The sequence below is a fragment of the Sparus aurata genome, chromosome 8 (genome assembly GCF_900880675.1).
Source record: "Sparus aurata chromosome 8, fSpaAur1.1, whole genome shotgun sequence".
NCBI lineage: Eukaryota > Metazoa > Chordata > Actinopteri > Spariformes > Sparidae > Sparus > Sparus aurata.
The window spans coordinates 26573590-26717768 of NC_044194.1; the positions used below are offsets into that span (position 1 = coordinate 26573590).

The window sequence follows — 144179 nt, forward strand, 5'->3', positions numbered from 1 at the left end:
ATAAAGCATTTCAGACTAGAAATAAAAAAAACACAATACTGGATAGACACTGTACATTATTCTGTTGTGACTTGACGTTTTTAAATCGTCCAATGCCTAATTCATGGTAATCAGACACCAGTGCTCCACCAGGATGAAATACATATATTGGTTACCTGGGGACCCAGAGTGTCAGCCTGAGGGAAGTGATGAATAAGCATTTCAGGAGTGCCAGACACCACTGGACAGCTGGCCTTTGAGCCACATCACCAATATCACAGATATTGCTGCAGGTCAGCGGTGTGAAACCGCGTCAACACATTTACGAGTATTTAAGGATGAGCTGAAAGCGAATCAGACATGAGTGGGGAGATGGATTCAGAATAAGTTACAGTGGTGCCGAACTGACCTCCTGCCGTATGCGTTGTACAACATGACAGCATCGAAACGGGGCTGTTTCAAAATGCAGGCTGAAGTTGTGCAATTTAAGCAACAGCAACTGCAATGCATTATTTCTCTGTCGCCACTTCCCTGACAGAAGCAGCTTACAAATATGTGAAATATGACTGCTTTATCTTCTTCTTCTTATTATTATTATAAGAATCTTATTTCTGGCAAAGGCCCTTGAAAAATTCTCATTCACAGCCCCTCGGCCTTCAGTGTGGGAACAGAGAAAGGCCCCGCATGTAATGTGAGACTAATGTCAGCTAAGGCCTGCAGTAAAGAGACATTCTGTATTTGTGTCAACAATCCATTAGTTGCTATACTCCCGTGATGCATTAGCATTTGTAACATTAACTGATTCTGCATAGTGCCGCTGCTGAGTTCACAACGGTGTTACAACCGCACCGAGGTTGTGTTAAATCAAAAACGAACACCCTGAATAGCTTGCTTCTTGACGGATAGTTGAACAAAAGACAGGGCAACACAAGCGTACTGAGTCATTGCGTGTGAAGGTGTCACAGGATTTACATTGCTCACCAAACTTCGGTTGGCCCTTGTCTCACCATGAGCAATGGAAAGGCAGAGCTGGACACAATAACAAATCCAAGTGAAACCACAGAGTGCTCTGCTGTCAGCCACTAAGCATTTCTACCAGAGCTGAATCACTGCTGTTGGCAGAGGTGTGAGCATTTCTAAGGTTTAACTAACATTTTATTTTTGTTATGCTATGTTTTTTTTTTCTTTTTAAAGGCATTGTGCAGCGCAAACATACCTGTCTACCATAAAAAATGTAAAAAGTCCATAATAAAATGTGTGCTGGCCACTGCAAGGGTTTTTGTGTGTTGAGCTGATCTCTGGAATAATCTGATGCACGTCTGTCCTCACTTGACCCGATGTTGATGTCTTGATCGGTACAGAGCTCCTGATAACAGCTTCTGTCAGAGGATGTTAATATGAACAAGGCTCGCTGTCATCCTCGGGGCTTCAGCTCAGTGTATTATGCAGTACTGAGTTGATACCAAGTAACATTTCAGGCAACCTGGCCTTGGGGCTGTGGATAATGCACCACTGAGAGGCGCTTTTCTGGGGATTTTGGGGTTTCTTTCTGGGGATTTTGGGGTTTCTTTCTGGGGATTTTGGGAGGGTTTTAGCTGAGTGAAAAACTTACCCTCTGTGGATGGATTCCAGTTTACTGAAACTCAACACACCTGACTGCAGAGATGTTTCCCACCACATTTGTATATGTTTGAATTATGGTAAGTGTTTTGACCTTATAGGAGCATTATGTGAGAATTTTAGTTAAAAAAAAAAAAAAAGGCTAAATTGAACAACAGAATGTGAAGAAATAGCAGTTTTGACCTTACAAAGCGGTGAAAAAGCTCCCCCTGGTCCTCGAGCATCCAGTCCGGACTGCTGTCCGAACAGCGAGCTGAGCGAACCGGCTAATGATTGCTACAGGAAGCGGTTGCTCTGGTTATATGCTGTTTTCAACGTTTTGCACCTGTAAGATTATAATTCTAGCTTAAACTATAAGTATTAATGTGGCGTAAATAAAAAATACCATGCAGACGACTGTTAGCCTCTCGCCCAGGCAGATGACCTCACGGTCGGAACAATAACACAGTGAAGAGTAGGTCTGTTAACACACGTGTTGATCCAAGACAAGAATTGATTGTTTCTGTAAAGCATGAGTAAAATCTGGGCACGTTCAGTGACTGAACTGTAAAATGTACAGGAACCACAGACTTTCTGGTCGAACACGTATTCACCACGAGAAGCGACAAGGACAACAACACATAAGCTAAACTATAGCGACAAGACATTACACAAACACAAAGAGGTTTGGGGGTTGGACCACGTGTAAATGGAGCTGTGTTCAGCAACACAATAGGACGTGAATGGGGGAACCTTAAAACGACTGTGCTTGCATCAATTGGAGTGCTGAAATTAACCCAAAATGATCTAAACTTGGGCTCCATCAATCGTATCCTAGCCTACACTTGTTTAACCTGTCCACCATCAACCATATCATTCAACCCTTGGGAAGTTTGTATTCCCCTGGTGAGGCTGCAGTTGGAGGAGGATGAAGAGGGAGGAGGCGTTGCGGTGATCCTCCAGTAGCATGTAGATTGCATCTACACAGGCAACGACACCCTGGGGTCCGAGGTCCTGAGAGGGCAGCTCACACGTCTTTGTGAACTCTGGGGCAGGTCCCAAGAGGTGGCACAGTTGACAGTTTATGAGATAGGTCGGCACCATTCCACAGTAAATAGCCACCCCATTTGGAGTTGAGATCCTTTTTATGTCCTGGAGCTGGTGTCCTGGTGTGTTGAGAAGACGACTCATGACACTCAGGAAGCTGCGCTGAAGGGCTTGTGTCACATGGAAACTACAGCAGTATTGATAATTCTACACGCCTTTAAACCCATACAGAGATTAAATTCAACAGAATACTGAAAAAATGTAAATAAAAAATGTTCAGTGTAGACTTTGTGTTAAATCAAAGTCATATATTTATTATTTTTTAATATTTTTTTTATTCAAATTGTTATTTTATTCTAATGTCTCTCTGTTATTGTCTCTATTTTGGGAGAGTAACTCTTGTGCTGCTACTCATTCCCTCTGTGCTGCTGTGTAAACTGCAAATTTCTCCCAAGGTGGATCAATAAAGGAGCATCTTAATCTTAATCTCATATGCTCATTTACTCGCTGTAATCAGTGGGACAGCATTCCTTCTGAGATCATTCTGGCTCTGCCTGCTGGATGCAGACAATCATTTGTTTGAGGGTTGAAATGTTGATATTTGTCTACACTTTTAGCTAGAAGTGCCCTTGATTGTTTTCTACCTCGCAGCTGACTTGAAACCTAGAGTGTTATTCTTCATTTTAAAATCGTAGTCCTGTGAGTAATCCCTGAATATAGTTACCTTTTTTTGCTCCTGATAATGTAATCCCATTCCATGTACGTGTCACTTCCCGAGCCTGGAAAAACCTGCTGGTCAGACAGTTCATCTGGAGAGCGACACAGCTAAACAGCATGGCAACTCAAAGATTTATCTTATTTGTCGATATAACTCATCTGTAAAGCATCAGTAAACATGTCTATGAACCAGTAGTTAAGATAACCCCTTTAAAAAGCACGGCTTTTGAGTCTTTGGAGCAAAACAATCAGTGATTCTGATGACAAATGACAACTTTTTATCTGCACGCTCCCAGGGTCCGGCTTTTCTTTGACCAGCTCCTTTCTTTAAATGACATTACAAATACCTAAAAACAATATCAAAGAGACCTCATATGACTAAATGGAAATATTCATAAAAGAATGACAAAAAAACCCGCCTGGCTGCGTTCATGCCGCTGCTCTCCTGTGGGCTTTTCCCGTCTGAGCTCAGCAGCCAGTCTGGACCGACACATGCGGTTGTGGTCTGCTGTGAAGTGGCCCTGGTGTATAATAATGCAATAATATACCATATAACATGCACACCAGATGATGGATGAAGGTGAGTGTCCCAGGTGCAAAGTAACAGAAGGCACTTTTCTTCTCTTTTCATGTCTGACAGCTGCAGTAATGCTTTAACAACTCAAGTTGAATTATGATTTGATTTGAAAAGCGGACTATTAGATTCAAAGATTGAATCTGAGCATGAATGAGGGTCTGATGACACCATCTGGGACAGAATCTCTGGGAACACTGTCCAAAAGCTGTGGAAGGCGTTTGAGGTCAAATAAGGGAGGATCTTCACAAAGTGTTGACCGTGGACCTAAACTTGAGGAATTTATGGAGAAGCTCGTCTTCTTGACCCCGCGACCCCCTTTTATTACTTCAGCTGAAGGGGCACTTTGTAGTTTTAGAGAAGAAACTCAAATTCAGAACTGTAATATCTACAATATTAATGGGGTACTGGCTCAAACACAGGCATATTATTTTTTTTCCATAACTGAATAGGAGGGGGGAAATAAGGTCCCCAGAACTCTGTTTGAAGCTAAAAAGGTGGCAGGGTCCGCCACATATGAACAAAGTAAAACAGGATGAAATTGTGTCGTCCTTTAAGGGCAGTTTGCTTATTTCATCATAAATAAAAAAGTGAAGGTTTTTCCACTTCTGATTAAAATGTCTCCCCCTAAAACCACACACGAGGTGAAGGAGTCTTGTTCTTCTTCACTCTGACCAGATGCTTCCTCGCTGACCAGGATAATATCTATGGTCTCTTGCGCCCCAGCCGTCATCTGTACCATCTCCTGCCCCGAGGCGAGCCGTTCTTGCCTTTCCCAGCGGAGGTCGGATCATAAACGTGAATAACGATGAGTCCTGCCAATCAGCAGGAGACCGTCCAGGAAAGGTATCACTGTCATCTGTTACCTGTTAGAGGAGGAGAGTGCTTAACTCTTCCGTCAAGCCAGATGGGACACCGTAGCCTCCTGACGCTTGTGGTTAGACACAGCTTTCAAAATAAAATCGTCACCGGCGGACACCTCTGTGACGCGCAAAGAAATGAACGCGCAGATGTGTGAAGGGGGGACTTTTTTTTTGATCGGCTTGCGTAAATCAAACGGCTGATGAGCTAAAAAGAGGAGAGGTGTGTGTGAAAGAGAGAGAGAAGAAGGAGGGAGAGAGAGAGGGGAGGGGAGGGAGAACTGCAAGGCGTGCAAAAAGGCTCACTTATTTTGAAAGCAGGCTGTATTTGTGTGCGTGTCTGCGTCTGGGGGGTGACTGACTGGTAGGAGCTGCAGGCCAGCCTGTTGCGCACTTGGCGGCACACGCAGACACGGCGCACCACATCCGCGTGGATGGATGGACGGCGCGAGTAATGGACTTCCCTTGGTGACTTTTTCCTATTTCATGATTGGATTCTCATCGGGTTGGCTTTCCCTCCGATATAATAAGGACTGATTACAGCGTGTCACCTCTGAGCGGGCACAGCCTTTACGCATCCCGGGAGCACGGACTAGAGGGAATCTCGAGGTGCGTGTCTACCGATATAATGTATATATATATGTGTGTGTGTGTGTGTGTGTGTGTGTGTGTGTGTGTCTGGCTTGTCAAACGTTGCTCTTGGACATACACATGCGTGCCCGTGCGCGCAGCTTGTCGCACTTTAGCAACACGACCAGCAATACTTTCACTTTCGTCAGGTGCGTCAGTTATTTATTGCCCAAGCGGCCCTTTGCCTCTAGCAGAGGAAAGTGGCAACATGTGGCCACTCACAAGGTTTTTTGTTGTTTTTTACAAGGCAGAACATACTGTGTGCTTCTTCAGATCATTAATCTGAAGTGCTGCAGCTGTCAGGGACCGTGCGCTACCGAGACGAGACGAGATGAGACCTGGACCCAGAGGGGACGGCAGCAGTTCAGCCACACTGTGTAAACATCCGCGTCGGACAGCTTCAGCATTAAAGAGCAAAGTGAGAGAAAGAGAGTGAGAGAGAGTTCAGGACACACAGCTGAGGAGAGGGCAGGGTAATAGACAGCAGTTCCTCAGACAGGACTGACAAGTGAAACGCTCCGTCAGGGATCACACATCTACTGGAGAGTGTCCAAGATGAGTCCTGGCAGACCTGGTGAGAGAGGGTCCGGCGACAGCACGCATGCTTTTCACACATGCTCATTTCATAGAAAAAAAAGGGGGGGCGGGGGGGTTAATCAATTAATCAATTTATGAAAGGAGCAAGAAGACAATTTAATCAAAGGAGGAAACTGTATTGAGGACTAAACAAACTAAATAAACTGAATCTCTTCTTTTTCTTGACTGAACAAACATGTGCAGGAGCCTTCTAAGTAGCTACCACGTTCACTGCTTCTCCTCTGAGGATGACTTATTAAGAAAAAATACAAAACAACAACCCTATTAACCTACTGACCTTAACCGTATAAATAGGCTATTGTAAATAGGAACTTTTTTGAGTTTGTTTTTTTCCCCTTGCCAAAACTGCACAGTGCACCTTTGAACAAACGCTGCGCGTATTTCTGCTTTATTCGATCATGGCACAGTGTTCAGCAGCCTGTCTGTGAACACTGCTCAGTCGGGCCTGCGTGGCCTCTGCTGCAGGGTCTGCAGGGCAACGCGCACTGCTACTGCAACATTAGACGTCCCGCCTGAGCTAACATTTCACCAGCTTTTCAGACCACCCGCAGCCGGTGAAGTCGTTGAGATAATCACAAAAAATAGATCTAAAAAAGATAAATAAAGTATGTCCTCATCTTCTCCTTCTTCTTCTTATTCTATACGAGTGTGCTTTCTTTGATTGCTGAGCCAGAGGCTGGAATTATAGGGACAGTGCAGGGTCACTGAATCCAAAGATAGCACAGAGAGACAACAGAGCAGGGTCAGGAGAAACAAGAGAAAGCTGTGGTGACTCAGCCCCGAGCAATGTGAGCGTATGTGAGTGTGTGTGTGTGCTTCTACCCTCTCAAGGACCAGTGGTGATGAAGCTCTCTCAGTGTGCGGACACTTTGTCATCAGGGGGTTAAGGGTTAGGATTGATTAGTTTAAGAGGTTTAGAGTTAGAATCAGCATCACAGACACGCGGCGGCGATTGATCAAGGTTAGAGTGGAAGGATATTGTGGATGTAGACGGCTGGGGGCTCTTAACAGCACAGGAATAGTAAATAAATAGGAAAAACTTGCCTAAATGGGAGAGCATTCAACTTATGTGTATATCCTGTAGGCCAAAGGTCGTACGCTATATCCTTGGAATGAGTACCTAAATGGGAGACCCTGTCATTTTCTGAGCGCACTCCGAGGGCAGCTCAGAGATGTGGCTTTCATGCATGGGTGCCCGCGTCGTGTCACCATGAGTGCTGACATGTTGGGTTTCGTGCCTCTGTTTTCCCGCGTGGTCTACTATTCTCTCACTGAATTCTTGTTGTCTGTTACATGTTTGAACCTGAGATTAGCAGCTCGTCATTTTCCAGTCTCGAAGGCACTGCTGCCGCCGAGAGAATGCAAATACAGGCTGCAGAGGTGCGCCATCACTGTATAGAGCAGCACATGCTCTGCTGAGTTGGGGACATTGCAACTGAAGGGGATGATATACCGTATGTTGCTTGTGTCTGCAACATTATATCTAAGAAATGTGACGCTCAGACTTGAACAAATCCGATAAAATCTCATTTTGAGCTAATCTTCGAGGCGTCGTTACGGAGCGTGGCGAAGTTGAGATCGTTTCATGCCTACGGTTCTTGTTAAAGGAGAACTTCGGTTGATTTAAACATGCAGCTTCATTGCTCAAGCTACTCTTGATTTGCCAGTACCGAAGACGCGAACAAATTTGGTCCAGCCATTACAGAGCTCCGTGAACGGAGACTTAGCATTGAACACTAACAGCATGGGGTCAGAACTTTACACTGTGTTTTAAGCGTCTTAACATGCTCCACATCTCACACCAAAAGTTATGCAACATCAGCAGACACCTTACAACACAGCACTGTAGCGTGTATGACTCAAAATGAATAAAAAAGTAGTTAAAACAGTGTGTTTGTGCAAGCAGCTACATTACCTGTGTGTTGACATCCGTGTGTTCCGGTAGCTAGACCAAACTAGCATATCCATCGAGAGTGCACTTAACAGGCTTAACAGGCTATTGTAAGGCTCATGGCTCATGACAGGCTGTAACATGGACATGTACATTATGAACATAAACACGAAAATGCTGGATTACGTTTCCGTCTCCGCCAGTGAGGGAGTAAGTGCACACTCGACGGATTGACTAGTTTGGTCTAGCCACCGGAAGACGCGGATGTCAACAAACAGGTAAGTAGCTGCTTGCACAAACACACTGTTTTAACTACTTTTTTATTCAGTTTGAGTCATACACGCTACAGTGCTGCGTGCTAAGGTGTCTGCTGATGTTGCATAACTTCTGGTGTGAGATGTGGAGCATGTTAAGACGCTTAAAACACAGTGTAAAGTTCTGACCCCATGCTGTTAGCGTTCAATGCCAAGTCTCCGTTCACGGAGCTCTGTAATGGTTGGACCAAATTTGTTCGCGTCTTCGGTACTGGCAAGTCAAGGGTAGCTTGAGCAATGAAGCTGCATGTTTAAATCGACCGAAGTTCTCCTTTAACTTGTCAAATTCAGTCTCCAAGGAAATGAAACAGCAAGACTGGCTTTTCTCATCCTTTAAAGGAGACCGAATATGCTTTTTTTCCCATATATGTGCATGTTAAAGGAGCTGCGCTGGAATGGAATGAAACTTTCTAAACATTCCCTCTGCTGTGTCATGAAGCGATCGCACTGATGAGCCTCGTTACTCTGTATTTTCATCTTTAGTGTCGGTCTAATTGAAGCCTGCGCACTGTTCCCATTCCGTCCATTTTTTTGCAGGCCGCGAAATGAACAGCTGGGTTCACTCATCTGTTGGTCGCCGCAGCCGCAAAGTCCTCACCACCGGTGGCACTCTGAGCCATCCAGGAATCCACGGAGTTAGTCAGCTGGCCGCTCGCTGAGCTGTGACGTGCAGCTGTGGAGAAAGTCGGAAGAAGCTGAATGGCGAGGGTGTGAAAGAGGGAGCCATGAGCAAGGGGGAAGTCGGGAAGCAGAGGGAAGGAAGGGATGACTCGCGAGTTAGATTCTGAATATTAAGACGTGTGCAAACGCCTGTTCAGTTAAATATGAAGGACGTGAGGGACTCATCATCAGTTCATTGTGTTTGAGTGACACTGACACACCGGCAATATTCGGCTTCATTCCTGTTTGTTTTCCAACTAAAACTTCAGAAGCATTCCTGGGTTTCGCTCGAGTTTACTTGAGACTGGAGAGATTTTATTGACTGGTTAGAAAAAGCAGGCGGTGATGCTCCGAAAGACTCCGAATCAAATGGGAAATGCCCCCCCGCTTCTCCCCGAGATGGTTCTAATACTCTGCACAATGGGGTTACACAAATATTAGAAACCTTAAAATGTAATGCGCTGCAGTAGGGCAGCGGCACAGAGCGTGTCCCGCGGGAGGATCACAGGGTTGCTTTGACACCTCTCTGACAGAGCAGTGTTTTTCATCTCACCTTTCATCTCGATCGCCTTGCTCGTCTTCTTTCTGCTGCTTGCTGTGACGTTTCACCGAGTGCTGCATCTAAAATTACCTCCAGCTTCATCAGACGGTGTGAGGTTCTCTATGTGCCGAGGGCGGGCAGACAAAAATATTGCCTCGGACACATCTGCTGCCAAGATGGTTGAAGGCCCGACCTGTCTTTGTCGGGGCCCATTGTCTGAGGTGTGTGAATGGTTACGGGAATTTCATATATCGTTTGTAGCGTGTTTCATGATGACACTGATAAAGGACAAAACAGTTAGTAAATGTATTGTACTAAAATACTACTATTACGTAAGGCTATGGGCCCTGACATTAGCCAATGGTTATCACTGCTGTCGGTAAGTGTGGCCCCAGTTGTTTCAGTGTACGCTGCATTGTTTGCACAACTCGGTCCTTGTTGGCAGCTTTTCGGCCATGTTGAATCAGTGGAGGAGCCAATCAGTGAGAGAAATTACTCTCATCAACTCTTGAGAGTCACAAAGCAAAAGCCCCTCTAGCCTGTGCCGAGAAAAAAGGCTGCAAATACAGGCTACAACTACCTGGTGGGATGAATAATTAGTGGCTGCCCCCGACCAAGGATTTTCTTGGTCGACCAGTGGTCGTCATTTAGAGCGATTAGTCGACTAATCGACGCATATATATATATATATTTTTATTCCCCCCCCCCCCCAAGTATACTAGCCTCAGCGACTGAATGACATAAAATTATGAGCCTTAAAACCATTAATTTTAGTTAAATTGCTTTCAAGCGTTCGGGCCGCCATGGGCAGGTAGCTAGGCTACTTACATGTTTAAGGTGTTAATCATGTTCGTCGTGGAGGAGTGATAGGCGAAGTTTTTCTTGCAAAGTTTGCATGTCACCTTCTTGGGGTCATCCTTCTTCTTTTCCAAATGATCCCATATTTTAGACGTCTTTCCCGACATGGTTGGCTATTAATTGTTAACTGTCTAACCGCGATGTCAAAGGGACCTTCCGTGTTAAAAGAAAACACTGACAGTGAGTGAGTGTCACGACTTCCTGTATCTGGCCCTTCAAATTAAAAGCCCTCCAGCCTTTTATACACAGGCCAGCCGCCAGTCACATAGATTTTGACTTAATTTTGACAAGACCAAATGTTTTTGTTTTTTTTTCCTGCGACCAATCGACCAATGAAATTTTGGTCGCCTAATGAGTTTTTGGTCGACCAGTGCTTGGTTGACTATTTGGGGGCAGCCCTACACAGAACACACAAGCTAATTGGCCACCAGCTCAAGTCTTTGCAGTGGGTTCAAGTGCAGGCGACGCAAGGAGGGGACAAAACAGTCGGCCGTCATCACTTGTTGACATCGGTCTGGTGTGTCTGGGCCGTCAGAAGTCCACTTTATGGCTCGACAGTGACAGAAATGGGGGAAGGACTCCAGATCAGGGGTTTTGATGGTTCAGGATATGATTCTGAAAAGACATATGGGCATTGGGAGCAAGGGTCTGACGACGCGTGTAAGGCATGGTCAGCATCATAAATCCTAGAAAGCCTACCCTCGATTAAATGGGGGATATAGAGGATTTTACACTGTGTTAGACTAAAGTGAAGATTAATTGCAACTGTATCCCATGTGTCCTCTGGGAATTCCTCAACTGAATCTCCCACTGAGTTTTGATACTAGATGTGTGTTCCCTGGGTTTCTGTAGTAGATGAAGCTGGTGTGAGCTTTCCACGCCATCCAGTATGGTTATTCCTGTGCAAGCATGAAGTAAATGTAGGTGCATTTTATGCTAATGCCAAAGATGTGGGAAAGGGAACATACAATTTTCACCATAAATGTGTATCTAAATTTGCTATTTTCTAAATTCAGCTTTTGTATATAGGGAGTGACTCACTGATGAAAGTATGTTTCATATAATGCAGTGTTTGGTCTGAAAAACCAAAGCCTGACCTGTGATTTTGTGGTGCACTAGCGCTCCTTCAGAGTTGCCCGAGTGTGCTGTGAAAAAGACTGTCGAACAATTTCTCTTTACATGATGGAGCAGTTTATGTCAACAAGTCAGTTTCACGTCTTCTAATTGAAATGAAGCGATCTAAATCCAGCCTGTGTCTGGTTGAGTGTTTGGGAAAGAACATCCAGCAGTGAAGAAAGCATAGTCCCAATTCCAACAACCGTTCAATATGAACGTATGTCGGACTGACATAACCCAGCGGACAGTGTTTGTTTGGGGGCGTTAGCTGAAGGCTATAGGAAATGTTCCCAGGACAGTTTTCTCAACGGTTCCACTGTAGGTGTTCGTTTCCAGCTGAAAAGATAATACGGTTCACTGAACGCAGCCTTGATAAAAAAGGATGATTAAACTGTATTTGACTAAGCCGTTATCAGTGTTTCACACATCTGGTGACCACCAACAGGTTTTATTTTTTTTATCTACTTCAGGGCTACTAAGGAATTTCAAACTCAAGGCTGTCATGCCGCAGTGCTGAAGGATCTCCAGAAAAGCTGGTGGTGTGCTTTGAAGATTTAAAGTCGATATCAGTGCCAGTTGGACCAAAGATGGCCCTCTCATCCAAATAGTGACGACACGGTTACCTACAAACACCGAGCAACAGCAGATCTTATCAACACAGTTACAGTACGTGAAAAATCTGCACCGTCTGTAACAGAAGGCAGAAAAGGAGACAATAGGCTGAGTGTTGGGTGTCTGTTCATCACACGCAGCACAAACTTTTCATCAGACAGCTGTTCGGCTTTTGCTCTCGCCTCTCGTTAAAGCCGCAGTCAGTGGCTGGATGCAACACAAAAAGACAACCTCTCTGCGTTTACACATAAACCCGTAAGCTCCACTGAATACGTCGGCTTATGATATTTGTCTGATAGAGATCAGTATCGGGAAGGCTGCTTTTAAGGCATAGCATTGTAAGCTGCCAATTATTTCTAGCTGAACAACAGTAAAGCTGCCCGAGGGATAAAATGTAAGTTTGGTGACCTTGAGCTACTCAGAAAAGGAAAATTCAGAAAATGATTTGCCTTAAAAGGTGACTTTAAAGAAGCAATTTGTAAGATATTGCCAGAATCTTCCTGCGCTCCTCCCCAGTCTGATTCCACCCACAGACCAGACTTACATCAGCCTCGTTAGCGCCACCCTGTTCCCAGTGTCTCTCCACCTGCACCTCATCCACTCGTTAGCTTAGTCTCTATTCAAGCCTGTGTTGTCCTCTCGCTCATTGATCGTTTGTCTGTTCTCGTCAGTCCTTGTGTGTTCCCCGTGTTCCTGATTTTTTCCTCATGGTCTGTCCTTAGTTTTTGGATTGACTTTGTCTTTTCCTTTGCCTGCCTTATGGTTGCCACTTCCTTTCGGCTGTCATTTTACTGTTTGCACTTTCGCATTTTGGACCTCAGCTGATTACAGCTCGTTTTTTTTTGTTTTATGACCCGCCTTGCCTGTGTGACTTGTGTTTGTGTCCTCTCTGTGTACCTCTCGTAGGTTTTAGTGTCATAAATAAGCAAAATAAACTCACATACTGTCAAGACAGGAAATAGTCTTACATCTACTTTACCAATGGAAAAATGTATTGTATGTATTGTAATGTATGTCTCTTCAATCAAGTTTCTCTCAGTGGGTGAACAAGGGTAAACTTAATTGCTTTGTTAACTTGTCGTAAAAAACACACTTTGTTCAAACTTGACAGAAACAAAATAAAGTTGATGGAAAAACAGTCCGTGTTTGACTTTCCACTGTCACCCCTGGTTTGGTCGAAATAAATCCTCATTTCACCGAGTAGGATGTGAAAATAAATCCAGCTCTACGTGCTCTTTTCACTCGCTGCTGATGTCCAACTCGCTGTCGCTTCTCTCCCACCGCAAGCCCCTGTCCCCACCTGCTATGCCTTGTCATCCCAAAAGATAACGCCTGTCATCGAACTGGCATCCAGCGGTCTTACAGGCTGTTTTTCCGTCCCAGTTTGGTGTCCAGCTGTGTTCACTGTCTAAACCTGGGTGAGCTGTGCAATGTTGCCCCTGGTGACCCTCTCCCCATTGATCTGAGTTGCAAGCTGTGGAGTGACTGGCTCTCTGCACCAAGTCTATTTTTCTACAGAATGTGTTTGAAACTAACAGACAATCGCAATGAGGTACGCACCACAGGACCCATCAGCCTGTACGTCATACCCAATTTGGACTTGACAGCAAAAACTGTCAAGAGCAAAAAAAAACCAAGCTTCAATACAACTGTAGAGACACCACTGGATTAGCCAACCCATTGTGATATGTAGCCCCCCACAGTTCCAGTGATAAATTAAGAGATTCAGGGGATGTTCATGCATCCTTCCAGCTAAAGAAAGCCAAAAAAAAGGATTTTGTAAGCAAAACAATTAGTCACAATGACACAATATAAACATGTCATTTATGACAAACATGTATGATGACAATGGTGGTAAAACATGTAAATTACAAGTTAAATGCGGTGGTCTGTCTTTTATTATCAGATTGATTTATTGTAACAATGTAATTCCAAAACAATACAATTAAAATTCACACAGGAAATCAGTGCGCGCTTGTGTGTGTGATGTGCAAACTCTGCATTAAATACATTCATTTTAATTAATAATTAATTCCAACAGTGTTTACTCAAGGTAACTGCGCATTTCATTTGGTTGTCGGTCGCTTCTTCGGTGACGGGGGAGTCAGCGAATGAGACTGAGCTTCACATGAATAGAACTTTAAAACCTTACTTCGTCTCTTAACATTTGCGCCAGATTTATGTATTTGGGATGGTCCGCCACAATATCAACACTGGCCACCACATATTGATGTTCTATTTTTGTAATTGTGCGTCCTGTTCTCTCTCTCTCAAGAAGCGCACCCATCAGTGAATAGCATGATGCCATATACTCCGATACAGCTGATGGCGGTGTGGTTTTACGTCTGCCTGTAAAACCAACGAAGAAGAGGAGGAGATCTATTTAATGCAGTTGGCTTGAAAGTAACTTCCTCTGCGAAGAAGAGGGCTGGCCTCATCATTGAGACCAACCAAGCCCCCACAAATAGTGCCAGGCCTTGAAGCCAGGAGGGGTTATCAATGAACCTAGTCTAAGAGCTGCCCGGTTTCATTTTATCCCCATCTAAACTGGAGGTTAGCCGGCTCGGCCGGTGGAATGCTCGAGTGCGCATGCTCTATGGCACCCCAGCCTGACAGTCACTCAGTGTGTTTACATGACACTCAAGAAAACCGAATTACTGTGTTAGTCTGACTATGATCGGATCTTTAAGATGCATGTATACACCTTAGTATACACCTTAGCTTTAATAATAGTTGAATTAAAGCACCCAGATAATTCGATTGATAGTCGCATTGCTCCTGCATGTATACGTTCCATGAGATCAGATCGGATTTTGCGTTCTGCGCAGCTGCAAGATTTTTTCCCTGGGGCTGTGAGCCGGAAGTAGGCAGAGGGCGGCGGCGGCGTCTTTCCGCTGAAATCATCGCAAGAAAGAGCGCCATTGTGCCCCTAGTTTGTGTAATTATCATGTACACCATATACGAAGTGTACAAAGATGTAGCTTCGTCTCGCTTTTCGTACGCCATCTTTCTTGAATGCTGAGGCAGCTGGTGACGTAAAGAGGTCAGCCGGAGGTGGCTCTGTTACCACTAGTTGAAATGGGTACAGCGCCACCTAGCATACCGGGATATGACATGCTCCGGCCCAATAATCCAATTTTCTCACCGGCATGTATACTCGGATAATTGCAGTTGTCTGGTTGAGTAGCATAGTCGAACTATGGCTGTAATCCAACTAAGCTGTGCATATAAACGCATTGAGTGTCACAATTACTGATTCTGGGTGTTTTATTGTGTGTTTTTCACTGCCAGTGAAGGGAGGTTGACTGCAGGATAGTTTGTTTGTGTGTTTGACCTCGCTTTCAAACAGCCATTTTACTTTACTGTGCTTGCACTAGCAAGCGGCGGCGCACACTGAAGGTGTGTGTGTCTCTGTGTTTGAGTCAGGTCAACCTCTCAATCAAGTCAGCACTCACCAGAGACTTCGGTTCTGTCTCTCCTTTTCCCCCTCACCTCACTTTAACGTTATGTTCATGACATAAAGTACATTTCCCTAACAGCTGCAGCTGGCAGTCAACAGTAAAGTGCATAAACACCTGGCAACCTGTGGTCACCTCCACAGTTTGCTTCTGTTGTCAGGTTCAGGATGTAGCTCCCCCTGGTCACATTCCACAATAAGGTCATTTTGGGTACACTCAATGATCTGATTACTCCCCAATTAACCACCACAAAAACAATGACATAATGCTGCCCAGACAGGGAGGTTGTCCGCTACCAAGGAGAGACTAGCTTTTATAACCTTTGTCCGATTTACAATAGAGGCCTGTTGAGTTTATCAGGTCCAAAAGGACAAGAAACACTCCGACAGGACGGGGATGTGGTCATCTCTACAGTTTTGATAATCAGTCTCCATCTTTGATCGGGATTGATTTTTTTGCTTAAATGGCAAAAAAAAAAAAAAAAAAAAACCCAGAGGACTCTAAAATAACACTGCAGTAACAGAGTCCCCTCTCCTACAGCGGACCAAACACAAAGACAGACACACAAAGGGGATTCTGAAACGGCCTCTTCCCCAAGCCTGGCAGATAACAGCAGGGGTCGCAAATCTGCCTGCATACCAGGTACCACGCACACTTTAAGATAATTATAAAGCAACTGTTTAATTCATTTGCCATTTGCCTAACACTTTCCAAGCCTGAGTAATTAATTTAATCTTTGTATTGCATGTGATAATACTGACATCTACTGATCATGTATAGTTCATTGTTCTATATAAGTACATATTTAGACTAAGTGACGAGGCCATATCTTATTACAATTAATTAAAAAAGGTTGTAGAATCATTTATTTAGTCATAGAGTTTTATTCCAATGGCCTTTGCAGCTCAAAGTTGGCATGAAACCATCTTGTGTGACCGCTCATGACTTGGTTGATGTCGATGCGATGATAATAACAATAATAACAACTGGTAGTAATCCCACCTCGAAATTTCCCATCCTCAGTCGATATTAGTTATTAGAGTCGGTATTGAAGAGGTGATTTTTTCCGCCAGTTCATTTCATCATTCCAAATCATTATCATCATGTTGATTTTTTGTGTATGTCACTTCATTTCAGTCATTAAACCCAGTCGCTGCTCTGTGTGTTCCTTTGGATTGGAGAGTGGAGATCATTTCACAAGTCCCCGCTTTGGATATTTGACTGATGAGTTCATAAACTATTATTTGGATTCAATTTCCTCTTCGGAGGTGTTGCCCCCATCCAAGTGCAGATGTATTTATTCAACTACAGTGAAAAGGAGCGAAGGTGAATGGACACTTCCGAAGGTTAAAACGTAATCTCTGCCCTCTCCCCATCAGAAAAGCGATCCAGATTAGAGCTAAATTGGATGTGACTCTGGGTGTTTATTCCTCCAGGAGGTCTGGAGGTCATACTGTGTGACTTAAAAAATACGGACATAGCAGGCTGTGGTGACTGAATGAATGTGGCTGACAGACTTGAATGTCACTGATACTGTACATGTATGTTACAGTGTATGTGATTGCGACCTCCAGGAGGTGTGCTTGCCCTTCACAGGTGATATTTTCCAGATGTTGTGAGGTCGGACAATATATAGACCTACATCTTTGCTCTCATGCGGCTCCGTGAGATTTACTGAAAACAGTGATGCAACTCCTTTTCAATGTTCCTCTAATCTGTTCTTAACTTTAATATCCTATACATTGTGACAGCATGAGAGTCCAACATCTGGACCACATATGCAAGCAATGGTGCCAAATAGCAGATATATACGGTGCAGGGTGATTTATATGAGAACAGAATGTATGTAAGCATTCCCATCCATCACAATAAGATAAACCTCCTCTGGACAAGAAAGGGACATTTTTCACACTCCTCAAGTCATCGACTTCGTGTCGACTCTTAGAAATCTTCTATCCAAATCCAAACATAATCTTAGATGGCTCCAGCTCTTTTAAAAAAGTCTTTTGAAATAGTGTTTTATCACATATATAGGAAAACCAGTATGTGATAAACGTCGGGGTTTCATTTTGTCCAGACTGGAGCAAAGTGTGCAGTGGACAAGCCATGCTCGTAAGCAAATCTGACAGTACCATTACACATATGCAGTCCATCCAGTTCATCGTCATGGGACCATGAATGTCTATTCCAAATTTTGTGATAATTCATAACACCCATTTTTTAGTCAAGGCCCAAATACTCACTTTCAGTTGTCTGTTTGATAGTTAACATGCAAGTAAACAGCTTGTTGAAAGCAGGACCATGAGAATTGATTAACTGACAGGAAAAGTCATTGGCTGAACTGAAGCAGTAAGTGTGGGTGCTGCAGGCTGCAGGTTGTTTTTTCATAAAAAAAATGTGATACTTGATTCCAAGTATGTTCATTGCTCATTGTTGTATTGGTATTTACTGCTATCTGATATCAATGACTATCATATATCATATCATATGATGATTGATATCATATCAATGATAGCCATGACTGCTTGGAAATGCTTTCACCTATTGGGTCAGTGTGTGTGTGTGTGTGTGTGTGTGTCTCAAAATGTGTTCCTGGAGACACTTATTGTATGGCGAACCATCATAGAAGCAGTTCTGAGAATTTGGCCATGTGTGTATATGTCTGTCCATCTATCTGCATGATAGTGTTACAACTATGCAAGATGCAGTCAGAGAATACACAGATGTGTAGTTGAAGATTGGTCAGAACCAACGTGGGTCAGAAGGTGGACACGTTGGTAATTTGTCTACTGATAGATTGAATTTGAGTTGTAGCCACGCTGGCAGCATGGCTCTACAGACGGCACTGTTGATTGAATGGTTGGTCCGCAACTTCGGTTAAACTGAAACACCTAATAGTTGTCAAGACAAACACACAATACCTTTTACTTACCTCTTGACTTTTGATCCTCCATCAGATTTAACTGTACTTTAAAGCTATTTAGCACATTTAAGACTGATAACTGAACACTGAACTACAATGGTAATCACGGTTTTACCTGCCAGACATCGGCATTTTAGCCTTGGTGTCATAAGAATGTTGACACGCTGATGTTAAAATTAAGCTCAGAGCGCCTCTAATTGGCAATTTTTTGTGATTTGCCCCCCACAGCTTCTGAGTGCAAATCCACACATCCGTTCCGTAATGTAGTTGCTAACTATGAAAAAAAAACTCTTTACATGACTGAAGTTAAATGGTGCAGAACGAGTGAAAGAGGGGCGGAGAGGCTGAGACAGAGACATTCACCATTCACCCCTTTTACGAGACACGTGTTTCTTGACACCATCAAAATGATTTTGAAGCTGTTATTTTAAGGTGAAAAAGTTGCTGATTGCTTTAAGTGTAGCCTCAAAGAGCAACTTTCATGGATGCAGAATCTCCATGCACACTAAACAACTATTAGGAAAATCAAGTATCCATATAGGTCTAAGTCATAATCTCAGGAGAGAATTCAAATAACTGCAGTCATTTTTTCGCCCTGTGGTGCTTTATGGTGGTTTCATTTTCAGTGTTGACATGGCTTCTGCTCAGACCATCATTTTCTGGTATTGAGAAGTAAAATACTATCCATAAGTGTGAATGCAACAAAACACAAGGAAACATTGTTTTAGGCTTTTCAGTCTTGAACACGTCTGGTCTGTGTCCGTCCATTCATCAGCAGGGTTAACCGTCAAATTTGTTCCATCTGTTTGAATGTTGCTTATTTTCCTCTCCAGCCCCATGACTGTTTTTTTTTTTTTTGGTCTCATTTCAGATTATCATCAACTGTGACCAACAGAGACACCACAGCCAGAATAACAAGGATCTTTTACTGGTAGCATGTTTTTAGGTATGCTGGACACTGCAATGAAGACCTGAAGCCCGGCGACCCATGTGTGTCCTGCTGAAAACACACCCCGAAGAGTTGCAGACACCAGTGTTGCAGGAGCGTGTGTGTGTTTACACCCTGTGCTGAGTTTAAAGCACTGTGGAGTCGAGGACCGTAGACGTCAGCCCAAGAGTATGGTCCAGCTGTCCGTCTCTGTCTGCCTGCTGGTAGGCCTTTTGGGTAAGAGACATCATTTACATGTGTGTGTTTGCATGTGTGTGCAGTGGCCATTGGTGCTGTGGCTGTTGCTGAGATGTTTTTTTTGTTTTGTGTCCCTTTTTATTTTAATATGTGACAGTTGATGATGTTTTTCATTAGGATTAGGAACCCACATTTTGGTGGCTAATCGAGGGCCAGTGTTAAAAAATAGCCCAGAAGAAGAAGAAGAAGGGTCCTAGCTAATCCATGGCAAATTGAAGTTATGGTCTCCAGTATGTCAGTATAATGTTCAAATAGCAGAACAACCATATACTGTATAACATTCAATGCAGAGGAAGAAAAAAAGTTCCGAAGGATAAGTTTACATTTTTTAAATTAAAGCGACCACCAGTATCAAAACATACTGGAGTATATCAGTGTCACACCCAACACCAGTGAGGTGTGAGGCCTTTTCATTCAACTGACTGAATCCCAGCAGGAATGATGTGCGTGTGCTCCGTTCCCAGCACCCTGCTCAAATGTGCCTCTGCTCAGCTGTGACTGTGCCTGGAGCGTTGAGCTGGACGTGTTAGGCTCAGCACAAAGAGGTTTAACAGGGCAGGGGGGAAACTTCTCACCATTTTCCTTCTAGAGGGCATCACAACACCTCTAAAGCTGATACTTTCTGTATTTTATATGACTCATTATTCCACATGCAGTGGGTTTTCATGAGTGGACGAGCTGTTGTTTTCCTACCTTGTCTTGGTGTCATTTGGAAATGCGATGTTTGCACACTTTCCACATGTGACAGGATTGGTCTGACTGTTCTGTTGCAGTCTGGCCAGTGGCTGAGACGGACCAAGGCTTTAATCTCTTTCGGCTGCTTTTACTATCATTGTTGCATGCAAAAACAGTCGGTTAGTTGGAACAGCACAGCTCACTGCATAGCGCATTTACGCTACCGTACAGTCGTCCTTTTGCACGTTGTAACTCTGCAGCCATGGCGAGAGTAGAAGGTCCCGTTTAAGAGAGTCTGCTCGGGTTTGCAGCCAGTAAATATTGTGAATGAAACTCCCAAGCAATGGTAGTTTTTATATTTTTCTAATTTAATCGACTAACCCACAAGTGTGAAAAACGTGTTCATCACTTGTTTCTGCACGATGTAACTTCAGTGAGAGGGGAGGACCACAGCGTTGCATACATGTTCACTTCAACATACAAGTTTTCAACACATCTCATTGTTATGACGTTATGAGTTTTGTTTGTAGTCAGCGCCCACATTGCGTCTGACAAACTGTAACAGACCTGGGATTTGTATTTACCACGGTGGTGTTGCACTCAGTAACTGTTGGGGGCGCTGTGCTTTAACTCTTTACTTTGGCCCTTGAAAAGTGGGTTGTAATCTTTGTGGGAGGAAAAGAGGTTTGAGGAGTTAACATGAACGTGACTGTGCTCCATGCTCTGAAAAATGAGTCAGGGCCTCCCTTCTAGATTCACTTTGACATGTGGATGTTGGCGCACAAACACTGTTTATACATGAGCTGTTCTTCGGGTGTGGATCTGTGTACGGTACAACATTGCCGGAGATTCTCAGTGATTCCAGTGTTGGCTCGGGATGTAAGTGTGATCTGTGTGTCTGTTTGTGCCTGGAAGCCTTCTTTGTGGAAAGAGAAGCCACACAGATGCAGTGTTTTCCCTTTAGTCTCTGTAGCAACATGAAGAAGCCCAAAGCCGTCGCCCTCGTCTTACAGTGAGCAGTGTAACGTTCAGTTTGTAAACCTTGGGTGAAGAAAACCAGTACTCTGGGAACAGAATACCAGTTTCCTAAACATATCTATAACAATGATAATCAAAATGGCATGCAGCTACTTAGTACTGTCACCAGCATTTACAAGAAAAAGGCACTGATGAGCCAAACACAGATTAGCTTTTCAGGAACATTCCTCGCTGTTTGTCATGGTCATTTCAGTTTCAGTGTCTTGTGCCTTTTTTTTCAGTGTTTTCCCTCCTGGTTTCTTGTGCTCCTCACCGGTCTGTCCTTCCCTTCTCCTAGTGTTTTTTAATTCATTATCCTCCCATGGGCTTCTCCACCTCTCTCCACCTGCACCTCATCCCCTCGTCAGTTTAGTATGTAAACGTCCAGTTGTTATGGTCTGTTCCATTGTATATTGCACCATGCGTCCATGTTTTTCTGAGCAAATGCACTGGAACGCTCTTAGATTGGAAGTCGCGAGTACGGACTCGGAAATTCCGACGTGCACTGGAACGCACCATTTGTCCACTCTTGGTTGAGTCATCTGTTGAGTGTCTGCGATCCGTCTGTTGTTGTTTTCCTGAGCCTGTCTTTGTCTTTCCCTGATGTTTCTTGGTATTCACCCGTTCTTTGCGTTGCCATGATCAAGATTGATCAAGATGATCAAGATCCATTTCACTCCCATCCTGTCATCTCATGCATTTGGGTCCACCTTCTCTGCTTGAAAATTGACCCTTTTGGTCATTTTACTCCCCACTCTGAAACCTTTGGTTTTATACTCCAATAAACCATGTGTTTATAGCTACAGTAATGTAGTTTTTACCGCTGTAGTTGAAACCACGACTGTATAAAACAGAGTTTTCAGAACGCAGTGTATACTGTAAACCATGATGAATTATTGTAGAAATTGTTAAAATGAACTATCATGGTTCAAGGTTACCATTATTGTCCCAACGGGGTTAATTAGCTGTGCAGCAAGGTTTCACTAAAAGACAGAATACAAGAGGACAACATCAGCACAGCAACACTGTTATTTAGGGCTATAGCCAATCACAGCTGACACAGGGCAGCGGTGGGGTACACCCTGGATAAGTGGCCAGTTCATCACAGGGCTGACATGTAGAGAACAAAAACGCGTACATTCACACCTATGGACAAATCCGCGACACTGATTAACCTACTGAGGTGCAGGTGGAGAAACATGTGGGAGGGCAATGATTTAAACCACTTGAAGCAGGGAAGGGGCTGACAAGCTGACAAAATACTGGGAAGACCGAATGACTAATGAGGGAGGCGCAATGCAGCTGTGGAGGAAGGAAAGACTGGTGAGGAGCACAAGAAGAAACATACCGTATGAATAAACAAGCGAGCAAATAAGCCAGGAAAAATGCACAGAACGCAGTCAGAGGGCTCACTTGGAATGAAAGATTCGCCTTTGTCCTACAGTCCTGTTCACTGAACATTAAAACTGTAACTATTGTATATAAAACAATTAGTAAAAGATCATTTAAATACAGGTCATTTTCAAGTGAAGATTATGTAATGTATTTCTTGTCATTCACTGACACTTTTTTATAGTCCAACTGAACTGAACTGTACTGATTTACCTGTAACATATATTTCCAAATGCCCCAGCATCTTAGGATCAAGGCATTACAACATGTGGAAAAATGTAGAGAGAGTGTAATTCAATCGCTTCATGGATGATTGATTGCAAATTTTGAGACAGCAGTCACTCCACTACAAATGAAGCCGGACATCTGGTTTGTATTTGCTTCAGATGTCCCTCTGGTAATATTTGAAAATATGTACTATTCAAAGAGAATATTAACAGATTTTCTCATCACAATAAAATACCCTTAGTACTTTGTAAAAACTTTGTAAAAACGTACATAAATCATTAAAATACCGACAAATGTGACAGATTTTTGAATCAGAAAGGTTAATCCTTGCAAATAGATTTTATACCTTATCAGCATGAAAGGGAGCCAGTGCCTGCCTGGATAATCTGATAACTCTCTAAACATACACAAATATGCGTCTTCAGCCACACATAAAACTTGTGTATAAAATTGTAAACAATACCAGTTTTTGCTGGGATTTTAGGAGTTGGGTAAAGCTTGGTCTATCCCCAGAGCAATAAAGACAGATGGGTTAGAAAAGAGAGAAACAGAAAATTGACACAACACAGGCACAAATGTCTTTCAGTGTGTGAAGTTTCAGGGTTAGTGGGGCCTGGCAGTTCATCTTTTTACACAGGAATGCTTTGTGGTGGTTGTAAACATACACAGTCATGGATACAATTTGTTTTTCATCTTCTTTGTGACCCATCTGCATTTAATGCACAGAATGGAAAATTAGCAACTATCACATTGAATATATAATACAAACTTTTTTAGGTGCAATCTATAAAATTTTACATCCAACATGTGTGAAGAATTACCAGTTTTCATGTTTTGACATTCGCGTACTACTGCAACGGTATATACTGATGTTAGCATGCTAAACAGCTAGCCCCAACCGGTCACAGTTCAAATTCATACTCAAAACAAGTAGGGGGCAGCATATCACCAAACTAACCACTACCTGTTGCTAACTGTAGGCTAGTTAGCTGTGCAGCTAGTGGTCTGGAGTGCGAGCTCTCAGCACTGATGAAGAGTTGGTGTTGCTGCTAGCGCAGGAGCTTTGGACAGAGACAGCCCTTGGTTAGCTGGTTAGCATGCTAACTTCAGTTGATATCTCTGCAACACAATACATAGACATCACACTTGCAAAACTGAAATTTCTTCACTCTCTATTGATAATTTTAGTTTAAAATGTATTTACTTAACTTACATGTTGCCCCTTTGATGTCGATATTGAGAGCTTTAAAAAAAGATTTAGTTGTGCTATAATCATATTATCAGCATGAAATGCATTTTTTTGTCACGATTTTGCTCTTTTCCTTATTATACTAACTTAAAATTGCCTGACAGCCGGAGCATCCTGGTTTCAAATCAGACCAGATGTGACTGGGGTCTTGTGGGTCTGCATGTTATCCTTGTGTGTTTCCAAACATTCCTCCCACAGTCTAAAGACATGCAGGTTAGGTCTGTCATAGTGTTTTTACCCTTTGATAATCCACAGACTTCTGAACAAGATAAATGGTGGCAGGAAACGAATGGACTCGTAAATATTATGGTTGTCAGAATATGTTAACAAAAGAGTCGATTAGGTTGTTTGGGAATACATGACCCATAGATTTGGACTGGTGCTGACCAGCACATCAGGAGCAGTTAGGGGTTCAGTATCTTGCCCAAGGACACTTCGACATGCAGACCAGGGGAATCAAACCATCAACCTTCAGATAACAAGACGCTGGCTCTACCCCTGACCCACAGCATACAAGTGTCTGAAAGCATCTGATCGTTACTGTTGTCAAAAGTAATGTCCTGGTATTAAATGTAGTAAAGTATTAAAAGTTAATGCATATTTGAATTCATGTACACCACCTTACAAATGGAGCTGACATAACACTTGAAGGAAATCAAGATCAAGGTGAAAGTGAAAAATATACTGTTTATCTTCAAAAACAACCGTTTTTCTTAAATTGTGATAACTCGGTGTCACTCTTCTTGGGCTCAAGCGGAGTCAGGCAGTGCTTAACAGCCTTTAACAGGGTGCTGAGGCAGGCCGACGCATGTTCAGCTGCACACAGCTGGAAAGGATTTCAGCAAGTCCATTTTATATGCTAAACAGGCCAAGTATCTGTCCAGTTGTTTTGAGCTGTCATGCGCGTGCAGTGCAGAGAAGAAGTCATCTTCATCCGGTGAACTGGGCATGGTGGCATCATCCATCATCATCATCATCATCATCCAATCCTGAGACATTCTGAGAATGAAAAAAGTAAATCATAGGATTAATACAACTTAATTTGAAGTTTATTGATTTAGTTTCATGCACTCTTTATCAGTACATACATAACTGATTTGTGAATATTATGTGTCAAACTGTACAAATTTTACTGATTTTCCTTCTGGTTGCTGTGTCATCCTTTGCCCAAGTTGCTCTGTATTTTGAAAGAAGAATCGCAGCTGTGATCAGTTGACGGCTTCCTGACATGCGGCCAAAACGATTCTCCATTCCCAACTGCGGATCATCCACGTGAGGCTAGCAGTACTTCAGTGGAAACTTGACGCGGTCAAGTTTGAAGCTGGTTCTTGGAAGCTGCCACGCCATCAGGGGATTTGCTTCTGCTCGCAAGATGTTGATTTCCTGGGCAATGGGCTCATGGAAGCAGTGTGCTGCGAGGAATGCGAGTTCAACTGAATTGAACGTGTGATGAAAGTGGAAACAACAGAACTTTGATTGACACCATATAAGCATTTCATCAGATTCACCAAAAAGCTGCTTGTTGAATAATGAACTAAAATGGACCAATGATACGTGTAAGTTATTGCAGAGGACTCTGACAGCCGCCGCTCATTTGTCTTTGACTATCCTCAGCAGTCTGTGTGGACCTTCCAATGTTCCAGTTGTTCCAATGGGCATTACACTTGACAAAATGTGAATGGTATGCTTTCTTGTATGCCTCATTCAGGGCATCAACCGCTACTAGGTTGAGCAAGGCTGGTTGGAAGGCTTTCACGAAGTTGGAGCCGTTGCCTGTTGTTCTCAGAATCTTCCCGGTAATGTCAAACTAGGAATGGACATCATTCAAGATGCTGGCCAACACATCAAATGAGTGCAAATCTCTCAATTATTCACAGACTAGGGTTGTTGAGCATCTCTTGAGACTTTCAGGGTCAGTAAAGGGCAATAACGGGTTTCAATATGGTTCCCGCATGGCCTGAGTCACATGCTGCTTCATTCCCTTGGAGGCGTCATCAGTCATCGACATTGTTTTTGCATTAGGCAGCACGCCCCTCAAAAAAGGATAAGAAAACCATCTAGACACAGTCACTGTGTTCACTATGAAGATTTACACCCTGGATAAGTCTCCCACAACTACCACTTTTATTTGTGGTACAAATGTAATCAGCTGCGATAGCATCACGGTAGCCAGATATCTGAAGAGCATTAATGCTAATTAGGGTGATTCAATAAGGTTGACCTTGCGCCTTCATGCAAATGGAGTGTTATTTGTTAGTAGCAGGTCCCATTGCTGTTCTGCCACCATCATCGAAATCAGTGTAATCAATTCTTCTCATGTAGTCCCTAGCATGTGTACACCGGGAAGACTGGTTAACACCACCTCGAAGCTTAAGGGGGTCCTCTTAAAGAATGAAGAATCTGACATACCTGGGTACCTTGAATGGAAAATAAAACTTAACTGCAGCTTTGAGTGATTAATGTGATTAACCAGTGATTTATATTGCAAGCAAGGACCACTGATTTGCTAAACCTTCCCTACTTGCTGGCAGTCTGTGTTCATGAAGTGCTGCAGGGATGTTGTAACTGGGTAGTTAGCATTGCCATGGTTCCCTTGACAAAAAGCCTACGGGATTCAATCGGATTTTAGATTATTGCAGAAATAAGATCTTTGGTAATCACAAGTTTATGGGCCTCTATGGGCGCGTTTGGTTCAGCAAGGCAAGCCTTCGCAGATGAACACCACTTGAACGATGTTTGATGTATAAATGAAACTGCCCCAGCTAAAGGCTATAAACAAACTACACTGAGGTGTACATGACGTCAAAGTCAGCAACACTAAGCATCTTACCACGGTAGTATACACACTTGTATCAACAGTTAAGTCCAACGTGAGGATGTTTAGTGTCCCCAACAACTTCTGTAATCTCAATTGGCCACATGTTAGCATCCCTCGTTTTTCACACACAAAAACTTTCATACGAATACGGGCCGTTTACTGACATGTTTTATGTTGTAGAAAAACGTGAAAGTCTCTTAAGCGTGTGTAAACCACTGCTCATATTTCAGACTTTTAACCAAAAAACCCATTAAAAACTGACTCAAAATGAGGGATTATATCTGGATTTTAAGGACTTCCTTTACAGTAATGGCAACTGAGACTATTTTTCCCACAATATTCTCCGGACAAGCAGCCTCTGTGCTCACTCAGCAGCCTCATTAGTGTTAACATACTGCAGAGGTTCCGAAGAGGTCGTCACTCCGTATATGTCAGTATACTTTCACTGCAGCTGGGCCCATTGAAGATACGGGTGTGATGGAGTGCTAGAAAAACAAACGACCTCAACAGTTTGGCATAGTTTGTGTGTTTTTCATCATGTGTACCATGTTTGCACTGCAGAACCATATGGGATAGATTGCAGTTTGGTTGTGATAACCCTTATATTTGAACCCCGATATGACTGGTCTCTGTGGTGGTTTTCCTGCATTTGAATATTAAGGAGCAGTCACTCTGCCTTTAGCCTCTCCATCACTCTCCTCTGCAAATATAGGCAAATGTAGCTTGGTATACATTACATATGCTCACTGTCTATCACATAGAGTCTGTGTATGTATTGTGGTGTTAAAATGGAGATTTGTTTAGTTTAAGGGTCAAGGTGATTTATTGTTTATTATACATCACACGGTTGCGTAACAGAATGAAAGTTTGTAGTTCCTTCATGTAACACATACGTAAAACAACAAGATCACGATCGGTTAATTTGGAAGTGGATGAACATAGCAATCCTAATTCCGATGTTGACAAAATGGGTTGCCGAGAACGCCAAGCAAAAAAACAACCGCTTCAATCAGCCAGGTGTGAATCCACCCTCAACGCTAATTGTAGGGAAAGCTGGAACCAGAAAGAATCACAAATACAAAAGTATTTTGTAAAATTGTAAAAAATATTGCCGTGGATTGAGGAGCCAACTCTGTTCAAGGGGAAGGTCTTCTCTGTGAAAATCAGAGGAACTTATTTTCAACAAGCTTAAATTCAAGCTGCTATCGTGATGATTATAAACCGAAGAACACTGAAACCACTTGATTTCTCTACCTAAGATACCTGTACACACAGTACAATGAGCTTTCGAGGACATTAACAGTTTCAATTTGTATCGTGTCAGTCGCCAGGGATGTAGGTAAGCTCCTACTGGTGGGCTTGCTGAGCTATTCTGGAAGAAACCTTACAAGTCTAAGCAGATGTTGAGGCTATGCTTGGCCTTGGTGTGTTTGCCCCAGAATGCACAGTTGATTTCTGTTGTCAGTGACGTCTGTCGTCCATTAATTAAACTTGGCCAGAGGTGAGTCCCACTGTGTGTTTAGACGAAGGCACCCAAAACATTGTTCCCCCATGAGTACTTAACATCCATAGAGGGTTAAACAAACTATTTACTATAGGGAGCGCACTTTGCTTAATGAATGACTCCGGTTTCAGGCATTTGCAGGTTTTGGTGTCACTCCCCGCCGCAGGATGGATCACTCGACAACAGCTGTGGACCAGTTTACTCAAGAAAGACTGATGAGGCCATTGAGATGAGAAGAATATCAGGGGGACAGACCTGTCGCAGCAAAGATACCACTGCTATTTGTCCTTCTCCACATGAGTGTTTGGGCAGGTTTTGAAACCTGGTTTTCTGTAGAGCTCACATTAGATGTTTAAACAAACAGAGGTTCAACACTTTGTTGTCGAGGGGTCATTGTCACTTTGGATGATATACTATTTACACGTATTTTGAAGTAGTGTAAATAGGTACTGCAGGCGCTGTTGCTCATCATTTAGAATCATTGTGGATATTTTGCGGTAGCTTTCAATCAGCTGGATTATACAGAATGTGTATCAGTGGTCCACATTATCATAACCATGATAATGGATTCTACTCACTTTGGTGTGCTCCTGAAATTTGTGACATTCTCTTAGGTTTCATCAGTGCTAATTAACAAACGTTTAGCTCAAATGGCCAGTCTGCTTAGGAGCTGCCTCTCAGAGCTGTTGACTTTAACCCCAACTTTGAAGCATTGACCCGTTGCTCCCAAATGCGTTGCATTTTCCTGTTCTGTGACAGCTGACAGTGCTCCCCATCTGTAGTAGCTCAATCGGTAGAGACTTGGCTTGGGGACCGGAGGGTGGCCGGTTCAAGTCCAGCTACGGACCACAATATGGAAGTGGACTGGTAGCTGAAGAGGTGCCAGTTCACTTCCTTGACTACTGCCGAGGTGCCCTTGAGCAAGGCACCAACCCCCCATATGCTCCCCGGGCGCTTTCACAGCAGCCCACTGCTCCTAGCTTGCAGTGTTAATATATATGCAGCTAGTGATGGGTAAAATGCAGAGAATAATTTCCCCTCGGGGATTAATAAAGTATGGAAAAAAAGAAAAGTTAATTGAGGTATCCAGACAGCACTGCAAAAGGAACATTTGTTTTGATCACAGAATATTGTAATGGTTACTTAATGCAAGGCATTCTCTGTGGGCTACCACTCACTGGTTACATAATTTTGTATGTTCAGTGTTGGGTTTCAATCTATTACACCAAGAATAAGCTGTTTGGCCAGTGAAGCTCCCCTGGATGTGTGTTTATGGTGACATCAGTAAAATGAAAATAATCTCTGGTAGTAATGAATCCATTCAGTCTCTCACACACAGTTTTCTGGCACTTGCATGTGTACAAACAAGTGCTGACATGCAGGTTCAGATACAGACACACTATGAAGCAGTCGCTGCATTCACTGTATGTGGATCATAATATTCCACTTCTACACAATCTACTTCTGCATGAGGGCATTGCTTCAAGAAGTGATGAAACTTTGAGGCCCAGGGCCACTGATCTGGCTACTGTATTTGGCACATGAGTGAGAGAGAACGGGCTGCTGTGTTCCTCTTCAGGCATAACTGTATCTGTTTTACAAGATGAAACGTACTCCCACAGCACTAAGTGAACCTTTATTTCAGGGCGTGATCATATTTCTCCCTGTCATGGGGAGTATTTCAGTGCTTTGTTGGCAAATGTCCCACCTCACACTAAGAACTCCTCTCTGTGTGCATTACATGTGTACAGAGAGGGAAATGAGCTACGTAGAGAGTATTCATTCGAACTGTTCTTACTGCTAAAGATGTAAACTATTGCTTTGTATTGGCCTTTTTAGAGAAGCGATAATTATTATAGAAATTCCCAGGCATATGTTGTTATTGTCCATACGGTAAAGATTTTTATTCTACTCTGTATATAGCTGCAAGAGTTTCTTGCATTCATGATTTTTCAATGATGGCTCGGGCATTTGGTGGGAGCTCGTGGTAGACATGCTGCTCCCTCACGTAGAAAGGAGCCAGCTGAATTGGATCGGTTTGAGCACCCACACTTTTCCAAACATGACCCCACAGCAGACCCATGACTTGCTGGAGGGATAACATATCTAATGTGGCCTGGGAACACCTCGGAATCCCCCAGGAGGATATGGGAAAAAAACGCATTGCTGAGGAGAGGGATGTCTGGAAAACCCTGCTTCCACTATGACCTGACCCAGATAAGCTGAGGAAAATGGATGAGAGGATATCACAGATGTGTTTATATAGCTGATATTGGTCAGTGTTTGGTTCTGATTTTTGATGGTCATTTGATCATCAAAGTAGTTCCCTACCCTTTACTTTATGTCCAAACCTCTGCAAAACGAATAAAACCCCCATCAGCCTCAGCTTAACTTTGTGTTTGATGGTGATTTCAGCATACAAACATGCTAAACAGAGAATGTGATCAAGATAAAACATGCCGTGTAAAGAGACCGCAGTATCACCGTGAAAATGTTGACACCGCCGACTAATTAGAAATTAGCTCAAGGCACCAGTATGGGGAGTTAAACATGCATGGAAATCTTGTTACACCTAATGGAATGCTTTTTTCTTTGGCCTGAAACCTTTTAAAGTTGACGGAGAGATGTCACGTATTCTACCGTGAAATATCTGCCCTGACAACTTCTTCATCTGGTTGACCTCTGTCAGGTGAAACTATATCTATCGACCTCAATCCAAAGTGATCACACACCAAACGGGCTAACAGCTAGCACCTATATGTATAGCTCTGGGACCCCGACCCTGCGCATTTAATCTCACGCTGTGCTGCTTCTCTTCCCGCAGGCCTGTTTCTGCTCGCGCCTGTTCAGATGGCCCAGACACCAGCCAGCATGTGCACACCCTTGAAGACGCTCAACGACAGCCTCAGCCACAGGCGACGGTACATGGTGAGAGAATGATGGCAGGTTTGCAAGCATGTCTCAGTGAATGTGTGAGCATGTGTGCATTTGCCTTGTGGGTGGAGGGTTAGTGGCTCTAAGTACTGGACCAGCTGGAGGGACCAGAGCGAAATAAGTAAATGTGTCAGTGCGATCTGACCCTCAAACATGGATGCAGTGAACTAGGGGAGCTGAGGGAGCTTCAGTCGCTTATTGAACAATACTGCACACAGAGCCTCTGTTAACAGTGATAAACAGGCAGGTCCATGATATATACACTTGTGTATTCTTACTGCGCTGCATTATTATAAACCATGAGGCTGCTTATCCCTGACATTAAGATGAGTGTTTGGCCAGCCGATCACAAAGGGACAGCACGTCAGCATCAGTCATCTGGAGTGACCACGCGTAATCGGATCTCACCCCCGCTCTCTATAAAAACACGACTGGGTCAGACAGACCCTTTTTTACACATTTCTTTAACTTAATGTTTCACATATGGCGACTTTACGAGAATGCCTGAACAATTTAGAACCCATCATAGACAGCGCTTCACAAAGTTTATGAAGTATCTCCAACTGTAAAGCAGTTGTACATTGCGCAGTCCAAGGAATTTCCGTCCCTCTTCATCTCCTTGCTGTTGTTGGCTGTGGTTTGGTGTCTGCTGTAGTGCGAAACGTTCTCAAATTGTTTTTATGATTTGTTATATAGAAGTTATCCTGGCCATTTGAAATTGGAACAAAAAACACAAATGTCGCACACCATTTACAATGACATTATCATTATTACCCATCAGCACCCCTACCTGTGACTGACTCCCCACGACCCTGCCCTCAAAGACAAACTTCAGGGTCCTGTTAAAGACACATTTTCACCCTAAAATATGCATTGTAAATGTCATCATCTGGGTATTATGTTTGGTGTATCTAAACATTTTTTGAAGCTGTCTCCACATACTGTATAAGCATTTTCTACAAGTCCAGTAATTGGACCCAAATGTGTCCTTCATTGAACTCTGCCTTGTAAACCTCCCACGTCTTCGAAACTTTACACCCTCACAGTCCTGTGAAGAATTTGTAGTCACCCCAGGTTGAGATGACCTTGATGACATCACAGATATATCGCTGGGGTTATTTTCGCAAATGTTGCTAAGCTTAACCAGAGCTACGAGAAGACACGACAGAGCTGTTTAACAGTTGGAATAGTGCTCCTCTCGAAAAATGAACTAACCATGATGCATGAATTCAGTGGAGTTGCACTTTAAACTGTTCAAAGTTGATAATTGTCCTAAACAGTTACATAAGAAACATGTGTTATTAATGATCAGCCCAGATGGGGACAGCTGTAAGCGTTCTGGTTTTCTGGTTTATGAAATGCACAAGCTAATTGTTTTTCTTTCTCTCTTCATTTGCCTTACAGAGGCACAACTTCCCCATCAAGTACACCATCAGGGTTCATCACAACGAAGTCTTTAAACTGTCAAACATCAGCAGATTGGTAAAAATCCCGACTCTGTCTCTTGAATTATTGACTAGTTTTCCTTTTCTGCCACAGCACGCTGTGGAGGAGATTCTTTCAGAGGATGTTTGCTTTGTACCTAACAAGGACAGTCTGTGACCTTATGCAGCCAGTCAAAGGTCTCGCTGCAGAGGCTAATATAACTCTAACAACACCTCAACCGGCTTAATCATAATTTACCTTCTCCTCCTTGTTCCTTCCCTGACTTCCACTGTTTGGTGCTACATGGTAATTATGCTGTATTGTACTTGCTGATAAAATCTAAAATTAAGTTTGTTAGACTTTATGATCCTTCTTCTTGTCGCACATTATCTGATAAATCCATCAACTACATTCCTCTTCTCTCATCACTCCATCAGAGGTTACAGGTGGAGGGGTTGGATGAGCTGGTTCTTCAGAGGTTGTGGTTCCAGGTCAACCAAGGCGTGTTAAAAAAGGTAGGAATTTTTGATTTTATCTTTCTTATGTAAACATATGTGGGATATTTCCCTCTTTTCCAACTGCCTGATCAGATCTGAACCATGGAAATGATGTGACCACCATCTATTATAGAAGACCAGTATTTACTCTTGTACAGATTGTGCATTATATATATTAATGCTAATTTGTTATTGCAAATAGATATTAAGAATACACTTAGAGTTGACATGAGAACAAACTTTGAAAGAAAGCGTGGCTTGACTGAAACCTTATCAGCGTCTTTTTGTGTGGTGGTTGGCCCTGTGTTGACCTCAGGACTAACTTGAACCCCTCATGACATTTGCGCTGATTTTTAAAACATCATAGTTTTCTGGTTGACTATTTTCTGCCATCGAGGGAAAAGTGTTTGGATGCCATTGTAGGCATACAGAGCCAGGAGCTACACTTCAGAGTCAGTGTAATCTGTGATTATTGTTACTTGCAATGCTGTGAAACTGGAGATGTATACAGTTCAGGGACTGAGGGGCCATCTACATGGAAACGCTTTTGTGTGTAAACCCACATGTTTTGCATCGTTTTGGCCGAATGCCAAATGGATTCTGTAAACGCACTTTTTTGAAACCTGGTCTCAGGCTGGAAAAATTCTAAAACACCGCCTTTGCGTTCTCATTTGGACAGCGAATCTGCATACTTTGCGTATCGATGACGCCATGGCGCCACCGCTTGACCTCTAGCCTTCAACCTCTTAATCCGTGATGTGTCATAACAACAACAACAACAATGGCGGACTACGTGCTTGTGTTGGTGCTGCAGAAGATATTGAGCCTTACTCTCCTTGTAGTCGAGTGTGAGTCGCAGCAGCAGTTCGACCTCATCATCGGTCCACACAAATGATTCTGGTTTCCTTGCACTAGCCCTCTTCATCTTATTCTTGTTGTGTTCGGTTTCTCCGTCTACTGTCTGTTTGTACAGAGTGTGCAAGCTTTATGCGCATGCTTTGTCTCTTCTTCTCCGTTTTTGGTGAATTTAGGCCTGGATTATGAACTAAAGTGTGCTGAGTCATTTACAATGGATCCATTTGGACGCAAATATTCTTGAAACGATGCCAAGGAAGACAGGGGGGGGGGATCGTTTTGGTAAGGTGTTGTGACTCCACAGGGGCTCTGATGCCCGTGATAAAGCAAGGTTCAGTTGTAAGAAGAGCTGACTTGAAACAGCAGGGGGCCTTGGGCTTCAGTGTAAGTTGAGCCCCCACCCCCAACCCTCATATCTAGAATACCTTATCTAGATGTAGATTAAAAAAACCCACCAATCTCAGACATCCCACTGTCAGTATGTTAAAGCTAAGTCTCAACAAATAATCCTGGTCTCTCTGACAAAAGGGCTATTTCTGACTCATCCACTGTACTTTTCAGTATATTGAAGACCAGAGAGCTGATGGTGGATTTAGTGGATCACTGAAAGCGTTCTTAATATAGCTTTATAATAGCCCCGTGTTGCACAATTGCTGCTCATGCATTATATGTGGAAAGGGCGTAACATTCATTTTGGATAGCACTTTCTAAACAATAACAATGGCAATCATTTACTCTCTCTGTTATATGGCAGTTGATCTCGTCCTCTGCACAGTGGGTCAGGAGCTGCTGGACCTCATTGTCTTCCATTTGTGCACATTTCTTCTCAGCTGTTAACTGCTGCTAGCAATAATGCCCCATTTACAAGGATTAGTAAATAAGGTCTTGTTGTTGTTTCCATTTCACCTTTTGGTAAGATTCATCTTTGTGCAATCCTCATCCTATGTTGAGGTTTGAGTTGTTTGAGCAACAAAAAATGCAGCCCACTCATTTATATTCACTTATATTTACAAGAGGAAGAGCTTGGAAGGAGGTTATGTAACATGAGAAGCTCAGGTCCTGGGCCTTGAGTCCATAATCCTTTAGAATTAAGTTGTCACTAATTGCAAATAACCGGCAATTGAGTCAAGTCAAACTCTGTTTGGTGTTGGTCTCTCTCACACTCACACTGGCATTCTTGAACGCCACAGTATGCGTGTGTTGACTTGTAAACAAGTTTGTACCACTTGGCGACACCGTTGAGCAACAGTTGATGAACACTTAATCCAATACACAAATGTATTCAGAGCTGAGTGATTTACTCAACTCATCAAAAAGTCTACCGCGTCACATCAGTGTAGCTGTTGCCAACCACCGATTATCAACTAAAACGTTGATTTCATTGGACTCATCACATGTTTGATTCCATTTTAATGCCACAAAGTGCAGTAATTTGGGTTATGTTAAGTTCTGTCCAGTCATTTCTATCCACATATTTGCATGCTCAACAAGATCTCAGTTACCCTACTATGTGGGAGATTTTAACACTGTGCTTCTGCCTACTGGGGCTGCTACCTGAGAGCGTATTCCTCTCATTCCTTGGGAACTCCTGCTGTGGAAAACCAACAGTGCTGGTGAGGTTCTCCAGCTGGACTGCTTCTACTGGCATTGGCCAGCGATTCAGATTTTATTTTATAGGTAAAATGTGGCTGGCACATGCTCCACTTGTACAGTCCAAAACAAGAGATCAAATAGCCTCTGCTCTCAGGTGTGTTGACCCCCCTTCACCCCCCCTCCGTGTCAGGTTAGGTAACAGATTTCAACCCATGCATACCCTGATCTACCAAAATAAAAGACTGATAATCCTTCAGATGCTTACAGTCCTAACAGGCACATGGACATTTTTTACAGTTACAGTTTTGACTGTTCACAAACACTTGTGTGTGTGGATATTCAGAAAAGCACTTTGATTGTAATTAATTCTCTTTGTACAAGGTGTCAAATGTATTAATGGGGAAGGTAGCTAAGTTTGCCATTCATTGACTTCAAAGCAACATGAAGTAGAAATTGTTATTTTGTGTGATATGACCCCCTTGCTATCAGTGCTAACTGGTAGCCAGGGCATGCAGCAGTTGAAGGTTGCTTTCAGGAAACTCCGTAAATCACAGAGAGTTGAGGCAGAGCAGCTGCAGGACTTCAGCCGTTAAACCAGAAAACATTTTCTCCATAAATTATGATCCAGTTTGACCAGACTCTCTGATAGTTGGTGCTGTAGGTAGGTGGTGTACTGCTGTAAAGGGTTATTGCTGTGATGTTACACGCTCACACAGCACAGAAACAAGTGATAGGACAGACATGATCCACTCTATTGTAAACCACTGCACCATCAACATGATTTTGAGGCTACATAATGTTGATTTAAGGTTTTTAACCAAAGAGAATTTTACATTTCAGATCATTCGGGTTATGTCTGAGAGACATCCTTCACGTACGTACACGGCTGAGTTGGAGAGACGCTTCAAGGATGCAGAGGGAGTCTTCGTACAGTCTCATCCCGCTGAGGTAAGCTGGAGGTCACATCCTGTATCTGCACCACAGCTCTTTTAATTCCCTCTTTATATAAAGGAATTTGGCATGTTCCTCACTGTGATAGGATCAGAGAACATCTCAGGAGATGGCTGTCACACTGATCCTGTTAATCAATATTAGGATTGAATACCTTTATCATAGGAAAATTAAATATTGCTTCTGTTTTTGATCAAACAGTTCAGTTTGTGTGAATTTAGTAAACTCATTGATCATTCCGTGATGATGCGTTTAAGGGATATTTTGCAGGGAAATCCGTTCTTGCGTGAATAAAGTATTTAACTCCGGGCTATTCAGTTTAAATTTTAAATGCATGCTCTATTTGTTGGACCATTTTGACCCAGCGGTTGCAGCGATTCAAAAGAATCCACTTCCTTAGCACAGTTTCTAAATGTAAACATCCAGTAGTGGATGTCTATCAGTCATTAATGCCCTGTGGTCTGTTTAAGCAGACAGTGAATCTAACGTCAGCAGACAGTAAGTCTGGACTGATCACATCAAGATGCCTGAATTATGATCCATATCTGGTGTGATCTTTGATCCTTGAGATTCACAGTTTAAAGGGGCACTATGTAGCTTCGGAGAGGAAATTCAAAATCAAATAAAAAAAAAAAATTATATTTACACTATTATTGAGGAAATACAACACAAATTCAGAAATATTTTATATATATTTTGTTGTTAGGTTGTTATGTTCTTAGATGAAATAAGGTCCCCAGAACACTGTATAACAAGAAAGCACTATGTTGTTCTTTGAGGTCAGTGCGTTTATTTAGTTTATTCAGTCATGAAAATGAAGAGAGTTTGTTTAGGCATAACAAACAGTAAATGAAGAATAACATTTATTCACTAAACCTATGCAGTGCACCTTTAAATTAGAATCCTCTCTCATAATTTAAATGTAACAGCCGGACACGCATAGAGCACATTGTAACAAAAAAAAACGTATTCATCTCTTTGTGACCTCGCGTATCGTTAAATTGAGGTCCTGTGTGTGTGTGTGTGTGTGTGTGTGTGTGTGTTGTCCAAATTCAACGTTGACACTGAAATAACAGAGATTAAAAGCATCTGTTTGCTTTCTCCAAATGTTTGAAAGATGAAGGAAAAACTGACTGGTGGGTGAATAATCTGCTTTTTGTTCAGCTGCAAAGACATTTTTTTTTGCTTTTCCTTCCATCAGGACAAAATCTTGTCCATATTGACCTTAGATAACCACCATTAATATCCCATTTTTGAAATTCCCACATTTTGGATGCTGCATCACATTATTGATGATTCACATCACGCAAAGGCACCTCAAGGATCCATGTATATTCAAACACTCCCTTTTTGCCTACCTGGCTAAAACTCGCTTGTGTGTGTGTGTGTGTCCAGGTGTTCCAGCAGGAGCTCCCAGACATGATCCAGGACACTTGGGATAATTTAACAGAAGAAGCTGACAGAGTGTCAGAGTCCAGATGGCGATATGTTTCCCCAAAGTCTCTCCTGGACAACTTCTGCCACACCATGCACTGCCTCTTCAGCGAGTGCTTTGTCAGCATAGAAGCACAGCAGGACTGTGAGTATCACAAAGGGTACGGAAATGAGAAAACCTCCAGTGACACTGCAGACTGTAACTACTAACTTCAAATACAAAACTTTATACGGTCTAATGTGTGTATGTGTATGAACAGCACATGCAGTTTAAAAGTTTAGCAAAGCAAATGCATTTTTTATTTATATTGACAAACTGTATGTGTGAATATGTGCGACGTGTGTTTTGTTCTATTCTGACCCACTGTTTTGGAATATGAGTAGAGGATCTTAGAGAGCCTATGAAATGGCTAATAGAATACTGGTTGCATCAGCATAGTTAGGTGATTCCTGTAAAGAAGGCAGCAGCCAATAGTGTGGAATGCAGTTGCCCGTTGCTGACTCTCCATGGACCGGCAGCTCCCAATTAGTACGGTCAGACTAGGACGGAAAGGCACCTCAGAGAAGACAGAGGCAGGTTGAGCAAAGGAAATACATACCAAGCCGGTTTCCTTGCCATGTTTGCAACCTTACTGAGCAGCTACCTACATTTAGCAGCAGTTAGCGCTTACAGCAAAGCTATGGGTATCTGTCAACCAGGAATTTCCAAAAGCCACCACGGTACTGTAACGGGCCTCTAATGCCTGTGCAGACACACATCACTGTCCTTCTCAGCTGTGCTTGTAGAGGTGGCCCTATGCTTACTGTAACACACACCATAGGCAAACCTGTTGCTGTTCCAGTATTAACCCAGTTTAAAATATGTGATCTGTGCTGCTTAGCTTAGCATAAAAGTGAAAACAGGGGATCTGCCTGAATGTAAAAAAAGAAAAGAAATCCAAATATTGCTGTTTTTTTTGTTTTTTTTTACACGTTTTTGTACGGATTAAACAAAATAGATATAACATTTTAGAAAGTGAGGTTTGACTTTGTTTCTCAAAAACACTCCTATTCACTTTCTTGCAGAGAGATAGATGAGTGGATTGACATAACTTACATATTTATCCGTAGATCAAAAATACTTAGTTTAGAGTAAAAACTTAAAGCAGGGGAAAATACCTAGCTAAGCTAGTTTTTTTTTTTTACCACTAGACTAAGTAGATATAAGATGTTAATAAGTGTGCATTAGAGGTGATGGTAGGTGAACTCGTACATTACCAGGTTAGTAAACTAAGCTAGTTGGCTGCTGGCAGTAGCTTCATATGTAGCGTATGGACATTGATGTAAAAAAATGTATGTGAACTTTTCACCGTTGAACTATTCCTCTGAGCACCTTGTTATATCATGCACAGAAATATGTATACCACAGAGCATCTTACAATGTAACCTTTATGCTATATTTCACCTAGTTCAAAATTGACTTTGCTTGCAAGGGTTGCAAAAGATGTTGGTGTGATCAAACCGATGCCTCTCTGTTTGAAGATGTCTGTGTGTGGTTTGGACATTGGCCAGACTTTGTTAGTTTAACATAGGCCGAGAGTGGGTCAAGTCTCTGCGGGTTAGTCACAGTCTGAAACATATAACCAGTATCGTGCAGTTCAACACGTACATGTACGTACGTGTGACAACCTCAAAAAGGTGAAAACTAGAGTTCACATCACTGAACTTTAAATTCCTTCTTGTCTAGAGCACTGTCAAACACACACACACACACATATTTTTGTTGCATAAATGTCTAATCATGTTTCTCTTCTCTTCTGTCTTTCAGACTGTAGAGTTTCCTATTGGAGGAAAGGCAGGAAGAAAGACTTACAGCCCGAAAGCTGAGAAGAGGAAAGTGGAGCGATGTCAACCCAGTTGATACTGAGAGGGGATCAGTATCATGACAGGGCAACAGGACAGTTTGTAGGTACATAAACAGTATTCATGGCGATTTTCAGCGCATATGGACTTTTCTGCTAAGATGAAATAAAGCAAATTTGGAGTAATAGCTCCAACTCCTCAGAATTTCAAATCCTCTGTCAGTCAGGATGCCAGAATATTTGTCTCTTGATGGCATGACAGATCGTTGCTTTAATACTTTTGGAAAAGATCAGTATATTAGATAAATCTTTTCTAACTCGGATTCTAAGACAGGCTGTTTGGTGCAAGCTGCTTATTCCTCATCAGCGAAGAATAAACGTAAGCTGGAGTGGAACATCACTGTGGCTTTGCCAAGCCTGCGATGTGCTCCAGTGGACCTGCAGAAACCAACAAGTTGCAGTCAGAGAGACTATTCATTGGATTGTTATTATATTGGGAACTTCAGCTGACTTTGTACCATAGCCAGACCTCTCATCTGTAAGTGCTTCTTTCAAACATCAACCAGCGAGAGCGAGAACAATGTACAAAAACTGAACTTCAACCTAACGGCGAACTGATAACTACTGTTTTCTCTTCCCACTTCTGTTGTTGTATGCATCTCTTACCCATAGCCTACATTTACAGTGTTATTTTAAGAGCTGTACAGACCCACATTGCTTATTCAAAGGCTGCCAAAACAAGTTTGTTCATTTTTGCCACTCCATGTATTTCTTTCTGTGTTAATCAAACGCAAAGAGTGAGATTTGAATTTACATACCACCATGTCCCTCTGTCCAAGCTGTGCATTATAATACTTGTATAAAACTTTTTTGACTGAACTTTCATCAGGCAACTATTCAGTATTTTGATGACTCAATTACCCATGCAGAGCTTTAAGAGTGACCATAAGAATTTTACATTTGAAGTAACATTACAGATAGGATTAGTTAATTCTTTATAACCACACACACCAAATCTCTTAAAATAATTACATGGGAAAAAAAATTCCAGGGGCCTCTCTTCAGTATTGATGTATTTAGAAGAAGCGCACTGGTGCCCCACTGCAGACAGCAGGTGCCCTCTTTATTTTCTTCACGCCGCTCCTCAAACATCCTAAGTCCACCACTGGGGTGATGGTAATTGTTAGTAATAACAAACAAAATTGGCATCCCAGGCTGGTTTTGGGGTATTTTCAGTCCCTCCTATAAGAATTTCAGACAAGAAAATGTAAAAATCCCAGCAAAGACGGCTAAACAAAACTATGTGGTAGTTATTTTCTGTTTAGTTTTACTTTGACAACAAATTCTGACCAAGATTTTACTTCAGAGCAAATCAGTACATCATGTTTTTCTGTCTGAGATTGCCCCTCAGTGTCTGTCTGTTTTACTGCTTGATTGAATGTGATTGAAACATAATTTAATAGGCACCATGGTTGTGAGGCTCAATGTATATACACATATGCACAAATCATATGCAGTGAATTAATCAGGTTCAAATCAGGTTCTAGTTCTCAATATATTGACACAAACCCAACCCAAACCCAAATTCTGTGTGTATAAGGGAGACCTTATCAGAAAAGAAAATATTGGATCATAGTTGAGTGATGGCATTCTTGTGTGAGCTATGATGTTTTGCTACAACAGCAGTCAAATCTGCTTGGAGCCATAATTATCTTCAGGGTCAACTGAAGATTAACCCTATCCACAAACATGGCCATCATATCTCTACAGGAGTGTAAGAAATGAGACAGAAGTCTCTTAACTCGTTGGCTTCAGATGTGTTTTTGCACATGTTTTTACAAAATGTTGATGTTGAGGCTTTAAGCCTTCTCCGGGGTGCTGTGATATTTAACCCTAGTGGTCTCTTTTCAAATGTTTGACCTCACCCACAGTAAGAAGGCTTTAACTGAGAATCTTCAGTTACTAACTGGCTTATCGTCTTAAACATGCAGCAAGTAAGAATTGGCCACCTTGAATTCATACTCCACTCAAATAGGGACAGCGTATCACCAGAGTAACTGCTAACTGCTGCAAACTGTTTTCTTTTTGTGCATCCACGACTGTAGCTCGTTAGCTCAGTTAGCCATGTAGCTAGCTGGACAACCAGGGAGTGCTGTTTTTTACACATCTTGCACATGAGCTTTGGACCGGTGGGAGAAAGAGGTTTTCAGGCCCATGGCTAGCTGGTTAGCATGCTACCTCTCTTCTTCACAATGTGTAGATGTTCTTCACATAATGTCATAACTGTTATTTCTTCACATTCTCTTGATTACGTAAAATTCTTACATATTGTACCTTTAAAACCATAATTTAAACGCATTACCCACAGCTGCCAGTTGATACCAGCTGCTAGCCACTATACAAAAACACTCCCTTCCAAATAAATTATAATGACGAAAGACATTTAAAATGCTTTGGACATACAGAGGCCTATATGTACTATAGGCCTTCTAAAAATCTTTTAAATGACTGACTTGAGTGACAATTAGCTTATTTAGCAATTTAACATGGGTATGGCCTAATAATAAAATATGCCCTCCCTTATAACAGGCTTGTTCCATCAGATTCACTGTCTTAGTGGATGGAGTGTCCATTTTCACAGAGAAAGGCCTCAACTGACAGGATGTAAAGACTGTCTTTAAGGTTGGATAAGACTTAAGGTTAGGTAAATTGGATTGATAAAGGGGAATTATAATGTATTTTGTGTAATTATTCCTTCATTCTTTCATTTTGGCCATTATTAGTTAAAGTGTATTGTAAATAGTTTTGACGGATACATTTTCTATTTAATATTTACCGATGTTGGTTTTTTATTTTCTTTTACTGGAAAAATCAAATTCATACTCAATAGGAAATGAACCCAAGTGAAGTAGCCATTTATTTCTTCTTTAGAATATTTTCAGGTATACATAGGAAATTATAATTGCTATAATGAGTTAATTATAAATGTTGAATATGCATACTTACTGGTGTCCTGTGGAATGTCTGTGGTTTGTTGGAAGCCGGTTGTTAGTTTATGTCAGAGGACCCCATTTCTAAACTAACTTTAGCTACTGTTGCTTTCTGTTAGCAATGAGGAGAGAGGCACTTAGACGAAGCACCAAGTGCGTACATAAAGTCTCGACCTTTGGACTTTGATGGAAAATCTGACCCAAGTCTGAGTAACAAATAAATCCATTCCCGTAGCATTAAACAACTTCAACAAATCGTCCACAGGCTTGTGTAGGCAACCGAGAGTGAGGGGAAGATCCCATTTTATCACGTCAGTAAAATCTGCTCACATATGATCAATATAAAAAAAAAGGGATTGATGTGTGTAAATTCCATAAATTGTGTCCTTTTAAGATAAACCCAACAGGTAGCTCCAAATGTTTTGGGTTGGCATAGAAATGTACCATCTCTAATATTTTTTACTTAATTTTCCAAATGTCCCAGAAGAATGAAGGTGGTTGTTGTTATGCATACATGATGCAAACAAGCCAAATCTCTGAGGATTAAATCACGACTAACAGAGCTTGCTAAAGTAAAGTGAAATGTATTGACCCTAAGGTTTCTGTTAACTGCAGCTAATCATTCATATAGTGACACGAGTGGGGTAATTTACCCTGCCCATGGTCAGGTGCTCAACAAAATTTTCTCAGTACTTCATGCATTAAATGTTTTTCTTAGAGCCATGTTTTTAAATTTGAGTTGTAGCGGTGGCAACTTTATGCACCTGGTTCACTGCCTGCAAATCCTGACTTGCTGTTTTAGTCAGTTTCTGGTGTAACATTGCCTTATCTTTCATTACTTTTTGGCTAACTCTGTTTATTCTGAACCCATATCTCAGCTACCAATTCCACTGGAGTTAGAAAACCATGCTTAACCCTGTGGCCGTAGAAGAAAGGCTTGTCTTTCGTCTTATCTTGCGGTTCAGCCGAAAATGCTTGGAGTGTAAGAAATGGGCCACACTGACATATTGATCATTTTAGTTAATTTTTGAATGTTTTGAACTCAAAATCTTACATATTGCACCTTTACATTTTAAACACATTACATTAAGAAAAGTTAGTTTTAGTTCATGTATTCACTCCTAACTTCTCCTAACTTCCCACATGTTGTATGTTGAAGCCTCACGAGCCTGTGTCACTCCTCAGGAGGTAGAATGATGATGTTCAATGATTATGTTATATACACAGCTATGGGTTGAGCCTAAGTCTAAAAGGAGCCCATTGACAGCTTTTTTTGTTTATAATGGACTACCCTTGGTTCTCAGATGCAAGTTTATGATGATGTAACAGATGAATGATAATTATTGGTGTATTGTTATGAATGCAGTAAATGTATTTGTATTATACTTTATCAATCATATGTAACTGTATGGTTGGCCATGTGTAACCATAAGAGCATTTAAAAGTATATTCCAAGATCCCTCATTGTGAATACAAAGTGATATTTCCCACAGCTGACTGGCAACAACAGAGATGATAACTGCAAATACATGAACGGTTGCTGTCTGTGGTCTTTAGAAGCAGCATTTCTTTTTGTACACAAGATATTGAATTTATTTATTTTTGGAAATGTATAATGCTACGTGACAATACTTTTATTAAAGAAATAAAAAACAAATTGCTATTTTTATCAACTAAGCCTGTGTCCAGAGTCCAGTCATTATTCAAATGTCTTATGCTGCCAGTGCTGTCTTGCATAATAAAATCTGGGTCTTGTCAGTCTTGTGTTGATGATATTATTTCTCCATAAACATATCTATCTTTGTTAACTTCAAATATTAGAGACATGAAAACACCTGTAAAATGTAGTTCCCCCCGTGCACACCACTGCTTGTACTGTTACTTATTACCCCCTGTACTGCTGTGTTACCTGCGAATTTCTCCCAAGGTGGATCAATAAAGGAACATTTTAATCTTAAACTTGAACTTATTTATTGTTTAACTTGAAACATCTGGTTGGCCAAATAAAACCTAATTAACCTAAATGTGGGCCGACTTTGGACCGTCGGCCCCGATTTGGGCATCCCTAACCTATTTTAAAATACAAGTTAAAGACTATTAGCAAATTCTCTCTGTTTTGATATTATGCAATAACATCTAGCTTGTCCCTCTGTGCTTACCGTAGTCGGACCACAGAATACAGGAAGTCGTATCAAGAAGGGGACGGGGCAAAAAAATGAATGTCCATTGTATTGCATAAAATGTCGTAAAAGTCACCGTGAAAACTAAACCAATAATATTTTAATTTCATACACATTATTTTTGAAGCAGGAGATGCTTTCATTTTTACACTATTAGCTAATTATGTAGTCGGGTCGTCAATTGTTTTTTTTTATTTCGAAAGTCCTCACCGGAAGGCTCATGTTTACACTTGGCTTACCCGTTTGACAGCGGGTAAAGTGCGTATTTGTTTGCCAGTGTTGTGTTACAAAGAGTGCCCTGGCTTTTAAAACACCGGACAATGACCTCCGACGGTGGAATCAAGATACCGAGCCGTCTGCCGCTGCTGCTGTCACATGAGGGGGTGCTCCTGCCGGGCTCCACCGTCAGGTTCAGCGTGGACTCTCCGCGGAACATGCAGCTGGTGAGCCAGCGGCTGCTGAGGGGGACTTCGCTGAAAAGCACCATCATAGGAGTGATTCCCAACACCAGAGACCCAGAGCACGACACCGACGACCTGCCCACCTTGCATAAGTAATACCATTTTGTCATAAAGCTCTGTACTGTAGCGGCTGCTGAGTAAAACAGTTGAGTAATTTCCTGATGTTGTTTTGGAGGAGAGACATTAGGACATGCTGTACAGGACCTCCAGCCTGGGGCTCGGGGTCCCTCAAGCGAGTCACCAAACAAACCCAAGGGGTCACAAGATGATAACAGGATAAGGAAGAAGTTAGAACGACACAAAAGTATTTTAATTTATCAGAATGTTCTCGAATGTGTGCCATTGTCTTGTGAAGACAGAATACTTTGACCCCAAGTCCAGATACATAAAGTTAAAACCCCTCATAAGGCTAAAAGCAAGCATTTGACAACTATTATCTAGGTTGTTGATATAGGATAAATAGAAGGATGGCCATTTGATAGGAATAGCTGTAACTGTATCTTGTAAGAGACATGAGAGACATAATGCACAGACCAACACTGATTTCAAATAGCATTCGATTTTAACAGGTTAGGTTTTGTTCACAAGTTTCATTGGCATGGATAGGACATGTTGCAAATCAAATGATTTTGTATCTTTTTTATGCCTCTAAAAGGATTGCCAGCTACCCAAATCATGTCGTATTTGGTGAAGTTTTTATGCACCGATCGTAATTTTGGACAAAACTTGCAGTGTGTGATTTGCTCTAGAAAAGTCTACAGCAGTCAAATTCAATCAGCCAAAGCACAGAGAGGTGGACTTTAACCTTTCACCAGCTTTCAACCGCTTGTCTGGTTGTTATGTAGCTTATGATTGTGTCTCTAGAGGCAAACGTCGCTGGAAAAAACTGAATATTACTCAGTGACAAAGGTGGTTGATGATGTTGCGTTATTCACATTAAACAGGGCACTGCATGTTAATGCAGTGCCGCTCTTAAGTACCCGGCACAAATGCAACAAAAGGATCCTTGATGTGGAGGAGAATTTGTAAATGACAAGAAAGAAAGAAGGTATTTGAATGTCCCTTGTGTTCTTGTGGTAAGCCACAGTAACAGGGCATGGCTGTAAAGGGGAAAGGGGGCGTCAAGTCCTGGTTATCCACTCTGCTTTTTCCGTTGATACAGTACATGTGTCTTGACTTAGAGCCACAGCACCTTCAGAAGGCATCTCAAATCAACCACGATCCACGTGCACGCACGCTCGCTCACACGCGAGTATGTATGTATGCTCTCTCTCTCACACACACACACACACACACACACACACAAACACAACACACTGTAGTCATCTCCTCTGTGGTGGCTGGTACTTAGCTTCACTAAAAATCCAGGAATTCATGTCTACACCAATGCAAGCACATAATCAGAAGCATATTTTATGTTTGTGTGTGCGTGTGTGTGTGTGTGTGTGTGTGTGTGTGTGTGTGTGTGTGTGTGTGTTGGAGAGGGGTTGTGTTTTAGGCAGTATTTCCAGAAGTTGCAGATTGGAGTGTTTTGAGCGGGTAGGAAATGATTGGCGCTGTCGCGCTAAAATACCTCACACCTATCCTGTCCTGTACAGGTCATATTTAAACATTTAGGCCCCCACTTTGCATGTTTTCACAAAGTGTGGGCACCACCATACAACATTATAATCAGCCCACGGGATCAGTCAGGGAGGGCAGATTGTTGTTCAGTGTAAAATTGTGTTGCTATGAAGCGCCGGACTCCTCCACCTTCTTGTCTGTGCTCACCCACCTTCTCTGGCTCACTCTCACCTTTTTTCCATCTGTGTGTCTGTAGAATTGGTACAGCGGGGATAGCGGTGCAGGTGGTGGGCAGCAACTGGCCAAAGCCTCACTACAGCCTCCTCATCACCGGATTGTGCCGCTTTCGTGTCTCAAGTCTGCTGAAGGAGCGCCCCTTTGTCCTGGCAGAGGTAAAACTTATTCAATATCAAATGAATAAATATCAAAAGATTCTCTGCACTCAAAGTTAACGTGGCCTGTTCTCGCCTGAGTCCCACCTAAGTTTAGCAGTAGACAGGCTACTTTCGTGGCAGTCCCCAAAGAGCTGATTAAGTTAACCTTCTGCTAAATGTTGTCAGGTGCTGTTTGATAAAAGTCGCACATTCTTGTTGTCTGAAGTTATCAAAAGAACCCAACACGATATGGGGCCATAAGGGGAGCTAGCAAACCTCCATGTGAATTGAATGGGAGATGAGCACGATAAGCACTTGCACCTAGACTGTCTACCTTATCCATTTGTCATCTATGTCTGTATATTATTTTTTCCACTGAAAATCATCTGTAGATATCAAAAGTACTCAAGCCTAAAACCTGACAAACATAAAAGAAATCCCTTATTTGTTTAATGGACTATGTCTCCTAGCATTTGAAGCTGTACAGACATATAACATTATTGATATTATCTTATTGATATATGATAACATCAAACTGACTTTTAACACCGCAATTTGTCAAAAATTACAAACTGTATTGGCAACCTACTCAATTTCCTATGTACCCAGTCAAATGATAGTCAGTGTGTTACTCGCCAAAACGCACTGAGCTTACCATTGACCCCTAACACATGTGCTGAATGCATTTTCCGCTTCATTATAGCAGGTATAAAATGTGCATTTTTTGCATGCGTCCCCTTGCCTTAGTGTGCACAAGTGCGTCATCGTGTGAGTGCTCGATACAAACAAAATCATTCATAAAAACATTGCTGCATTGCGCTACCTATGGTCAGAAACTCCATGGGGTATTTTAATCTCCTGATATTGTTAAATCTTGTCAAACATTGTCTAAGTAGGGTCGCTATTTTCTAATAGATCCTTTTTATAGCCAATAAAGGACCTAAAACACCCGTACATCAGTATTTTAAGAAGTACAAACTAGGGCTGTCAAAGTTAACTTAATAACGCGTTAATAACACAACATCCTCTTAACTCCGTTAATTTTTTTAATGCGCGATTAACACTCAGTATTAAAAAAAAAAAGAAACGCGCATTGTTTAATTTACGTTCGTCGGTGGCACCTGTAGTCTTGAGTACAAACGCTTAAATGAGTGCGACTGCAGCATGTGTCTGTCTAATTGCAAAACAATTGTCAGGTGGAGCAGCTGGATAAACTGGATCAGTACACCACTCCAGCAACTGAAGGTGCTGCAGCAGAAGACGAAGAGCTGGGGGAGCTGTCCAAGAAGTTTTACCAGGCTGCTGTACAGGTGTGTGTCTGTGTTTGTGTGTGTGACTGAGAAAAAAGAGGTAGTCTACATTTACACTTAGGGCATTTGTCTAGCGTCTTGCAGTAATTCATACATACATTCATACACTGATGGTGGTTGCTATTATGCAAGGTTCCGACCAGCGCATCAGGAACAGTTTTGGGTTCAGTATCTCGCTCAAGGACACTTTGGCATGCAGACCAGGGGAATCCCACCGAAGACCTTCAGATAACAAGATGCTGGCTCTACCCCTGAGCCACAGAGCCCGTTTCTAGTTGAAAATAAACTAGAAAAAATATCCGCTTGATTATGTTAAAGGAATAGGCTTAATCAAGCGGAACAGGAAAATTTGATCCTTTTTCACTCATACATGGAATTCAGTTCAAAGGTCTTACAAATTTCCCATTAAAATAAACCAGTTGCAGTGGTCCCTACAGGTCTGAGAGCCTTTTCCAGACTAGTTCTTTCAACCCATAATTTAGTCTTTAGACCTTTAGTTCCCTAGAGTTCATGTAATGGTCTCAGAGTTAAATGAAAACAGACAGGTTTTAGTCCACAGAGAACTTACAGCAATATGTCATTGATTAGAGAAATATGATAGGTTTCATGATTAGCTCTTGATGTTCAGTTTATTTTCCCATTGCCTTTAAGTTTTTCCCATTTCTTCAACCTTGACATCATAGAACACATGACAAATATCAATTGATGATATCAAAAGGAGCATTAACCTTTATGGGTATGTCCTGCTTGTGAAAATGTGTCAGTCTGTAACCAGAAGTTTTGTTTTCACCCTGCTGTGTGGGAAGTCTTCACTGCAAAATGAAAAATCTAGAAAGGATCATCTGATCAGTACCTGAGGTGTTGACATGCTCCTTTGAATAATGAGCACGTAGAGGCAGAGGTCAGTCGGTCCCTGTTGTGGGCTGAGCTGAGTCTGAAGGCATCTCATCTTCAAGCATCACCTTCCTCCAACATGTGTATACAAAAAATGAGGATGTCAGGCACACAGATTACCCTCAGGATGAATATGTTCTTTCTTATCTTATCTTGGCAGTAAGAACACCTGCAGGTTGCAGTTGTTCACACTTATGGGACTTGGTAAACCTATAACTCAAAGTATGTGCAATTAATCAAAAGGCATCGGAAGGCATCTGTCTAATGCATTCCCAATTTAAGACGAAGTGATTTCACTTTCCTGGAAATCTGTGAGTGAACTGAGAATTTCTCAAAAATACAAGAAGCAGGCACGATTTGTTATCTGTGATCGATTACACAATTGTACCACTTAATCTTATTGTCACTGTGTATGTTTGTATGTGTGTGTGTGTAGTTGTTAGGCATGTTGGACATGTCTGTTCCCGTGGTGGCTAAGTTCAGGCGTCTGTTGGACAGTCTGCCCAGGGAAACTCTACCTGATGTGGTGGCCTCCATGATCCGCACCTCAAACAAGGAGAAACTGCAGGTGAAGTGACTGTTTTTGTTGTTTTTTTAGTTGTTTAATGTGATTACAGCATCTTACAAATGAATAATACAGTATTTATCAGTCCTGGTGAAAAGAGTCAAAATGAATGTTTTTCCTAATCAAGTGTCTGCATGTCCTTGTGTGCTCTGAAGGTCCTGGATGCGGTGAGCTTGGAGGAACGCTTTAAGAAGGCTTTGCCCATGTTGACCAAACAGATAGAGGGGCTGAAACTGCTGCAGAAAACCAGGAAAATGAATCCTGACAATGAGAAGAGGGTAACAAACAAAAGTTAATGTGCTTAATGGTGGAAGCAAACACCTTGTCAAATAAGTACTGATGCAGCAAACTTTTAACTCACATAGCTGATGAGCTTTGTCCACTGTCGGCATGTTGCCAGATATTCTAATAAGATTCCTATTCCCAGATTAATACCCACATTACCTTGTAGAACGCCAAGGCGACTGGTTCTGTTTCTTTTTCTTCTTTGTGGGTTTTTGGCAGTTGGCAGCCATTTTTTTTTTCCAGTTTGTAACCTCTTCTTCTTCTACTGTTTTTACCACAGCAATGCGTAACATTGCCTGTACAGCCAACTTCTGGGTGAAACCACCCCTTGCCTAGTTTTACAGCTAGCATCTCAAATGTTTGCTTCAGATTCTCCTGACAGTAACCTGGAAACACATTTAATGTCTACATTTGCCTGTTTACCTCCCCACGTCTCATCTATTTAGGTGTTATCGGTGCGTAAAGGTGGAGTGTTCCCGGGCCGGCAGTTCAATCTGGATGGGGAAGATGAAGAAGAAGATGGCGATGACGCTGTAGCCTTGGAGAAGAAGGTCCATGGGGCCAACATGCCTGACGCTGCACTCAGAGTTTGCCTCAAAGAGCTCAAAAGGTGAATTTTCTCCCTGATTAAACTTTCAGCTCCTCTTTAAGATAATGTCGTATAAACCTTAATAAGTCATTTGTGTTCACTCTCTAACAGTTGTTTTTTGGACAAATTTTACTTTTGACTGCACATTCTTTAAAAGTTAATATTTTTGATTAACAATGACACATAAGATCACAGCAATTTAATGAAAAACCAAAAGTCTTTTAGCAAGACAATAATCTAACATTTTAAAGCTAATTGGACCCTTTGATCCTTTTGAGGGTGCACTATGTAAGAATTGGCCACCTGTCAAATCCATACTCAAAACACATGGGGGCCAGCATATCACTGGAGTGGCTGCTAACTGCTGCTTTACTATAGCTAGTTAGCTCAGTTAGCTGTGCAACGAGTGGTCTGGATTTTGAGCTTGGATCATGGGAGAAATACAGGAGCTTGGGACCGCTTGGCTAACTAGTTAGCATGCTAGATTTCGTCAGCATAATACATAGTAATGTCACCATTGTTATTTCCTATCTCGTATTTAGCTGGATATCATACCTTTAAATCATTACTCAGAATTGTTTTTTTGCTTGAGGATATTGCCCTCCGTTTGTTGGCATTTCTTTTATTTCATCTGTTTTTAGATTGAAGAAGATGCCTCAGTCTATGCCTGAGTACGCCCTGACAAGAAACTACCTGGACCTGATGGTAGAATTACCATGGAGCAAAAGCACCAAAGGTAAATGAGGAGTCAAGGTCCACACACACACATATGTCAGATGCCTCAGATACAGCACAAGATATGTCTTTCCACCAAAATTGGCAGTCTACACGGGTTTGTTGTTTATAGTCCGAAAGTTAGCCAGCTATTAGTGATTCAGGTATTTTCACAGCTGGGACGTCAAGCCTTTTTGGCTTGGAAATATATGGGCACCACCTCCAACACTGTGTCCTGTGATAAACGGTCCTTAATAGACTGCATCCCAAATTCCTTCCTTATTAACACGCCACCACCAGATGTTTATAATGCTTCATCACTCTGCACAGCACAATTTAGTGTGTTCACCTGGGTCTTATGTTTAGATCAAAGCTGAGTCGAGCTGAAAAACCTGTGTCTACTAAAGTCAAGTGTTTGGGCGTAAATGCAGAGTTTACACATTCCCGTTGCACACAAAAGCCCGATCTTGGGGGATTTAAGTAGGATTTTTGGCCAGTGGAAAAGGGGTACAATACTCATGCACGTTGGCTAAGCAGTTACATCTGTCACTAACTCTCATTAATGAAAAAAGCAGCACAATAGCTTTGGCATCATTTAAAGCCATATTTTAGAGCTAAGCTGAAGGAGTCTCCCTGCCCAGTGTTTAAGCAATGCTTAACATGTGTTGAGTGTAAGATTGTGGTGATAACTGTGTTCAGTATTTGAGCGTAACCAATTTCATATTTATTTGCTTTGTAGAGCTCTGCTGGAGTTGAAGTAAACAATTTATATTGGAACAAGGTTTTCACATACAAGAAATTTTCACCAGTCTTCCGATGCTGATGGGTAAATATACTGCGGGGGGTAAATAAGATAAATAGCAAGCACCTCAAGTCAGTCAAAAAATAAATAATAGAAAAGTCTGGGGGGTAAGAGTTCGGGTCCAAGCTGAAGGAGCATGGAAAGCACATGGTGAACGCAAACACAACTCGGAGTGAAGCTAATGTTGCTGACACCTCTGGGTGACTATAGAGGAAGTTGTAGTCATAACAACACTAATGATAAAAATTATAATATTAACAGTCTTTTCAGCTGCTTTGTTTTGCTCTGTCTCTGCTGCTGACCCCCGGATTGTGATGAAAACGAATAAGATTCAAGATTCAGAGTGTTTATTGTCATATGCACAGTAAAGAAACATGTTTCTCTGTACAATGAAATTCTTCCTTTGCTGTTCACAGAATACCAACAATGTAATAAAGAAATATATACAACCGAAATATAAAATATACAAAGTAAAGCACTTTTAAAGCACTTTCACACGGCACATGTGACACATAACAAAAAGCAGCAACAACAACAATAATAACAAAACAGTGCAAATCTGAAATCTTTGCAATTATGCATGTGCAAAAATGTAAACAGTCAGGACAGTTGTGACGCAGAACACAGGATTGTAAACTCCTATCTGCTGTTTAGGAGTCTGATGGCAGTAAGCTCAGATCATTGGAGACTTCAGAACATGAGGACAGCATTGATTCAGTTGCATGGTCCTTGATAGATCTGGATTTGCCAAAACCACCCAAGGACACTAGTGCTCTGCTGTCCCCTCTTCCTCCTCTCTTTCTCACCTTACAGCAGTCATTCTGTCTCTGTAGCTTTCATCGCTGTCTTAGCCTTTTCTAACTTTTATGTTTTCTCTTTGTTTTTTGGAATCCATCCACCTCATCCACGATCCCCTCCACGCACACTCTTCAGACTGCCTGGACATCCGAGCTGCTCGGACTCTATTGGACAACGATCACTATGCCATGGACAAGCTAAAGAGACGCGTGCTGGAGTACCTGGCTGTAAGACAGCTTAAGACTTCACTGAAGGTACTTTTTTATGGATACTTCAGTCCATTAAAGGAAAGTTGACCCCAAAACGAAAACTCAGTCGTTAGCAACTCACTTCTGTTGATGTTGAGACGGGTTACATTATGTAGTCCACATAACATTTCTGGAGCTTAGATGCAAAACAGCGTTTCTCAGGATTCTTTTTTTTAGATTACAGTCAATAAAAAACTGAAATGAACTAAACATAACACATACAGCTCGTCTCCAGCAGCACAGAGATCTCAAATTGACACCCACCTTACACTTTTAGCTCAGCAGCTACAGTTAAGACTTCAGCTCTGAAATGGGGTGCACTGGTAAATAGCATTCCATGTTTTTTATGCTTGCGCACTGGCAATTTCCAGGGCTGGAGGCATTATGTTTTTGGGTTATCTGGTTTTCCTCAAACCTTTTCACAGTTTTCCACTGACTCAAGGATGAAATAATTAAGACGTTGCAGGTCAGAAGTCAGAGGTCACAGCAACTTCCTGCCTCATAAATTGATATCTTAAGAAGGCCTGAAGGGATTTTCATTAAATTTGGCACAAACCAACTCTTGGACTCGAGGATTAACCAATACGATTTAAGAGGCAAAAGGTCAAAGCTCTCAGCAGCCTCATGTTTTGTGAACACAACATTTCAAGAATGCCTTATCTTTATTTATGAGGTGATGCAACACATGACAAGGGAGAGACATGACAGGAAAGACGCAATTCTGTCATAAAAAAGTGTAACAGTGGAGACAGAAAGACAAAACTGGACCATTAAACGAACGAGCAAAAACAAATGAGTACATTACAAAGTATGTTGAGGGTTTGTGTGCATGTGGGTGGGGGTGGGCAGTCAATGTATTTATCCAAATGTTTTTTTTATTAATTCTAATTTGTTTTTGGTTTGTTTGTTTCCCTTTTTCGTTTCCTTTTGGGGTTTTTTTCTTGCCTTCCGGGAAGAGAGAAAAGGAGGCAGGGAAGAACGGGGCAAGATCTATAAACGGAGGAAAGGGGATTTAGATAAAAAACAAACATAATGATGATAATAATAATAATAATAGTAATAATCATAAAGGGGGACAATAAAGAAAAAAATAGTAAGTAAATAGATAAACAACAAAGGTTCTGTGTTCTGTGCTCTGACAGTGTGTTCTGTGTATTGTTTTAACAAAAACAGCAAACTACTTTTGTATTAAGAAAAGTACTATTTTACCATTAACTGCATTATTATTATTATTATTATTATTATTAGTAGTAGTAGTAGTAGTAGTATTAGTTAGTTAGTTCGGGCTATGAGGAGCACTTCACTGTATGATTTATTCAGGTTGGTTGTTGGCGTGTCATCTAATAAACAGAGTGGGGGGATGAGGGGATATGGCAGCCCAGGCAGGCAGAAAGTGACTTTGTGATTTCATGAAACGAAACTTCTTCAAATTTTGTACAGAGCTCAGCTTTGACTCAAGGATGAACTGATTACTTGTTGGAGGTCAGGAACAACTAAAGAATGGGAAAGTTGTGGAATGTTACAAAATCATCTGGAACATTTCACAGGGTAATGGTTAGCAGGTGATTGTATCTCAATTGGGTAAGGAAAGGGCGTCCTCAGAAGGCGATGGTTCTCAACTTTGGGAAACACGGGATTTTAAGGAAAAAGGATATTACTACATGGCCTCAGGAACGCTTCATACAACCTTTGTCTATGAACACATTTCTTTTTAAATTATTAGTCATTTTTAAATCAGGGTTGAATAAAACAAGAGTCAGTTGTGAAAAATGAACAGGGATTTCTCTAAACGTGTCATGTATTTGTCTGTTAATTTCATGGTGGTGCTGTGTCTATAGGGCCCCATCCTCTGCTTTGTGGGGCCTCCAGGAGTCGGCAAGACTAGCGTGGGTCGCTCCATAGCCAGGACTCTGGGCAGAGAGTTTCACCGCATTGCTTTGGGAGGCGTCTGTGACCAGTCTGACATCCGAGGACACAGGTATGCTAATAACATAACAACTCAACTGGAGGTCTCTTGAGGGCAGATGTTTTACCACCATAGTGTAGATGAGTCCTCTAGGGCAGAGGACATAGTTCCCTTCCATGCTACTGGACCACACGGGGAGAGGCCAGGTGCGTGCAATGATGCTGGAGACGTGTCAAAGATATGAGAAGAATATAAGGTGATTCATCTCAAGCAGCTAGTTATCTTGTGGTCCTGTTTCAGGACACGGATGATTGAAACATTGACTAAAACAATGTGACATGACCTTTAAATATTTTAATGGCGGAGCTTAGCATGGCTCTGTGGGCGCTCTCTGCTGCTGAGTGGAGCAATGAGCCCTGGTGAGTGAAGTATCTGGATTTCATTTCAAACATAACTATTTTTGATAAGGTCCAACAGTTTAACACAATGGAAAAACTGGTCGATATATTCCAGCTGCATGTCATTTAAAAGACTGATGATTAAAGTAAAGATTTGCATGTTATGGTCCTGATGAAAGCAGCAGAGCTTCTACACTCAGGGGAAGACATTTATACAATCTGACATCACATCAGACGTGGCACTTCCTCTGACAAGTAAACCAGACTGTGATATCACAAACATGACAGGTAAATAGGTCAGGGAACTTTACGTCAATTTTACAATCAATCAATCAATCAACCAGTCAGTCACCTATTACTTAACCTAGATATTAGCTTTTTCTCTCATCAAGCAAAGTTTACTGCTGCAAAAACAGAAGTTGATAATGAACTGCAGTGTATTGATTGACTCAGACTGTAAAATAGTCTCATCTGTCTGTTAACAGCCCCCATCGGGAGTCTCATCCGCATCGAGACGCACAAACGCAGACACTCCATTGTGTGTGTGCCCTCTCTGAGGGTCTGTGAGAGGGGGGGACGGGGCAGCAGAGTTCATCTCAGGTCGCAGGTTTTAATCCGGGTATTTTAAAGGCAGATGAAGCAGAGTTGAGACTGCTTCCATCAGCCAGATGAGAAACATGTGTCTGGCATACCAACAGCAGGAGAGCGAGAGATAAAGATGAGAGTTCTTTGACGGTTGATTATACAGTTTGCTCAGTTTCAAAGAAGAATTGTCTGAGAAATAGACCCCTCCAGTGGTTTCTTATTAAGATTTGTGTGGTTTGTCTGGCCCATTAGCTCAGTTGGTGGAGCCCCCATGTACAGAGGCTCTGTCCTCGCTGCAGAGGCCCCCGGTTCCAGTCCTGGCCTGGGGCCCTTTGCTGCGTTTCACCCCACTCTCTCTCTCATCCTGTTTCCTGTCATGTCTGAAGCTGTCCTATCAATGAAGCCATACAAAGTCCCCCCCAAAAATGGATTTGTGTGGTTTGTGTTTACTCTTTTTATTCTTTTGTTTAAAGCTCGACAACTTGACACTGAAACTTGCTTTCATTAGGTAATGTGTAGCAGAGAACACTGCAGGGCTCTTAATATTTCCAAGATGTATTTTTGTCGTGTGGTAATGCAATGCATACTTTTACAAAAAGTAGATGACATATTGTTTATATATGTATGTTTCTTCACTTTGCTGCTGTCATCAGTAGTATTAAGTTCTGTTTCAGTTTCACATCGATACAAGAGGTTCTCTGCCCATTTCTCCAGGCGCACATATGTAGGCAGCATGCCTGGCCGCATCATCAACGGTTTGAAGACAGTAGGTGTCAATAATCCAGTCTTCCTCCTGGATGAGGTGGACAAACTTGGGAAGAGCCTGCAAGGAGACCCTGCAGCTGCACTGCTAGAGGTCAGGGCTCTTATTCAGATAAGTTAGTAGAAGTGTCAGATGTCATCATTCAGCATAACCTTTACATGTTCAAACCACCACTAATTTTTTTCTCTCAACACAACTTCTGTCTCTAAATGCCACCGTAGGTCCTGGACCCAGAGCAAAACCACAGCTTCACAGATCATTACCTCAACGTGGCCTTCGACCTCTCTCAAGTGCTCTTTATCGCCACTGCAAACACCACAGCGACCATTCCCCCGGCCCTGCTGGACAGGATGGAGGTGCTGCAGGTACCAGGTGGGTGAGAGTCGCTCTCAGGGAACCATCTGCACAGTTGTGTTCGATCATAAAACAAACTCTTGCTCAGGTGATGTCACTGAATCTGTATGACCGTATTCAGGGAAGAGATGAAACAACAACTCCATGCTTTATCTGTAGCCATGAATTAGTTTCCATGAACCAGACAACACCTGTGCCATCACCTCAATCTGTTATATTCTAAGCCGCTGTTGTCATTAACATACATTACCTGAAGTATATCCAGATAAAACTGCATTAAAGCTGTTTAATAATGTTGCAGAGACAGAGACAAATGAACTGTAGATGATAACCTGTGTTATTACTAACAACCAAGGAGGGATAATTCAAAAGGATCAAAGACACATTTCTACACAAGTGCTGGATTGTTTTTATTAAGCTGTTTTAAACTCTGAAACACACAGGGCTGCATTTGTGCTGGATGCTGCAGGGACAGCATTCGGGACCTCCCACGTGGAGACTGGCATCCATGTGATTGGATGCAGCACTTCTTTTTTAGCTATCAAAGTCTGGAAATACATTTTGTTTAATATAGTCTGTCAGACTTTTATTTCCCGTTGAAATCAGTCGTAACTCGCCTTTTTGGCAATTTAATGCCAAATAAATCTAATCTACAAAAGGGACAGAGAGCAGTAAGGTCATGCGGTGCCTGTGCTGTCATGTGGTTGAATGCTTTTTGGTGGTTAAAAGTTTTTTTTATTTAATTACTGTAAGCCCCACAAGCAAGTGGGTGTTTTTGCTCTGAACTGGTGAAATGAGTACAGTTAATTCAAGGTGTGTGTGTGGAGGCGCTGCACTGTCCTCAGTACTGACACAGAGGATTGGAGATTGATTGATGATTGACTGATTGACAAAAACCATGAGTTTGGTTTCATAGCCTGCAGCTTTTCGTGTTTATAAATAGAACCTTCGGCCTTGATTTATTTATTATATATTGTTATTATTATTATTATTATTTATTTATTTTATTTTTTTGTGGGTAATGGAGGCACCAGGTGTTGGCAATAAATAAAAAAAGATGAGTGTTGGCTGTACTTGGAGAGGACAGTCCTCCTAAAGGACTCCTTTCAGCTCTGGAGAGGTAGATTAATTTTATTCAATTTGAAACAGACAAAACCTCTCTGCTAAAATAACTAGGTTAAATTAGATGTCAGTTATTACCACATGAATCAGCCCTGTACCTCAATTAACATCTATACTGTATATCACCCCTGTTTCTATGTTGTTTGCATTGTTGTTTTGTATCTGTGCACTTAAACTCTAAACTATTTTATATAATATATATCCGGTCTGTATTTTTTGACAACTTAAATACCAATAAATGGACATAAAACAAAGAAATACAAAAGATGTTTTCTCTGTTTCTTTTCCATCAGTTTTAATTCTTTTTTTAAACTGTCAGCAGTGAGTCTGAACAATTTGCTATAGGTGTGCAATGATTAATCTGTGTGTGTTTCAGGTTACACGCAAGAGGAGCGGGTGGAGATAGCTCACCGTCACCTGATCCCAAACCAGCTTGAGCAACATGGATTAACACCTCAGCAGCTACATATACCACAGGAGACAACGCAGGATATAATCAGCAGGTCCACACAGGCCCATGCATAACAAACATAATGGAAAGACTAAACTATCTTGACATGGCCGCAACTTAATTATAGAGTGGCACAACCACATTTTTTTATGCAGCACTTATCTTAACTAATTTCATTTTCTGGATGAATAAATGAAACATGGATTTCATTGGCAAGGCGGCCAACTAGTGTTCAGGAAGATGAATAAAAACATGCACCTCGGGCGCCGTTTAGCTCAGTTGGTAGAGCGCGCGTCCCATGTGCCGAGGCTCTGCAGCGGACCCGGGTTCGACTCCCGGCCTGGGTCCCCCTGCTGCGTGTCACTCCCCCTCTCTCTCTCCCTGTTTCCTGTCATATCTTCAGCTGTACTATCAATAAAGCCATAAAAAGGCCAAAAAAAATATTTAAAAAAAAAACATGCACCTCAAGTGTTCTTCATCGGGTAAAGGTGAGGGTGAAAAAAACACCACCATATTAATAGATGAACAGTGATGACATCATCTGAGTTTTAGCTGATTAACAATATACATGTAAGAACAATTCTCCCAATAATGTAGTCAGTGGGAGTGATCACACTAACACCATGCATGTTCTGATACAACTACAGCAGGAGGTCTTTCATTATATTCAGCTAACTTCCCCAGATTGATTTGGACATTGTTGGATGTTCACAGAAAAGCTTTCCCGTGTAGTCCTGTGAAGAAAAAATTCAGTGCGTGATACGAGGAGCGGAGCGCTCAGCCACCTGACCGCTCACGTCTGAGGCTAACGTGGGATTTCACTTCTGGTTGTCAAAGTGTATCATTAAGTTGTCGGGTGGTTTAGTGGCTATTTGTCCTGAAAATCGACCAGTACTCCTCTGGCAGGGTAATTGCAGAGTACGTCCTTCATCCAGATGAATGAGGGCAGCCCCCTGAGCCCCGGTGTGAATGGGGGAATGCAGATTCTCAGCGTTTTCTCCTCTGGCAGGCCAAACCAAGATGGCGTTTGTTGAAACAAAAGCTGCATTGCCAGTGAAACCTCATCTCCAACTAATTGTATTAATCTGTTTTGTGTTTGCTGTTTTAGGTACACCCGAGAAGCAGGTGTGCGCTCCCTAGAGAGAAAGATTGGGGCGATCTGCCGAGCCGTGGCTGTGAAGGTTGCTGAAGGTCACAGAGTCACTAAAACAGAAGATTTGATCCCTGAGAGCCCAACACAGCAGGGAGGTAAGACCCTAAGCTCTCTGTCTCTGTGTGTTGATTGAAATGACGGGAGTGCGAGGGCATACAATCCTTGCCTGCACTGCAGTAACACAAAAATGCCTCTACTTACATGTGTACAAACTGATGTCAATTAAAGCTAATGGAAATGATTGTAACAGCAATTAAATCATGCTCTTATTGTGCCACCATCAGTGGATAATTGCTGTAAACAGTAAATACTGCCTCTGCTAACTGGAACATACCTTCAGCTCAGGTTACCAGAGAGCGAGCTAACCCGATACAAAACTTCCACGTTAATATAGGATGGAATAAAATAGTTTCACCCTGTCTCTTCCTCAACTTGACTCAAACTAGGTTGAATCGAAATGTAGTGCATATTTTACCTGAATTTTGAGAAAATCTGCAAAAGGAAATGCAAAGTATGCTTGCATCCATGCTATGCTTTTATGTGATTATTTTGAGTTGGTTCAAGATGAACAACTGGCAGTGCAAGTATCAACTTCCAACTTGCAATGGATTGCAGCATCAGTGCACCCATTGATGCACACCTGTTTCACCATCACTAATTAAGCAGATCGTCTGCCCTAACACTACAAAACACACAATCCCACATTTGTGTAACCCCACTGATAAATGAATAGATTAACTGATCAGCAGACATAAATAAAGACGGCCTTTTCACAATAAGTCAGAACACCCACATTAATGCTATTGTTTTCCCTGTCTTAGTAGACAGACGGACAGACAGCTAGCTAGCTTTATTAATCCCCGAAGGGAAATTAGGTTATCATAAGAGCAGGTACATTCAAGCACAAATACAATCAAAATACAATGGCAAATATAGAAACAATAAAGTACTGTATACAATATATAGTCAAAATTGTCGACCAGGTCACTGTACTTATCCTCCCTCCTGCCATCTACACATCTACCTACAATGGACGTGTCATCAGAGAATTTCTGCAGATGACCCGACTCATTGCTGTGCTTAAAGTCTGCAGTGTAGCTGGTGAAAAGGAAGGGAGACAGGGCAGTTCCCAGGGGAGTGCTGATTCTGCCTATCAGACAGTCAGACACAGTTCTGTAATCTCACAAACCTCATAAACTCTGCCTGTCAGATAGTTATTGACCCATGTGACGGTGGGGGAAGCCACCCTCATGTTCTCCAGTTTGTCCTTCAGTTGTCCCTTGTGCCAGAACTAGCCTCTCCATGACCTTCATGATGTAAGAGGTCAGTGCAGTCGGCCTGTAGTCATCCAATGCCACAGGATGTCCTTTTTTGAGCACTGGAACAAGATTTTTTCCAAAGCACTGGCACTCTCTGACGGTGGATGCTCAGGTTCAACAGGTGTTACCCTCAGCTGCTCCTCCACCTTTCCTCTGGAAGCCGGTTATCTCTCTCATCCGATTCTCATTGAGTAGGGCCTTAAAGTCGCTGGTATCCCAGAGTTTCTTGTTGGGGTAGCAGCGAACCCCATTATAGCGCGGATGGAGTTGTCCATGCAGAACCCAATGTATTCTGAGATGCAGTTAGCAAGGCCATCAATGTCCGTGGAGGTCACTGGGATATTTGAATAGAACAGAGCCATTGTCAGTGTTTCCAAAATATATTGATTGGGTTTCCAAATAGATAAAAGTAGTATAACAAGTTTCAAATTAAGGCTTAAGTCATTACAATTCAGAAGATCAGAAAAGGAAAAGAACACCTGTGTGATAAAGTAGTCAAAACAAGACAAAATTTGTCACCATCCATTTCAGTAAATGAGGTAGGGATATTGAAAACGGTCTGTCGGTCTGGGATGTTAGCAAACATTAGGTTATCAGCATATGCCAAAAAAAAAAACAGCTTACTGTCTTCTCAATGTGCATCTATTTTTTTTTCCATTATGAAGAATTTCCGTTGGGTTTAGTAAAGTTCCGTCTTATCTGATCATACGAACAACGTAACTATATAATGTAACATAACTCTAACCTAAGAGTCAAGGGTAGGTGGAGTGGAAGATTTCCACTTGACAAGAATAAGGCGGGCAGGCCAAGAGAGTCACAGAAGCCATAAACTTCCTCATATGATCTGATATTGCAGGTGTGAGAGACTCTGAATAAGGCAGTGATTTCAGGAGGGTTGACAGGGATAATTTGCAAGATTGAATTGGATATTTCCACCTGTTTTGCAGAGCGGGGCATGTCCTAAACATATGGATATAGGTAGAGACTGTTGCTGATAACGTCGACATCCTTGTACATTCCCGATGGTTTAACGTGAGTTATGTGACAGTGGTGTTGAACGTCACAGTGTAGACATCTGTGCCTAGCAGGAGTGGAAGAGGAGTAAAAACCCGTTGCAAGCACCCATCCCATACATCATCCTCAGTTTCAAAATGTATATCATCCTCTTACAGTGTTCTGATGGCATGCAGCGAGATAGTATTTCACGATGTGGATTAGAATATAAAACACAGATTACGCCGTTCCTAGTGGGTAGTGAGGTCATGGAGGGGTTGACTCTAGCAGCTGCTAACACTGCCATGAACCTGCATATACCTGAAACCTTTTATTGTGCTGAGCATGGATGTGATCCATCCACATTTGATTGGGGTTAGGTTGGTTAGCATCTAATGGTGGCGGGCGATTCTGGCTGAGTGGAGGGCTTTGGTGCGGCCTCCTCACAATGGATCGGCCTTCAGTTGAGCAGAAGACACAGCTCGCTCAAAAGTGCAACGAGTGGGCTGAACTTGTGATCTGGAATATTAACAGGGTAAAACAAAGAATTTTTGTCAATCATAACCTCACAGAGCCAGGAGGAAACACATATTACATGGTGATGAGCAGACCAGCAGCCACTAAAAACAGCCTGTGCTTCTCCTGCTATGATAAGTGAAGTGTTAGAGACGTTTATACAGTCGAGACAAAGTTGGGAATAATTGTTATTTGCCGCGTTTGATTGATAGTGCCATCGTTAATGTCACTGGTCACATCTGTGCTTTTACTTGTTTTGACAAAGTCAAAGGTCAGGAAAAAGACTTGTGCACACTGTCCACTTCACTTTGCAATTAAGTTCTACAACAAGGTTTCGGTGCTTAGACATTCATCAGGTTATCTTACAAGACACGGGAGGAGGCTGTCTCTTGTTGATTCTCGTAGACCAGTCAGGCCACAACGCAGACAGACATCCCTCAAAATCCCATTTTTAACACACCTGGACCAACAAATCTACGCCATGGAATGGAATACTTTTTTTTTTTTTTAACATCATAACAGGAAAAGTTCACATGTCAATCAATGTGTGAATGTTCACGATAGAAACAGTATACCAGTATAAAAGTAATACAAAAGTAGGTTCGATCTAGGCTATGAAGAAGCTGATTATGGCAAACTATAACTTGAGGAGACCATATGATGAAGTTGAGTTCACGTCAGTTTTTTAGACTGAAGAGGGTCTGTAATACAACAGAGGATTTCAAGGAAAAAGCTGAAGACATGAAAGCCAGATTTGTCCAGCGTGGGTATCCTGTTGACTGGATTGAAGGGGCTTAAGAGATCGCACAAAAAAAAGAAAAAAACCCATTGTGATTTGTTGGAGAAAAAAGAAAAACATTCCACTAGGAAGTTGAAGCAACACATAAGTGAAGATAAAAGCACCATATGTAGAAATGACTGCAATTATCCCGTTGCTGTCCAACTTAATGATGAAAAACTTGACATTGTCTCATTACTGTTTTGTGGCATTGAAGGGTTAGTCTGCCACCTAGAGGGGGGGATCTTGTTTTTAACTAAACGTGAGGCTTAAACAGACTTTGTTTCCCAGGGGTGTAGGCACCGATCTACTGCTGAATGTGATGTTATGAGTTTGGCTCTTCTGTTCTCAGTGAATAGTTATTACAGTCATATACATTGTTTTTATTGTATTTTTTTTTTCTCACATATATTCCTTCACTATATGGTTGTTTCATGTTAGAGTCCGTCTTAAACTATTTATTTGAATCCTAAATGTATATATAGTTTGCTTAATGTTCTTTTCAATTGTCTAGGGACAGGCTCTAGAAGATTTATTAACTTCTGTAAACTCTGTACAAGGAATTTCCTGTTGTTTTGTGAATTTTATTATGATGGTGTACCCTTTTAAATATAAGACCAATAATAATAATAATGATAATAATAATAATAATTTAATTCAGTGGCGTAGATTTGTTGGTCCACTTCTTACCAGGAAAGGTTCATTGGAACGCCACTCAAAATGGAAAATCCTACATCCCTCAGCCCCCATGAATCGATAGTTTACCGACATTGCACAACAATGGCAGCGCACATGGGAAGTGGGTAGAGTGTATTTTCAGTCTTCAGGAGTTAGGCTCTAGCAGATAGAATATTTCGATACATTAACAAGTATAAAAGTACTGTAGAATCAATTAAGAAAATATATATAGTGGCGTCTTTTTAGCTTTTAGTGTTGATTTTCCTTCCTAGAATGCCAAAAGCCAAAGACACATCATTTTATGACGGTCTGTCAAGTTTATTTTGATGTCTTTGCACCAACTTTCAACCAGAACATCTTGACCTCGACGCTGTAACACGGCATCGGACTCAACCCTGGCTTCTGATTGGTTGAAAGATATAACATGCTGTCTTGTTCTTGTTAAATTAGTTAATTGCAGCTATGAAGGCTCAAGATCACACTGGTCTTTGACTGGCTTTATATGCACAGCATGCCGCTCCTCCCGTGCTTATCATACTTGTGGAGTGTGGGTTTTAAGGATTGTCAGTAAAAGTTTGAAAAGTGATGCTTAGGTAGGCCTTTTTAGGAACAAGACGGAGCCGTACTAACAACATATACTTCCCCTCCATGATAAAAGTCTAGATAGGTTGTCTGTACAAACCACAAAAAATCTCTAATGAATGTATTCATCATCCTGATTATTCCTGAGTGAATCATCTGTCCAACAGACACGTGCATCCCAACTGTGACATAAAATCTCTGTTTAATATGAAGTGATAAACAGTGATGTTAGTTTAAACACAATGTTTCAAGTCAAGTTGCTGGATGTCTGAAGTATCCTTCCAACTCCAACATGATGTCTTCCAGTAGCTGTGTAATCAGCTGGATAATGCGCAGCAGCTGCTCTTTATTACAAAATAAACCCTGTCAAGTCCTGCGTCAGCTAGTTTGGTGGAGCTGAGCCCGCTCTACATTACTCATTTGGTAATGACATTAGGAAGTCACACTCGCAGTATTAATTTGCCTGCAGGATTCCCAGTGGATTAAAAATGAGTCCCTTCTGGCTAGACTTCAAATTCCCACCAGACTCGCTTGAAATGATCTGACATGAAATCAAGAAGAATTTAGTTGTTTAGTAGTTCAGGAAAGGAGAGAGTAGTGACGTGGACACGAGAGACAGGCCTTGTTTTGTGATGCTTTGTAGAAAGCTCTCTGTGTTGCCCGGTAACTGATGTCACCGCACACAGCTCAAACACTGGTGTGTGTGTGTGTGTGTGTGTGTGTGTGTGTGTGTGTGTGTGCATGCGCTTGCAAATGAAGTGTGTTCTTGTGCATCTATTTTATTTTGAATTTTTCCAAAGGGATGGTGTTTGTTTGATGACTGTCCACTATTTGTAGTTTAACTGTTTGATGTGTGTGTGTGTGTGTGTGTGTGTAGGGGGGGGGGTGTTACATCTATGCATAATGTCGAGTGTGTGTGCACATGTGTGAATTTCCAGTCCTACTTGTTGTCACCTTGTCTTCTTTCTGCCTCTCTGAAGCCTTTCTTCCATAGTTTTGTCTCTGTAAACAGTGTGCGACGTGCTGCTGCTCCCCGCAGTGTGCTTTCATGCGCTTTAAAAAACTTTCAAACACTGAGGTACAAGAGAAATGTGTTTCCTTTTAATGTGGTTTGTATTGTCTGGACCCCTTACCTTCAATGTGAAAGAAACACGTATTGAGCTGATGTCATGTTTTTATGTATGACTGGCATCCAGCAGTCCTTTTCAGTATGATTCAATTTGTTTCATGTGTGCTCAGAGAAGGCGGCGCCTCCGGAGATGCCAATAGTGATTGACCACATCGCCCTGAAAGACATCCTGGGACCGCCGCTGTTTGAAATGGAGGTAAGCGGAAGCATCTGCGGAGGATCAGCAGTGATCATAATCCACACTTCCACACTCTCCAAGCGCCGTTTTTATTTTTATTTTTTTCGTGGGTGCCTGAACTTTGCAGTCCGCTCCCACAGTTCATGAATACCAAGGCGTCCTGTGGAGATGTCTCACAGCTCCACCTCAGCTGCCGCTCAAGGAGTCAGAATCATTGAAAACATAATGCGCCATCAACTCGGGTGTCATCACGCAATATAATGTGAAACACAATACAGTTAGTCTACCCCCAGGTGTTTTCTCTTTGGGTTTCTTCATCTTTCTTCTTTGTTCCCCCGCCCCCTACACTTTTTATCCCTCTCCCTCCATCCTTCACTCAGAGATCACATCGACCTTGTGTTTCACATTCATCCCTGCATTTTTGCAAACTGCCCTTGAAGTTCTGATGATGATTCCATTAAATGCAGCTTCACAGATGTGTGTGTGTATTGTGTGTGTCGGAAGGTGTCAGAGCGCCTCACCCTGCCCGGCGTGGCTCTGGGCCTGGCCTGGACTCCTCTCGGTGGCGAGATCATGTTTGTGGAGGCGAGTCGAATGGAGGGAGACGGTCAGCTCACTCTGACCGGTCAGCTGGGAGACGTTATGAAAGAGTCGGCACATCTGGCCATCAGCTGGCTCAGGACGAACGCTAAAACCTACCAGCTCACCAACAGTGAGTTCTCATGGATCTAATGCCTTTACAGTATGAAGCACATTACTGTGGAACAGGCTTGTAAACCTGCATTTACACTCTCCGTTTGCATGTGTTTGAACAGTGGTGGGGAGTCCGGATCCACTAGAAGGGACAGACATCCACCTCCACTTCCCTGCCGGAGCTGTCACCAAGGATGGCCCCTCTGCAGGTGTTACCATAGTTACCTGCCTAGCCTCGCTGTTTAGCGGCCAATTGGTCAGATCAGACGTTGCCATGACAGGAGAGATCACACTAAGGGGGCTGGTGCTGCCGGTGAGTTTTCATCACGTCAGTCTCAAAATAAGGTGTTAAATCCGTCCACAGTTTTAACAGAACGAGTTGGTCTGTCCTTCCCAGGTGGGCGGGATCAAGGACAAGGTCCTCGCGGCTCACAGGGCCGGAGTGAAGCGCGTCATCCTCCCCAAGCGCAACGAGAAGGACCTCGAGGAGCTTCCAGCCAACGTCCACGTCGACCTCGACTTTGTGCTCGCCGGAAATCTGGATGAGGTGCTGAACGCCGCCTTCGATGGAGGGTTTCCGGGGACAGCCAGCACACTCACACACCCACAGCTGACCAGCAAACTGTAACACGCTGATGAGAACACACACACACACACACACACACACACACACACACACACACGTGCACCCACACACTGTCAATGACAAATGAAGAAAGCGATCAAAGGGGAGAGGGTCAGCTCGGACATGGCTGGTGGAGTTTTCCCTGATATTCCAGGAAATACCAACCAGTGTGCTCAGCTCTAAAAAGTCATTGAATTGATCTTTGAACCATGTTTGTAGCTTTGCTGTTCAGAATGTCATTTTCAAAGCATTGTTTTCCTGTTGAAGAGATTGTTTGAAGTAAATGAAGCTATAATTCAGAGTTAGGCCCTGTGTGAGAATTCAGTTTTCATGGACAGTGCACAACAATTCCATTATGTGAAGTCATTCTGGTATGGCTCCACATACTGGTTCAGCACAGTCATCATTGATTTTTCATTCATGTGTTTTTTTTTTTAGGTTCAGCTTCAGTTTTCCCAGACTGGCTGGTAATTAACAAATTGGTGAGCACTTATTGATTGATGCTGAGGTGGTTTGTGTATGTGATGACGGGAGTGGATGAGATGTGTCCATATGGTCCGGGTACCTGCAGCCTGTTGAATGGTTGTGTTTAATCACACATGGTAACCCAGTGTAGTCTGTCTTCATGTGTTTTACTTGTAAAGGCAGATGTGAGCTGTGCACATTTTAAACCGCTAACAAAGAGGACTACAGTTAATTTGATGACACAGTATGTATCAGATACCATACTGAGCACCTGACTGCATGAGGTGTGGTAATAGAATATCTGCAGATATCATTATGACCGAATTTTGATCCAATATGTGTTTTTTCTGGCAGAATGATTTCATGTGCTTCTGGCTAACCCTAAACCCAAAACATAAATAAATGACAATTCTGTTAAAGTAAGTTTTAAATTAATTCTCCAACTCTTTAATTCTCCCTTTCTTTGATCTTTTATTCACTCCCTAGTTTAGCAGAGCAGCATTTTCCCCAGAGTCCTTTCCAAGAGACGAGCACTTTAAATGTTATGAAAGTAGAAGCACAGTGTCTGTGATCTTCTGTGTAGCATTAGAAAGCTAACTTAGCTTGCCGGCTGAAATGCCTAAATGATGAATTCACCCAAAAATTAAATTTGATTGATTTGAACAGTTTTAGCTACACTAGATGGAGGTAAAGGAAAAATGACATTGTTTGGGGGTTAAAGGTGCAATATGTAAGAATTGGCCACCTGTCAAATTCTTACTCGAATCTCTGGTGATATGCTGTCCCCTTTTTGAAACAGCGACTGCTGCTAGCTCTGGCTGTTGTTACCTAGTTAACTCAGTTAGCCGTGCGGTTAGCGGTTTGGACTGGGAGCTCAGGGACCAGGGGATTGTTGTGAGTGTTCTAACCCACCAGTAGGATTTTTGTTTTTTTTGGTCAGGTACGGGCAGGGGCTAGTTGGTTAGCATGCTAACTTTGGTAGATTCTCTGAAACATTATACATAGACATGTTTATTTCAGAAATACCACTAAAATTCTTACACATTGTACCTTTTTAAAGCTCGAAAAGTAAAGCTTTATATTTTCTTTTGACTGTCCATTTCGATTATTGGACTAACCGTATAATTGATCTATGCATGAAGTCATAGTTTGGACTCAACACCAGGTTTAGGAAGGATGAAAGATAGATGTGTAGATATCCATAGTGCTACTGACTTTTCAATACATCTGTAATTGCATACTGAAACCAAGATGCACTTATGTCCGACGAAATAACTGTGAGAAATGTTTGAATTAAAGATGTCTAAAGAAATGTTTGGGAATGTGCTTTTTATTCCTCCAGATGTTTTTGTCCTGCGGTGAGTGACCATCAGCACACAGAGGTGAAAATTGACTCAGTGTGCTTGTTTGTGTACATGTATCTTGACAGAATTCACCCTGAAGTACAAAAAAAAAACCCAAAGGATTTTGAATTCTGTGCCACAGATGTGATTTTTACGCTCTCCCCTGTAGCAACGTAATGTGAAACACCAGCGTGCAGTGAGTGTTTTAGACAATCGGACAGCCATGAAATAGTGAATGGACCGAAGCAGAAAATGTTGTACAGATAGATCCATAAAAGGCAAACACATCAAAAGTGTCGCTTGAGTAAGAACATGAGGCGGTCGAGCCTTTTGATATTTTGTTGCAAACATCAGCAGCAATAAGACCGTGAACGTGAATGTCTAACAGAAGTCAAATGATGAAAGAAATGTAAAACAGTGCTCCTCACACTTTCCTTACTGAAAACGACATCGATAAGTAGCAAAAAACCCCCATTAAACCTGCAGTAAGAAGCCGTGACCGTACATCTGGTTCGTGTTTCTGACCGCGTGACTCCTGCTAAAAACAGCCTCAGTGTCGTACTGTATAGTAACAACGTGGCCAAACCGAAAGCCATTGATGATGAGATTGACTCTCGTGGCAGAGCACTGGAACAAAGTTTACCCTATTTTAACATCGTCATATTACTGTTATTACGCTTACGTTGCCACAGCTGTGTTTATAAGGAAAAATAGTGGCGAAAATATGACAGTTTCTTTTACTCGCCTTAAAAACCGATGCAGATGCCAGCCAGATAAAGAAACTCACAACCGGAGATGGTGCTGCTGCTCACACCGCCAGAATCAACAGGAGATTCAAGTCGGCGTGGTGACGGATCGTATAGACCTAATATATTCAGCTTACTGTTTTAGCATCGTAGCATTAGCAGGTGATGTGGACGCTACAGCGGCGCTGCCTAAATGTCTATTGTGTAGGATATTGGGGGACTTACTGTCAAATATTTGGAATATATTGTATAATCTCCTGAAACTAAGAATCATTGTGTTTGTTACCTTAGAATGAGCCTTTTCTATCTACAGAGGGAGCGGGTCCTCTTCCATATGTAGCAACACCATGTTCCTGCTGTTGCCCAGAACAGGCACACCAAACACGGGCTCTACAGAGGGCCTTTCGCGTGTTTCACAATTTTTTGAGTCGAGGGGTATTTCGTTCGTAGCGGGTTGCAACCTCACCACTAGATGCCACTAAATCCTCCACACTGGACCCTTCAGTAGCTGATGGCACTCACACTCAGGTTCACTGTTGTCAACTTTGGTTTCAACAGGGCCCCGAAAAATGTTCCACCTGCTCTGCATTTCTTTTCCCAAAAAATAAAAATCCCATTTGGAGTCGCGTTTGTGGCAAAACCAAAAATAAAGGAAAGAAAAAACTATTTAGAATTCAATTTCAGATTCGCTGTTCCAATTTAAATTCCTGGGTTTCGATAGTATTCTACTGTTCGTTTTTGAATGTGCTTGTTTTATTTAAAAAAATAAGATTAAAAAAAACCGACAAAAAAACACCACTAGAGGGAGCTCACGTACCTCTAGGGAAACTTGGACTTCAGTTTGACAAGTAGATCAACAGGACTTACTTTGGTTAAGGTCCGCGAAAGAACAGGATTTTGGCGATATGTTAATAAAAATCTTTGGCGGAACCCTATTGTTAAATTCTGACTGGTTGAAGCTCTGCTGTGTGAGAGGGATGGCTGAGAACAGTCATCCTCCAGGACGCTGCTTATCTGACAGGCCCGTCGCTGGTGTGTCAGCCAATTCACGTCACATGGATGATGACAGGCAGCCGTTTGATGGGAGGCAGCGAAGAGACCTTTCAGCTGTTCGTTGTGAGAGAGGAGATTCCAGTGAGCGGAATAACTTGAGACTTTGACTGATGGATCTGTTGGACTTATCCTAGATCATCATTTGAAAACCAGTACAGCTGCTGGATGGAGGGGAGGTGGAACCAACAAACCTCGAGACAGTCGTCCCTTCATCTGACCGACTGTCTGTTCCCACACGCACTGTTCAACACCGTTCTCTTGCATATTATCAATGTTATATTTTGGCGAGTGCTATGGAACTGAGGACTTGGTGGTCCGTGTGCAAAACAACAGAACAACAGGAGTAGCTGACAGTGTGATGCAGTCCAGTCTGCAGTAAATAAAGGTTCATACGTGTCAGACTGTCTGTCCATCCGTCCGGCTTTCCGTGAGTCCAACACACAGTCAGTAGAATTATCTCTGCGACGTGTCAGAGTGTGCTGTCGACAGACGCCAGCTTGTCCCACAATGCAGCTGGAGAGCTGCTTACAGATGGAAAACATTCAGACTTCAGTTGTGGTGAGACGGTTCCAGAACTAAAATCTCACAATTTGAAATTGATTTTGGCAGTTTTAAATAAAGTATCGTGTTTTCTTGTATACTAACTACAGTAGCTGGGAGCACTGCTTTCTATACTATTATTTCCTGATGATATCTTTGTCCCTACAGTACAATCTGATGCCTCTATAACACGTGTTCTCTCATCAATCTGTACTTGTTTGTTTGTGGTTCTCTGGAGGGTTTTAAAAGGATTTCTATGATATAGAGTTCACCTCTGTATTAAGAAATAAAGGGACTGATATATTCAATTGAAAACTCATCCATTACTCAGTCCTACGGTTGTTTACTGCAGTAATAATCTGAGGTTGTAACTCAGATTAGTCCCACAGCACACCCTGAATCTGCCTCACAATACACCAGTGTGCCTCAGCAAACCATTTGGGAGCCCCTGATGTCATATGTTCAATAAGTTCCTCATCATAATTACAGTAACTTGAGTAGTTGTAATTAGTCACTTCCTCCCCTGGACAGCAGTGTGTAACATTTTTAGTGGAAGCAATCTGTTTTGACAAGAGAGAACATGGTTTTGAGCGCAGTGCTTCACTCAGAGGGACATTTGTGGAACTTTGACAAAATGTCCTGCTGCTTCCAGGAGACGTGTTTAAAAAGTCCACTGTGTCGTTCCCGAAAACAAATTCAAACTCGGAAAGGAAACACTTACAAGAAACTGCAATATGTTTATTTTAAATTGTGTTTGATTTATTTCCACGACTGAACAAACGGATGTCCTCAGTTTGTGATACGGACCCCAGAAGGCTGTGTGGCGTCAGACAGGTGGCCTCGTTCATTGAGCCCATTCAGTCGTGAAAATCAACGGATGCAGATTTTTTGATTTTTTACAATTTCTTCAAAACTACATAAACAGTTGAGAAAACAGTAACATGTCAGGCCGCGTCATGTGTTGAGCATGTTATGTGCACTGACGATTTCCGCCTCAAGGGGCTGCTGTTTAGTCTCAGAGGAAAGAGGCTCTGCAGATGTGGACTGCTCTCTGTACTTCACCACCACACACATTACCTGCACTGCTGGCCTGTAATTCATCACTCTTGGCCACAACATGAAAAACTACTTAAGCTGCAGTATTACAGTGTTTATATGTGGCTCTTTAATGATGCTTGTGAACATGTATGTCCGCTGGATGTGTGTCACAGTGAGTTCACTGCAGACACACCCAGTCCGAGTTAAACCCCCGTGTTAGGACTCCTTCTCTAAGCGCTCTGTAGTCGGCACCCCCCCCCCGCCTCACCACAAGCACGCATTTGCCCTTAACCTATAACATAATTACCCAGAGGCCCTTGGGGTGTGCTTAGCGTGCTGGCAGCATGCCCGCCTCGCATGTCGAGCAGCCCCGCGCACAGAGCTCATATTGTGCGCTCTCACGTCAGCTGGGTTTAGGTGTGGTCCCCTCAGACAGGCCGGACCCCTGTGACCACGCGATGGAAAGGGTTAAACTACACGTCTGGATTTGTCTTTCGCCTCTAATTGATATGACACAATTCTTTATATTCAAATATCCTGTAAGTGTTAACCACATTCTTTAACAGTGATGAAATCCATGAACTGATATGTGTTGGTGGAGGTTAGAGTGGCGACGTGCACTCCTCTGAGGGAGAAGGTGGATCATTAGGGACTGTCGGAAAGTTATTTGCGGGGGGAGGAGGGGGGCAGAGTCTTATGTTTCAAAACCTTCGATGGATCTCCCCCTTCAGGAAAAATGGGCACACTCCCCCTTTATATGTCAAAATACCGTGTTAGTATTTGCAGCGAAGGAAGAGCCGTGTTGTGTTCAGGACTTAAATTTGTGAATTGATAAATATTCTTTGTATATTCTGGAATTTTTCTCATTAACGGAATTGGTATTTTTTTTTCTTTTTGAGTCCGATTGCTGATCAAATAATACATTTTTTTAAAATGCACTACTCTGACTTTGAGACAGCAAGTAGACAGTAAACTAACTAGTGACTATTAAATGTAGCGGAGTAAGAAATACAGTATTTGGCTTTATGATGTCGTCGAGTGGTGGCAGTATAAAGTAGCAGAAAATGGAAAACCTTGAGTTAAGTACAAATACAAGTAAATGTACAGAGTCACATTTCATCACCGGTTTCAGCGTGTCAACATTTGGAAGCGTGACACCGCTGGATGCCGGATCAAAATCAAAATGAAGAAGCTTTTCTTTTTTTACATCGAAGATCTTCAGGAAAGTACCACTCCTTATTTTCTGAGCCAGCCATCAGCCACAGATTGACAGACAGGGGGCTGCTCACAGGCATTAGAATCTCTGCATTCGATGTTCCTTGGTGCTTGTGTTCCTGCAGCTGCACACAGCTATTCCTGGGTTCCACCCTGGCTGTCTGATCTACCTGTGTGACCTCACAGGCTGCCCCACATCCACAGACCTACTTAACAACCAGAAACTGGGGAGGCCGACAGACGCATTGGGGACAGGGGCGCACGTTGCAGATCAGGCCTCAGAGTTTTGACCAGCACTCTCATCTTACAGTAACTGTGATTCCAATAAGCCCCGTGTGTACTGATTACGACAACAATGTTTGTTTACCCGGCTGAAGAAAACAGGTATCACTTCGACGATCTCACCGCATCGGTTGAGTCTGAACTGGTACGGAGGCGTTCACTGACCTTGGTGAGCAGCTGAAACAGCGCCGGTGGCTCTTGATGAATGGTCCGGAAACATGAATTAGCAGTGTCAACATATTTAGCTAAAGATTTGCTGAGACGTCACATTTTCCCCTGATGCGGTGATAAAGATGCACAGATCTACACCTGGGAGCTGCCCAGCGTCATCGCACACAGCCTGACTGCCCTGAACGCAGGCATGGTGGGAAATTAACCCCCTTCCTCTTCGACTTTACGGCATCGTTAAGGCTCCTTCTGACGGAGACATGAACCCTGGTAACAAAATAATTTCCTTCAGAAAATTCCAATTATGCAGCGCCTATAAGGACTTTGTCTTTGTCTTCTCCGGTACAATTTTGTACATTTACATGCGCTCCTATTAAGCGTGCATTGCGTAGTTCTGACAAACTAAATAAACAAGCTCTTGTCATTTTCGTGAATAAAAAATACTGACCTTAAATGACATCACAATATCATACTATTTTACATTTTATATTTGTCGGACCCTGCCACCATTCTAATGTCAGTTTACTGGGGACCTTATTTTCCTCTGGGAACAGCTTGTTTATTCACTTATAGAAAAGAATAATTTCATTTTATATCATTACCTCAGTAATCTTGTAAATAGTAAAATTCTGAGTGCCCCGTCTAAGGTTCAGTGTGCAGCATTTAGTGACATCCTGCACTCAGGTCAGACTGTGACCAACTAAATACCCCTCGCCTGACACCAGCCTATGTGGCGGCTAAAAATGTGTAAAACGCAACAATGCAAAGTATGTTACTTTTTCATTTCTGCCAACTGATCCTCCAAAATCCTACGGACTGCATCTTTAACACAGATTCTAGCCATTCTTTAGGTACTAGTGCATAACAATTACCCGCATTAGTTTGAAAAAAAAAGGCACAATTTGGTGCACTCCAAAGTTCCTTCTTGTCCTCAAAAGAACAGCAATTGTCAAAACCTCGAGGTTCACAGTATCAGTAGCCGTTGGTGTGTGCTCAGTGGTCGTGAAATTGTAGATGAAAAGTCCTTAATATTGCAATATGTAACGTTTTGCCAGCTATATTCCAAACACAGCACTTCACCAGAGTAATCGCTATATGCTGCTAACTGTAGTCGCTGTTAGCTAGTTAGCTCGGTTTGCCACGTGTTTAGCTGTCTGGACAATAAGATCAGAGTGCAAGGGTTATTGACTCTACAGTCCAATACATAGATGTTATGACGTCAATAGTCGTTTTCATAATCTGTTGATATTTTTTCCTTTGTCATTCATTTAAATTTTGTAATGTTTTCGACTAAAAATCCTGCACAGTGCACCTTTCAAGTGCTTAGAGAAAGATTTAAGACGTCAACGATTACAGCAAACGTTTGTATGCTGAGGAAGTTCAGCTTTCATTGAACTGAAAGTCTTGGAGGATCTGCAGGGAACCTGTTTTATACAATATTAAAGATGTGCTGTGGAGTTTTCTTGTGAACAACTAAATAAACAAAAAAGGTTGTTACAGAAGTTAGATTCAGCGTTTCTCATGCAAACTTAAAAAGGGTAACTCAAGTAATTATACGTATTTAAGAGTGTTCACAGGCCTTGGGGAGTACTACTGCATATATGAAAAAAGCAGTGCAAAGCCTTTTGTGGCGCCAGAGGAAGCTGCATGACATGTGATACATTTCAGTGGCATTGTGGGTAATGTGGGCAGCAGGTTTTGAAAAGTAGTTGGATGGTCTAGCATTGCATTCCTATGGACACTGGTGGACTCATTATGGAAACAAATGATCATAACTTTTTTTTAACCAACACCATTGTTCTTCCTTGTGCCTACATTAGCCACAATGCAATTAAGTGACATCACCAGAGGCAATTTCAGAATGTATGCAGTTTACTCTGGAGCCACAGAAGGCTTTACAGTACTGTATATTTGAAAATAAAAATAAAAATAGCCCAGTTACCCCAAAACATGTAAAAACACACTTGACTGTAAAATGAAAGGAGATAGCCTTTAACATAGAACCTTGAGGTCTAACAAACATGTTGAATGCATTTTCTTCCTCAGAAATTTGCAAAGCTGAGTTTTGAGAGGATTATTCCCCCCTGAAATTCAATCAAAATAAAAAAACTTTCTAGCAGTCTTCTTCACAGCCGTTGGAAGTGCATTGGTATATGTTGTCACTCATAGGCATGCTATGAAACCAAAAGCAGGTCCTGTGCAGCAGGGAACATCCAAGTCTACAAAAAAACTGGCACTCATCAGCATTGGATTAAAAAAACCCAATATGAAAAAAATAAAAAGAAGAGAAGAAAAAAGGCACCAGGTATGAAAAAGATAGATTTATTTAATGACAAATTAAAACAGAAAAAAGAAGTTGAAGGAGAGCAGCAACATTACTGAGACTCCACATGAAGAGAAAGGGAGAGATGATTGGCTTGACCTTCCTCCCTCCTCACAGAAAAAAAAGGAAAGACTTAGCACACAAACAAGAGGACGGAGAGACAAATAGATAAAGAGAAAAACAATCCAACTCGGAGAAAACAAACCTTCAGAAGAACGACACAACTTGCTTTTTAACTACAAACACTGAAGTTTAGCCACAAGTTTTACAACTGCCTTTTAATTTTTGTTTTTAAAAGTCATTACAAAAAATGATAATTATGATAATCTCCATTTAATAATAACAATAGCAACATTGTAACGGTAGAAACTGTCCCTCATTCCTGGTTGGGTGATCAGTCAATCAGTGGTTGAGGCCGACACTGGCAGACAGAGCGAGATGGAGGCAGAGCAGAAACCAAAGAAGAAGAGCGAGGAGAGGAGAGAAAGTGAGCAGGCTTTTTGCCACATGTCCGTCTCACACACACACACACACACGCGCACGCACACACGCACACGCACACACACACCAGTTCTTCTCTCCTGCCATACAAAAAAAAGACAACTAAAATAATTAAAAAGAAACTGACTTCAGACCCCAAAATAAAACTGACTCAACTGAAATGCAGTGTTTTTTTTCCTCGTTCTGAAAACAGACAAACAAAAAATACCCCGACACACACTCAATTCATCCACCATTACATCTGTACACACAGCCTGCGATGCAAACACACCGGGCGTGTGTTTTGTGTGTGTGAGAAGTCCACTGTTGTGACATAGAAATGAAAATAGAAATGAAAAAAAAAAAGTCCAGGACTGATGTCACTGAGGGCCTTCTTAAATCCATACAGTATGAGAGCAGAGTCTGTTCTAAATTACTATCAACGACGACAGTCAACTATTTAAAGAGCGTCCGATGCACAATCTTGAGCCTTGGATGGACCAGATGAGCCTGAACGGAGTTCCTTTACTGCAGTCCTGGACAGAACTGGGTGTCTGCGGTTACGGGTGCTACGGCCGCCCAAGTCAATTGGTGGCAGTTCCGGTCCCAGCCATCGACAGCAGGGTCATCCACAAGTGAAGAAATAAACCCAAATCAGCAATAAGGAACTTCATGAGCTCTGGGTTCCACTTTGAGCTAGCCAATACATGAAGACGCCCACTGTGGTGAAGCCCAGCCACAGCCACGGTCGTAGCCCTACAAGTGTCGGCAGCGTGTGAAGTGTTCAGTCTGATGGGTACTGAGGTGGATTACCAACAGCAGGGAACGGGTGGGGGTGGGGGGTGGGAGGAGGGTGCGGGGGGGTGGATAGCTGGCTAGCTACCCAGCACTGACCAAGAGTCCATGTTGAAATCTAGCTTGAGCCTTTTCCTCAGTGTGTAGCTGTCAGGGCGCAGCCATCCTCCAGCGTCTGGGAGTGACGGCCGGAGAGTTGTAGTGTGTGAAATGTCTGAGGAGGACTGAGAGGAAGAGAAGAAGGAGACACTAAAACAAGAGTGGTGGGAAATCACTTGAAGAGTTTGACTCAACAGCTTTTTCAGTTTGTGTCCTTGTTTATGACCAAGAGAGTGCCAGACTACATGTGCGTGCACGAGTCTCACATATATATGTTCATGTGTGTTTAGAAGTCTATAGCCATCACTACACAGTTATGTCCTTGTTATTCATTCCTCCACTCATCCATTCATTCATCCATCCATCCCACCCACCCCCTGGGCCTCTGCGGCTGCCTGATCAGACAGTCCAGTTCCACATCAAGGGGGGTGGGGCAAAGAGGAGGGTGCACTGTGAGGTCACAACTAATTTATTTGACCCCTAAAAAATGCCCCCTGACAATCTGTAACTTTTTAACCCTCTTCGCTTGAAAGTTCTTAGCACATGGAGATGGTGACGTTGATCCCCAGGTTGCCGTTCTCGGCGAACAGCTGTGCGATGGACGTGTCAAACACCAGGCAGTCGCTGTTCATGATGGCCGTGGCGATGCCCTCGTGGATCGAGCGCGGCGTGGCCTCCCAGGTCAGGCGGCGCCGGTGCCCGTTGAGCTCCAGCCTGTAGGCGAAGTTCTCGGCCTGCTTGCGAGTCCCGATGAGCTGCACGATGGCAAAGAACTGCTGGTGGCCGTCGTACTTCTCCTGCTTCTCCAGCACCAGCATGAAGTGGAAGCCGAAGCACGACTGCATCATTACCCAGTCCACCGCGCCCGGCAGGTTGATGTCCGTGGCCAGGAACACGATGTCCTCCCCCTGGACACATGTACACAGGTTACACACGTTAAATCATCATCACTTCAACAACTCTATACTTCAGTATTGTACACAGGGAAACCTAATGATCAGATTTTCTATTTTTTTGGAAAAAACATTGCAGATGAGTTGAATCACAATGAACGAAATAAGTACATATTAAAATACACTTATACAACAATATTTATCGTGTAGCAGCCACACATAGAATTTATTAAGCCCTGGCAAATCTTGTAATGTCCTGTGGGTGAGTGTCAAACTGAAGGGAAATGCCAACTGTTGTCTGGGGATATGGACATATTTATGATGCTGAACATGTGGCAGGCATTACATGGAGGGTGGTCATTTAAAGGGGCACTGCAGTGATTCAGCAGTGAACATCCATAGAGAAAAATGTAGGTTCTAAATCAGAGCAGCAGGGGCTGAGAAAACAGAGACTATGTCCCTAGAATGGGTTAATTAAGTTAAATGATAATGACAGACTGGCTGCCCGTTAAAAGTGCAATATTTAGAAAGAATTGGCCACATATCAAATTCATACTCAAAACAAATAGGGGGCAGCATATCACCTAGCTAGTTAGCTCAGTTAGCCGTGCAGCAAGTTATTCGGACTGGGATCATTTGTGTTTGCACTGCTAGCACAGGGCCAAAATGGGACGGGCTAGTTGGACAGTATGCCAACTTCAGAAGTTAGATCTGTAACACAATACATAGACATCATAATATCAAAACTGCTATCAACTCACATTCTCTGTTGATGATTTTATTTAACTATTGAATGTTTCAGCTACAATTCTTACATACAGCCCCTTTAAATGGATAGGGACTGTAATCACCGATCAGCGCAGAGGCGAAATACAGTGCAGGCCCAGTTGTGCTAATGCGTAGGGATACGCAGGTTCTACAGTTGAGAAAATGTAGTGCCAAAAGAAAGGGCGGTCTGACGGCAATGTAAGGCGGTGTGAATTTTCTCTATACAACATACACTTGAACTGATACAGATTTTTTTAGGTGAGCCTTGTTTTAGGTGGTTAAAATTCGCTTTGCATCTGGACCCCGTTCACTGCAGTACAAAGCTGAGCGTCTGGGCTGGAGCGGCTCTCTGCTCCTCCAAACTGAGGCTGCACTGATCTGCAATTACAGTAGGGAACAGACAGACTATAGATATGTACTTTATATGACCCCACTTCAAAAAACACAAACTATCCCTTCAAGTCCTGGTTATGGACACCTCGAGGTTGCACTACCCTGATAATAACACTATCACTTGCCAAAAAAAATAATAAATACAACCATTGATTTATATTTTTGTGTGTTTAAGTAAAATATAAAAAAGTTTTTCACAAGCAATGACTCAGTTTTCCTCAGCAACACCTTTGACTAATAGCTGGAACAAACATTACAATCCCATAAGGTTCTTACGCAATGGAAATGCTGTTGACTACTCCACCTTTGATACGACATAGCAGCAGGAGATAAACTAGTCCATTCAGCTCAGAAAACCCTTTGGCTTTAGTTTTCAGCCAGAAAGCTAACGTTATGCTAGAGCAAAATTAAAATCAATAAGATTGCATACCATAAACAATCAAGAAATATAATTTGACTGCATGTTTAACAACAAGATTAGCTAGCTAACCAGCATACAGCTGTGTGCCACAGCCTGAAGTAGTGCATTTCATAGTGAATGGGATTGTGGGTTGACTGCTTGAGTTCAGATAGGGATTAGACTACTTCCTGCAGCTTGTGTGTTCGAGGTGCCTCCTGTGGTGTTTTCAGAGGAAGATGCACTGTAGGTTACACTATGTCTCTTACTTAGGCTATATCGCATTAATCAAGAAAGCCGGAAAAGACCAGCTAATAAGAATTGAGTATGGTATATGCTTAGTTAATAAAGAAGCGGAAGAGACAAGTCAGAGTCTGACCTGCAGTGTGGTGATGGACTTGTGCTGGTGCATCAGGTGAGGCATGACAGCGTCCAAGGAGCCCTGCCACTTGCAGGAGGCGCCGGGGCACGGGCAGGAGTACGGCCGGAACTCGCACAGCTCTTCGTGCTCCGTCTTGTCAGTGTGTGGGAGGGTGACTTCGCAGCCCGACGAAGCGTACTTGCAGGGGAAGAGGACTGAGTTAGCCACCTTCTCCATGGCTAGGTTCCTGATGGAGCCCAGTGGTCCTCGGCAGGTGGGGCAGCAGGTGAGCTTGGGCCGACAGTTGGAGCATACCTGGGAGAGGACGGACAAAACATAAAGTTAGTGTTTCTTTTCCTGGAGTCGTTCTTCTCTTTGATGTCTGGGAGAGGATGAAATGTCGTCAGGTGGCCAAGCACTCAAGATTTGACTATTCACAGGCATAAAATGCATTTCGTTTATTAAATCAACACTGTAATAAAGCTCGTCTCGTTCAACAGTGAAACTAGCTCAGTAATAAAGATTTTCTCTTCCCTTCTGGAAACCTTTGGCACAATGATGATTACATTTTGCAATTTACTTTTGCAGTATGCAAACAACATCCACACATTTAGCTACTTAATATATAATGCCAGTGAGACAATCATTATATTTGCTGGCTTTGCGTTCTTTCCTGGCTAAATACATACCAGGTGTCCGGACTGGCACTGCAGGATGGGGGGTAAGACATAGTCGAAGCAGACAGGGCACTCGAACAGGCTTGCCAGGTCACTGTTGGAGGCGGTGGTGCCTGACAGGGTGGGCACGCGCTGGGAGGGGGGACATTTGGAGGTTCCAGTGGGCAGCGCGGTGGCAGTCTGGCGACTCATTTCTGATAAAGATGGGGGGAGGGACATGAGGAAGACACTATATCAAATTACCATAACAAAATATATCGAACATATTGTGAACCAAATTTAATTTGTCATGACATGTTCCTCAACAAAAAATTAATACAAATGCATTTTTCACATCACCATCGTGGCAGAGCAATCCATAACTTTCAATTCAACACAAAGCCATCATCATCATCATTATCACGTCAGACATCACCGTTTTAAAGTCATGCAGTGAAATAAAACCTCTCTCCTTACCAACGCTTGGAGGAGCTCAACCATTGTTCACATGAAGACATGCAGGTACATGCTAAGCTAATCTATTCTCATCTCATCAGTGATGCTCAGAGCCAGAACATGCTGTGTGTTGGCTGTATAATAATCTCACTTATACATACAGATTTAAGTATCTGATCTATGCTTATATTATTTATTGATTCATCACATTTATATAAGTAAAATCAATGATCATACAGTCGCAAACAGCATCACTGCCAACAGTCAGTGTGGTAACCCACTTGTTTCAATCACTGCAGACCAGCCACACTATGTTACATGTGTAACCACAGAGCTTCAAACCATTAACTGTCATGGGAGGGGTTAAACCACCTTTCTATAGCACCACATGAGGAATGAGCCGTGTACACGTCAGTGTCCTCTGCCTGCCTGACAGACTCTCTACGGTCTGAGCCTACTGTGTACTACATGTCTATTATTGTCCCAGCACCAAGCCAGAGCAGCACAGACTCTCTTAGTCACATACATAAAAAAAGAACCGCCAGACAGTAAAGTGAACTCAGATGTGGTGTGCGTGTGTGTGTGTGTGCGTGCGTGTGTGGCACTGCTGTTTCCTATCGTGCTGTGCAGTTGCCTTGGTAACCGGTTTGTGGTTAAGTATGGGATGGCCTGTGGAGCAGAGAAAAGGAGAGGGGAGGGAAGAAGGGAGTAAAAAACGATGGGCAGGAGAATAGGTATTTGTTCAGGAATATGGGACAGAAAGCAGCGCTATTGGAGATGAAAGGAGAGAGGAGGGGAATGATGAAAAAAGGAGGGAGGAGCAGGAAAGGAGGAGGAATGAGACAGCAAAGTTGAGAACCAAGCAGGGCAAGCACGTCACAGATGGACAAAGAGCTAGAAACAAATGGAACACGAAAAGATGAGGATGAGGAAAACGGAGGAGGAGAGACGAGGAGTGAAACGTGTGTTATAAGCAAAGAGTGGACAGCACAGTGTGGGTGTGAAGCTTTCAGAAACAGGAGGAGAAGACAGGAAGATGAGCCTTTTATGTCAGGTCTTTTCTGTGCTGTGTAGGATGACTGTGCATGCCTGCATCCCCTCCTACTCTGCTACCTGGCACAGTTCACCTCGTTTATAGCCCCACCCACAGACAGACGCAGCACCAGGAGACCCACAGCGGGGGAGCAAATATGGAGAAAAGAGAATACAGTATGTGTGGGAGGTGAAGAGAATCAGGTGGAGAGGGAGTGCAATATGTAGACAGACAATACAACAGCTGGGAAATTAACACCCACCTACAAAATAATGCCAAAGCTTTGGTCGAGGCTGCTCAATCTGCCTGACACAGCAGCTAATTTAACAGTTTAAAACAGATAGAAAATACTGAGTCAGGGAACATCGTAGGTGGTCTTACGACACTTTCACACTGACAGGACTTTTTTTTTTCTAAAATATTTTGCATGTGTACCAGGACCTTTCTGTCTTTATACCCAATTTTGATGACTAGCAGTTAATCTTTTTTAAAAGCCTTAAAAAGCAGTTTGATCCATGTTAGTTTTCTACACATAGTACTATGAAGCAAGTAATTAGTCCCAGTGCTCCTACTGAAGATGCCTTCAAAAAAATTCAGGGGTTTTTTCCTGTCGACATTGTTGACCACACACCCATGGCTATTTGGGTTTGCCCAATAGCCATGATTACCACATGCAATGCTTTTATCTACATCATCACTCCTTGCATAAGCATCACTTTAACATCTAGCCTGGTAGCTGGCAGCACTGCCAGTGCATCTGCTGGGCCAAAGCTTTTCTGCATGTGCACATGCACACACGCCAACTGCAGAAGACTGGACCTAATGAGAGATAACATTAGCTGGCTGTAACTGTGCCTGCTGGCTTCTAAAACACATCTGCTGTGATGGAGATAATGCCAGCTATTAATAGAACTTCTTAGCTGGCTAGCATGTAAGCTAGCAGTAGCAAAGAGCAGTGGGACTAAATTAGCTGAGGACATTCAGCCTGGCCAAGGCCAGGGTCACTGTCAGCTAGCATGCAGGACTGGAATAGCCAACACAGGGTAGCTTCACACAGACAGTCACAGGCTTGGCACATATAGCTCCAATACAATGAAATCATCAGAATTGGAGGCTAGGGTTGTGAACCGAAACTTGGTTCTAAATAATAAACGGAGTACTTAATGCCAAGTGCTGGGTACCTGTGAACATTTCTTACATGTCAGTCATCTGCAAGGTGTCAGGACCTGTAAACAGAACAGTGAGCTGGAAAGCTAGCATGCATGGCTAGCGTGTCACAGCAGCAATCGTAGTAATTACAGGGCAAAGTGCAATGTAAGTGGGAAGTTCATTAGCTGCAAGTCAGGCTGCATGTTAAATCTTCACAAACATTTAAGGCAGCATAGCATCGATGTGAACGAGTGTACCGTGTTCAACTTCTTGTGGTCCCCGAGCTACAGTGTGTTAGTCTCAGCTGACGCCAACACATCGCAAGGATAATACATCCATACATCTTTAAACATACCCCGTCCCTCTGTTTTTATGTATAGACTCCATGTGTTTGAAGTTCGGGGTTTTGCCCTGCCCCTGAATGCACTTTAGTTCATTGAGAACAGGGATTGATAAGTAGAATCTGAATCGATAAAATTCGAACAATACCCAATAATTTGTTGTAGATAGGTAGCTTTATTAGACATGTTTGAATCTTAAGTATTTCTAAATTCACTGAGGTCTTACAAAAAATTATTTGAAATAGTTTTTTGGTTGTGTATAGATATATCCAAGTTTGAAACCTGCAATGTGTTTCTGTCTGTGTTTTTAGCAAGCTTAATAACAGTTGAACAGTCTTCTCACACGGTACTAATGTTCGTGCATTATCAATTTCCAAGAAATACAAAATATAGCTTTTGCTAAGTGCTTATGTGTAATATAAATAGAAGGTGTAATGTTTAACACTGACTCCATTCTGCTCACACTAACAGCGCGACCTTATAGTTACAACTGACCTATACCATGTCCTTAAATCATTACTTAATGTCCATGTGTGATGTAGCCATTATAAAAAGGATACTTGATCTATTTGGAAGAAATGAACATCTTTTTGCATAAAGCTGCAACATGTAAGATCTGACTACCTACCGAAATCAAAACAAATAGATCTCAGTAACTACTACTTGCTGCTTACCATGGCTGCTGTTAGCTAGTTAGCTCAGCTAGCCATGCAGCTGGCAGTCCAAACTGGGAATGTGGGGAACCAGCCAGTGCTGGTGTTTAAACCACTAGGCAAAGGAACTTTAGACCTGTTGGTGCTAGCTGATTAGTATGCTCACTTCAGTCTCGCGCTGAAATGTGTCACCTGCGTTATGTGGCCTGCTCAGCTCAGGGATCATTTTTCCCCTCACGGACTGTTATTGTGGACACACACCGCTACGTTCAGTTGGCGCAATGGTGCAGAGCCAAGAACCGTCCGTAAAAGACAGAGAATGTCCAAATCATTTCACACTTGAAAAAGAAGATAACGAAAATCGGACCGGATCAGATTTCTTATAGTCGGATTAAAACACCTAGATTATACAATTGATAGTTGCATTACTGCTGCATGTATACGTTCCATCAGATCGGATCGGATTTCCACGTGACAGATTTTTTTCCCGGGACTGTGAGCCGGAAGTAGAAGAGTAGCGGCGGTGGGGGCGGCAGCGGCGTCTTTCCTCCGAAATAACTGCAGGCAAACGAGACATTGTGCATCTAGTTTGAGTAATTATCATGTACACCATATACGTAATGTACAAAGATGTAGCTTTGTCTTGCTCTTTGTAGGCCATTTTTCTTGAATGCCGAGGCAGAGTTTGTTGATACTGGTGATGTAAAGAGGTCAGCCAGAGGTGGCTCTGTTACCACTAGTTGAAATGGGTACAGCACCACCTATCGTACCAGGGTATGACATGCTCCGGCCAATAATTCGATTTTCTCACCAGCATGTTTACTTGGACAATTGCAGTTGTCCAATTGATTAGCATAGTCGAAATATGGCTGTAGTCCGACTAAGCTGTGCATGTAAACGCACTGAATGATTCAACATCTGAACCGAAAGCATCCAGTTGTTCACACCAGCTCACCAAGCGTTGCTGACACAAGCTAACGTAAACATTGATGTTAGATAATTTAACATAGCCATCGCTAGTTAGAGTGTATGGTATTTGTAGAGGCTGTATCCTGATGTTGGTATGGCTAAATATCATGTTAAGATGTGGAAACTAAAATGTGTTAAATTGCAAGAGAGTAATAGCCTACACCAAATAACTCCTTTCCACCCACCCTTTCTAAAAAAATGTCATAAATAAGCTCCGATAAGGATTCGTTGACTAGTCATTTTGTACGAGTGGATGCTTTCTGCCAGCTGTGAGTTTCTGTGTGAGGAAGTCTGGTTGGGTTGGGTGTGGCTGATAGGAACTGCTTTCAAACACTGCAGTGCCATCTTATGATGAGTGACCACTTAAAAACAACTAGTCCCTAAAGGAGGTAAGAGAGAAATTTCAATGTGCCAGTCTGCCAATTAAGACACTGAAATGTTAAAAAGGTAAAAGTAGCCTAAAAAAGATGAATTGGATACAGTACACCAAGAATACTGACTGCAGCTCAGTCAGCAGAATCACTGTATAGCTGAAATAGATCAACACTGCAGTCTCACAGTGAGGAAATGTTTGAGATGCCACACCCAATCCCAGCAGGAGTGAATATAAAGTATTGTTTTAATTCAGCCATGAGGGTTTGATGTGTTTCAAGGTTATGTTAAAAAGTCAATTTATGGTTTGACATCATCAGCCACTGCTTATCACTGCTGCACACAGACCTTTAAAAAAAACCCAGTGTAGTTGCCATTGATGTGATGAACATTTGCTTTTGACTGCCTGAGCTATACACACACACACACTCTTGGGTCAATGCCACCAACAGCAGAACTGACCGTTGTATAATGGCTGAAGGAAAACATACACTTTCAGAAGGACATGCTGAATTGTTTTGTTGTTGGTGTAAACATTATTTTTGACCCAGATCTTGCCTGACTAACAGCAGCTACTAGCTGACTGCACAGAAGGCTTCAACAAGTATTAACAAGTCCAACTAAAGAGAGCCAGTGGGGTGATAATCATGGTATCACTTGTTTAGTTGGCAGATGCGGGGGGGGGCAAGAAGTGACAGACAAGATGAAGGCAAAGTAAAGTCAAACATGGCCCAGTTGTTGTTAGCAGGTACCTTAGAAAGATTTTACAGTCTGAGTTTACAGTTTACAAGGCATCTGGGTTTTAGTTTTTACAATGTGGACACTAAAAAGAACTAGCAACTCATTATTAATGGTACTTCCCCAGAGAGCCTTTATAAGCAAATTATACATTCAAGAAAAAGGAACAAGAAAGGTGCAAGAGAAGGTAGAGAAAACACAAGCTCAGAGTGGGCTAAAGAGACAAAGAGTGAGTCAGCTAACCAGATTGAGAGAGGGCAATGAGCACATATACTGCGCTGTGTCAAGGAGGTGGAGGAAAGGATGAGGACAGAAAGAGGAGAACAAACAATGACTGTGCAGATGGCCCTTAAGAGTTCAGAAGGAGCAATGCAATAGTGAAGGGGAATGGATGGAGCACCAAGTCCAATATGTAGCTAACAAATAGGCTAAATAAAAAAGGTAGTGGCAGACAGGGATGTCACGTTAGAGAGAGAATAAATGGTGCAACATGCTGCCCAACTAGAGCAAACAGGGAGCTTCGAATCCTAAAACAGGAAGAAGTCAAGCAACAGCCATGAAGCGCAGATCAGGACACACCCAGTGAAATTATCAACTGAAAACAATTTGGGAACCATTGTCTTCAAACACAACTGTAGACTGACAGGAAGATGGATCCAAAGGGTAGAAAAAAAAACACCAACATAAACATAGATACCCACCTTCGTCCATAAGATTTCCAAATAAGGCTTTCGTCTTCTCTTGAAATGTGGGGACCTCTGAAAAGAGAGAAAAAAGAAGGTAAACAAACATGACTTTGAGGAGCAAAGATAGAAAAAATACTGGCTGGGAATCAAACCAACTAATAACATCCCAACAATAAACCCACAATAACCATGATGTCAGAGACAGTAAGTTAAATATGGCATCCTTTGTGGTAAACGAACAACCTTCTTCACTGGCCTGGTTCTGTCATCTCTGACAGTGGGTGTGACACATGCTCCAGTCAGTTCGCATTTCAAGCAGATCTGATTTACATGATGGCACAATATAATGTTTATGGGAGCCATCTCTGCTGGGCCAACAGGCTATAAGAGGTGAGGAAGGGCACTGCCCGCCTCGTGCACTTTAACTGCAAATTGCTCATTCAAGCAATTTAAGCCACTTACTGCACTGCTAATGCAACGTGAAGAAGAGTAGACTTCTAAATGTATCGATTCCTACTGTGCTGTCTCCAAACTGTTTTCCCAGCACCGCTAATTTATATTTCATAAAACAGATAAAGCTCCATCCATCAGTTTAGGTTTGAGTCCGTGTCAGGATTATAATATGCTGATGCAAGACCATCAGTGGCTGCCAGCTGGTTGAACTCTGTTCACCGACAAAGTTTGATAAGCTAAGTGCTTACTCTATAGGAAGTCATCACCAAAGATAATGCCAATTCATCCTTAGATTGCTTAGATGTGCAGATACCACAGTTCTTATATGCTAGTTCAGTTCTAGCATTCATGCTCAACTTTAAGTAGCAGTGGGTAGCAGTTTCCACTACGCCACAGCTAAAAGCATTCTTACAGCCCTCTTAGCCCCAGGCTGACGCTCTGGCTACTGACAGGAAACGATAAATAATATAAGCTGTCAAAACCTTATTAATTTCTTGTATAGTGGCCGTTTAATTTGATAAACTAGTGACACTGTATGACCCATTTCTGAATAAAAGGGCCACGCACGCCACACCATTAAAACATTCTTAAGGAAGGCTGGCCTATTTTACGCTTGTAGAGTGGATCTCTATAGCACATACGCACCACTCTTACACCTGGTGTAGCCACTTTCAGTGATAACCATGGAAGTCCACATACATTGTATAGCCAGTCTGTACAAAAGCATTCACACTGGCACAATTCTGGCCAACATGGGCTAACCATAATTTAAGCCAAGTGCTTGCTAGCCCCGCTCCTGAGCAGGGTTGGCTCCAGGTTTGTAGCATAGCCCCATTAAAATCAACTAAATAACAGCAAAAGGGTGTAAGTGCGAATCAGTGCCAAAGAAAACCCGAGTGCTTGGACATCAACCCTGGATAAAAATTTTTTTTTTTTAGAAAAAGGAGCCACGTTACTCCAGGGTCAGTGAGAAAAGTCCTAGTGCTATGTTTTAGCACACTTCACTCTCAATCTTTCTGCATCCACTACAACCTTTAAGCCGACTTGCTGCAGAAAAGCAGTTCTCTGCTGACAGAAACACGGATAGTGAAGAGACACACACACACACACACACACACACACACACACACACACACACACACACACACACATGCACACCTTCAAAACACAGTTGGAAACGGTCTCATAATGTCTCAGGAGATGCACATATGGTCCACAGTATAAGATCACTGTTACAAGTTTTGTGAAAAGCAATAACTGTTACAACTTGTCAATTTGTGTTCACCATCATCTGAAGGACCAGTTTCCACTCGCAACACTGTTATAAAAACACACAGTGGCAACCCTCACAAAGTTTTCTGAAGTCAATTTGTAGTTGTACAAACTGAACAGATAACAGTATTCATTGAAGACACCCTTTCACCACTACTGCCAGTTTACATGCACACACACAGTCAACTCATGTGACTGAAGCCACCATGTAAGAAAATTGGATTTCATGTAAACATTACACACTTCACAATCTCCTCAGACAGACAATGTTTATGCCAGTACTGCCAACACACACACACACATTTGCTGCACTGGGAGAGACTAAACTCTAGCTCTTTCATTGTTTAATTTGTCATTAGTGTGTGTTAAGGGCAACTAACATCTTTACGCAAGTTTGATTTACAACTCCGATACCAAGAACGCTGGTACCGTGTGAAACGTGAATAAAAACGTTCCTAGAGCTCTGTTGCTCTTATCTGAGCTTGTCCAAATTTAGAATAAGTAGGCCTATATAGTTACACAAATCATTGAAAAGCCGAAAACATGAAATATATTGTCTAAGACAGTTATTATTTGAGTACATGTCATAATTATCAGCAAATTCTGTTTAATTGGTTTTACACAGGGTCCCAAATTTTTGAATTGGGGTCATATGTTTAAGGCAATATAAACAGATTGTAGTAAAACTGTGCTTTAAGCCAATGTATTACACACAGTAACTGTGTATGGATGAAACAGGGTGTCAAATAAATGCAGTTTGAGGCTGATTATTAAAGGAAAACTATCATGTTCGAAAATGTTATGCCTCAACAGCAATTAATTAAAATATTGTTCTGCACATAAAAATTTGGTAAGGGAAATTTGAATAATTTGAAACCATGTTCCTCATTAGATAAGAACTCAAAATATGGGACTGTGACTAAAACACAGTAGTACAAATCACAAGTCTTTTTTTTAAGCTTTCTGATGCTATGACTATGGTTTTCAAACTACTCTTGTAGAATCACATTGTCCCTGACATGCCAAGAATAAAAAAAAAAAATGTCCACAATTTACATGATGAAACACATGACACCAGTTACATGTCAGAATTGTCGCCACGTCCGTTACATCATTTGTGTGTTTCCTAAATGTGCTGACATTGGTGAAATCTTCTGCTTTGTACTATAGGTGGCTCTCCCTAGCTGCAGCATATTAAACACGACATGTCTGCTTTAGGCAAGATCTGCCTCCAACTCTGACTGACCTTCACAGAACAATCTTAAAAAGGAGAGCTCCACAAGTCTATTAAGATTATAGTAAGGTATCCAAATGAACAGATTTTACTTATAATCATCACTCCTCTTTATGTAGACACTTAAGAACCCCCGTCCGAATGTATTCAAACATTTATGAAGCGAAAGAGACTTCTGCAGTCTGACTTAGACTAGAGGGTATCTGCCAGTCTTTTTCTTTCTAGTACAAAATTGTCTTTTTGTTATCATCACTCCACTATAGCTCAAAAGAGAGACTGTCCACTGTTCAGAGAAACACAAGGAGACAATGCCACACTAAAGCAGGGGAATACATGCACTGTATTTGTTCATTCGGATGTCCAAAGCCTCAACTGAGCTTCATAAACTTTTGAATACGTTGTTAACAATGTGGATTTTGTTCTCCCATTGCTTCAATTGAAAGTGCATTAGAAATGCATCTCTTTATAGCCACAATGAATAGGAAGAATGATGACATCAAGCAATCATGTCTGTGTTAACATTGTAATTTAAGAATTACTGAGTGAATGTAGATACAGCCACTGTTGGGCTAATGGAGCAGCACACACTGAAGCATCCATCCAGGAAAGAGAGAGGCTGACTTTGATGCATCAAGACTACTGCTTATCAAACACTTAGGAAAGATTGCATTTTCAACAAGTCTCCACTATTTCTAAAGAGATCACCTGATCTATTTCAAAGTACAAAGTATTTGTCTTTCACAGCAGATACGCATCTCCAGGGAGAAGAGTTTCTGGCATCTCAGTGTCTTTAAAAAGCAGGGTATGTAGGCATTTTATCCTGAAAGACGTTGAAGTCACACAAATCATTCTGCAGCAAGCACCAACTTGCCTTAGACAAAACATAAACACATACATTCACATGATACAAAAAGGCTGAGGAGAAGCACGAGTGGAGGGGGAGACGGAAAACAAGCTGGGCTTCAACACAAACATGCCATTCTTTGTTCTCAACTCATGGCCCACTCTTTTCTCAGTCAGTCACACACACACACACACACACGTTGTGCAGTGTTTCGCACACACGTTGTGCAGTGTTTCGCACACATAATTCACAATACACACGGGCACGCTTGCTTAATGAGTCTTCTGTACTCACCCACACACACACACACACACAAGCTATTCAACATACAGTACGAGCATTTTTGCTAGCCAAGCTCCCTACACACAAAGTATCAATTTATCAACCTGACACACACAGAGCTGCAGCTGGACTCAGCTCGGGAATTTACGACATTTTACAACACCTTGGCTGCAGCTAAAAAGGACCACTGCGGGTAACACATTGCACCTGTAAGCAAAGGTGTAAATGTTTCCACAAGTAAGTGCGCGTCCGTGTGCATTATCTTGTAAACGCTCATTCACCTTTAGTCCTGTGTGTGTTCCTTGCAGCTACACACGAGAAGAGTCTGAACAAGGAGTACCAGGGCGGAACTTGCAGTGCTACGCAAGCCGGCTTTGGTTTCACTTGGACCAGAGACATAGGGATAAAGCATTCATGCGGCCCCTAAGCTCCATATTTCTCTGCCGTTTTCCATGGAAACCACACACTGTTGCAGCTGAACGAAAAAAAAAAAAAAAAACACACCACGATACAGAAGATCACATTTTTCCCCTCCTGGTCCCCAATTTAGGGAGCAAACGCTCAAGAGGGTGCGGGGGAAAGCTGTAATGAAAGAATGCAGGGCTGTTTCCAGACAACAGCCAATGGAGATGCTTAATAGCCGGAAAAATAACAGCCCACGAGGGGATGGGACTAAAGGAGGAGGAGGAAGGGTGATTATGCCTGTGTCCATGGAATCCAAAAAACAAAAATATCACATTTTAAAACGCAGAAGTCCCTCTGTCACAGGAACAGCATGCAAAGAAGGCATCCATCAGGGAGCTCAAGAGGAACAGCAGGCAGGTTGCTAGGTGTTTATGCTGCAACACAGGGAAGCAGTCAAACTAAAATTAAGTCAACAGTCTGTCAGCAGTCTGTCAGCGTGTGGTCAGCCTGCCACTCCCCTGCTGCTCCCAGTCAGCCACTAGGAACTAAAGGCAACATGAGACAGTTTAGCAAAGTCACTGTAGATTCTCTCCAACAATGGATAATTATCCTTTTACAAGTTCAACCTTTGTTGTTCCTGCTGCCAGATCTTCAGGGTCGGTTAGGCACTGTATCACTGCACTGCTTTTAAGAGAAGGAAAAAAAAAAAACAACACCACCAACAAAAACAACAGGTATATCTACTTCCAACTTATTTTCCAAAATTGCAGGCTTGCAGTTCAAAAGCACACTTCCTGCAAAAGGAGGGCTGGTTTCTATGAAAAATAAATCTTGTGTAGTGTACAGCAGTTGCTGGAAGAATAATCCTTTGGCGACTGGAAAACAAAGCCCTGCTCTCTCTGGGTTTCCTGGTGGAAGTGGAGACGGCTGTAGCTAGTGAGAGAGGAACACAAGGGAAAGTCCCAAACAAAGTCACTCTCCCTCTGGCTTTTTCCTCTTAAGCCATGTTCTTTCTGTCCCCTGGAGTGTGGTAGGTGGTCACTGCTGCTGGGTGTGTTTGTGTGCATGACGGAGAAAAGCTAAGCCGGCATCCAATGTCAGCCCAAACTGAGCATGCTCACTCTCTCACCCTTCCCCTTTCTCTCTCAGTGGCTCCCTGCCCAAACACATAACTCCTTCTTCTCCGCGACACATCATTCCTCTTTCACGCAGACCTTGACTTGACTGTTACTAATTTTATTTGCCTTGCTACACTTCATCTTTCATGTCTGTATCTGTGTCCATGTTCCCCTCTTCCGCCACACTATCCTCCATGTTTGCTTTGCCCTGAGCCTGCATATTTTGCCTTCTTTCTCCTCCATGGACATTCTCTCCCTCCTTCTCAAACTTGTGTTTCTTTCTCTCGGCCCCCTCCCTCTGCCCGGCTCTGTGGTTGTGCAAGTCTCAGATTTCAGCCTTGTCTGGCTGCAGGCTGTACCAGCAGCTGCCCTCATTGACACCATACCTCACTTTCTCACTGCCTCTTCTTTTCATTCTATCCTTTTTTTTTTTTAAACTTACCCTCTTGCTGTTTGCCACAATGTAATATGTATATTTATCACACTAAGTAACCTCAAACGGCTGAATTTGAGAAATTTGTAAACCCCTGGGAAGTGTGGTGGATCTTACCACTGAGTTCAGGCTTTTGCAAAATTACAGATTTGCCCAAAAACCACACTTTGCAGATCAAAACAATATGATGTCGCTCTTCAGAGGACTACACCCCTCATGATGGGTCAAACGTTAACGTGTTACTTTGTAGAAACAGTCTAGCTATGTAACCCTTTGCTCATTTCTTTCAGACTAAATCCAGCACACACCCTGGCTCCCTCTTCCTCTCCAAAAACACACACACACACACACACATACACACACACACACACACACACACACAAACACACACACAAAAACTGAGCCAGCCAGGAAAAGAAGCCCAAGTGAAACCAAAATATGACTGTGAGCCAGAATCTGTCTGTCAGCAGGAGAGAAAGTGATAGCTAGCTAAGTGCACATAGAGAGAAAGATGTTGGCCGAGTTCACACGTAGCACTAAAACAGCATGCTGGGCGCTCTGTGAAAACGCAGAAATTCTAACATTTAAAGAGCTGCACATCATTGTACTAATGCACTGACCACTTGCACCAACCTTTTGTCAACCATAGTTATCCATTTTGAAACATACAACTGATGGTAGAATGAACTGAGAAGCTGCAAAGAAATAAAAATCCTTCTTCGCTATTCTTCTGCGCAGCATTAAGTCAGACTAGTACACTGATCTGAGACCTCATTTTAGGGCTGCAACTTAGAATTATTTTAGGAAACTTAGACCAGAAAACTGTTGGCTGTTTTACATGACAGATGATTTGAGTGCTTCTCAAAATAGTTAATTTTCTGTTGATAATTGTTTACTCAGCTAATGACAATGTTCGCATCTAGTACAGGCGTTCACAACAGAGATGCACAGTATATTGGGTCAAACGATTTTTTGCCAAATAATGGGAAAGTTATATTAATGGTGTGTATGTGAAATAATAGCTGATAAATATAACATGCAGGTGGTAGTAAACACCTTTAAAATTTGTTTGTCACCTGCCAATAAAAGCATGTAAGGAAAGTAAGTATGCAAGGAAACATGTGCAGCATGCACAACATGTCACACAAAGATTCCACGAGGAGGGAAAGGGTCTATGAGTTTAAACAATTAATCTTACTAGAGCTATGGGACGTCAAACAACATTTTTGCTTAATATATCTGAGCCTTTCATACTTTCAGTTATACATAAACTACAGGTGAGGAACCTCTTTTAAAAATACAAAAATTAGAAATGATCAATTACTCTACTGGTATCGGCCATGAGAGGCTGGCAATCAATGAGGCTGAATGAGTAAGAGAGTTCAAATCGTAATTCCAGTTTGAAACTAGGCGCAGAGGCTGCAATTCATGTTGCTGCTTCTTCTTCTTATTATTCTTATTATTCTTATTATTATTCTTATTATTCAACTTGCAGAATGTGCAGTATTTAGATGCTGCTCCAGAGCCTGACACATTACAGTGTTATTTTGCATTTGTTACATTACTTTCTTTAAATAACTTAAGTCACTTTTGTGATAATTGTGTTTGATTGTTATAGGCTCTACACAAATTGAAAAAAATAAACAGCTGTCGGCAGCAATTCATATAATTAATTTCTCATCGTTTCATTACAATATAAATCAGTAAATTATTTGATGGTGTAACAATATGGTAATGCTCCATCACATGTTTTCAATCTGTAACAAGGTGAATTTTGAACCGAAGTTTGATCTAAAAATATTTATATATTTAAAAAAAAAAAAAAAAAAGGCACATCAAATTGCAATATTGGTCAGAAAATGTGCAATTATGATTTGTTTTTTCTAAATTGCTCAGCCCTAATAATCCTCGTTATTGGCTGAAGAATAACCATTTTTTACATCTGTATTCACAATGCATATTCTGCATTTCTCCTTGATTCTGGCTAAGCTACCACTGTGGAAGCACTTTAGATTTGTTCAGCATAATAAGAAGACAGGAGACGCACTGCTGCTGTATTCTCTTCACCACCGTCACACTACATCTGTTCACATTACCACCAGACAATATAAACTTAATGCAGTCAGAACATCAGCAGCACAAAATATGTGGGCACAAAGAGAACCTGCTGTGGCACATATACACATTGTGAGGTATAAAAAAACAGCACTAGTGACACTAGCCAATGCCAAGACTGTGTTATTAAAAAGGGGCAGGGCAGCAGATACAACAATGAGCCATCTGGACCAAGCAGCAGTTCACCACCAGAGACCCAAACACTTCATCACCTACAGCCAGTGGTTTATAAAAAGGGGGAAGAAGGGGGGGTTGGGGTGGGTGGGCAGATTATTTAGATCTTCCACACGCTTTAGCAATGCAAATGTCCGAAATGATTCATGTTCAAGATGCATCACTGAGCTGAAATTAAGGGAGAGCGAGAAACAACAAGACTAGTGAGTGTGAAACATAAAAGGCACACCATCATGGGGAGGTTGTAAAACACACTACAATAGAGCTGAGCGCAAGCCCACATTTCCATATGAAATGACTCCTGCTCTCAAACCCTTTTACAGTCCGGCTCATACTAATCCGATACAAGTCGCTGAAGCAGGGTCAGAATAAAGGCACACATTTTTTTTCCCTTTCCTTGTGTGCTTTGATTACATGAAGTAGTCACTGGCGATGAAAAGAAATATCGCTTGACCTGCCAATGATTTGCCATTTAACAACATTTTGGGAGGGCTTATCACACTTGATGAGACTTAACTGGTCTCAATAGTCGAGTACATCCACGTGTCAGTACTGAGGTGAATCCAACATCTGGTTACTGTATACATTCAGGGGTGAAGCAATAAACCAATTTTTGCAATGAATGCAGATTATCATATCGTGTACATTTCCTGATAAACTGTATTGCCATCTACCTAATTATTATAAATCATTATTAGTTATTAAAAAAAATATTTCAAGTGAAATGTCGGTCAGGATATGTTGTGATACTACATCATCATCATCTCATTCCATTAAAAGCTCGACAACAAAAATTGTGTAATACCATATAGCGTGATATTTTCAAAGGTGGTTGTTGTACCATTAAAATCTCAGTATTGCTGCTACCCTGCTCCAGTCATCCTTTGCCTACCGTGAATACAGCAACTGTAGGCCATTTATGCACATCTGTAAACACGTTATGGGCATCTCTGCCGACACAAGCTAATTCAATGTCACCATTTCAAAAGAGAAAGGTTATACAAACTGTACCACCTGAGTGAACAAGCCAATAGCAGTTCAGAATGTATTCATTAAGAGCCAATTCACTTTTAATGAGAGGGACTCCCATCTGGCTTGGAGCTAGATAAGGTAACAGGGGAAACCACGTGTTACCACATTCTCAGGACTCAGGTTGTTTTGGCCTCAGGTGCAGATGCCACCTGACTTAGTTTGGTTTACTTCTTGTGGTCTGTTTGCAAAGTGCTTTCATTTTGAGCCAAGACAAATGGGTCTTCTGATTCAGGGACACATTTTTAGATTCATGAAGAGCTCTAGTCAGAGCAAAGGGTCAACTATTGATCTGTCGTTGGTTGTTAATGTAACTCTTCAGAAGAAGACGTCCGCTTGCTGACACAATTCTCTCACTGGCTGTATTTCTAGACTTAATGAGTTGTGTTTTATGACATTCCTAGAATTAAAGTAATGGTTATAGAGATGCCACACTACGTATAATAATAAAGGACATTTTGTTCGATACAAGTGCAGAAATATCACTGGGGTTCTGCATAACAGCCAGCCTTGGCTGAAAATTTCCTCCCGTAATAAAAAACAAAAAAACCAAAACAATATTTGAACGTTTCTTTTGGGGATTAATGTTGTAAAATCTTCTACTTTGGCAGTCACTTATTTTCCACAGCAGGAAAAGCTACTGAGTAACAGTGCAGCTGGTTACTATGGAGAATCCACAGAGCTGGATATCAAGGCAGAGACAAAATCAAGCTACATACACAAAGCCTCAGACCTTGTGTTTAACATGCAGACATAGATGTGCATCATGCGTACACACACACAGGCAGACACAAAGAGCCGTAAAGCAAGCAGGGACTCCCTTTGGCATTAATAACAGATCTAGAATTACCTCACTGCTACAGAGCCAGTGAGTCACTCTCTGCCTCTCTCACTCACGCTCACACACACTCCTGCATCAGGCCAGCAGGAACAGCTGTCATTCTTGCGAGGACGAGCAGAGTACTATTTCACTGGACATACGCTCCTGCTGATGTGCCAGGACAGTAAGAAAGCACAGGTGTGCTGACAAGCTACAGTAAGCCAGTGATGTACATATACCAACAGATAGATTAAATATCACCTGAAAGCATCAACTGTTTGCGAAGTGGGAGGAGTTATTTTGGGGAATCCCTGGTTTCTTGATGCAAGAGTCTTATTCATTTTTCCCATTCACAATGTTTCATGACTCACAGTTGGAGCACTTCTAACGGCTGTGATTGGCATGAAAGTCTAATGGTTAAATCATAAACAAAAGATATTCAGGACATCAGAAAACATCTGGGTCTTTGATGAGCTGAAAGCACAAGCCTGGGTACATAAAAAACTATGAGGTGCGTCTAAAAACATCCAATCGTTGAGCTTAAAATTCTGCGAAATGCACAGGTAACTGCCAGTCAAAGCTAAAGACAAAAGTGTGAGAAAACTGCAAAACACCTACAGCTTTGATTAATTCACTTTTAAATTGATGTCAAGTTGAGTGCTCTCCCCCACTATGACGCCACGTTTTGTTGTCAACTGTGTTTAATTTGCCATCGCTCTGGTTTGAAAATCTGACCAGCCGACCCAAAAAGGTAATACAGTATAAGGCAAAACACTTCTGGTACCCTTGTCCCTCTACATAGTAGAATTTTTTATTTATTCATTTATTAATTATCCATTTAGGTATCAGGTCAAATATTGTCATTTATGATTCTGTCACTGATACCAAACACTACAATATGTGTGCCATGTAATCACATCTAGATCAATGTAAGATTTCTTAGAACTTATTCAGAAATGTCACATAAAACATGATAATCTCCTGTCTTATGCCATGTGACACCAGCCAATGCCTTACCGAAGCATGCGCAAACACACACAGCTGAGACAGCAAGATCAGCTACAGCACATACACAACTCAGATGGACTACAGATGAATTCAAATACTAGACAAGTCAATCAAGCTTTCTGTAGAAGGTTGAGGAGGTGAAGTTGAGGCTGGTGAAACAAATTTTGAGCATTTTTTTTGTGGAACAAATTATCTGGTGCTGAATAGAATGTTCACCATCAAGTGTGCAACACCTTTTCAGATTCAAATACAAATTAAGAACAAACTTTAGTCAGGCAGCGTTTACCTGATCTATTGAAGCATCTTAAGCATCACAACAGAATACAGTCTGACGAAGTATTAAAGCAAAAAGAAAAAGTTTGAGCACCTTGATACACATTTTGTATGTGTAAATATTAGGGCTGTCACACAGTTAATGCAGTAATGACGCAAATTCGACAGAACATTTGACACACACACACACACACACACACGTACACACAGCAGTAATGTTGTGGAGGCAAGCAGACACAAACCTCCCTGAGAATAAACGGATAAAGAAAAGGATCTTTTGAATGCAAGTTCAGCTTCAGAGCCCTGTCAGTAGGCTCTCTTAACAAGAACAATCAACTGTCGATGTGAACCGAGTTACCACCGTTGAGTCTCATATACCACTTGCGGGCCAAGCACACAGCTGAAGCAGAGAGCCCTCGCCCCCCTTGCTAATGGGGGCTACAGCAGGCCGTTTAACAGTAGCCCTATTCACACTGTCCTTTGAGTCCTGGAATCATGTGCCGAATTTCCGCATCCCTGTCTGTGTGAAAGATACAGATGCAGAGAGGGGGGACAGTTTCGCTGCGGCTCTGATGTGCCTCCTGAGGTTGATTCAGAGCTGCAATACGGACGAGCCGGCGTCTGTGAATGGAAAAGCCGGAGGCGCTGACCAGGGCAACTTATGAGGGAAAAAAAGAATACAGCAGTTATATGAGGAAAAGCCCCTGTCATCCTGTCTGTCCTGTCAACTCTTCATCACATGCTACCTGAAAAAAAATGGCGGTGATTATGTGACACGAGCAAAAGTCTTTAACTCACATGTGTTTGTCTCCTTACACTATTGTGTTGTTGTAATTACTGTCTCTGGAAACTTGTATTGAAAAATCACCTAGACGGTCAGCCCTCCGAACAAAGACTTCCGCGAACTTTCCCCCAGAAAACAGCATACCTCCCCGTGAGTGAGAGTCAGACAGGGTCCTGTTTACTGATGGCGATTAAGTAATTATATAATTTAGAGCGTAACTTTCCAGGATGCATGATGGGTCAGGATCTCATCACTATAACTGCATCCATATGATTATAATCTGCCAATACATGCTTAGATTCACAGGCAGACACCAGGGAAACACACTGAAAAATCTATGTATCGACACACTGAAGCGGCTTTACGCTGGAGCTGCTTGGTTCAGTGGGAACAAACAAAGGCAGAGAAATAGCGAGCGCTCACTGTGCCGATGATACAGAGTCTGTGTGAAAAGGGCTATGGTTTAGTTACAGTAACTTTTACAAGTATAAAGTTTGTCACTACATTGTGTGAGTACTGCTTAGGAATGTTACATTTAGTTGTTGAGTTTTTCTCTTTTTCTTTCAGTAAAGACAGTTGAGGAATGCAATAGCTGTTTCATAATACACACAAACCTTTATGGTCAAAGTTGTCAGATGTAATGTGCAGTTATTGTTTCACAGCATCAGCTAATGTCTAAGTAACAAGCACCAAAACATTCCATTTTAAATCTTCCAGGCAGCTGATAGTAGCCTTTGAGCAGCACAGTGAATACATTTTTCACTAGTCTATAACAAGCAAACATTCAAACTATTGAAGATGAAAAGGCAGCAAACATCCTCTCCTTCATCATTCACTCTTTCAAAGGTTTCTTGTGATGAATTAAATATTTCATAGTGTTAAACCAGCAGGAAATGAAGGCTTTATTTGGCTATGTTTTCATAACCTAGTTCATTCTGAGCTTGACTTCTGCCTGCCTGAACTTCTCCACAGAGTGGGTGTTTCCAATGCAACTTCAGTTGCTCTGCACAACAAACTCAATAAAGTCATTCAAAACTCAGTAAACTTCTTGTGTTCCTTTGCCTACATTTCTGAATGCCAGGTTAGTAACACCCTGCAACATCAGTGGTATCCCCCGATATAACTAGATGTAGACTGTGTGGTCAGTTAAGCTGACTAATGTCTGTAGAATTGCCACCTTAACCTTTGAAAAGAGGCAACTGTGAGCATGCTTCACAGGTACACTCCGGTTCGTCACCTCTGGATAGATAGTCTCAGCTTTGCATGCCTCAAAGTCTGAATAAATGGACCTTCCCCAGAAGCATCCCAACACACACAGCTGGACATTACCCCTTAATTCCACCAGATACATGTTCTGTTTGTCTCCGCTCCGCTACGTCAGACACCGAAACAGCAACATAACATCATTACTTTTCATAATAAAACATTCCATGTTGACGCCAGCACAAAGATTAAAAAAAAAGAGACAAATCCACTCATTTCTGTTTGTTGTTGTGTTTATAACACACATACAACAGTGTTTGTGCCTGATTCTGTATTTATCGCACAGACTCCTCTGTCTCGAGCTGTCCGGCAGTGCTGCGACATGTTGCACTCAAAATGCTGTTATAGAGTAGACGAAGCAAGGAAGCGAAGCTGGCACAGGTGCAACGATACTGTGGGAAATTAGTTTTAAAACATTCACTGTCATATATATATATATATATATATATATATATATATATATATATATATATATATATATATATATATATATATATATATATATATATATATATATATATATATATATATATATATATATATATATATATACACATATATATATATATACATATATATCGATATTATAGACAAAGCTGCATGCAAACTACAGCTTTACATCCATGAACAGAATTATGTGGCCTACCAGAGACGTGAATTGGATCAAACCAAGTGACTCCTGATTCCAAAAAACACTGCTCTAAGGTGTTTACTGTGATTACAAAAAGTAGACTGAATTTTATAGAAAGGGCCAATTTGTAATAATTCCCAACTTGTCAAATATTGATGCTTTGGGATGGCGGAAAACATGACCTACAAATCAAAAGTATTTGACCAGTTGGGGATAATTTAAAAAAGAATAATTGCACCTTTAAGTATATGTATCCACAATACAGTCGCACACAGATTGACAAGTCTACTACCTCTAAAAAGTCCCATATCAGGTTTAACGGGTGTCTGTGCCACTGGAACCACAACTGTCTGTCACATATGGTTACATAATCTTCACTGCAGAAGGCACAATATAACTGAATTCAGCCTCCTATCACGATACCCACAGATAAGAGGTAGAATGAACACTAAGGGAAAATAAAAAACAACAGGGAGGCCACATATGATCAGAAGTCACACCGTTCAGCTGGAGAACATCCCACTGGTGCACCGTTTCCTCTGTACAAGGGAAATCGAAAAAACTTTGAGGAATGTGAGAATTCAGCACACTGCTGATGTGTGTTTAAATGCTATGCCACCATGACCCAATACTGCAATGACTATATGAAAACAAAATATCATTAGCAGTTGTGGCATGGCATCTTGTGCACACCACTGGCACTGTGCTGAAAAGCTCGAAATACAACACAGTGGAGAGCTTATAAACACTTTATTGGCATATGTTGTTCCATGCACAGTTTTGTAATATAACTGACAAGTGGCTCGGTTGTGTTTATTTTGCAAATGTTTGAGTGAAGCTCCTTGTTTTAGAATCTCAAATGTGAGTATACTCGGCTCATCTTTGCCATAAATGACAGTAAATGTGAACATTTTGGGGTTTGGGACTGTCAGAACAGGCAATCTGAATGTTTTATATTTTTCACTAAAGAATTTGAGTGGATGCATAAGCTTTCTAAACACTGCCAACTGTACTGCAAACTGTTGTTGAGTTTGTGCCACTACAAACGAAGCTAGCTAACTTTTCAGCAAACTTTTGCAGCAAACACAAAATATGAAAAAGCCATCCTCCATTTTTTTTCCTGCATTTTACCGAGCATATCATTCCAATCTATGACATAAATCCCTGTCAACTGGGCATCTGTTGACATCAATCCACATATGAAAACCATCCCGGTGGCTACATTACCAAACGACTAAGCCTCTCTAAAAGCCATGGAAAACCCTCAGGTCAAAACAAGTTCATCTCTGCTGCTGCTTTATAGACAACCACCCCTGTACTGACCACAGTCAGCACAAAACAAGAAGCCAATTTTTTGCTCAGAATTGTTTGTGTGTGTGTGTGTGTGTCTGTGTGTGTGTCTGTGTGTGTGTCTGATTAGACTTTTAAGAGTGTGAGAGCTTGTTGAGCATTACCGACTGATTGACACTCCTGGCCTGACTCGCCTGGTGGTTTTGTTGTACTCGTAGGCTGATCAACTCTAACTGGTCAGAAGAACAGGTGACACACATGTGGGTGTCCCAGGATTTCTTTTGTGGTTGGACATTCTGGCAGGTTTTTCATTTGGGTCTACAGCCCAGGCTTTTGTCTGGATTCTCTCTTAATCAATATCAAGTAGCACTCATGCTCACCATACAATATAAAAGAGTTTTATTAGGAGGTAAAATCATCAAAAGGAAAGGACCCTTGCTGCTGAGCAGACTGCTGAATGACTGCTGTGTCATCTCACTGCAGAAAGTCAAACAGTCAAAATACAAGCTTCAGGCAAAGCTGCTTTATGTCATAGCTATCTATATCAGTAGATACCAGAGCGTGAAATTAACTTTGGAACTTTAATGGAGCAACTATGGCTAAAAAACACTGCAACATATTTGTCTCAATATCTTTCATAAACATCCAATGTTTCTATGTCACATAATTCTAACAGATGTCTGTAGATTCTAACTTGTTGCTCCATTTGCTTCACAAACCGCACATGTTGCTTTTGTCTTATAATGAAGATTCTTTTTGATATTTGACTGACTAGACTTGTTTTAAATATTAAGAGTAACCTTTTTAACACAACAACAGTAAAATGATATGAATGACACTGCTATCAGTGACAGACTAGACTAGAAAGACATTCAGTAAAGTGCATAACGAGGGACTATTATGTCCATGCAAAATAAATGCCTTAATATTTCCCTATTTCATCAAGCTGACTAATAACATATAATCAATTTTCAGTTATCAAATACAGCCTTTGAGCGCCATTTGTAGCAGGAAAAAAAACATGTCAGAGAGGGTTTAGCCTCTCCAAGGAAGCCCCAACTTTTATGGTAAATGGGATGTCATGTCTTCTGAAAACTACTCTGTTGTAAGAACAACACAGTTTCTACGCGTTTGTGCAATATGCTATAAGCTAGGTTCACAAGCACTTGTGTATTTTTATATTGATGAGATGTAGTTAGTCAGAGAGCTGAAATCACATTGAACAAATACCTGACATACATATACACTATACTGTGGCTTCACTTGCTGAGTACTCTAGCTTGGTCAGACCACATGTCTCTATCTTACCCCATGCAAAGTAATTTCTGGTCATCCGAAACATTAGTAAACACGCTCATCAGCCAGTTCAGTGACTGCGTTCATACGACCACAGATTCAAAGTGGGACCTTTTGCTCCTTCTGCGTGTGTTTCTTACCTACATGCTTGTCTTTTGTGTAAAGACTGGAAACTTTGGCTTTAAGATTTTAAACAAAAAACACTCAAATCATTCTATATCCTGTATTCAACTGTTAACAATTCATCTCCCATCACTATGGGATGCAGGCCAGTGGCAAACTCACAAACATAACACACCGCTCCAGTTTTGCCTGTCATGTAATGGCATGTATACATCTGAGGTCTTTGCACTGATGATGACACTGGAGTCACTTCAACATGAAGAAGATACTGAACTGATTTTGCACATTTTATCCCTGGGTAACTTACTGTACACCGTGTCATTCTCATGAGCTCATTAAGTTTGTTGATCTGTAGTAGCTCCCAGCATAGATCCATCCCATCTCAACCATATCAGAGACCGCAATAACCGGGATTACAACAGATATAAGAATCTCCTAATAGACTGAAGTCACTTTATCATAAGGTCACACAGAGATAGCACTGGAGTTTCTGACAGCATGGCTCATAACAGATCGACAGGTGTGCGCTCAGTTCAGCTGCTGCACGCGCGATGCACACACAGATGAGCCAGCAATGAAGAAAAAGAAGATGATGATGATGAGAGCCATCTGAGGAACGACAACAACTAAAAGCTGACATTCACTCGTCCTCCTCTTAGAGTCAGGTCAAACACACGCAGTCACGGTGCATCTGTCAGCAGCCACCATCGTTACTTTGAGTAAACATTAGTCATCACTTCCTCCACAGCCGTCATTAAACCAGGTTATGCCTGTAACGCTGCTACACAAAACAATGCCATGATGGGTTTCTGTTGACCTGAACTAACCTGCTTTAAGAGCAAAATGGCCTTGTCTGATCAGGCAGACGACGGCGTAGCCGTGCTAGCACGAACTGTTACAGACATACAAGGCCTCGTCTTGCCGTAAAGCAGTGCCCCTTAGCACACTAGCTAGCTAAATTGGTGACTTGCTAGCTTAGCAACTGTGTGAACAAGCTAGGAAAAAGATGCCTTAACGTTCTTCGTGCACACTTGAGCGGACGTTAACAACAACGTTTGCCCACCAGACATTCCCATCGACTACTCACCACAGACAGCCGTGCATCTTAAACAGCAACAGACAGGCTACCGACACGGCAAGCAAGCTTTTTGCCAAAGCAGAGCTAGCTAGCTAGCTAACAGCCAACATTAGCAGCGCGCTAATGAAGGAAGCTAACGTCTGCTACAGCAGGGCTGTTGTTTTTCCCAGCACACACTACACTCGAAAATCCGATGTTTCACTCGCGACGGCACACCCGCTTACCTCGGACGAATAATCCTTCAGCTCACTGCAGACTAATGGGTGACTGTATGGCAAGGTGGTAGACACAGGATCCCTCTTTATCGTCTTTCATTCGTTAGCTCGGTGTACACATTCGCACAGCTCCTGTAGCAGAGACGAGACGCCAGGCGTTAAGTACCAGCCGCTCCGGAGCGCGCACAGTTGTTGAAGTTTGTCGCGGGGGCGCGCTCTGCACGAATCGCAGACTAGAGCCTCCAAACTGCGCCAAATCTACATTAACAACACGATTTCTGCATGAACTGACGCAAGAATACAATCCAACGCATCCTCCACACTTTTCTAATGTTTTTAGCTATTTGATTTGAAACATTATCAATTAATTCATAGCAGCGATGCCACCTCTCCAACACCACCTGCACTGTCTCCAGCAGTGCTGTTCATGTTCCACTGGGCTTTCACTTCTCCAATTCATAGTCAGCGTGTTTATCATAACTTATATTTATCACAAGTTCATTGATCTGTGTTGTATTGTAGTAACTTCTCTTGAAATGGTGACTGAGTGTGAAAATCTCATTTATCCCACCTTGAGTGCCTTTACATTCCCTGTTACCTTTCATGAGAAGCTTCACTGACATTTCACTAATAGAAGAATTTCCCAGAACGGTCTAAATCATTGTATCCCTTAATGACACATTGCATCAAATAATAATAATAATAAAAAGAAAACATATAACAAGAGAATTTGGGCATCTGTCATTATAATTAGCAGCAAATGCCTCTCCCAGTCAAGTGCACAGCAGTCTGCAAAACTGTGCTCCCTGACATGAAACTAGCTGAGAATGAAGCCATGGGATTCAGTCTTGATACTGAGCGTACATGTAACTGGGTGAGATTTAGATTAAGAGGTCATGACGCCTCTGCCATAGTAATCTGGACATAAGGAAGTCCCCCCCCCCCCCCTGCAGGCAACAGCATCAGGAGGGCGAGAGCTTGGCAGAGCCAGAGAGCGGTGTGTGGGGTGGAGGCGGGAGGGGCGACACAGGCGGGGATTACAGAGAGGGATTGGTTATGTAAGTGCATTGTCCCAGTAGGATAGCAGCAGCCTGAGTGCATTGGAGGGCGAGGGGGACTCAGACGACAAGAAAAGTGAGAGAATGAACAGACTTTTGTAAATATAATCCGTTTGTACTGTTCTAGGCGGCGGCTTAGGCGCTGTAATGCTGCGTCTTACTGTAATCGTACAGTGGCAACCGATTCCCTCCAAATGTAGTGAGCACACCCCTTCTCTCTCTCATGAGACAGAACAAAGTTAACCACCTCCACCACATGGAGCACGCATAACCACCTCTTCTTCTGTAATCGTCCTCTAATACAGAGTTTGTCAGCTCTTTATCCACACAGATGATATACAACCTCCTCTGCAGGAGGTGTAGGTCGAATAATACCACATTTTTCTGGGCAAATGGCGTACACTTCTATGCCAGTGCTGTGTACTCTCAAACATAAACTAAACGTAATGACCATGCCACCTTTTAAGCCCCGCTAATGCTGGGCTAATGTGTGTCTGCCAATCACTGTGGTCATTACTGAAATATCTCAACAACCATTAGATGGATAGCCAACAATTGTGACATTAGCGGTCCCCTGAGGATGAATCGTAATGCCTTCAGTAATCCACTGATTTAACCTCTAACATCACCATTTAGGCGAACATGTGTGGATTTCAGTGAATTGTCTTGACAGCTATTGGATGGATTGCCATGGAATTTGACACAGGCATTCATGTACCCCTTTGAATGAATTGTAGTAACTTTGGTAATCCCTTAAAGGGTAACTCCACCAGTTTGAGTGTGTGTATTCAGGTCTTGTGGAGTACTTCTGCATATGTGCAAAAAGTAGTATAAAGCGTTTTGTGGCTCCAGCTGCATGCAATCTGATAAATTGCCTACTAAGGGATGTCACTTAGTGGCTAAATTGCATTGTGGGTAATGTAGGCACCCTGTTTTAAAAGCGGTCCACTCTTCCAGCATTACACTCCTGTAACACTGTTCAACTCATTATGGAAACTTTACAAGAATAAATGATAAGAAATTGATGCAGCGGAACCAGCGACATCGCTTTTATTTATTCAACGCATTTGTCTTGCTTTTCAAAACCTGGAGCCTATATTAACCACAACGCAATTCAGCTGCTTGAGTGACATCACTGAAGGCAACTGATCAGATCACATACAGCTTCCTCTGGAGCCACAAAACGATTTATACCAGTTTTTTTTCACGAATGCTGTGGTATTCGCCAAGACCTGCAAATACGCTTAAATGCGTAAAATTTCTGGGGTTAACCTTTAACTTTTTAGTCGGGTGCCATCATCAGACCAAAATGAAAATGTGTCCGATGCGTTCGTTTATACCTAAATACTTAATAATTAATATATAAATGCTACATGCCAATGACATTCATGTCAGTCTTAGCTGCATTTTGTTTAGTGCACATTATAAAATTATAGCGAGCTAACATTACTATGGTGGTAAAAATGGTAAAAATAATTTAAAAACATTTTGCTAAACATCTGCTGTAAGCACCGTCATTATGAACATCTCTGCAGGCTTATGTTACCCTATATTAAGTGAAGGCTTGCAGAGTCACTAGTATGGCTGTGGACTCTGTGTCTTGTTATCTAATGCACATTCTAACCCCAAAACATGTAACAGACCCTTTTCACAGCAGACATTCTGAGCAGGAAAAGCCCAGGTGAAATGTCTGATATTAGTGATGGCTGCATTCCATTTAGGTGAGCTGGTTACTGGGCTCTAGTATTGTGTATGTTCAACGTGTCTGTCATTAAAAAGGGCCAATAACAGCATACATACCCCCTCAACATATTAGGAAACACATTACAGCTATACGTTTTAACTAATGATAATGATAAGAAGAAGAAGAAGAATAAAACACTTTCCCCAAAATTCACAATGAGCTTTACAGTAGTTGGATAAAGTAGAACAATAAAACAAGCATCAATGCATCAAATGACATTCATATGAACTGTAAACTCTGGAGGATGGAATAAAAAGAAGACTATAAAAAAATAGTGGTCATAAAAAAACTCCATTCATGTTTATGAAGCTGATTTTTAATGGAGAGAATGGAGTCCAACCTGCCAGATATTCTTTGATTAAAAGGTAACAGCAAAGGTTTGGTGACCTTGGTGGGACCACCTGACAGGCAGCATCTGAGGGAAGAGGGACCTGACACGTATGAAATGCACTTGGCCCAGTAATATCTAAACACAGGTGCCCACAACCTGTTCATGGGGGAGTGTTGAGAATCGGGAGTGTCACAGCCTGAGGAGGAACGCTGCTCTGTAGTCTGGTGGCATGTCAGTGCCTTCTGTATCTTTCGGCAGATGGCGGCAGGGTGAACAGACAGTGGCTGGGCTGGGTCTTTTCTTTGAGCAATCCTCACTGAAAGACAATATCAGCCAAAGGATGCCAGTGTTTTCATCATTCAGTGGGAGAATGTTTTTACGGCGGGCAAACAAAGAAGGAATGAGACTGCAGAGAGGGAGCAGTGTGGAGCCTGTGGGAGAGGGGTCTGAGGATGGAAGGGAGAGGAAGCGGGAGAGATCCAAACCTAAGAGAATGTTAAGCTGGGCTGGTATGCTGCTGGAATGCGACTTTCTGGTTGGACATAACAACATACGTATTGTTTTATTCTATTCCCAACCGAGCAAAAAAGGAGAAAAGGGTGAGGACCGTGAAAAGGAGCTTGAAGGAAAGAGAAAACGTGGAAGGAAGAAGTCAGGGACGATAGTTTTGGAGGTGGGGGGGAGGAAGGAAGTGAGGAGACGGGGTGATGGATGTAAGGAAGAGGGGAGACGAGTAGAGACAGAGGGTGGGGCGAACAGAGGAGCTAAAAGAAAGAAGAGGGTGAGAGAGAGAGAGAGAGAGAGAGAGAGAGAGAGAGAGAGAGAGAGAGAGAAAGAGAACTGTTCATCAGCGAATTCCAGATGTAACACTGTCTGGCAGGAGATTCCTATGTTGAAACCAATGCAAATTCTTAGCTGTGGATATCTCAGGCGGTTCACTGAGGACTTGTTTACTGTTGAGATTCTTGTGGAAAACCCTGGCCGGACTAGTTTTGAACCCCCGTCCTTTAAACTTCATGTTGGCTGACTGTGACAGGGGAGGTCAGGCGCCAGAAATAAGCAATAATGAGGCCGGGCGGCTGGTGGGATTGGGGAAAGGTATTTGAAGCATCGTTGGTTTGATGCTGATATGTTTGAAAATTAAAGGTGCAGTATGTAAGAATCATTAATACATCAGTATTATCACAATATTATCAACAGTGTCAAGAAATGCCAGTTTTGATGGAAAGAAGTCTGTGCAGAGTTATTCACTAAAGTCAGCGTGCTAACCAGCTAACCCCAGCCGTTTCTGAAGCTCCTTTGCTAGCTTTATTAACACCAGACAGCGAGTCTGGGTCGCTATGGCTAATAGAGCTAACTAGCTAACGACAGCTACAGTGAGCGGAAGTTAGCCGCTACGACTAGCTAGCTAATGTAGTTAGTCGTTTTTAGCAAAAAGTAGTTTATTCAAGTGTACAACAAGTATACTTATTTTATACTAAAACTGAGACAGTATACTTGAAATTTACTTTTTATATACTATATTTTATATGATTAAGAAAAGTATAGTGAAGTATACTTGGCTTATACTGAAAAGTATCAAGAATAGTCTAAGACTAAGTACATTAATACTTAGACTTACACTTATACTTTAATACTAAAGCTTATACTTGTACTTTAGTATACTGTAATGCCCCTTGTGGACTGTGGCGCAAAGACCCTTGGGTATTCTGTTGTTGTTGGTGTAATAATGGTTTGTGAATGTGGTTGTGAATAAGATGATGTGTAAGACGGTTGCGGGTTAATTCTCATCCTTGTTCTGTGGTTAAATTGTGTCGAGTACTCAGTACACTAGTAGTATATAGATGAGTGTACTTTTTGTATACTTGAAAGTGTACTTCTGTAAACTTAAAATGACCTTATAAAGTATACTTAAACTTAAAATGTTCCAATTTAGTCTGAAGAAGTATTAAATTAGTATACTTTCTAGTACGCTACAAGTACATGGTCCATAGTATACTTGCTATACTTATACTCAAGCATACTTAATAAAATGAACTTCAATTATACTACTTTTTGCTAAGGGATATTTTGGTAGCATATTGTTCCTTTAATGTATTATCCAACCTTATCGCATTTGTAAGTCGTTATTATACACCTATGCTGCTTGCATCTTGAAAATGTTTAAAGGATACCACTCTTGTGACTGTAAGCCAAATAGCAAGCTACTACTAGCAGCTGATAGAACACTTATAGAAGCACAGTTAGACCTGGTCGTTTTTACACTTTTGTTTCGGTAAAGATTAAATAACTGAGATATAACGTGTTAATTAGTGAGCTTTAGAGGTGCCGGTAGCTTCATTTTGTTGCTTTTGGACAAAGCCAGGCTAGCTGTTTCCCTCTGTTTCCAGTGTCACAGTAAGCTAACCTAGCCAGCTCATATTTAGCATAGAGTTTATCAATCTTCCCATCTTTAATTAATCCAAAACTAGTGCAGTGCCCGTAAGAAAAGTGTATTCCTATAAAAAAAGTGGGAGGTTAAGCAGCTTTTTCATGGATGGCCAAATGAGGCTGTGTTTGAAGGTGGGACGTCAGGGATATTTAGGTTTGTTGTGAAATCCGATATTCCAGGGTATAATTGGCTGTTTTTGACTATTTTTGATTATATTTCACCTTAAAAAAGCTATTCACTTGGTGTCATTATTTTCAGCACAACCTCACATGTGTGACTGTACAGTTCTTTTTTCATTTTGACATACTGTATTAACACAATGGACCTAAAATCACAAAAAAACATAAAATCCGAGTAGAAAAAGTTAGACTTTTTTTTACTGTGAAAACCATAAATATGTTTAACAAACCTTTTTTTTTTTTTTTTTTTACTTATAATGCAAATATAAATTGTTGTTTGCTAAATTTGTGCATACATTTAAAAAATGTACAAAGTTATATGTAACTATTTACATTTAAATGCAGGCAATGCTCAGGTCTGCCTAAGCTCCTTCCAGCTGAATAAATAGCTGGACTGCCTGCTCCACATTCAGCTTCTCCTCATTATTCTGACTCATTAAACAAAAAACTGACTCCACTACACACTAAACACACTACACCAAACACTACATAACACACTAACTATACACTCCAAACACGCTAAATGTCACAAATCTCTCAACCCTCAATATCGCTGTCTACACACCGACCGTCGTTGCCTGTCAATCATCCGCCTAGGTCCCTCCCACAACTTCCTGTTCCTCAACAACCAAACTTGCTGCCCGTTTTTACCGTTTCTTCCTGCACCAGACACAAAGCAAACGTGACGGCAATGTTCGCGAAAAAGCGTGGCAGACATTATTTACCCTAGGTCCGGTTTTGGACATGCCGATGCGTCTGATTCGTCGCCTAGGGAGGTGGGCCGTGTAGCTAGCCGCTAGCAGCTAGCTAGCGGCTAGCTACACATGAACATCCACAGATTCCGATTCCACTTTGTTGTCTGCGCGTCTCCGGATCTCCTCAGACCCGAACAGACTCTGTCCGGACTCGTTTAATCTCATTTATCCACAGTAGTCAGTTTAGATGCACAGAACAGAACAGAACAGAACGGACCGAACCGCCGGCAAAATCCCGGTCCAGCTCGAGCCGCTACTGGTATAAATCCGCTTGTTTCTTAAGGTATGTCGTGGGCTTGAGCTCTGCAGTGATTGGCTGTGGTGCGCACGTGGCAACGGTGTGCAGTGATTGGCTCTGGTGCGCACATGACTGTGGTGGCTCTGGTGGACTATGCTCGGCGAATTTGGAAAGCATTTATGAAATAATTTATTCACGGTATCATTGCAGTCCAAACAAATGCTTAGATGCACACCACTGAACCACGCAGCAGCCATGTTGAAAGTCTCGGGTCAGTGTGATCCTGATCCGCAGAGATATTTGACCAACAGACACATACACACACACACACACACACACACACACACACACAGAGACAGAGATTCCTTGCATTTATAGATAGATGTTGAATTAATCCGCTAACATGAAATTCAAACAGAGAAAATTAGCAATTTTATTCAAACTAACAGTCCTTTTCATTTGTTTGCCAGCTGCTATAATTTTGGGATGAAAGCCAGAGAGTAAAGACGGAAGGCAGCAACGTGACTCACATATCCTTGTCGGTGAACTCTACCTGAGGCACGACAGCAATGAAGGCGAAAACTCCCATGGATCCGCACTACAACCTCGTCCGATCAAGGCCACAGATACAGCGCCAGGTTCTGAAGCAAGTTTGCAAGTACAACGGCCCAAATATACGTTTCGTTGGATCTCACCAGCCCTGTGTTTGTGAGCCACTCTGTCCCATAACATTTAGAAAACCAAGAAGAGCTACACAATGTAGTTGTTTTGTCCACATTAAAGTTAGCAGAAAGCACAAAACTGGAAGTTGGCGGCAGTCTTAAGTGTGCATGCTCTATTGGCTGCACTATGTGGAAGCTGTGCGGAAGTTCTGGGTAATTTTTCAGCCAGGAACTCAAACCTTTTTGGCTTCATGTGCCACTGTGAAGCTTTCACTCCGCCCCTGATTGCTGTTTCCAGATTTGCCCCATTCTATCCGTGCATTTTATACATTTGACAGCAATTCTAGAGAAAGATAGTTGATTGTTGATTCTCATCTCCAAGTCATCAAATACTGCCAACAACACAAGAGTGTCAGTATTGGATGACTTGGAGATAAGACTGAACAATCATCTGCATTCATGCTATGTGTCGTTGCTCCCAGTGTGACTTTTTGCTTTTTGTGAATGTTTCAATAAACAGCAGGATGCCCTGAAGACTGTAAAGGATGTGACTGGTTGATGATGCAACACGGTATGATGACAGCAGCATTAAAGAAGAAACTTCATGTCACATTACATACTGTCGTGTATTACCTCTCATCCAGCTCGCTGTGTCGCTGAAACTCCTCTGGTCACCAGAGAACTTTACGGTGGATTAATATAATTATGTGATTATGAAATCCGGCTGTTAAATGATGGTCTATGGTCAGTGATCAAAGCAGAAGTGCAGCACAAACAGCATTGTTTATGCCCTTATAACCGTAACTACAGGGTTGTGTATGACACACACACAGGACCACAGAGCAACAGAAAAGGCAATCAAGGATGGAGGCTGACTCAGAAAAACAGGGAAACAGTGGCACAGACAGGATTTAGGATTTGAGTGGACTCATTAAGTGTGGAAAAAACCACAAGTCTATAATGGGCATCCGTATTTCCCCACTCTCTGCTCTAAAGTGGTGGTAGGAGGTACGATCAAATCCTGCGCCCACAGGCCTGGCAGAGGTTATTCTTGTTACGTAGAGCCTTGTGAAAGATCCAGAGTAGAAACAAATGACAAACGAAATCCCAGATCATGACATCAGAAAGCAAATGTATTGTATGACAAATGTAAATAGGTGCCAAGTCAGCATGAGTGTGCCACGCTGTGAGACTGAATACGTTTGTGTTGTTGAGCTGTAGCATCGACTCTGTCATTAAAAAGGTTCAATAAAGAACCCCTGGGTTAAGCCCCCAAGTTAAAGGATGAGTTCATACAAAAATTTAAACAATCATTCACTCATTATCAGGTCTTTTACATCAATTTGTGATGTCAGTGCTTCCGAAGACTGTCGAGCTGTATGGATTCAATTTATCTTTTTTTTCTTCTTTTATCTACGGTCTTTTTTCATTCTTGTCCCCATCTACTTCAGCTGATTAGGAGAATGCTGTGGACTAGGAAACATTACCCTACACTTTTCACTACAGTTTGTTGCCGAAAAAGTGTGTGCTCCCCTTTACCATATTCCTTTAGTTCCTCGTGTTCACTGACCTGTTTCGGGGAGCCACACATGTAAGGTTGTTGTAAGCGTTGTAGGAGTTTTATTGTCTCTCACATGTTTTTTGTTCTCTCTTCCTGTAGTCCAGAGTGTCTCAAGACATCATGTGCTGCCAAACTACTTGTACAGTAGCCATACTGTATGCTGTGCATGCAAAGGCCTTTTATTGCAACAAGAGGCACCCCAGTCATCTGTCCCACATTACACCGCCGGGGCCTGGAGGAAATGTTCCTGAAGCTATTTTTTGGCCGAAGCAGACCTGCTTATGATTAGCATCAGTGTTTTCCACTGCAGTCGAAGAATAATCTTTGGACACACACATTGTCTGTGTTGGCAAATCACTTTGCCTGAAACACGAGCCACATGCATTTGCATAATGAGAGCCAGGTTGCAAGAGGCATTGTCGCTTATGTAATGTTGTACCTGATATGTGTTAACACATGGGTGTTTGTTGTGTCTCTGGGGCCTTATTTTCCCTGGAAAACGGATAAACAGATGATACAAGGAATCATATGATAATGTGTGAGTCGGGCTGGAGATCGTCTTTCAGCATGGGTTATATTTACCCAAGGGATGTTTAAATTTACCTTAACATCTGGAGACAAGAAACATAAAAAAAACATATGTCTGTGTGTGTGTGTGTGTGTGTGTGTGTGTGTGTGTGTGTGTGTGTGTGTGTGTGTGTGTTCATGGAATCAGGGAATTATGGTGGCAGGTCAGATTCTGCTTGAACCCGCAGTCACAGAACACACACATTTGCATGAAGGCAAAGCGACTAAAAGGTGTGCGCTCCTTATGTAAGCACTGAGCTGTGATGTGTGCGTACTCCCCTCTACGATATCAAGTGTCAGTCCAGCTGGATTGATTTCCTTCAGGCACCTGGACACAAGCTTTAACCCCAGGATGTTAACATGACACACATGATACAAGATGATCCAAGGTGTGATGTTGGTTGGTCAAAGGGCTATCACAACCTGTTGGACTTCTGCCCAGGCTCATGTTGAGTGGAGCTGACAGTCCCCCAAGAGAGAAAGAAAGGAAAGAAGGAAGGAAGATAGAAAGGAAAAAGAAAGAACAAAAGAAAGAAAGAAAAAAGGAAGGAAGGAAGGAAAAAGAAAGAACAAAAGAAAGAAAGAAAGAAAAAAGGAAGTAAGAAAGGAAAAAGAAAGAACAAAAGAAAGAAAGAAAAAGAAAGAAGGAAGGAAGAAGGTAATATCTGGAACAAAGAAAGATAAAGAAAGAAAGAAAGAACGAATGGAGGAAGGAAGGAAGGAAGAAAGGAAGGAGGGAAGAAATGAAGGAAGGAAGGAAGGAAACATCTGGAAAAAGGAAAGAAAGAAAGAAAGAAAGGTGCAACAGACCGCAACAGGAGAGTGGAGGATGTGTCGGCCAATCACAGTGGGCACACTACACACCCACGCAGGGTTGAACAGGGGAGACACTGGACGTACTGAATGTCTGGGTGACTCACAGATGTGTAGGAGCTTTAAAGCAGCTGTTTAAAAGAGGACACCTTGTGTTAAATATGGAAGGAGGACAATGAAGATGGTGAACGAAAGCAGCAGCAGTGAATAAGTACGACGACTGAAAACAAGCTCAGCGGCCTCCCTCTGCTGTCACATCTGAACGATTCAACATGAAGATGAGCATCATGGATATATTTGGCCCGCAGGTAAAAAATAAATGCTGATGTCACAGGGAGTCACAGAAACCTCTCCTGCTCCAAACACACTGATTAAGATTTCTGACTGCAACACTTGATCAGCTGTTGACATTTCCTTTAGGTCCTCATTGTTCGAGCTGCCACACTGCCACAGAATATCTGAGTACATCAAAAACTTTTTTGTTTAGTTGTGTTTTTACAGCTGGGGTCTCAAAACTAAGTTCTTAAAAATGTAAAAATACCTGTAAATCTGGAGATAAGATTAGAGGAAGTCTTCTTAATTACTAAGAAGACTACTACTTCATTTTAACAAACCAACCTATAGATTTAACCGTACAGTCTGTCTGTCAGTCCTTTCAATATAAAGCAGTCCCGAAAGGGCAAAAAATGATCAGACAACTTGATGATATCTGAGTATTCCAATAAATACATACATAGAAGGATACTAAGTTATTCAAATTGAGTGAAAAAGCAATAGAAAGCCTCCAATCAGCTGATGAAATGAGCGGAGAGCCTTCTGTCAACCAACGATGACAAACCATCTTGAAAAATGAAAAGAAAAAAATGAAATGACCGATAAGGAACACAGATGAATGATTGAGGAGCTGAAAAATAATAAATGTCGAAAGGAAAAAGAATGTCACTTTTTTAAAATTTTCTGCCGTGGAGCGAGGTGAAAACAGTAATTGTGTTGTTTTTCAAAGCCTGCTGAGATGTGATGGCAGCGTTGTGACGATCCATTATCTGTGTCGAGCCTCTGCAATCTGCCCACTTCAATGCATCTATCCTGTCCGGTCAAATGTCAAGACAACAGGTGGTATATACGTGACATCTGGTGAGGACAGAAGTTGTAAAGTGACGAGATTGAAAAAAAACAAACAAAAAAACCCAAAACCCTCCATTATTCCAGCAGCCATAGCCTAATGCACACTGACCCCTAGTGAAGAAGCTGCAGAAGTGACACAGAGCTGCTGTGACGTCACGGTGAGTCAGATCTGATCCTGAAGCAGTGAGTGAGGAGATGTGAGAGAGAGGGAGGGAGTCAGACGCAGGGTGTTTCTTATGCAAACAGTTCTAATCCTTTACGGATGCTTTGGCAACATCCCAGGACCTCCTTAAAAACTTCCATCGATACTAGTTTGTGTGTGTGCTTTCAAACCTTATGTAATACCAGAAAGACCAGAGGTGTGTGTTAAGTCTTTTCTCAGTCAATCTACACTGCAACACCAACCATAGAGGCAGGATGTCCACTGGTCACATCCTTCTCACGACAGGAAATTAAAGGATTAATCAGGCTGCAGCTCAAAATGTAGTAACTACTACGACTCAAAATGAGTTAGGTATGGTGGGATATGGGTGCATATATGCAGTAAAAAAAATAAATAAATGAATAAAACAAATTAAAATTAAATTAAAATAATACTGATAATAAAAAAAATAGTTTTGGGAACCAGAAATATTCACCAAACACAAAACAGAAATTCAGATATGTCACAGAATAAACAATCAAGTGACACTCTGAGTATTGAAGTTAGTAGTACATTAAATTCTGCGCTGGCTCAGATCAGATGCTCGTGAATGTACACGTGACGCAGATTAGCTGGCAATTTGCTTCCTACTGTTAAATTTATTAATTTTTTATACTAAATTTTCCGATGCAGCATTGAAAGTACTGCTACCTGTAGCTGAAATCACAAAGAAGATAAAACCACGGTTCCTAAGACGGAAGCTATCTGCACGGTTAGAGTGTCTCAGCTGCCCAGAGCCAGGACAGCATCGGGGCAGGGGAGTCATGTGCAGAGCCAAACCTTCTGGAGGAATAAACACCCGGAGTCAGATTCTGCTGCTCTGCTCTGATTACTTTAAAGCATTTGGATTTAATATTCACTCCTGTTCATCAACCTGACCGCAGCGACGACCCACGAGGTGTCTTCCTCTGTCAGGTGCTCTCGGTGTCGACTGCGACTGACGAGAGCTGGAGGAGGAATTTTACTTATGAATGTACAGAGAAAAGGGGGAAAAGAGGAGAGAGAACCGGAGTCTCTGGTGAGCGCTGACACACACTCAACCCCTCTGTTCGCCTGACTGAGGTGCAGCCGGCCATCTATTTCCATCACACACAGGGTCACAGGCTGCTGTCTTTAGCTGTCTGAGAAAAATGACTGAGTACTGACCGGAGGGTCTAAGGACGGAGGACGCCGTTCACTGTATGCGCTGTGAAGCCCACTGAGGCAATGTCATTGTGACTTTTTTTGGCTTTAGAAAAACAACACTGACCTGACGTGACAACGGTCAATATTATTAGCCAGAACCAAAAATGTAGATTCCATCTCTAGTTGGTCCATCTGCTCTCAATGTTCTCGCTGTTCGAATACTAACAGAGAGTGATAAAAGCAAAATGAAATGTTCTAACCGTAAACACATCCATGGGAACCATCAGAAGTAAACGCAAACAGAACATTTCAGGCGACTCCAAATGATTCAGGTTCAAACGATTTGTTTCTCTAATGTTGGTAGTCGCAAACAAATCCATCTGCCTGCAGTCGTGAGCAGATATTTTGCATGACAAGACTGAAAGCTTTTAGTCACACATGTCACCCTCTGACAGCAGGGGCATCATCCTGTTCAATATACAAATATTCATCTGGAAACGGACTTGTGTTCTTGTATCTCACGGTCTTCAAGAGGAGTTTTCTTCATCGGAGCCAGAGAGACAAGCCAAGTACAAACATCACATGGTCAGCGTACAAGCTGAAGCCACCGACCACATCAGACAATAACAAGTAGTGAGAGTTGAACTGTGCAGAGTTCAGCGCTGCCGGCGACATGTGGGGTGTGCAAGCTGCGCTCATTGTAGGCCAACCTCACTGGGAAGCAGCTAGCTAGATAGCCGTCTTCTCTTCTCACACCACCAGCAGATTCACGTCTGCTTTGTTTTCATTGTGTTCGTTGCAAAGCTTACATTTATAGGTTCCTTGGAATAACCATCACTGAGAACCTGTCTCGGTCATCACACTGGTTAAAAAAAAAGCACAGAAAGGGCTCTACTTCTTACAGAAACTTCAGGAGGCTGAATTCTGGAGGAGGTTCTACAACTTTTACAGAGGAGCAACAGAAAGCATCCTGACTGGAGACATCACAAACTGGCATAGTTCGTGCTCGGCCCGGGACAGGAAGGCTCTACAGCGGGCAATGAGAACCACCCAGAACATCACCGGTACCGTCTACAGAGCAGCAGTTAAGTGAGTTGTCTGCACGGAGCTCTAAGGATACTTTAAGATGACACCCATCCCTGCTGCTATCTGGCAAAAGATACAAAAGTCGTACTACCAGACACAAGACTTGATTCTCAGGAAGTGTGTATCTTAGTGTGGTCGTCAGTGATATTAATCACTCACGGCACGACACAAAATGTCAGCGGAAACTGTCGTATGTTGAGGAAAACCCACTTGACCCAGGAAAGAGACCGCAGGGTTCGGAATTACTCATTAGTGCAACAACTAAAAACTAAAATGTAGACCTAACCATTGTAACCACTGTACATTTATGCGCTCAACATTTTGGGAAATACACAGTTGACTTTCTTTTCAAGAGTAAATGAGAGGACTGACACCATTCTCATATCTGAATGGTAAATATGAAGCAGTTAGCACAATTTAGCACAGAGACTATGAACAATCAGCCTTCGTCGGTCCAGAGGTAATACAATCCAACCACCTGCCTCGTTAAGGCTCACTTATTAACTCGTTGTTGGGTGACCTGACATTCTCCCATTTCTAATCAGGACCTGTAACTTCCTGAAGCTAAGCCAACCAGCTGCTCATGTAACTCTTGGAAAGAAAGTGAACGAGCGCAGTTTGCAAAATGTCACACTTTTCTTTTAAATGGGTAACGCTGAAACCTTTGTCCATCACAGCAATGCATAGTTCTAAAAAAAATGTTATCAAAAAGCAAAATGCAGATGAGCCAGCAGGTGAATAGACAGCAAGCACCGTACAACCATGAGAAAAAAAGTTATGGGGACTGCCGCATTTATTTTACTTTTTCAACATACATAAAACCATGTGCGCCGTAGCCAAAAATGCTTGTATTTACAAAAAAAGAAATCAATATACACAAAAAAATTATAATACAACAAAAGAGAAATAAACCCTTCGGTAATCCTTACAACAACAGAGCAAGTACGAACAAAACTTATGTTTTGACACCTTGTAAAGTTTTTGTGCAGATGTTCTTTTATTACAAGGAAATAAAGTGTTTATATATTACAAAACTCAGATGCACATCAAATATGCAAGCTGCGGCACACATTCTCTGGGTGTATTGAGGGTAAAAAAAAAACAGAAGCTTTCTGAAGAATCATCAATGAAACCTTCTTTTCTTCAGCACACCTTTTCTTACCTCCAGTGCATTAAATGTGTCTATCAAACACTAATTACAAATGAACTTGAGTAAGTCTGTCGTCTTTGTAGGTCTTTTTTTCCTTCTGGTGAGCAAAAGTATGGTGTGTGATTTACAAAGGAAGTGGGCCATTGACCTTAACCAACAAAAATCCAAACTTTTGTAGTGTTTCCATCCAAAGCCTGACAGACTGGGATACGTATTGACTAAAAACTCGGCAAAAAACTCCCAACCCATCTCAGGACAAAATGCTGCTGTGGTAGCAGTGACCGCGGCCTCCTGAAAATGCTGTTTAACAGTGTATCGAACGGGAACAACTGATGCCGGGAACAGATCCAACCACATTTCAAATGTTTGTCACAGACTGTCAGAGCAGCAAATTCAGTTTAAGAAACCAATTATAAACGGCAAGGTTTGAGAAGCAACACGGAGCTACGAGACAATGTGTCATAGTGATGATACTATAGGTGGCAATTTCCTTCTGAGCATTGTAATTTCTGCCAATGATACTGGGGCCTAAATGTACATGTTTTGGTGTGCGAGTGATTGATACTAACTCAATGTGTTAGAATCGGTCCAGTAAATCGGCTCAGCTGGCAGCAGCTGCAATGTAATTCGACGAACATCAAAGTTATGTCCACTGAAAGTCCTGCAACTACTCAACTCTTGAGAGATTTCCGAGCAAAACCTCTTTGTAGTTATAAAAACGTTCTTTTTACTAAACAACAAAGTCTCCCTCTGTAGGAGTATTGTAGGCAGCCAGTTGGAATAACAATCTCAGCCCGTCAGCAGCAGGAACGGACACAACTTTGACAGTCGGAGTTGCTCCAAAGGATTATGTTGTAGCCGTTGCCTACTGAGGAATATCTACTATATCTCCATCTACTGGACCCATTCAAAAACTTTTGGTAAGTATGAAACATTTACTCACCAAAACATGAAGATATGGGGCCCAGATTTAATATGGTAAACTGAAATTACAGGAGTGTCTACTATCCAACCTTGGCTTTTTAGGATTCCAGTTACTAACAATGATTTTATGATGCTTAATCTGGCGATCTTTTTCTGACAGTATACTGTACAGGAAAAGGGAGAAAACAAAATTGGTGATACTCTTTGTTGATGCTGAATGACTCCAAATTCCTGAAAATGCTCCCTGACAGGAACGACACCTTGTTTAAGAACATAACAAGAATATAACTCATGTGTTGGAAAAAAACATGCAAAACATGTAAATGTCCCAAACTGTAGAGAGCTTGTAAACTCAGAAAAGGTGTCCGAGTCTGATGGTAGACAATCGTGGAGCTCCAGTTTACTGTTCTTGGTCTAAAAACATTTTCTCCAGGTGCTTTTTGCAAAATTGAAGCATCCTGTGGACAGTTGTCGAGGATCTGCAAAAATGTATTACTATCTGGTATAGACTTTGCTGCTTGACAAATAACATTTTGTTAACATTTTGCATGTGTTGTTCACCCAACAACTTGATAGCAAAGAAAAAGGGAAAGAGAAAGAATACTTGAAGCCAACAGCAGCTAGTTTGACGACCAGTCTTTATGTAAAATAATATTTAGACTGTCCATGTCCTCCAGACTGGAAGAAATGCTGAAATAAATTATTTTTTATGCTGACGTGTATTCGTTTTTTCTTGCATGTGTGTACATGGACTGTATGTCTGTTGATTCTCGTTGCTGTGCCAGTTATTTATCCCAGCAGCAGCCCTGACAAGGCGTTCAGGTCTCTCATGTAGGGGTTGTCGTCGAGGATGCGGTCGATCCGCTGCTTCTGGTCGGGGAAGATGTCGTACAGCTTTCGCTTAAGCTCTGACGTCTCTCCCGGTGACCGCTGTGGAGGGGGAGAGGGCGAGGGGGAAGGGGAACGTCGGGGCGGGTGCCATTCCGGAGGACCAGAGTGGGGCCAGTGTGAAGTAGGGTGGGCCATCATGGAGGTCGGGGGCCAGGGCATGGCGGCGGGGGTCCGAGGAGCCGATTGGACGGCCTGGACGTAAACTGGCTGCTGCTGCTGCTGGGGGGGCTGCCGTAAGTCTGGGGGTCTCAGAGGGGGAGGGGTGGCTGGAGCCCTCCTGACATGGACAATCATAAAGAGAGACAGTGTGAAAGGATGTGATGGACACACAGAACATATAAAAAGCTATTCATGTACATTTTTACATAAAAAAGTAGTGCACATATCTTCCTAATAAATGTTCAGCATCAAGAGTCCACCTATCCTTCACTTGTTTCAGCAATAAAGCCAAAAGATTTACAGTTAGGAAAACAAAAATGCAGCGAATTGTGAAGGAGGAACTGGCTGCTGCATCTGCATGTGTTGCTGTTGCCATAGAAGGTGCAAACAGGCAACATTTGCTGGAACAGTTCAAACAGTAGTTCAACATGTATGAAGTCATGGCAACGGTTTTATCTGGGCCTGAACCTTACATAGATCTTCAGGCAAAACACACCTGTAGTCTTTACGCAGGAATATGTCTAGATGAGGTCCGTCTCTCCCCAGAGGGTCGTCAGGAATCATGAAGTGGTCCTCCACAAAAGTAAACTGAAGCAACCTGGAAGTTAAAGGGAAACAAAAACGAAATGTGATTTCTCTACAATTTGTAACATTTCTGAACAACAAATACCGACTTTGAATTCTAGCACATAATCAGATAGACAGTGTGTGCATAAGACAGAGTTAGAGTTAACTGTGACAACCAGAGTATAGCATCAGTAGGTCACACACAGGTCGAACCCTAAACAGGGCTAAAGTTTGTGGAAAATCCTCACACACAAAACTAATAAAGTGTCCCTTTACTCTCTGTATTAGTAGTGTCTCTGGTGGTGCAGTATGTGACTTTGAATTAAGTATTTCATTAGGAAACCTTTGAAAGAAAAACCTTAAATACTTTACTTGTTAGTATTTTTGAAGACAGTGCTTCCTGAAACATTTTTGCCTGGGCCCCCTTCTGTAGACAACAATATTTTCAAGCCCCGCATGCCATACAAAAACACTTATTTTGCTTGCAAACTCCAATAAAATGTATTTTGAACATTGTCGGTAATTAAATAGAACTGCAACTTCAGTGTGACATCTAACTGAAAAACATTAATAAGGAAGAAGTCACGGAATCATGCAGCTTAAACGTTTAGGTGAGACACGCCTGTTGATGTTCTTGACCTTGATTTAGGCTTGCTTGTTAGCCTTGTTTTACACATTAGAAGTCAAACAATGCTTCTTATTCTGCCCCCCAGTAAATAAAAAATGACATCCTCAACATGTGTCATCCAGCTGCCGTAGTGGATTTTCCCAGTATCACATTAGGTAATGGAAAATCCAACTAAATGACTCACTGAGCTGTGTACACAAAACACACAATCACCTCTCTTGAATGATCTTGCGCCAGGTGTCCGAGGTGTCGACAAAGTCCCTCAAGTTGTCATTGGTAACGATGATCCCGTCTGTTTTTTCTGCGAGGTGGAGCAGGAACCTTACGTAGAGAGTGAGAGAGAGAGACAGAGAGAGCGAGATTAAACACAATACTTTTCCTGGGTTCAAAGGTCAGACGCATGGTCCCAAGAGGGGAATCCACCAGTGGAGGAACACTTTTAGTGTGCTGAGTCAGGATGACAGAGCAGTTACTGTCATATTTAAAAAATCATAATAAACGAGACGTCTGTTAGATCTGTCCACTGCTGAGTCAGCTCACTCATCTCTGTTGTGAAAATACAGTATGACTATAGTTGATGATGGGTAAGGTGAGAGTAAAGGAGACAGTGTTCCTTATATGTGTAGGCGGAGAAAAGTTCATAATGGAACCAAAATGCCCAGAGATGACCGAGTTGTTCAATCCCCGACTCTGAGGAAGCATGTGTTTCCCCACTGCTCCACTCTGTCTGCATTCACACTGCCATCTCAAAACAAAACAAATCTGAGGTTGACATATACTCTGGTTTAATTAAAGCTGTGTGTGTGTGTGTGTATACCTGTCATCATGTGATGATATCCTCTGGCCACAGACCTCTCTGGAGGGAGTGAAGGAGAGCAGTCTCAGGTCTTCTAGCTGGTTTAGAAAATGTTGTTCTGTGATGACAGAAAAGAACAATTACGTGTATATTACTAGTTTTCATTCCCAGGACTCCTGAAGTGGGACCATTACATTATATTGCCACTTTAAAAACCAGCTACAGCAACATGTAGAATATTTAAACAGTGAGCAGAACTCCCTGTGCACACATGAAGGTGAAGATCAAAATCAAAAATAACCAACACACAATAAAATGACTTTACTGTTGCAAGCCTGTGAGAGCAAACCTGAAGAAGCTACAGGTAGAATACATTGTTCATACCTTAGAAATTCACAGTCAGTGTGCAGCTGTTAATTTTAATCATTATCATGTAAAAGTATGTACTGGTATTTTGACGGACTGAAAATCGCATTTGAAATGAAAGCATGGACAGTGTGTGTAAAGAGCTCTGCACCCTTTTTATACACACTCAAACGTGTAAAGCTGAGAGTCTGCTCTTTAACCTGCTAGTCCCAATTTCTTTAATGAAAACCAATGTGCTACAGTAAAAAGACCGGACAATGCAAAACATCAGCGTTCTTTTACTTGAAGGCTGCCCTGTCAACACTCGCACATGTGTACCTGTTGTGAGCCGGTCTCTCTTCTGACGCCACTGAGGGACAAAGACTGTGATCTCCCTGTGACCCCGCCTCCAAAACGTCTCCACGGCCAGCGCTATTCCTCGACAGGAGAAGAACCGATGGAGACCGTGACTGGAGAGATGGGGACAAAAAGAAGATGGACAATGAAAGTCATGGGGTAAGATGACAACGCTTCAGTTTACATTGTCATAACCACAGAGGTCAATAACTGATAACTGATTTGAAGTGCTACAGCATCCTTTTTACTTTACATTGAAATGACTCCAATGGATTCCACAAAGTGAGGTATCCAGAGTTTAAATTTGGGTAAAAGAAAGCACTGCAGTTGTTGTTACTCATTTTGGCAGATGCAATGAGTTGCGATGTCAGAATCCTAACTGAGAAAGAAAAAGTTGGATCAGTTCTACCCTACATACTAGATCACAACAAAAAATATCACAACTCAATAATGTTTGAACATTTTGTCTAAAGGCTAACCAAGCTCTTCTTCACTTTGTGGCTCAACAGGAAAATGACTTCTCTGATCTGTTCGTGTCATTTATGAGATTTGAATTCATCGGACAAGCATGTTAGATGAGTAAGAATAAGAATTTAAAATTTCATATGTAAGCCAGTGTGTGACTCAGATGTTGTCTGCCAGGCAGTTACTGTAAACAAACATTTTGATTGGTCTCTATATGAAACAGCGCTCGAACACACGACATGTCACACCATCAGCTGACTCAGTTTGGTGTTGACGTGCATGGTCTGTTTGCACACGTCAGTCAGCTGTGAAACAACAAATGGGTAGCTAGGGCAGAAAACCACATAACAAACCAAACAACAAACACCAACAGAGATGAGAAACTCCCTGAGAGCAGCCAGCCTCATCGAACAGGAAGCTGGCTGCTGCTGCAAGCCGCAGGCCCGACGCACAAGTCACATCCTCGGAAATGATCTATTTTCAAGTCTTTTGTGGATTATTTTATTTTTATCAGTGCATTTAAAATACACATGATAAAATACATTCTACGCCACGGTTATCTACGTGATAACCATTCAACTTATTTTTATGTTGGACAAATCATGGAGTGAACAGAATTATTTAAGTATAGTTGCAATACATGAAGAAGAGTAATTTAACCAATTGGCTGCCACAGTATACAGTTCACTTTATCATTGTGATGGAATACAGCTCTAGACTACATTGCCATCTTGATTTGTGAATGAAAAAAGGCAGACTGCAGCTGCAAAGTTGATGTTCTCAGAGAGATACAACTGTTCTAAATGGTCAAATTGTTAGACTTCTGAATGGGGCCAGTGTTCATTCTTTTTCCTTGTCATGTGAGTTTCTGTCACTTATGTCTGTACTGGTAACTTCCACGTGTGTTGGGTTACTTATCTTGATAAGCAGTTTGGCCTCACATGAACTGTGGTAAACAGTTTGTGTGGCTGCTTTTTACACTCAGTAACATGGCACTTAATATTTAGCAGGCAAAGTGATGTAGGTCTGGCCAATCAACAACAATACCAAAAAGGTTTCATGGGACCCTTGACACAGATAGTGACGCAATAATCTAAAAGGTAGTTACACCTGGTAAAAAAATAAATGATCCGCAGAACAGTGTCAGCCTCAACTTGAATCCAACTGGCAACAATCTTTCATATTGATGACGAATGAGAGTGAGAAGATGGAATCACTCTTCATGAAAACAACAAGATTGTGGAAGTGAATGGAAATTTTCCATGATGTAATTTGATATTGCTCAGGCTACATGATCTGACAGGACTCACTGGCCTCGCATTTGCGTAGTCCGTGTACATGTTACAAACTTGCTTTTGATGTCATGACATTACAGCTCAGACATTCACAAGGTACAGCACGCACGCACACGCACACACACACACACACACACACACACACACACACACACACACACACACACACACACACACACACACACACACACACACACACACACACAAAGACATACACAGACACACACAGACACACCTTCATTCAGACCTACAATGCAAACCCAAGGGAAGTTCCACCAACTGTTGAAAGAGAAAGCGATGAATGACACCACAGCAGGAAGAGATTACACAACCAGTAAAATCACCATGGAAACCTGGACGTAACCTGACCAGGGAAAACCTCCAGACCTCAGTAGAAAGTAGAAACACTGTACATGACCTAATAACCTCCTTCAGGATCACAACATATTCCGATCCTCAAACCTGCACTGGTGACGCAGTGATGGAAGGTAACAAGCACATTTTGGCAACTACTGTACTAGTACAGTTTTGAGGTTCATGTACTACTTGATTTCCATCCATTTTTAGTTACTTTACACTGCAACTTCACTACATTTTGGAGGCAAAAATGTTTTTACTCCACTGCAGTTATATGAACAGCAGATTGCATGCTGCAACAGAGCCAAGGAAGCGCATTCTAAAATGTATTTATTTAAACGGGAATCAGATAAAAACAACACTTATTCTGATAATCAGAGAAAACGCTGAATATCAGATCAGATATCAGTCGACTTAAACTATAGCTTACAGTATGTACAGTATAGTATACAATTTATACATGTAGAATTTATTTCACTTTTGATACTTGAATAAAAGGCTTACATTTTCAGATATCAAACATACCTCAGTACAAATTGAAGGTCAAAGTCACCAATAGCAACTTGGTATAATTAACTTCAATTTTACCTTTTAGATCACTGTCATTAACTGATCAAGTATGGCCTTTTATTCTCAATAAATATTACATTACAAAAACAAAACAAAAACACTAGAACAATTATATTTACAGGTCAAAGAAAATGTTTTAAATATTTTGTGTTCTTGTCTGTATTCTTACATAAATTGAAAAAGAGTAGAGTGCTGTTAACACATTTTTATGTGCGTGTGTCTCAATTCACATTACCTAATGAAACCAATACTGATGAACAGTCATTCATCCTGTATGAAAGATGTCGAGTCAGAGGTGCCCGTACTACTCTGTTTGGGCAAACTTCTGGTAAGGAGGGAGAGAAAATTCAGGGGAAAAAGGGAGGGAGAATGGAAGTGAGACAGAACGTGAACGGAAGTGGTGGCAAATGAGATGTCAAGACAAGGTCATTCTGGATGAGCAGTGTGACGACACATCAGCATACAAAGAGAAAGAAAAAAGACCCTTTATACTTCCTTGTATGAAATGTCGTTCCTTTTTGTTTCTGCTTTGTCCGGTAATTGTGCAACAAACAGATTTTTCTAGAAAATGCCTTTCTTATGAAAAACACCCCCATACTACACACCCACTCATCGATATCATACGGTCAAAACTGCTTATACACTGCTGGGCACACTTACACTCACACCCACAAAAGTGATGAGTAACATCATTACGTGAAAGCGTGGGTGAAGTTTTGGTGCACCTACACAATAAGAGTTGTAGCTACGACCCACGCATCTCACCAGATGGTTTGTTTAGTTTGAGGGAATGAGTGTGTGAGAGTGTGTGTGTAACTGATGATGATCGCATGTTGATGGGAAGGGTGAAGGCTTCATGTGCAAAAAGGAAAAATGTGGTGCAGCTACTTTAGGTGTGAAATTATAATTGTCATTACAGGAGCTACAACTCTCTGTCTTCACACTCAACCCAGTATTAAATGCTGCATATGAGCCAGAAGATATAGTAATATTTTTTGATGTTCACGTATATACTTTTATTGCCTTTTACTTCGTAGCCATAGAGGCTCCTTTAGAACTCACACATAGATAGCACCCATCTAAACTACATTCATGTTTTCATCACAATCTACACATTATTCATGGGGAAATTTAAGAAAAACATCCAAAAACATCTTTCAATGTTAAAGAAAGTGAGAAACATTCCTGGATGTGTCCCTCTAGAACAGAACCTCCCTGGCGGAGGAAAAAAATATAAACCTCATGAGCAAAGCCAAGACCCTAGAAATAGGTAAAGCATTCTTAACGTGCAGGTAAACCTGAGTCTCCAGCCACTTTGGAGGTTATATGTGCTTTGTGTGTTGACATCATGAGAGTGTCCGAGTGAACAGTTGATAGATGTTCAGTTTCAAAGATATCATGGGTTTCATCCTGCTTATTAACAGGTTAAGAGCTGGCCCAGTTTTAAATCAATTTGAGTGAAAGTGCAAATATACAAATAAATAAACATTACTACTGTAAATAATTCCGTAAATATTTTCACATATAATCTGGTTTAACGTTTTGTGCATTTTTGTTTCCATTTTGACCAAATTACATACATAAATTGTGTCTCAAATTTAGGAAATGAGTCTAAAGTACTAGAACTGACATAAATATCCTCTGAGCTGAGCTAATGTTATGTGCACTGCAGGTGCACAAAAATAAAATTTAAAATTCCCCTGACCAAAAGCCACAATGCTGTCAGACTGACATCCGATCGAGAAATGTGATAAGTGCCAAGCATGCAGATGAGAGATTTTGAAACAGACTAAGGGACTTCTAAGGGACTGCTCTCTTTGAGGTGCCGAGTCTCAAAAATCATAGAGACTTATTTTGACCATTTGCTTGGGTCCAGGTTTGTGATTTGATGTGCATGTGAAAGGATTTTTCTTCAGCTAAACCCCTGGATACGCATTTCTACCACTGGAAGGTTTCTAAGTTATGTGCCAATTCAACAACATTAAATGTCTTTAAAACATAAAAAAAAAAAAAATTATAATATTTTGTGTGAATTGTCCTTCCTGGTACGAAAAGGCCAGATTTTTTTTTACTTAAATGTCCTTCTCATACGTCAATATAGGGACAGATCCTGCTTTATGACAGTACAGTGCTTTTGTGCAAAGAAGCCAAGAGAGTTTATATTTGCTAATGTATGTATGTGATGCAGACTCACGCCATAGCCACGTTGCTGCCATCTATGATGATGTGTCTGAGCTCCTGGCGTCCTGGCTCATTTGGCAGCTTCAGAGTGTAGGGAGTCCTGAGTGACTGATGAAAACGAGCCAAACCAGTCACCGGGGGCGGCGGCGGGTCATTTGCAGGAGGAGTCCTTGCTCCGATCCCGTGAAACCCTGTGTGGCCGATGGTCTGATAAGCAGAAGCTGAGGGTCTGGGGATTGGCTGAGCCGACTGAGGAGGCAACAAATTATACATTTGTAAAATAACAGAAAGACAAGTAGGTGATTTATGAAATAATCCTACACCCATCCAAGTCTTCACCATGTGCGGGCACATTAACCATCATATCAAAATTAGTGCGAGTTTGGAGCTGAGTGACATGGTAAAAAAAACAAAAAAGAAAACATCTTAAGCTTTTTTGGCTTCTTGAAATACACATTGCAGTACAACTCATCTACAATTAATTAAGTTTGAGTATAAAAGTTGGTAGAAGAAATTGAAAACGGTCTTTTCTGCCTATAGAAATAACGCTTCTTGTTCAAATGAAAATAACTTGTCAGATAAAATTGGTTGTTTAACACTATGATTCTTCTCTGGCATTTTTGTGTTTTCTACTAGCTTAGCTCTTACAAATAATGTAAATATTATCTCATATTGTTACATTATTCATTGGTCTCATGCTGAGAGAAAACTGAGTTGTTTACCTAATGATTCATCATTTGCATTACAAACTAAAACTGACTAATTGTGAAATTATTCTATGAGCAGTTCTTTGTCAAATTCACTGCGTTTCCCAGGATATTCAGGGAATTCCAAATCCAGCAGAAAGTTTGGAAACTAATCCTGTTCACACAACATGCTTAGTTAATCCCCTACAGACATAATTTGAGACGTTTCACATACTCTGTTCTCGCTTTGAATAATTATTGTGTGTAATGTTAAATTACGTTAAATTATCTTTTTTTTTATCAAAAAAGTAATTTTAACTACAAAGGTTTGACTGCAGGACACAATATGTCCTACTTCACTGACATGAGTAGAGGTGGACTTTGAGGTAATACCTACACTGGGGGTAGAAGCTAAGGAGGTGGTGGTGGCTGTCAGCCACTGAGGCGTGCTGCGCAGCGCTGTCACACTCTCAACTTTGACTGATCCTCCCAATGTCTGTGTCCCTCCTCTCGACAGGTAATCCCTCTGTGGGACGCCACCCCCTCCCCGCGCCAAGTAGTCAGTTCTTGATCCTGACTGGGTGTCCAGGTGTGCCACTGTCATCATCCGGGGCGTCCTGCTATCTGCTGTTTTGGTATTCATGATGATGACATCATCGTCATCATCAATGTTAATAACCTCATAGTTTCCTGCTCCTCCTTGAGCACTAGAACTCCTCTTGATAGTGATGGCCTGAAAAGAGATTTGATACGATTTTTGTTATTTGGGGAGAGATATTACAGGAATTACAGTGGATTCTGTAGTCTGGATTGATAATATTAACTACACATTTAAATAAGAGCATTTTTATCTTAGTTTATAACATCATACATTGTTCATACACCATAAAGATCTTAATCAGTAGGAAATCAATGCCTTATAATTATGACCATATTAAATGCATCTGTATTCTCAAACCATAAGTGGGATGATTCAATGGTAAATTTGAGGGCAACTGGAGGAGCCAAAATGAGCAATAAAACGAGACAACAGCATGTGCTGTCATAACAAAAATAATATCTAAGATTCAGCGAGATGAGTCATAAGATATGAAGCAATTTATTGGAAATGATTTGAGATGGGTAGAAAAAGACTGAAGAAAATATTTAAATGGGTTCATGAATGGTGGTGACGCAAGATGAGGGAAAATCGTGGTGAAGTATTTCATATCATATCATCTGATGTGTATCATGCAAAGAAAGCAACTTATTCTACATCCACAGTTCCAATGATTCCAAACATTCAAACTCACAAATGTTAAAAGAGCCAGGAACTTGGGTGTTTTATCAAAGACAAAAAGATGCAACAGTCTCTCTGTGATGGTGGTGTACCTGTTGAGTGCTGGTCTCGCTGCCGCTGCACTGCCTGCGGTGACCCAGACCGTTACTACTGCCTCGGTGCTGGTTGGGCTTAATGTTCTCTTTAGACCTGCCCGGGTCTACCAACACTCTACTCCGCTCACGCTCCCTCTCCATGAATCGAGAAACTGTAGAGGAGGCAGACGACGACGATGAGGGAGTGTCTGATGAGCGCACAGAGTTCAATCGTCTTTCTTTTTCACTTCCTGTTGACCCCTCTTCACAACGCTTGGTTTCCTCAACGATTTTCTCCAGAACGAGGAAGGTATCCTCTGTCTGTCCTGTCTCCTTGACAACACGTTCCACCACTTCTTGCTGGTAACCCATGGTCCTATAGAAATTCAGTTTCAACAAATGCTTCAGTAAGACAAGGCAGAGGTACAGTGTGGTGAAAAGAGAGGTGATAAAGGATAGGTTTACAATTTCTCATGGTTGTCTAAAAACAATACTCACATGCCCATATATGTACTGAAGTGTGGTGGCTGTTATTGCTAGTCTTGTCCATACTATCAATGTGTTTCCAATGTAAGAGATGGGAGCAGTTCCAAAGTAATAGATAAGCAGGACTTCTATATATCTGGCAGATGCCGGAGCATGACGCAGCAATTCAGCTGAATCTTGCACCGAGCAGACAGGAAGTCAAGCGCCAAAATAACAATATAATATCCGGTTACTTTTCAAAATAAAACACTTCGTGTTGACACCAGTACACAAATCTCCAAAAAGAGACAAACACAAGCTCTTCTGCTAATCCTTCGGTCGGGAACTATGGAGCAGGAAATATGACGATGCCTACATAGACCTTGGGTTTACTGTGAACACAGTCAGAAATGAGGAAAGACCTGTTTGTGTTTTATGCTTAAAAACTCTGGCAGCGAACAGCATGAAACCATTTTGATAATCAGGTGATTGTGTCCAGAATGCTACAACTCATACAGTGGTTTGTACAGATAAATAAATAAATAAATAAATATCAGGTTCTCAATAGTATTTCAATTCGGGGGGGCCTGAAAAAATGTCTGTCCTCTAGGGGGGTCATGACAAAAAATAATTGAGAACCACTGCCCTAACTGCTGCTCACTGTAGCTGTTGTTAGCTAGGTAGCTCAGTTAGTTATACAGCTACTGGTCTGGAATAGGAGCTCAGGAGCACCAGGGAAGTGTTTATACTGCAACACTGGAGCTTTGGTGGAGGACTGGCGGCTGTTAGCTATTTAGCAACTTAAGTAGAAGGCTCCACAACACAATACATAATAGCTGTCATAACTTCAAAACTGTAATCATATTCTGTTGATAAAATTTAGTTAATTTTTGAAAGTTTTTACTTTAAATCTAAAAGCTATACAAAACCATGAATAGTAAAGAATAACATGGTTTGTTGCCCACATTCTACTTGACCAACAACCACATAATTTGGCTAACAATTAATTACTTAATAACAGCCCTAATGTAATAATGAATTGCGTTGAATATTCAAACTTTTATGAGCTTTACCTGAAGAAATTGACCAGGCAGCGGAGATTGGTTTCTGGGCTGACTGCCTCCCCGTCGTCCGAGATGCCTTCATTGGAGTCCAACATGATTGGACCTACAACTGTGTTTGCTTTAGCTGTAGAGGACAGGGACGATGAAGCAGAGGGCGTTTTGGATCTACAGCTGCTACTGTTCCCTCGGCCCTCCCTGTCCCTCTGTCGCTCCCTCTCTCTCGCTCTCTCGGGCGACTCGTCCCTCCGCTCCAGAGAGTACTGTCTCTTTGTGTCCCGAGTCTCGCTCTCAGATGAGCGCCGCTTGTGTGATGGCCGAGTGCCGTTGAGCAGGACGCCCTCGGGGCCGAGGGCTATCCCTCCTCCCGCTTTACCTCCTCCGACAACAGATGCTGCTCCGGGCCCTTTCTCCTCAAAGCTGGTGTCCAGGATGCGGTTGGAGAGCTCTGTCACAGGAGTGCTACTCTGTGAGCGGTCCTGGTCCACCTCCACCATGCTGGGATGCAGCGTCTGATTGAGCTGCACCTGGGAGATGAAACACATGACAATCACCTTTATCACCACAGTTAAGAAAGTACAGTAAAAAAGTCCCCTAAAATAAAAACAGTCATGGTTCATATTGCACTTCCCTTTGCGCACTACATGGTTCTCCTTACAAAAACCAGAGCTTCACAAAAAGATCCATGATCCACTGTGCAGCTGCCAGAATGACCTGACTTGTTCTGAATTAGAACAGCTGCCAAATGCACAATATTAACACTTTGACAGCAACACAAAGAAGCCTTTATAAACATTTCAAATAATCAATTTACACTGAGGGGTTTAAAACTTCTAAAATGCAAGTCAAATGAAATCAGTTGTCTCAGCATTTATAGAGAACAAAGAGCCACAACAAAAACTGCACACCATTAAAAGATCAAACGTTTATGTGAGAAGCCTGAAAAATGTGTCACTGTGTAAGAACAATAGTTTGATGACGAGGATGAATGCTCACGTTTCTCAAAAGCTTAGACAGCCTTATATTTATACACGCGTGATGTATAATTTGTACATGTTTACTGACCCTGAGATCAGACTAAAACATAGATGAAACAATGTCAGCTGTCAAAATGACACATCACAAGCTTTGTTTACTCTCGGAAATGTTTAGTTCTGGAGATGAGAGCTTTCTGTCGAGGAGGAACAAACCTGCATTGTTGTGACAAATATAAAAGTATCGTGCAGCCAAGGACAAATAGGCCTTTACAGCAGTGGCCTAGGCAGACACAACATTTGGTCAGGCCTGTAAAAAAAAAAAAAAAAAAACTGTATAGGCTTAGGTATTTGTTTTGTTTCCATGATCATCCCGCTATCCCAAACCTACTAAGGAGATCTGGAAAAAAAACAAAAGTGCCCTTAATAATAATAATATCTATTTTTTCCCCTGATATTAGTGCCAGATCATGAACACAGCCTTCCCATATTAGGCTTCAATATACACTTGGCAGGTGAAACTGTGATGAGAGTGAAAAATGACAGCTGGGATGTCACACCATCAAGCACCTTACTTCACATGGTCCCAAAAAACAGAAATGAATGTATGAACTTTACCGTTTGAAATGCAAAGCCAACAATTTGTGTAAACAAGTTACTCTCACAAACGAATGGAAACAAACAAAACAACAATCCTAAAACTCCATGGCCACGGCTGGCATAAGGTGCCGTTTTATTTGACTGTGGGTGGCTTGTGGGGCAGAGCTGCCAGCTTACATAAGGCACAGACATGGAGTTAGACAAGTAGATGAGGTCTTTGTTGTGTCTACTTTAAATCTGGTGTCCACATTACTGAAGCTCCTGATTCCTCATGACCTAACTCATTCAGTTGCAACAACACAGTCAGTCAGCTTCACTGGTTTCAGCTTCCTTATGCCATGTTAGGCCATCAGCCCCTCTCTGAGCTTGACTGGCTGAGTTATCTCTGAACTTCATGAAGTCAGTCTTGAGGTTTTCAGTTGGACTAATGCAGGGTGGTTATAAACAACATTGAAGACTGAAGTCCTCTCACTGTAAAATCTGAAATAAGACTTTTGATGATCTGATCCTAATGTAAGACAGCATCAGCTTAGGCTGATCACCTTGTTCTGAAAGTGCCTTTACTGAGTGGTCCAGATTTTAAGCTCTAGTGTGCATCAATTCACCATTCCAACTTAAGACACTGTAGCTCAGGGACTTAGACATGTCTAGTGGGACCAGTCATAAATGTGTGCTTAATTTAAATGTGATTAACAGTGTCAAAAAGTGTGAATATGGCCTGGGACCTGTTGTGTAGAAGACTAAGTTAAGATGTTGATAATTGCAGTGTACACAGAACTGCACCTAAAAATGTCTGTCCGAAATGGTGGCCAACCCTCCTTTATTTCCTGAAAATGAAACAGAACAGAAGCTCCGTCACAGCAGAAACCCATGGGCCCAAACCCAGTAGCATTTTGGACTTTGAGAATCCTCTGTGAAATTTCATCTGCCAACATGTCACCGGTTTTTACAAGCCCATCAGCCCTCTCTGTTATGACTTCATAATTTATGTAGCAAACACACACGTCAACAAGTTCAAGCTTTAGACTCATGTTTGTATTCATCAACCAGCATCCATTTGGCATTTTGAGGGAGCTGTGAAGGCTGGTTCTCGACTTCAGGGTCATATTTTGTGATGAACTAAAACAAATCAAAGCAGTTCCCTGCCTTTTAGAGCCTCCTGCTTCTCTGTGTCCTTAGAGTTGAATCTTATTTGCCACACAGCATATCAATATCCATATCAACTATCATCATATTAACATGATGACAGTTTTCCTGTTAAAAACTATATTCCTAAGGCACATGGCCTTGCTTCTAAGTTTCTAATTTTGATGGAGCAGTCACATGTTGATTTTAAGGGTCAGGGCAGAACACCTAGCCTATTAAAACTTAAAATCTCAGAGGCCATTATAAAAAAAAATCAATTTAGAGGTTATAATTCAAATAACCTAGTAGATACATTTTACACTAAATCTGCTCCAAATGTTTTATTCAAAAAGGTACCATAAGGAGATAAAGTTCCAGCTGGACACATTGGTTATGCTGTGCTGTAAAAAAAAAAATTCAAATGGAAAAGTTATACACTGACCAGGGACGATGTGTTTGTGGTAGTGGGGCTATGAGCCAGTCCCAGTAGCTCTTCCTTCAGGGCACTGGGCAGCAGAAGAAGCTCCATAGTGTACTTATCATCCCTTTCCTCCACAAAGGACTTGAACGCTCGTTTCACTGCAGGCTCTCTGTCACTCGGTAGACTTCGCTTCTCCTGGAACACACACGTCATGCTTTACTATATTTTCTTTTGTTCTAAATACGGTGGAACTAATGATTCAAGTATTTTTGATTAATCTACTAACTTGTTTATCAAAGAATTAATAATCTGATCTATACATGAATTTGAAATTGTAGCCTATTATCTTATTGCTAATGAACTATCCATAATGGAAGAAGTGTTAAATGGGCTCAAGAAAATAGTCCTCTCTAACTTGTAGATTTACATACAAAATGCATCTTACAGATGTATTGAAAGTTGAGGAGTGTAGGTGACTGAAAAGACCCTTGTCTCTAAAGCTCTAACAGAATGAACTACTGTTACAGATTTTAAGTTTATCCTACCTGGAAGAGTGCTACAAATTGCTGAACTCTGCTCTGTGCCATCACTACAGGTTCAGCCCGGCCCAATAGCCGCAGGCGGCCTGGCTCTGGGACAACGACTTCGGCACTTGTGTCCCGCACGAGCCTGTCCAGGAAGAGGCCCCGAGCACCAGCAAAAATACAGTGCATGTCCACAGGGTACCGCTCTTCTTTCTGCAGTTCGGGGTCGCAGAGCCCTCGAACATATTCCTGCAAGATGAGGAGAAAAATAATCTGTTATTGAATTAGAGTAAACAATTACCTCATCAATTAACTTAATTTATCATATGATGAGAAATGTTTTTTGCAGCTATTGACATTGCAGCACATTAAGCAAAATTAATAAATACAATTTCTCACACACACACACACACACACACACACACACACACACACACACACACACACACACACACACACACACACACACACACACACACACACACACACACACACACACACACACAGCAGTAGAGCTGACACGTGCTGAAACCAATCACTTGTCAAGTATTCAGGGAATGTCCTGGCAATGGGAAATGTTCGGATGAATCAGCTGCAGGTGGTTGCGTTAACTTTATTACAGAAACTGTCACATTTCTTTAATGTGTAAACAAAATACTGAGTGTAAAATGACTCGACAATGTGGCAGAGTGAAAAAAAATGGCAGACTTTCAGACTGATGCAACCAAATCAATAAATTTTATGCAGCATCCAAACTGTAGAAGCTGTTGAGATGTCTTTGCTTACTATTCTTATGCTCATGGAAGACATACTTGTTTGTGACAGGCCTGATTAATGTCATATCATTATCAACATCGTCATCATTCTAATAGTTTTTTCCGGTGTAAATGAAAACTGTGATGCAAAAATGATGAGTCAGACAATCATGAATCATATAATCACATTAATATCTGTCAAAATAATTGCAATATTGTTTTTTTTAACCTGTTGTTCAGCCCTGGTAAGTACAGTGAAGGATGACAGCAGGATACCAGTTTCAAGGTATACCACAATATAAAAGTTGACAGGTATTGTACTGTGCATATTTGCCTATCAACAATATTGAATTCTACCTTATTAGTGTTAGTATATTAGGCCATGATATTTTGTGAAATAATAAATACAAATCCCTTCTGTTTTCATTCCTTTAAAGTGGCACTCTTGAAGATTTCTGGAAGAGGCAGCTGCAGGTGTACTTTTGGACCTCGGTGCTTCCCAGAGATCCATTGTGTGACGTCAGTCTGTTGTCAGATGGCAGGTCTGCCGCGCCTCCATAACAACACAACACGAAAGTGATTTGCACCTTTTTTTAAAGTTGCATTGTGCGCAGTTATCAGTCTTTTCATTTGTTCGGCCATGACCGCAAATACTAACATTAACGGTTTACTCCCAACACAAGCAGAGACCAGGACAAACAAACTGTTATGTCACATGGGAACTACCTACTCTCTCTGGCTGACCAACCACTGCGGGGTGACGTGTCACTAACTGTGAGCAGCATGGGAAATTTTCCAGGAAAGTCGGGCCATAGGCTCAATCATCACTGTGTTCGTCGATAGACAGTGACTTAACAGATATTTGAACATCTCTATTACATTGACATCGACATTACTTTAAGGGTTATTGTAACTGATAGTAATGGTAAAATGTGTAATATGCATGATAGAGTAAAACAGTGCTGCTTCTGAGCTGTTATCACACCATAAAATCTTACACTGTTATAACCCTGGTATAGTGATGTGACTGATTGGGGAGAAACCAATTTGACAACATACTTTCTATTTGAGTGATGCTACATGAAAGATAGGGGACTCATGCACCTAAAAGCTACTTGCACCACTCACTGTGACTTATTCTCCCTCTGGGTAGCCAGAGCCTAAGTACATTACAAAGCAAAAGATGACATATTCAGATGTAAAAAAGAAATGTTTGGCTGTTAGCCTTTGATTATTCTCCAGTAAAACTAAATACTGTCAGTCACAAGCTGTACTGCCTCTCATTAAATCAGGCAGAGAGATTTTACATGTCGGACTTGCTGATGTTGTGAGAAGCAGCTGAAAGAGAAACAATCAGGACTTTTTTTCACATCACGTGCAGCATTTTTCTCTCATGAAACATTCTTACAATAAATGCTGTTATGGGAATTATGGCAGTAATTTCCCAGACTAGTAGAAACACCGTTATAACTTAGAACGATCTTAGAATGGAAGGTGTTTATGACTCCTGCGTTCTCCTTATCATGACTTGAAGAGTGAAATTACCACTTCCACAACAAATTCTCGGTTGATCAACAGAGCTTGGAACAGCTGGTTACAGGAGGAGCAACTTACGCACAAAAGAGAGACTCATGACACAGGATGCAGAAGTGTGACTGATGAATGGGAAATCACACAGGAATAAATAAATGCTACAGATGTTGACAACCATTTTGCAAATGGTTTGAGAATGTAGGGAAAGACCTCTATATGAATCTTCTTTAAAACTGATGGCTGTGTTACAAGTGTACTTGTGTGTGAGATAATGTGATTGAGTCACACAGAGCATTTTTTACTTATTTTGCTGTCACACCGTCCCACATTTAGCTAAATTTGAGTTTGACCTTAAGTAACCCTAAGAGCTTTGAAACAATCTGATAAGGTGGTGAAAAATAAAAATAAAATGCTTGAATTTCATGATGATTGACTAAGAAGGAAATGTATGATAAACTAATAAAACCATAAAGGAATATTGCTAATACAAGACCACAGGAGATAGATGACTTTGGGAATCACAAGCCCATTATGTGAAATTCAATGCCACATCAGCGACAACAAAACTTCCCATGGGGACATCCCCAGCCGCCAGAATCCAACAAAATGGTAGTTGCCAGTAAATATTAATTCGAAAGTAAGAGTTGCATAACTGATACCAATATGACATAATGTCCGAGATGTATACATCTTTGCAATGAAGGAAATTCTGGTGTAAAATCTGTGCATGTATTTCTAAAATGGCAAAATAAATTTGAAATAGGTATGCACAATGTGGCCAAAAAGTCTTATTGTGATTATTTTGACAGATTAATTCAGGATTGGCAGGAAAGATCATTTTAGCATCACAATTTTCATTTTTTATACTGAAAAAACTATTTAATTTATAATAAAGTGACATTTGATGGGGTCTGTACCAAACAAACATGTTTTCTCACATCAGGAGAACAAGATTTGTTGGTCAGGGCATCTCTGGCAGCACCACAGTACTTTGTTATTCTGCTGTTAAGAACACATTTTACTTTCATCAAAAAACTGCAGCTTCTTGCGGTTTGGATATTGCAGTGGGCCATATTGGGATTTCAATTACATTCTGCTTAATTGCGTAGCCCAAATTTTCAAAATGTGGATTAATCATGTATAACAGGGACAAACACACAGCTGAAGAAGAATGCACATGTTCCATGATGTTCCATGATGTTTTATCTGGTGTTAGTCGTCTATCAAAATGATTCTTTTTTCAACATTAGTCTTCCTCCTTGTGCTGTTCTTAGGATTGCCTATGAAAATAGCTGTCTGAGCTCTCTTAACTTAAAACTGCCACAGCATGTAAACATGTTTCCATATTTTGAACAGTCATGAACTAATAAATCTAATTTGGAAAGTGAAATGTCTGTGACAGGTGTCTATAATATCTTTTGGTGGCCAGTGACAACTCTTATGAGACAATAAATTGACACAATCAAATGTCATGACATTTTGAACCACAATGTCAGTGGTGTGGTGGTAATTTGGTTACACTATGACTACTGTTACTTTCATAGAATACCTGATCTGATATGACCTGTGAAGTTAGGAGTGGTAGATATTTTGTCAGAGAAAACCCTGTCTGAACTGCGGGTGTGGGGGTTTGGATACATTTCTTTTCTGACTTCAACAAAGTTAGCAACATGTGGTGCAGTCTTTTAAGACAACGAAAACACAAACACGACAGAAATATGATGTTGTGTCCCAGCTCTGATGTTGTGTTAGTTAGATATGACAATGAGACGGCTGATTAAACAGACTGGGGCTAATCACAGTTCACTGATCCACCTGTTCATCAGTCACACGGTGCGGTACTGCCCGCGTGGTCGTTACTGGGTATTTTGTATTTTTAACAGTGTCACGGTGAACTGCTGCTTTATCTATATCAAACACAAGTGAAACAGTAAAACAAGACCCCACCTTTGCCTTCGACACGTCTTCTCTGTTTCCTCTGAGCTGCAGCCATATCTGCCGTGATGTTTTGCTACCGTGCGGCTGTCCCGTGTGGTCCAACAGACCGATAATGGTGAACGTTACTTTAAAAACCTGCTCCACTCGAGGCTTGGCACATTTCAGCTCCTCTTCTTTATCCTCCAGCACTGTAAACTCGTCCACAGTAGGGGCCTCCAGCTGCTGTCTGCCGCCTGACGCAAGGAGCCTGCTGGTCGGCTGCTCCGGGCACGCTAGCTCGGTGACTCGTCTCATCCCGAGGAGGGGCCGCGTTGTTGACATTCCGCCTCTCAGGCTGACGGTCGCTCCTTACGACAACGTCTCAATATTCAGACCCGTCGGCGCTGATAGGAGTCTTTGGCGTTTTCATGTCTGTTTTGGTTTGTACTACACAGGACCGAAGCGACGTTGACAGTGTCTAACGACATGAACACAGAGGTAGAGCTAGCTTAAGAACTCGGAAGCCCCGAGTGACGTATCCGGAAAGTCCCAGTGATTGCGTCATCAAAACTGGACGGCATGTGTGCGCGCTCCTCACGGTGAGTACTAGATGTTTATCTGTCGTAGTGTTGTGAAAACAAACCATGAAAACTAGACGCGAAGTGACCTACTTTATTACGAAATCAAATTCGTAGTTGAAGATGCTGTTAGATTACAATGGTAATTTCGTAAAAACACCGAAACGTGTTTCTGTCTAAAAATGTCAGAATATGAGCCGCTGATGGCAGCTTGGTTGAACAGGACCCTGCACTGAAAGTTTATTTTGTGGCCAGGTCCTTTTGAGGGACCCTTTGAGTATGTAGTTTGCAGATCTTTACAACTTTTTGGGCTGTATTGCGCTCACATCATACATATTGCTAATTAAGTGGTCTGTAATGATATGCTATCATCAAACAAAATATATGCTTTGTTCAGCTCAGTTCTGGACATGATGGAGACACTATTGTCCAATAATTTCTGTCAGTTTAATTTGTTTAGCTGAATATTTATATCTGTATATATATTTATATATATTTATATTATACTGTAATAATTTTCTTCATAATTGCTCTTAAACTACATTCAGATGTCCTACAGTCTCATCAAAGCCTGATGGAGAAAATGTTAACTTTGATGAAAAAAAGAATAAACTTGATGATGAACTTGATAAACTCAGTTGTTTTTACTTGAATATCTGAGTTCTATACAAACACAGATCTGTCGACAGAGAAGATCTTGGTACTGCATGTATGTGTGGAAATACACTCACCAAAAGCTTAAAGGAGCGCTGTGTAGTTTTAGACACTTTTGCCAACTCCTCAGTGAGGAAAGTCGCTATTGGCTGCCCTAAAAGTTGCTAAATGACACCATCGCCTAATTTGCATAACTGGCCATGTGTATTTAATTGTAATGTGCTGTAGGAGAGAAGAATAACGCCATGGGAGGGACAAAAAGGTATAAACTTATTTGTGCAATGATTGATTTTAGACGTAAACTTTTTGACATTTACATTGTATCAGCCAGCAGCGCATGCGTGATTTCGCAGTCTGGACGCGGAGAGGTGAACATCTTGTCCAGCTCTGAATACAGCTGGGAGGGAGTGCTGTGCAACAAAGTCGCTAAGTTGGCAACACTGGTTTT

At 41.8% G+C, this 144179-nt stretch overlaps 4 protein-coding genes across 8 annotated transcripts; 2 read left to right on the plus strand and 2 right to left on the minus strand.

Moving 5' to 3' along the window:
* Positions 1-5112: 5112 nt before the first annotated feature.
* il34 (interleukin 34) lies at positions 5113-44723 on the plus strand. 4 transcript variants are annotated; one of them, XM_030427146.1, is made up of 9 exons: positions 5123-5385; positions 15994-16095; positions 19248-19541; positions 31270-31373; positions 32784-32861; positions 33242-33319; positions 36590-36697; positions 38096-38279; positions 39942-44723. In XM_030427146.1, exons 3-9 carry the CDS (start codon positions 19496-19498, stop codon positions 39998-40000), a joined length of 657 nt encoding a protein of 218 aa, XP_030283006.1. In that variant the 5' UTR covers positions 5123-5385; positions 15994-16095; positions 19248-19495; the 3' UTR covers positions 40001-44723. The 4 variants fall into 4 exon arrangements, with proteins under 4 accessions (XP_030283008.1, XP_030283005.1, XP_030283006.1 ...); XM_030427148.1 differs by lacking the exon at positions 15994-16095 and having other exon boundaries at positions 5113-5385; positions 38096-38295; XM_030427145.1 differs by lacking the exon at positions 15994-16095 and having other exon boundaries at positions 5113-5385.
* A 420-nt stretch (positions 44724-45143) lies between these two features.
* lonp2 (lon peptidase 2, peroxisomal) lies at positions 45144-69749 on the plus strand. Its single transcript, XM_030425969.1, has 17 exons — positions 45144-45698; positions 47426-47561; positions 48740-48853; positions 50184-50315; positions 50468-50590; positions 51044-51207; positions 51828-51922; positions 53636-53754; positions 55587-55726; positions 57352-57493; positions 57622-57772; positions 59253-59379; positions 60436-60575; positions 66586-66671; positions 67158-67365; positions 67469-67659; positions 67744-69749. The coding sequence occupies exons 1-17, from the start codon at positions 45466-45468 to the stop codon at positions 67972-67974; spliced, it is 2532 nt and encodes an 843-aa protein (XP_030281829.1). The 5' UTR covers positions 45144-45465; the 3' UTR covers positions 67975-69749.
* Positions 69750-77122: 7373 nt separating this feature from the next.
* siah1 (siah E3 ubiquitin protein ligase 1) lies at positions 77123-106715 on the minus strand. Of its 2 annotated transcripts, none has more exons than XM_030426351.1 (5): positions 106533-106715; positions 88399-88455; positions 82020-82201; positions 81349-81645; positions 77123-79426 (listed from the first exon to the last, which is right to left on the minus strand). In XM_030426351.1, exons 2-5 carry the CDS (start codon positions 88406-88408, stop codon positions 79055-79057), a joined length of 861 nt encoding a protein of 286 aa, XP_030282211.1. In that variant the 5' UTR covers positions 88409-88455; positions 106533-106715; the 3' UTR covers positions 77123-79054. The 2 variants fall into 2 exon arrangements, with proteins under 2 accessions (XP_030282211.1, XP_030282210.1); XM_030426350.1 differs by lacking the exon at positions 106533-106715 and adding an exon at positions 92750-93953.
* A 14455-nt stretch (positions 106716-121170) lies between these two features.
* On the minus strand, positions 121171-143063 carry n4bp1 (nedd4 binding protein 1). Its single transcript, XM_030426150.1, has 12 exons — positions 142530-143063; positions 138316-138543; positions 137792-137965; positions 134663-135177; positions 133143-133500; positions 132169-132504; positions 131099-131334; positions 126200-126330; positions 125537-125633; positions 124933-125040; positions 124021-124122; positions 121171-123642 (listed from the first exon to the last, which is right to left on the minus strand). The coding sequence occupies exons 1-12, from the start codon at positions 142839-142841 to the stop codon at positions 123264-123266; spliced, it is 2976 nt and encodes a 991-aa protein (XP_030282010.1). The 5' UTR covers positions 142842-143063; the 3' UTR covers positions 121171-123263.
* Positions 143064-144179: the final 1116 nt, after the last annotated feature.

What these genes read in the sequence shown, in the direction of transcription:
- lonp2 (XM_030425969.1), top strand. Translation starts at nt 45,466, where the DNA reads ATGACCTCCGACGGTGGAATCAAGATACCGAGCCGTCTGCCGCTGCTG. An exon ending in TTTACCAGGCTGCTGTACAG is followed by an intron (nt 48,854 to 50,183) that starts GTGTGTGTCTGT and finishes GTGTGTGTGTAG; the next exon opens with TTGTTAGGCATGTTGGACAT. An exon ending in AGCTTAAGACTTCACTGAAG is followed by an intron (nt 53,755 to 55,586) that starts GTACTTTTTTAT and finishes CTGTGTCTATAG; the next exon opens with GGCCCCATCCTCTGCTTTGT.
- n4bp1 (XM_030426150.1), bottom strand. Translation starts at nt 142,841, where the DNA reads ATGTCAACAACGCGGCCCCTCCTCGGGATGAGACGAGTCACCGAGCTA. An exon ending in TGCCTGGTCAATTTCTTCAG is followed by an intron (nt 133,501 to 134,662) that starts GTAAAGCTCATA and finishes GAATTTCTATAG; the next exon opens with GACCATGGGTTACCAGCAAG. An exon ending in GCGAGACCAGCACTCAACAG is followed by an intron (nt 132,505 to 133,142) that starts GTACACCACCAT and finishes ATCTCTTTTCAG; the next exon opens with GCCATCACTATCAAGAGGAG.
- il34 (XM_030427145.1), top strand. Translation starts at nt 19,496, where the DNA reads ATGGTCCAGCTGTCCGTCTCTGTCTGCCTGCTGGTAGGCCTTTTGG. An exon ending in GCCACAGGCGACGGTACATG is followed by an intron (nt 31,374 to 32,783) that starts GTGAGAGAATGA and finishes TTTGCCTTACAG; the next exon opens with AGGCACAACTTCCCCATCAA. An exon ending in TACAGTCTCATCCCGCTGAG is followed by an intron (nt 36,698 to 38,095) that starts GTAAGCTGGAGG and finishes GTGTGTGTCCAG; the next exon opens with GTGTTCCAGCAGGAGCTCCC.
- siah1 (XM_030426350.1), bottom strand. Translation starts at nt 92,867, where the DNA reads ATGTCTCTGGTCCAAGTGAAACCAAAGCCGGCTTGCGTAGCACTGCAA. An exon ending in AGTGCCAGTCCGGACACCTG is followed by an intron (nt 81,646 to 82,019) that starts GTATGTATTTAG and finishes GTCCTCTCCCAG; the next exon opens with GTATGCTCCAACTGTCGGCC. An exon ending in AGTCCATCACCACACTGCAG is followed by an intron (nt 79,427 to 81,348) that starts GTCAGACTCTGA and finishes ACATGTGTCCAG; the next exon opens with GGGGAGGACATCGTGTTCCT.